This window comes from Diceros bicornis, chromosome 34 (genome assembly GCF_020826845.1).
Source record: "Diceros bicornis minor isolate mBicDic1 chromosome 34, mDicBic1.mat.cur, whole genome shotgun sequence".
NCBI classification, from domain to species: domain Eukaryota; kingdom Metazoa; phylum Chordata; class Mammalia; order Perissodactyla; family Rhinocerotidae; genus Diceros; species Diceros bicornis.
Genome location: NC_080773.1, coordinates 27,786,523 through 27,929,697, shown reverse-complemented (window position 1 = coordinate 27,929,697; position 143,175 = coordinate 27,786,523). Strand labels below are relative to the sequence as shown.

Below are 143,175 nucleotides of genomic sequence, written 5' to 3'. Positions count from 1 at the left end.
CATCACCTTGTGACAGAAGAAGAAACTCGGGCTTTGAGAGGGTAAGGGACTGGCCTAACATCCAAGGTTGCAATTCTTGAAGGAGCAGAGCTGAACCCTGCTGGTGGGTCTATGGAACATCCAGGACCAGTCTCTTCATGTGGAGATGTATCACTGCTCTGGAAATCTACTGTTTCCCTGTTACCTTTATCTTCCTGTGATCCATAATAATTATTTTGGCCTTTCTGCTTTCTCCTCAAAGCTCCAAACCTCCTCTCCCATCCCCACCCTGCCAATGCCGGTGCCTCATACTCCACCAAATCCACTCTCCTGTCTGCTCCTACACCGCTGCTCTCTGCCTCTGCCCCTGTGAGCAGAGAACAGGCAGCCCTGCCCAAGATCTGTCCTCCTCTTGTCCTGATTCCCACCCCCACGTGTTCTCAAGAACTTCCCTCCTTCACTTATCCCTTCTCTCTCCTGCAGCATCAATATTTTCCTTCCACTCCTTCATTCGCATCAGCAGCCCAATATGGTCTAGAACTTATTACTTTTTTAAAATCTATCCTTCAAGTCCACATCGTTCTTTAGTCCCCAACCAATTCCTTGGCTCTCCTTCACAGCACAACATCCTGACACAGTCGTGTATGTTCGCTGGACTCGTTTCATCCCCATCTATTTCTCTGCAACTCACTCCAGAGTCTTTTGTCCCCATCATCCTATGGCACATGCCCTTGTCTGCTCCCCAACCCCCAGGGATGCACCTGGACTTTCCAAAGACTCTGGGTTTGCTCTAGACAGTTCTAGGTTCTGGTCTCCTGAGGAGAGTGACTCTGGCTCTAATGGTCTTAGCAGAAGATACACCAAGGCATGGGAAAGGGATAAATGAGCTAAACCAATTGGGTAACAGGAAACAGCACTCCTTGTGCTTCTCAACGGCCCCAAGAAGACACCAATATGGCACTTGTTTTAACAGCATATGGGGAGTAAAGGATAGGAATCAACAGCCAGATGAAGAGATACACAGGGCGAGGTCCTAAACAAAGGAGCTTTTGTCCTCATGGAACTTGGGGCCCAGCACGGTGGCACGTGGAAGGGTTCTGGTTCACCAACCTGTAAGCTCTCCAAATCTTGTGCTTCTGGCTTTTTATGGAGGCTTCATTTACATTGGTGGGATTGATTAAGTCATTGGCCATTGGTGATTGAACTCAATCTCTAGCACCTCTCTCCTCTCCTGAGGTCCCACCCTCTAATCACATGGTTGGTTCCTCTGGTGACCAGCCTCCATCCTTAGGTCACTTCCAAAGTCACTTCATTAACATAAGAAAAGACACCTTTATGCTCTCATCACAGGAAGTTCCAAGGGTTTTAGGAGATCCCTGCCATGAAGGAGGATGAAGATGAAATGGATATTCCTCATAATAAATCACAGTATCGCAGAGGCTCTGACAATTGCTGACATGCAAGCCACCTACCAGGCAGATTACTTAGCTAAAGACAAGGGCCTTGCCCTCCAAGAGAAAACACTGGGCAAAAGATGTAGAGAGAAGACAGGCAGTCCAACAAAACCCTGCACACACGTGTTCACGGTAGTGCTCTCTACAACAGCCAGAAGGTGGAAACAACCAAAATGTCCATCAACAGGTGAATGGGAAACAAAATGTGGTCCATCCATACCATGGAATATTATTCAACTGTGAAAAGGACTGAAGTTCTGCCACCTGCTGTGACACGGATGAAGCTTGAAAAGTGAAAGAAGCCAGACACAAAAGGTCACATCTTGTATGATTCCATTTAGATGAAATATCCAGAACAGGCAGATTCACAGAGACAGAAAGCATATGAGTGGTTGCCAGGGACTGGGGAATGGGGAGTTATTGCTTGATGGGTACAGAGTTTCTGTTTGGGGTGATGAAAAATTTCTAGAACTAGACAGTGGTGATGGTTGCACAGCAATGTGAATGTATTTAAATCCACTGAATTATATACTTAAAATGGCAAATTTTATGTTATGTGTATTTTATCACAATTTTTATAAAGGAAAAAAAAAAGAAGAAGAAGGTGTGTGGACATCAGAAGATTGGTGAGAAACAGCTTCCGTGACTTTTTGTCAGGCAGTGGCGAGCTAAGACTTTCTTCCTCCTATGACTCTCTTCCTGAGGGCTACAAAGTATAGAACTTCTCCATCCCCGAGTCTGGCCCTCTGACTTGGGGGTCATGAAAGCCTCTTTTCCTCTGTCTTTGTGAGAGGTCAGGCATAATGTGTGGTTGGTTTTCAAAGAGAGGCAAAGTGACTCAGTGAGTTATAGCAGACAACATGTCATTAAGTATTACACAACACACATCGTGGATTCTGTGCTTGAGGATGTCAGAGCAGGAGACCCCATCTCCACTCTTGTCTCTGTGGTGATCTTGGCCAGATGGATGGGCTGCGCTTTTCCATCCATTGGGTGGGCTCAGTACTCTTGGGATGCAGAAGAGTATGACAGTATTCAGTCCAAATATGTGCTGGGTGTGAGATTTAACTTGATTCTGTATGCAAACCACATGCCAGGCTCTTGCCAAGAGCTTTCCTTCCCTTCTAACCCTTGCAGCATCCTTCTCAAATGGCTGTTGTGAGGAGGAAGTGGGTGATACCAGAAAGCATGGGCCGGTGAGTGACACACAGCATGTACCAAATAATGTTAGTTTTTTGTTATTATTATTATACCCACTTTATAGATGAGGAAACTGAGACTTAGAGCATTTGAGTTAATTGCTTAAAGTCACCCAACAGCTCCTGCTGTCAGATTCCAGCAAAGGTCTCTTTCTGCCCCTGCCCTGCCATCCTGCCTCCACAGCTGAGCTAATACAGTAGCCACTCACCATGTGTGGCTTTGGGGCACCTGAAATATGGCTGGGACTATTTGGGAAGGGACCTAAGAGGAAAATACCCATCAGATTTTGAAAAATTAAGGTGAAAAAACTAATGTGACATATCTCATTAATAATTTTTATATTGACTACGTGTTGAAATGATAATAATTTGGCAATATACGGTTAAGTAAAATATTTTAAAAAGATGAACTTCACTTGTTTCTTTTTACTTTTCCAGAGTGCTTAACAGACAACTCTAATTTCCATACATGGTTCCCATTTCTATTGAACTTCCATGCTCTACTGTCTTAGAAACAACTTGGAGGTTATTTCCTACCCCACTCACCGTCAAACCATGGAGACACCCTGAGAACTATTTGTCCTCAAGAATCTCTAAGGCACCCATTTGAAAAGACTGACGCAATGAATCAGGAAGATTCTGCAATGACAGGAGGGGACACACCAGAGAAGAAAAGCTGTGCAACTGTGACTCCACCAAGGTTTGCAGCTGGGGGAGAGAACCTGTGATCTGCCACCTGTGACCTACATAGCAATTACTGTACTGCATTCTTCCCTTTCTTGCCGGTGTTCTCAACAAGCTCCGAATTGGCTAAGCATCATCATCACCTTGTGACAGAAAAAGAAACTCGGGCTTTGAGAGCGTAAGTAACTGGTCTAACGTCTAAGGTTGCAATTCTTGAGGGAGCAGAGCTGAGCCCTGTGGATGGGTTCCATGGAATATCCAGGACCAGTCTCTTCATGTAGAGACGCATCACTGCTCTGGAAATCTACTGCTTCCCTGTTACCTTCATCTTCCCGTCATCCAGAATAATTATTTTGGCCCTTCTGCTTTCTCCTCAAAGCTTCAAATCTCCTCTCCCATCTCCACCCTGCTGATGCCTGTGCCTCATACTCCACCAAATCCACCCTCCTGTCTGCTCCTGCACCACTGCTCTCTGCCTCTGTCCCTATGAGCAGAGGACAAGCGCCCTGCCCAAGACATGTCCTCCACTGGTCCTCTGAATCCCACCCCCTCATTTTCTCAAGAACTCCCGTCCTTTACTTATCTCTTCTCTCTCCTGCAGCACCAATGTTCTCTCTCCACTCCATCATTCTCATCAGCAGCCCAATATGGTCTAGAACTTATTACTTTTTAAAAAATCTATCCTTCAAATCCACATCGTTCTTTAGTTCCCAATCAATTCCTTGGCTCTCTTTCACAGCACAACATCCTGACACAGTTGTGTATGTTTCTTCACCTTGTATTTCTCTGCAACTCACTCCAGAGTCTTTTGTCCCCACCATTCTATGGAGTGTGGCCTTGTCTAGCTCCACAGCCCTCAGGGATGCATTTCTCACCTGGACTTTGCACAGACTGTGGGCTTGCTCTGGACAGTTCTAAGTTCTGGTCTCCCGAGGAGAGTGACTCTGGCTCTAATACTCTTAGCAGAAGATACAGCAAGGGGATGGGAAAGGGATAAATGAGCTGAAACCAATTGGGTAACAGGAAATAGTGCTCCTTGTGCTTCTCAATGGCCCCAAGAAGATACCAATATGGCACTTGTTTTAACAGCATATGGGGAGTAGACTGGGTCATTTTGAAACTCAAGTATCTGATTATTTTCTTCAACCTCCACCCTCTGTGGGATGCCAAAGTTCAAGTCCCTCAACATCAGGGGTCAAGGCATCTGAGTAGTTCTTCAACAACTTCACCTTGACCCCTTGCAACATTCTCCACCTAAGATCTCTGCCTCCCATTGGGAGCATTCTCAAATCCATCCCTTTGCAGGACTCTAGGATCATTTTTTTTTTTCCTGAAGCAGACACATGACAAGTCTCTCTCTTGCTTTAAAGGCTTTTCATTTTCTGAAGGAGAAATTCCAAGTCCTTCTTGTAGGATTCAAGACCCACTAAGAGTTGACCCCTGCCACCCTCCAAAGAATCCTTGCTTATTGCTCTCTGCCTCACATCTGTGTTCCAATAACCTAAGGAAACCTATTTCTTGGCCCCTTTCCTGTGCATTTTCACTGCCCTCTGCCGGAAATGCAGTTTTCGTTCCCCTCTTTACCTAAGTCTCTAAGGCTCAGCCTAGATGTTACCTCCTCCAGGAAGTGACCCTAGACCCTGTTGTTCTGAGTCAGATGTTCCTTTTGGGGGATCACATAATGACCAAGGCATCTCTCTATCGCTACATATACCCCCACTCCTCTGTGACTAAGCACTGCACTCTCTATCTCTCCATTCAGTTGGTCAGCTTCTCCAGGGCAGAGCCCATGACTGATTAATCTCTGTGTCCCTAGGAGCCAGCAAGGGAACACTTCTTTGGAGGCTACACCTATATAATATCTACCACCCCTTATTCCTTGATAAGTGAACTGCATTTAATTCAGGTGGCAATGTACCTTCATCCCAAGCCAATCAAGACAACTTCATTAAAATTTTTTTTTTTTTTTGCCAAGGATTAGTTTAGAGATGGGTAAGTCATTCAGTTCTGCCAATGAAAGGTAAGAAGAGGTCCTGTAGAAACTCGAGAAAAGATTTCTTTCTCTTATGAAATGAGAGAGGCTTGTGAATGAGATCAATTTTTCTGCCCATCCTCATCCTTCTGGCTTGGGAGATTATGTGGATGTGCTGTCTGGAACAATGGCAGCCATCTTGTGGTCATGTTCAAGAAGCCCTTGGAAGAAAACCAATAAAATGGTGGAGTGGAAGGATTAAATTAAACTCAATTCTTGTTCAGACTCAGAACCTACTTCCTTTCAAATTTTTTTAAATAATAAATTTCCTCATAGTTTAAGTGATTCACAGGTTTGCTATAACATACACCTGCAAACATCATATTGGTACATTGATTTGGGATAAACAAAGAGAATAGTTGTGTTTATCTCTTTCTGTTGCATATTTGTTTTCTGGCTCTCCCCTTTTCTCCATGGTTATATCCACTGGGTTTGAGAATAACTCTATAGAACATTCTGATGGTTCTTAAAACCTCAGAAAGGGCCCATCTTCTCAGATCACTGGCCCAGAAATTATCTCCTTCAGGAGCAGAAGCTTAGCGAATTAATCTTGGTGACGATGTTAGGTGAAGGGTGGTCTCTGACACATCTCCCTTATCTCTCTCTGTCTTCCTAGTTACAGTTTCTTTTAGCACTACTGTAGTATAATAAGAAATATATTTGGTCTTTGTGCCTGGTTCCTGGCACAAGGCTCCTAAAACCCTTGAGATTTCCCCAGTGATAGAATTATCTTTTTTTATTGATAAGGAGCTCTTTTTGATCACACCAGAGTTTATGCTAATTAGGTGACTTAGGGTGGGGCCCCTAGAGAGCCTCAGAAAGACCAGGGGTTACAGCTTGGAATTTTCAGCCCCACATCCGGAACTTTGGGAAGGGGAGGTCATGGGGGCTGGAGATTAACCTCTATAAAATCTATAAAATTGAAAAATGAGACTTGGTAAGCTTCTGGGTTGGTGAAGACATCAAGGTGTTGGGAGGGTGGTGCAGCCAGGGAGGGCATGGAAGCTCTGTGCACACGCATTTCCCCACGTTGCCTTATGCCTTTCCTCCATTTGGCTGTTCTTGAGTTGTATCCTTCATACAGTAAGTGGTAAATGTAAGTAAATTGCCTTGCTTAGATCTGTGAGCCATTCTAGCAAATTATTGAACCTGAGGAGGGGGTCATGGGAACCCCTGATTTATAGCTGATCAGTCAGAAGTACAAGTGGCCACCTGGTACTGGCATGTGACATCTGAAGTGGGGGTAGTCTTGTGGGTGAGCCCTTTAACTTGTGGGATCTGATGCTTGCTCCAGATAGATAGTGTCAGAATTGAATTGAATTGAACAACCAGTTGGGGTCCACAAGGAATTGGAGAATTGCTTGGTGTAGAAAAAACCCACACATTTGGCGCCAGAATGTTGTGTGAGTAGAGAAGCAAGTTTTTGTTTAACCATCATCTCTGTTTTTCATTAAAACTGCCCCTCATTCTTCTCACCTCAGTAACTGTTTCTTTCATTTTCCTGAATCTCTAAAGTAGAAAGGGTGTGGACACCCAGATTCCTTGACCCTTGATATTCTAGGACTGAACTCCTGTCTCCCCCAGAAGGTTGGAGGTGAGGGGAATGTTCTGACGTTAAGTTTCTAAGGAGAGTATGCTGACAACATCTCCAGGGTGCTTTCTGGAAACTGCAAGAAGCTCTGAGTTTCTGTCACTTGATTGGTTCCAGCTCCATTGTCCCTCCCCCTTGTCCTTCAATAAAGCATTTGCAGAAGCCCTTCCAGCCTACATTCTCAACAAGAAGCCAGGAACCAGCCAGAGCAAAGGGATCTCAGCTGGTGGTAAGGTGGGGGCCTGACAATTTAAAAATTATTACTTGAACATCTCCTATGTGGCAGATGCCTCCTAAACTCTAGAGCTGGGCTATCCAACATAACATCCACTTGCCACATATGGTCATTGACCTGAGATGTGCTGCAAGCGTAAAATGCATTTAGTATGTTCAAAGACTTAGCAGGATAAAAGAACGTAAAATATCTCATTGATAATCTTATATTGGTTACATGTTCAAATAATATTCTTTTTGATATGTTAGGTTAAATAAAATATGTTATTAAAATTCATTAATATATTATTAAAATAATTTCTGTTACTTTGTAAAAGGAATTGTAAGTCACGTATGTGTAACTCACATATGCGGCTTGCACCGATGGCTCCCATTTATGTATTTATTGGACAGCATTACTCTAGGGATGTAGCACTGAAAGGACTTGGTAGTCTTGTGGAGCTTACATACTGGTGTGGAGGGTGTTAAGAATAGAAAATAAATGAGTGGATAAACAAACAAGAAAAGTATCTGGTGAGATCGGCTGTGCCTGGGGTAGCTGCTTTGCATTGTGGGTCAGGCAGGACCTCTCTGAGGATGAAATATCTAAGCTGAGATATGAATATTCAGAAAGAGCCAGATATGGGAAGCCTGAAAGGAAAGGCATTACAGGTAGAAGGAAAAGAGGATGCAAAGGCCCTGAGATGGCAGTGAGCTTGGCGTGTTCAAGGAATCGAAGGAATTCAGTGCGGATCGAGCACAGTGTGTGAGATGAGAGCGGATGTGTGAGGTGTGAGGGACAGGCTGGGCAGATCCAGGAGTGCTTGGTAAGCTTGAATTAGGAGTGTGGAAGCCACTGGAGGGTGGTGAGCAGAGTAATGTCATAATCTGATTTGTGTTTTTGAAACATCATTTGGTTTCTGTCCGAAAGGATTGGGAGGGGGGCAGCATCAGGAGCAGGAACAAGCTATTTGCAAGGTTATTGCAAATATGCAGGTCAGATGAGGCCATGGACAAGGGAGGTGGTGATGCACATGATAGATAGAATCAACAGACTTGGACTGGACTGGGTGGTGAGGGAAAGGGAAATCATGGGTGAGTTTTAGATTTGGAGATTTAACAACTGTGTATTTAAGCTCCAAATACATACAGACACAGGGAGAGAGGCAGACGTGGGAGGATGGAACAATTAAGAGTTTGGTTTGGGCAACGTTAGGTTTGGGGTGTCTCTGGGATTCCCATGGGGCGATGTCAAGAAGTCAGTTGGTTATACCAGGCTAGAGCTCTGGAGAGAAGCCTGGGCTGATGGTTTAGATCAGAAGTCATCAGTAAGATGTTACAAGCCATGAGACTGTATAGAGGATGGAGGGGGGCAGTGAAATTTGGAGGCAAAAATCTAGTAAACTGGACTGAAAAGAGGTGGCCAAGTGAGCTATAAAGGCAAGAAAAAGTGTGTTGTCCGTACATTTTATCATATCAAGGCATAAGAAAAATGTGTCTTAAGAAGAAGGAAGGGGTCAGATGGGTCCTATGTCACTGAGATATCAGGATAAGAACTGGAGTCAGCATAGAAGCCATGAGCATCCTTAAGGAGAGCACATTCCTGGAGTGCTGAGGATCAAAGTCAATTTGGAGTGTCTTTAGGAGAAAAATGTGAGGTGAGGAAGGGGAGACACTCCCTTGTAAAGTTTGGCAGAAAGAATTCTCTTGAAGAAATAGGGCTGAAGCTGGAACGGAATATGGGTCAAGGATGGTTTCTTTTTGAAAGTAGGGGATATGATCACGTTTATGTGACAGTAAGAATGATCTAGTGGAAAGAAAATCTTGGGAGGGTTTTGGCAGAAAAGAAAAGGGATGATGCAGGAGGAAAATTCCTGGGAAGGTGAGAGAGAGAGGGACCCAGAGCAAATATAGGGAGGAGGGTAGCCTTTGGAATGGACAAGAACTCTATTCCCTGCAACAGGTGCAGACAGATTGCAGGATTTGGGTGAGAGAAGGCTGAAAAGTGCACAACTAATTTTTACCGTTTTCTCATTAAAATATGAGGTAAAGGCATCAGCTGAGAGTCAGGTTGTGGGAAGGGGTGAGGAAGTCCGTGGAGAAAGCAGAACTGAAACCATTATTTCAAAGCATGGAAATGCTAATATGCTAGAGAAGAGGAGTCAGCTAACAAGTGCGGAGTTTCCATCTCAAATCTGTGGTCATAAATCCAGAACACCCCTTAATAATTGTGACATTGGGCCACCCACTTCCCCGGCCAGAGTTATGGTTTCCTCTTGTAATACACGATGATGATACTTATGCAAAAGCAAGGATGTTGTAATTAGAGATGATGAAATGTACAGTGACTAGTACATATTAGGGGCTCACCAAATAGCAGCCACCATAGTCCAGCCGAGTATTACCTGTGGTCATAGATTCTCTCCCACCCTGCAGTGAGGCTGGTCCCATAAATTTACAACTTTACCTCACTGGCCTTTCCCCAGCTGTCATTGCACAACCATCCTTCTTTGTTGTATTAACATTTTTAAAGGAACAATTTAGAGATTATTGAGAACATCGTATCTTCTGAGTGCTTTGTAGGGTGTTAATGGGTGGGTAGAGTGAACCAGACTCTCTTGAGGAAATATGCGGTGGGAGAGACTTAAAAGCACAATACTGGTGGAATCAGTCTGGTTGAACTCAAATTCTGGCTCTACCCCTTCCTCACCGGGGGCCTTAAACAATTAATGTAACCAGTTGAAGTCTTAATTTCCTCTTCTGTACAATGGTTATGCTAATTATATCTAATATTATTGTACATTTACAATGCCACAGAGTATGCTCGATGCTCTATAAATATTAACACATGCAATCCTCAGGAACCCTAGGAGATGAGTCATGATGAGGGTGGAAACAGAAGCTCTTGGCATATGGAAAAGATTCATGAGCAGTATCACTACTGTTATGAGCATTGTTCTTGACATGAACTTGAGCTTCCACAATGTCTGGCCCAGGGTTGAGCCCCAGGACATAGCATACAGTCAGGTGTGGATGCAGAGTTCTCATTTGTTAAAGACTCACTCAGTCCTGCCTAAAAGATTTCCATATCTGTTCTCACTAATCCTCACCTGAAAACCAGTCTTCATCACAAAATCACCCCCAGTCTGCAGTGGAAGAAACTGAAGTTTGCAGAGATGTTCACTGACAAAGAACTCATTGGGCAGGTGTCAGAGATGAGATGAGAATACAGACTGACCAAACTCCAGAGCTCAGCACTCCTTACACTGTAACAGGCACTCTCAACGGGGGGTGATTTTCCCCCAGGGGATGTTTGACAATGTCTGTAGACACTTTTGATTGTCACAACGGGCGGGAGGGGGTGCTACCGGCATCTGGTAGATAGAGACCAGGGATGTTGCTAAACATCCTACAATGTAAGGGGCAGTCCCCACAACAAAGAATGATGGAGCCCCAAATGTCAATGGTGCCGAGGTTGAGAAACCCTGCACTCCATCAAGCGACGTCCCATAGACGACTTGGGAGGAAGTGTCTGGTAAAGGCAAGAAGAAAAAAAGGAAGGGAGAAAGGTAAGGAGGGAGGGAGGAAAATCAACATCCTGGGAGATGTCATCTCCAGGTAATCTTGGGGGAACCCCTTGAAAATGCAGCACTTTAGAGAGGCAAAGACAGTGGCTCTGTAATTGGTGAAATCTGGTTTTCAAAGTTTGCTGCCTCCACTGACTGGCTGGGCATGATGTTGAACAAACTACTGAAACCCCGGGGCCATGGTTTCCCCTTGATGAAAGATGGATGATAATGGATATCCTGCAATATTATTACGAGCATTACATGTGAACAGTTGCTCAGTAACTTCTACTTCTCTTAAGGAGGCAGAATAGCCTAGTGTAAGATGATTCTCAAATTTTTGACTCCATAGAAAATCACCCTAGCTATTATGCAAAGAGATCCTAGGGTGGGGTTCATGAGTGTGCATTTTAACAGCCACCCTAGATGTTTTTGAGATAGCTACCACACCACAGCGTGAGGAAATTTGACCAGGTGGCATGGACATGGGGGTCACACAGACGTCTGGGTTGAATTTGGAGGCAATAGTTACAGATGTGACCTGGTCCAGAGGCAGACACTACAATCTTTTGGATTCTCATTCTTAAGAGCAAGGAAATCTATCACAGAGCTCCCAGGATATTTTCCCATGGTGTTATTGTCCAGGATTTAGTCATGTGCCCCCTGCTAAAACAAGCCCATGCAAAGCAAAGGGGATTCCAGTTACTAGTGAGACTAATGAGGATTTGCCTCCAAAGATGGAGCAAGGGACATCTTCCCTGAAGGGTGAGTAACTAAACCAAATTGTGGTTTGGTTAGCAGAGAAGAATGGGGGAATGGATATCGGGTGGGCAACCAGCAATGTTGTTCACAACCAGCAATGCACAGTTGTGTCATGGAGAAAAGACTTGGAAGTCAGATCAAACTGGATTGAAGTCCTTCCTCTGCCAGTTACTACTTAAGTGACCTCCGGCAGGTTTCATAACTGCTCTGAACAATATAACTAGAAATAAAAACTAGAAATAACAAACATTATAGACTTGTTATGTAGATCAAACTAGATCCCTATATACTGCAATTAACACAATGCATGGTCTCTAATAAGAACCCCACAAATATTATTAACAAAACTTATTACTCTCATACTCTTTATCCCACAGAATGCTAAAGATGTGCAATGGGTGAGAATTCTTTGCATCCCAAATATAGGAGAGGTCCATAAGAAGCAGAGACAATGAAAAACAGAGGGTTGAACACAGAGATAGGGCCCCTTTCACCGACTTCCTCCCTTCACAGAGTCCACAGGACATAACATATTACTACATATTACCAGTAACTGTTCAAGATCCTCTTCAACTTTAAACTCAAACCAAACTCTAAAACTTTAACTTAAAGACTAACCAAACAATAGGTCAAGGGTCCTCACAGAGGGGAGGGACAGGAGCTGGGAGTCTGGGAGAGCCTGGAGCCGAAGGAGGCTGCACGCTTGCCAGCATCTGTGCATTGAGTCATGGGTGGAAGAAGATGTGAACCTACTGACTCTGAGTCTAGTGCTTCCCTCACTCTGCTGAAGCTGCCTCTCATCAATTTCTGTTGTCTATACACCTTCAGTTCAGTATTCTGCTGGTGGACAGGATTTTTGTAATCCTCTTGGTTAAGTCATCAGCCTGATAGGCTGAATGCATATTAATAATTATGTGAAATGGAGAACTATCCTTTCCCTAAGGAACAGCCAAGGGAGTGCCAATTTTATAGTAGGACTGGCCACAGGTTCAGTAGAGTGGGCATTCTGGTTGGAGTGGGAGGTTGAATGGAAGCCAATGCTAGCCATGAATAGGGATGCTGTAAGAGGGTTCTACAGCTGAGAAATGGTCATTGTTGACATGTTTCAGGTGTGGGCAAGATGGAAACCAACTTCTCCTTCCCTCTGAATGGATCTGATGAGATGTTCTATGATCCTCCTGGCTACACCGTTGTGCTGATCATCTCGTTGGTGATACTTGGGATCACCTTTGTCCTCGGCATCCTGGGCAATGGGCTTGTGATCTGGGTGGCTGGATTCCGGATGGCACGCACAGTCACTACACTCTGTTACCTGAACCTGGCCATAGCCGACTTCTCTTTCACTGCTACTGTCCCGTTCCTCTTTGTCTCAATGGTCATGAGAGAGCAATGGCCTTTTGGCTGGTTCCTATGCAAGCTAGTTCACATCGTGGTGGACATCAACCTGTTTGGAAGTGTCTTCCTAATTGCTTTCATTGCCCTAGACCGCTGTATTTGTGTCCTGCATCCAATCTGGACCCAGAACCACCGCACTGTAGGTCTGGCTACAAAAGTGATCATTGCACCCTGGATTCTTGCTCTAGTCCTTACCTTGCAAGTTTTAATCTTTGTGACCACAATAAAGGATCCCACAGGGAATACATACTGTACTTTCAACTTTAGATCCTGGGGTAGCACCACTGATGAGAAGATCAAGGTGGCCATCACTGTGTTGACGGCCAGAGGGATCATCCGGTTTATCATTGGCTTCAGTATGCCAATGTCTATCGTTGCTATCTGCTATGGGCTCATTGCTGCCAGGATGCATAAAAAAAACATGATTAAATCCAGCCGTACCTTACGGGTCCTCACTGCTGTTGTGGCTTCCTTCTTTCTCTGTTGGTTCCCCTTTCAACTGATGGCCCTTCTGGACACAATCTGGATCAAGGAGATATATTTTGAAGGGAAGTACAAAATCGTTACTGTCCTGCTTATCCCAACAAGCTCCCTGGCCTTCTTCAACAGCTGCCTCAATCCAATACTCTATGTCTTCGTGGGTCAAGACTTCCGAAAGAGACTGATCCACTCCCTGCCTGCAAGTCTGGAGAGGGCCCTGAGCGAGGACTCAGCCCAGACTAGTGACACAACAACCAAATCTGCTTCACTTTCTGCAGAGGTCGAGTTAGAGGCAATGTGAGGAGGACTGGGGGACATTTTTGAGCTCTGCCTGCTCCTACTTTGCTCCCAGTTCCAGTTTCATCTTATCTTGGGTCGTCCTGAGCCACTCATCATGAAAAATACTTTGGTGCCCCCTTATTGGGGGCAGAAGGACATAAGGGTACCATTGGTGTCATTTTTGGTTTTTGGACCTCAGCTTAAACCCTGGGGTAAGTGGAGGTGGGAAAAGAGAACAAGAGAAAGAGTGATGGGGAATTTGTGAAGCTTAGATGGGAGAATCTATCAAGAGGAAAACTTTATTATTTCACCATTAAGTAAGATGTTTGCTGTAGGGTTTTTTTAAAGCTATTTTGCATCAGACTCCAGAAGTTTTCTATTCCTACTTTATTAAGAGTTTTCTTCTTTTTTAAATTATGAATGGCTATTGGACTGTATCTAATGCATTTTCTGCATATATTAAGATGATCATATTATCTTTATCCTTTACATCATCATAAGCTACTCTGATTAATTTTTTAATGTTAAACTATCCTGCATTCCTAGAATAAATCACACTTGGTCATGATGTAGTTTACATGTTTATAATTAATCTCACTAGATTGTTTAGAGTTTCCACATTTATTTTTATGTAAAGATGTGTCTGTTATTTTACTTTCCTCTAATGTCCTTGTCAGGTTTTACATCAAACTTATAATGGCCTCCTAAAAAGAGTTGGGAAGGGACTCCTCTGATTCTATTCTCTGGAGTTATATCTTTTATAAATGTTTAGAGAAATTGGCCACTGAAGCCAATGGAGTCTTAGGTTTTCTTTCTGGGAAGGCTTTTAATGACAGTTTCAATTTCTTTAATAGTTATTGGACTATTCGGATTTTCTATTTCCTCTTCTGTCTGTTTTGGTAAATGTGACTTTCAAGGAATTTAGCCATTTCACCCAAACTGTCACACTTACTGGCATAAAATACTATAGTAACTGTGGACAGCATGTGGTATGGTTTCCTTCACGTAATGACAATGTAAGCTGAGGGCAGGGATTTTGGTCTGCATTGTTCGCTGATGGACCTCCATAACTTATGTGTAAATAGTGCCTGATATGTGATAGAGTCTCAAGAAATAGTTATTGAATTAATGAATCAATAAACAATAGTATCACCCAGGTGTCACGTGAGAACCTTCAATGTCTGGTTAAAATTATCTCTGACCCTCGTATCATGCCTTGGGCCACGTCTGGTGAACTCTCACCCCTGTGCCCACAACTTTTACAAATTCCTATGTGGTTTACATTTTTATAAACACCTGTGGTTTTGAGTTTCTGCTGCAAGTAAAGTACTCTGGCTAACTGTTGCCTGATGACTTTGCTTTGAAATAAATCAGTCCTAAATAGCACTCAGCTTTTTTCCTTGTTTTCTGCAAATAATCACTCACAAATTGTCCTTCATTGTCTAACCATTTTCCTGATGCACTGGCAAAAGAAAGAACTCAAAATAAATATTCGTCTTGTTTTCAAAAGTCCTTAATCCACACCACTACTTTACTCAGTCATCCTTCTCCCTTTCCCTCGTGTTACTCTAAAGTTTTTGCAATTCCAGTGCAGTGCAGTTTACTCATTTCATTTACATTCTTGACTCTTAGAAATGCTTTTCAGTTCCCAAGAAATAATACTCTTTAATGCACAACTAAAGTGTGGCCATAGAAAATAAGGAACAAGTAAGAAATGCAGGAGGGCAAAGGCAGGTACCGTGAAGGATGGTGCACATTCTGTAGACAGAGAACCAGTGCTTCCAACTGGCTAATCAAGAAACTTCCTCCACTGCCAGGGCAGGCAATTCTTGTTATTCCTGCCCACTGGCCTTGGTTAACTGCAATAGAATATTGCTGGCTACATCCTTTTCTTTTCTTCAGTGAGAGTTTTCATTGTGGATGCCCAGTTCCCATTGCACCATTGTACATTGGGTCTCTGGGAGCTGAGGATTCTTTTAAGTTTATGGAATGCTTACCACAAAGAAACATTTCTAGACCTGAGTGAGTCAAAAACTCCAAAATAAAACTTTGGGGCTGTCAACATTGGGAAGGATGGGATGACTTCTCTTTGGGGAGAAGAGTATACAGGGATGCTGAGTAGAGAAAGGGGTAGGATGTGGGAGAGACTGTCAGCTTCCTATACAATGTTCATCCCCCGTCTTCATTAACAGAAGTGGGTGGAAACTCATCCACCTAAAACAATACTTTTCTCAGACATCCTTCCAGCTAGATGTGAGTAAATTCTGCGCAATAAGATGCGATGTTTGTATCACATCAGTACATGAAGAGCTTCCTCATTCTTTTTAATACTTGCATTATATTCCATTGGGTGGATATAAGCAAGTTTATTTAATGAGTCACATAATAATGAACATTTAAATTGTTTCTAATCTTGTGCTGTTACCAAGAATGCATAACTGTGCACACACATGTTCCTTTGTGTGTGTGTGGGTTTATCTGGAGGGTAAAGGAAAAGATGACATAATTTAGTTGACTTCCCTGCTCTTATCTATTGCTAGTGTTATAAGGCCCAGTGCTAATCTCTCTTAGGAAGACAACTTCTCTTGGTATATATATAGAAGGCTGATTAGGCTGAGGAAAGATCAATCCAATTAAGAAATTACTCTAAGTTTGTTTGGGTGTAATAGGTGCATTGGGGCTATTGTTTTTAAAATCCTTATCTGTTAGAGATGCAGACAGAAGCAATTTATGATAGAATGTTTGAAACTTGTCTAAAACATTCCAGAGCAGAAAAAAGAAAGGGGAAGAAAAATGCCAAATGATTGGAAAAAATATTTATAATTAGTGAAGCTGGTGATTCATTATACTATCTTCATTGCTTTCGTGTATATTTGAAATTCCTGTTAAGACTTTTTTTTAAGACTCTCTTATACCCAGCAACCCCACATACCCTCCATTATAAGTATTCATGTTAAACAGCATACGTGTTCACGAATGTTCATTGCAGAATTATTCATGGTAGGCCAAAACTGTAAAGAACCCCAAAATTCATCAATAATACAATGAACAAATGGTAGGGTATTCAGAGAGTAAATTATTATTCAGCAATAAACTTAAAAAAAAATGCATCTCCATAGATGAATCTCAGATACCATGTTGAGAAAATAAAAGAAGACATAGAGTATGTACAACATGATTCCATTTACATTAAAAATAATTTTGATTAACAAAATTAAACTACAGTTTAGGGATACATAACTATGTGGTAAAAGTATAAAGGAAAGTGATGAATTGATTACCATAAGAGTCAAGACAGTAGTTACAGTTAGAAGGAGGGAGAGAAGATGTTGAGGAAAGAGTATGCTGTGACTGGTGGTTTCTGGAATGCTGACAGTGATCTATGTCTTGACTTGCTGGGGGTACACGGGTGTTTCTTTAATAAAAATGTATTAATCTTCATGTTTATCTTTTATTCATTTTTTCCCCCTTAGGTCTGTTATAGTCCACATTTTAAAAGTTAAAACAAAATATCCATCAAATTCAGGTCCCTTTTCCTTTATACCAGGAAAGATTCATCACTTCTGTATTTAGGCTGCTTGAAGTAGGGTGACCCATTCATACAGGCACTGCAATTCTCTAAATCTGGACTTAATCTATTAGATTATAAATCTGCTTATGAAAACTAACTCACTGGAAATGGAGCTCCACCTTGTGGTTGCCACAGCACACAGCAGGGAAAGGGAAGTTGCTTCATCCTCAGCTCTAGGACCTCACTGGGAGAGAACCCCTAGGAGCTTGGTTATTTTCTGTGAGTGCCCCCAAAGTGAATGTCTAAGTGCATCTGAACAACAAACTTTGCTTTTTAAATCCAGGAAGTCCCCTTCATTCCAGAATGTACATTCAGAGCTGGGAGGGTCTATAGGTCTCTCCTATATCTATCCCCTCTGGCAGTTCCCCCTGCCACTAGATAAAAGAAAATCTGTGTAAATGTTTCAGAATCTTGGGACAGTGTGGATTGTTCAACTGGGTTTTTTTCCTTACATTCCCATCTCACTCCTCTCCCAGCTCCAAAGACCATCTAGGTAACTGTTTCCTAAATGGTGATCTACAACTGATATTTCATCAGAATCACCTGGGGAGTTTTTTAAATACAGGTTCAGTCACTGCAGCACCAAGACATCTGATTAATAAAGGCTGGTGCAGAATCAGGAATCTGTATTTATTAACAAAGCTCCCTGGTATTTGTGATGTGCAGATTCCTCTGATTATTAACAGTTGAATAAATGCTCTCTTTACAAGAGAACAGAATGAGAACTAACATTAGATCTTGGAAACACAGACATATCTTTATAGTCCCCACCCAAGAACAAATGCTCTTCTTCCTTATGGGGCTGGTGAGGCAGCCACTGGGAGGGCACTTCTGTGAACAGAAGTGCAGTTAGCAAAGTAAATCTTGACAGAAAGGGTGTTGTCCCCAACATCTTGTTGAAGGCCCTCTGGAGCTGCTCTGGTCTTGAAGTGGCAGATGTGGGCAAGGTAAGCTGTCAAGATTCTGTTCTTCTGAAAGGGGAGGTTCTCAGAACAGTTAACAGAATTACTGATTAATCAGAAAGATGTCTTCCCCACCCTTTCCACCTCCAAATTCTCTGCCTCCATAATCTTGTGAGCCAATACCTTATAATAAATCACACATACCTGCCCACCTCCATTGGTTCTGTTTCTCTGGAGAAACCTAATATATTAAAGAAGTACTGTTAATTTTGTTGGGTACAATGGTATCATGGCTACAGTCTTTTTAAATCCTTATCTGTTACAGATACATATTAAATATTTAAGAGGGAAATGATATGACACATGATATTTGATTAGAAATATTCCTGGGGAGAAAAGGAAAGAAAGGCAATCAATGAGAGATCAACAAAATGTTTTAAACTTTTGAAGCTTTCTACTCTTGCATACGTTTCTATTTTCTATTTTAAAGTCTTTTTAAAATCACTCTATGACCCAACAAATCCACTCCTAGATACACACCCTACCAAAAAATGTGTGCTTATGAACACTAAGATATATAACACGTGAGAAAAAGCCACAGTGGTACAGAGCATGCCCTAGATGATAAAATATTTATATATTTGACAATAGCCCCAAACTGGAAACAAACCAAATGTCCATCAAAAGTAGGATAAGCAACTGCAGTATATTTCTTTTTTTTTTAAAGATTTTATTTACTTATTTTTCCCCCAAAGCCCCAGTAGATAGTTGTCTGTCATAGCTGCACATCCTTCTAGTTGCTGTATGCGGGACGCGGCCTCAGCATGGCCGGAGAAGCGGTGCGTCAGTGCACGCCCAGGATCCGAACCCGGGCCGCCAGCAGCGGAGCGCTCGCACTTAACCGCTAAGCCACGGGGCCGGCCCTGCAGTACATTTCTAAAATAAATTATTATACAGCAATAAAAGTGATTGAACTAGCTACACAACATGGATGAATCCTAAGGTCATCAAATTAAATGAGAAAGTCATGTATATCAGAATACACATGTTATATTCCATTTACATGAAGTTTCCTAAAAGGGAAAATTAAACTATACTCCTTAGGTGTGCAGAATTAGGTATCAAAGATATTTTTAGAAAGCAAGGAATTCATCACATAAACGCCAAGAGAGTGATCACAGCTCAGGGAAGAGAGCAGATTTGATCTGTAAAGTATCTGAAAAGTATACCTGGTTGGCTGGCAGGCTTCTGAGGTTCTAGTAAGTGTCTATTTCTTGATTTGTGTGAGGGCACACAGGTATCTGTTTTACAAGAATGGGTTAAGCTGTACATTTAAGTTTTATGCAATTTTCTGTATATATGTTGTTTCACAATGAAAGGGTTATTATTATTTTTTTAAATCAACCTATCTTGTGTACCCTGCCCTTTATACTAAAGAAACCTCATGATTCCTTGAGCCCAGACTGCCTGAACTAGGGCAGCCCAGTCCTATTGGAGCTGTGGTTTCTCACACTGGGCTTCCTGGGGAGAAATCTGAGGGATCAAACAACAGCAGAATAAAACATCTATGGTTTGACCTGATGCTGATGCCACTCAGGTTTTCTTTACTTGTCCTGAGGATGAATGAAAACTCAAGTTAGAACACAATTTCCACCTCGTGATTGCTCAGAGTTGACCCACAATGAAGGAAGCTGAAGTTTTGCTAAATCTCACTTCTTCATCCTTACTAGGAGAGCCCATTAGGAGAACTTGCTTACTTCCCGATCAGCTTCTCTAGTGGGTTTTCTGGGGCCCCCTGAATGAAGAACCTTCCAAGAAATCCAGGATATCCTCATCCACCCAGAATGTAATTTCCAGAGACTGGCCCTCACCTCACCCCTCTGTTACAAGATAGAAGAAAATAGGTTATAAATGTTTGGCAATCTTGGGACACTCTTTTTGTTCAACTGTGTCCCCTCTCATTCCCACCTCCCTCTCCCACCTCCAAATACCATCTGTGGCAGTGTGTCCATAAACTTTACCTCTAGTGTGGCCACAACAGAATTACGTAGGGAGGGGTTTAAAAATACGGACTAAACTACATATTCTGAAAAAGCTCCCCAGCTTCTAAATATTTACCTGAGAGAAACAAAAATGTATTTCAAGAAAAAGATTTCCAGAAGGTTCATAGTAGCTTTATTCATAATGGCCCCAAACTGGAAAAAGTCTGGGAGTCCATCAAGCCGAGTGTAGGTAAACTATGATATGTTCGTTTATGTTTTCTGCAATTTTCTGTGTGTTATACCTCACAATAAAAATTGTTAAAGAGGAGGATATCAGCAACATGGCAGAGTGAGCTGTTCCCTCTGTCTCTCCCTCTTTGAACTATAACTGAATGGACATTCATTGATCAGTGGAGGACACTTACACAGCACATCAGGACACCTAAGAGACCCATACAGCTAAACATCTGAAGGTGGATGGACTACTCCTGGGGAGGTGGTGGAAATAGATGAGCACTCACCAGCCCCCTGGCAGGTCTGTACACACGTCTGACTGTTCTCCTGGCTGGAGTGCCCATAGTACAGCTGTGGCCCCGAGGGTGAGAGTGTGCCTCGACACAACTGGGGGAACAGGTGACAGCAGCCCTGAGCCCCTGCGTGATTGTTTTCCCATCTGGTGGGGGAGTCCCCAGTGCTGCTGCAGTCCCCAGGGAGCAGACCAGGCTCGGATCCAGTTGGGAGGCCCCACCCACCAAGCACAACAGCTGGGATGACCTAGGAGGGGATGGTGGTGGATCTGCGTGCCAAGATGAACAAGTTCCCAGCTGCCGCAAATGCCCATAGTATTGCTGCAGCCCCAAAGGGGAAAGCATGTCTCGGTGGGACTGTGGGAGTAGGTGGTGGCAGCCCTGAGCCCCCACATGATCACTTTCCCATTCCACCATTTGGTGGAAGAGCCCACAGGGCTGCTGCGGCCCTAAGGAGTGGCCCAAGCTCAGACAGGCACAGCTGACAGGGATCATGGTGGGCTCAGAATACACAGCTCCTGCCCTCCCTGCCCAGTGGTGGCAGGTGGAATCTGCAATGAGATATTATCACTATGTGAAGGCACAAATGCACTCCATCAAATAGCATGAAAAAATGTATTAATACTCCAGACTACAAGTAAAAAGACCAACATCTAGAAATCAATCCTGGAGGCACAGAAATCTATAATCTAAATGACAGAGAATTCAAAGTAGCTATCATAAAAAAACTCAATGAGTTACAAAAGAACTCAGATAGACAGTTCAAGGAAATCAGGAACAAAATTAATGAACAGAGGGAATTCTTCATGAAAGAGATTGAAACTATAAAGAAAAACAAATTAGAAATGTTGGAGATGAAAAACACAGTGAATGAGATGAAAAATCCGGAGTACTTAAATAACAGAGCTGATATTATGGAGGATAGAATTGGAAATTTAAAGGATAAGAATATAGAAATGCTTCAGATGGAGGAGGAGAGAGAACTAAGACTAAAAAGAAATGAAGAAATTCTCTGAAAAATATCCGACTCAATTAGAAAATGTAACATAAGGATTATAGGTATTCCAGAGGGAGAAGAGTGGGAGAAAGGATCAGAGAGCTTATCCAAAGAAATAATAGCTGAGAACTTCCCAATCCTAGGGAAGGAGGTGGAATTACAGTAAAAGAAGCTAATAGAACTCCTAATTACATCAATGTAAAAAGACTTTCTCCAAGCTATATATTAGAAAAACTGGCAAAAGTCAATGACAAAGAAAAAATATTAAAGGAAGCAAGGTGGAAGAAAATAACCTACAAAGGAACCCCTATCGGGCTTTCAGTGGATTTCTCAGCAGAAACCTTATAGGTTAGGAGAGAGTGGAACGATATAGTCAAAATTCTGAAAGACAAAAATTTTCAGCCAAGAATACTCTATCCAGTGAAAATATCTTTCAAATATGATGGAGAAATAAAAACTTTCTTAGATAAACAAAAGCTGATGGAGTTCATTCCCACAAGACCCCCTCCTACAAGATATGATCAAGAAGGCCCTCATACCTGAAAAAAAAGAAAGGGTTTATAAAGCCTTGAGCAAGGAGATAAACAGGTAGACAAAATCAGAAAATTGCAACTCTTTATCAGAACAGATTAGCAAACACTTAGTTATAACATTAAAGATAAAGGGAAGGAAAATGTCAAGAATAAATATAATCACTTCATTTTAACAACAAACTCACAACACAAAATGGAATAAGTTGTGACAACAATAACTTAGAAGGGGAAGAAGAAAGGGATGGAAACTACTAGACTAAGGGAAGAAGAGGCTATCAGAAAATGGACTATCTCATCTATGAGATTTTTTAAACAAATTTCATGGTAACCACTAAACAAATAATCAGAACAGAGACACAAATGATAAATAAAGAGAAAACTGAGAAAACCATCATAAAGAGCCACTAAACTGAACTGGCAGTCCGAAATACATGGGATGAGAAACAAGGGGAATACAGAACAACTGAAAAACAAGCAATAAAATAGCAGCATTAAGCCCTCATATATCAATAATCACTCTAAATGTAATTATCTAATCTAAATGGATTGAATTCTCCAATCAAAAGACACAGCATGGCAGAATGGATTAAAAATATGCTGCCTCCAGGAAATGCACCTCAGCTCTAAAGACAAACATAGGCTCAGAGTGAAAGGATGGAAGAAAATACTCCAAGCTAATGGCAAACAAAAGAAAGCAGGTGTTGCCATACTTATATCAGACAAAGTAGACTTCAAGATAAAACAAGCAATGAGAGACAAAGAGGGGCAATATATAATGATAAAAGGGACACTCCACCAAGAAGACATAACACATAAATACATATGCACCCAACACAGGAGCACCAAAATATATACAGCAACTATTAACAAACCTAAAAGGAGATATTGACAACAACACAATAATAGTAGGGGACCGTAAAACCTCACTTACTTCAATGGATAGATCATCCAGACAGAAAGTCAACAAGGAAATAGTGGAATTAAATGGAAAACTAGACTATATGGACTTAATAGACATATATAGAACACTCCATCCAAAACCAGCAGAATACACATTCTTCTGAAGTGCACATGGAACATTCTCAAGGATAGACCATATATTGGGAAATAATGCAAGCCTCAATAAATTTAGGAGGATTGAAATCATATCAAGCATCTTTTCAAAGCATAATGCTATGAAACTAGAAATCAACTGCAAGAAAAAATCTGTGAAAGTGACAAACATGTGGAGACTAAACAACATGCTACTGAACAACTAATGGATCATTGAAGAAATTAAAGGAGAAATCAAAGAATATCTGGTGACAAATGAAAATGAAAATACACCATACCAACTCATATGGGATGCAGCAAAAGCAGTCCTAAGAGGGAAATTCATAGCAATAAAGGCCCACCTTAACAAACAAGAAAAATCTCAAATAAGCAATCGTAAATGACACCTAGCAGAATTAGAAAAAGAAGAACAAACAAAGCCCAAAGTCAGCAGAAGGAGGGAAATTATAAAAATTAGAGCAGAAATAAATAAAATTGAAACCAAAAGAAAACATTAAAAAGGATCAATGAAACTAAGAGCTGGTTCTTTGAGAAGATAAACAAAAGTGACAAACCCTTAGCCAGAGTCACTAAGAAAAAAAGAGAGAAGGCTCAAATAAATAAAATTAGAAATGAAAGAGGAGGGGGTCCAGCCTGGTGGCATAGCGGTTAAGTGCACACACTCCGCTGCAGCGGCCCAGGGTTCGGACCCTGGGCATGCACCGACAGACCACTTGCCAGGCCATGCTGTGGTGGTGTCCCATATAAAGCGGAGGAAGATGGGTGTGGATGTTAGCCTGGGGCCAGTCATCCTCAGCAAAAAGAGGAGGATTGTCAACAGATGTTAGCTCAGAGCTAATCTTCTTCACCAAAAAGAAAAAGAAAAAGAAATGAAAGAGGAGAAATTACAACCTATACCACAGAAAGACAAAGGATTATAAGAGAATACTATGAAAAACTGTATGCCAACAAATTGGACAATCTAGAAAAAATGGATAAATTCTTAGACTCATACAACCACTCAAAACTGAACCAAGAAGAAATAGAGAATCTGAATAGACCAATCACAAGTAAAGAGATTGAGACAGTAATCAAAAACCTCCCCCCCACAAAAAAAATCCAAGACCTGATGGCTTCTCTGGAGAATTCTACCAAACATTCAAAGAAGATTTAAGACCTATCCTTCTCAAACTATTCCAAAAAATTGAAGAAGACAGAACACTTCCCAACACATTTTACAAGGAAACATCACCTTGATCCCAAAGCCAGATAAGGACAACACAAAGAAGGAAAACTACAGGCCAATATAGCTGATGAACACAGACACAAAAATCCTCAGCGAAATATTGGTAAACTGAATACAGCAATACATTAAAAGGATCATACACCATGATCAAGTGGTATTTATACCAGAGAGGCAGGGATGGTTTAACATCCACAAGTCAATCAATGTGATACATCATATTAACAAAATAAGGAATAAAACCCACATTATTGGGCTGGCCCCGTGGCTTAGCGGTTAAGTGTGCACGCTCCGCTACTGGCGGCCCGGGTTCGGATCCTGGGCGTGCACCGACGCACCGCTTCTCCGGCCATGCTGAGGCCAGGTCCCACATACAGCAACTAGAAGGATGTGCAACTATGACATACAACTATCTACTGGGGCTTTGGGGAGAAAAAAGGAGGGGGATTGGCAATAGATGTTAGCTCAGAGCCGGTCTTCCTCAGCAAAAAGAGGAGGATTAGCACGGATGTTAGCTCAGAGCTGATCTTCCTCACAGAAAAAAAAAAAAACACATTATCATCTCAATAGACCCTGAGAAAGCATTTGACAAGATTCAACATCCATTTGTGATAAAAATTCTCAAAAAAAAATGGGTATAGAAGGAAAGTACCTCAACATAATAAAGGCCACATATGACAAATCCACAGCCAACATCATTCTCAATGGGGAAAAACTGAAAGCCATCCCTCTGAGAACAGGAACAAGACAAGGGTGCCCACTCTCACCACTCTTATTCAACAAAGTATTGGAGATTTTGGTCAGAGCAATTAGGTAAGAAAAAGAAATAAAAGGAAGACAAATTGGCAAGGAAAAAGTGAAACTCTCACTGTTTGCAGATGACATGATTTTATATATAGAAAACCCTAAAGAATCCATTGGAAAACTATTAGAAATAATCAACAACTACAGTAAAGTTGCAGGGTACAAAATCAACTTACAAATATCAGTTGTATTTCTATACTCTAATAATGAACTAACATGAAGAGAACTCAAGAACACAATCCCATTTACAATCACAACAAAAAGAATAAAATATCTAGGAATAAGTTTAACCAAGGAGGTGAAAGACCTATATACTGAAAACTACAAGATATTATTGAAAGAAATCAATGATGACATAAAGAAACAGAAAGATATTCCACGCACATGGACTGGAAGAATAAACAAAGTTAAAATGTCCATACTGCCTAAAGCAATCTACAGATTCAATGCAATCCCAATCAGAATCCCAATGATATTCTTCAAGGAAATAGAACAAAGAAACTTAAAATTCATACACGGCAACAAAAGACCCCAAATAACTAAAGCAATCCTGAGAAAAAAGAACAAAGCTGGAGGCATCACAATCTCTGACTTCAAAATATGCCACAAAGCTATAGTAATCAAAACAGCAAGGTACTGGTTAAAAAAAAGACACACAGATCAATGGAACAGAATTGAAAGCACAGAACTAAAACCACACATCCACGGGCAGCTAACCTTTGACAAGGGAGCCAAGAACATACAATGGAGACAGGAAAGTCTCTTCAATAATTGGTGTTGGGAAAACTGGACAGCCACATGCAAAAGAATGAAAGTAGACCATTATCTTTGACTATACATAAAAATTAATTCAAAATCCATTAAAGACTTGACGGTAAGACGTGAAACCACAAAAATCCTAGAAGAAAATATGGGCAGTACACTCCTTGACATCGATCTTAGAAGGATTTTTTCGAATTCCATGTCTACTCCGGCAAGGGAAAAAAAGAAAAAATAAACGGAACTTTGCCAGACTACAGAGCTTCTGCAAAGCACAGGAAACCATCAACAAAATGAAAAGACAAACCAACTGGGAGAAAATATTTGCTATAAATTGGAAGTATCCAGGACCCCCCTCTTCAAGTTGGGTTAATTTGCTAGAGTGGCTCACAGAACTCAGGAAGACAGTTTACTTACTAGATTACTGGTTTATTGTAAAAGGATATAACTCAGACACAGCCAGATGGAAGACACGTATAGGGCATGGTATGTGAGAACGGGTGTAAGGCTTCCATGTCCTCTCCGGGAGCGCCATTCTCCTCAAATTTCCACATGTTCATCCACCTGGAAGCTCTCTGAACCCTGTCCTTTTGTATTTTTATGGGTTTTACTCAGGCATGATTGATGAAATCATGGCCATTGGTGATTGACTCAACCTCCAGCCCCTTTCTCCTCCCCAGAGGTAGAGGTGGGGCTGGGGTGGAGGGGCGGGACTGAAAGTTCCAACCCTCTCATCATGTGGTTGATTGCCCTGGCTTTCCAAAAGTCACCTTATTAACATAAATTCTGGTGTGGTTGAAAAGGGCTTGTTATAATTAAAAGGAACAACCACATCCCCGCCAAGATGGCACTGCTCGCTGTGAGGCGTCCCTAATTTGCGTATACAAATGTGTGTACAAAGCGGCACACCGACTAGGTAGGTATGGGCCGCGTCTCCTGAGCAAGCGTAAGGGCCTTTGCTGGCTGCGAGGCGTGGCCCTGGGGTGAGTTTTCAGGGAGAAGCGTGATAGAGGGCGGGGGACACAGAGTGCTTGTTGGTCTCTGTACGGCGCATGTTTCAAGATGGCCGCTCCCATTGTGACGCTGCTAGATGGGGGCGGCCATGTTACTCACCAAGCAGCAAGGGCTCAGAATCCGGGTCTTTGGAAGGATGCGGCCCTTCAAGTCACACTGCCCCAGAGAAAGCAAGAGGGGGGGGGGGTCCACAAAATGTGGGGACCAGAAGCGGAAGTGGGGTGTGCCATCCGTTTAAACCTCCCTTGGCGCGTTGAGGAGTCTGTAGTTGCTCGGGTACAGGTGAGGAGCTTAAGAAAGTGCTTGGGGAGCACGGTGGTGTCCGTAATCGATGAAGGCAGCCCGGGAAAGGGCGTAGGGCTTTTGGCGGTGGGCTGGGGATCTGATTGTGGTGAATTACGGGAGAGGAGGCTTGGGTGTGAGTGAGCGGAGGTGTCAACGGAGTGGGTCAGGTTTGGGGGTCCGTTTAGGGTATGGGCCAGGGGAGCTAGGGGTTACTCCTTGTCGACTTTTGTTAGTGTTTGGTGGCTGTGTGGGTCGGTGATAACTTGAGTGCGGTGGGTCCTTGAAGGGGGCGACTGGGTTCAGGATGAGATATCAGTGTGGGCGGGAGCGGTTGGACAGGCTCGTTGGTGTTTGTGATTGAGTAGCTTGTCGGGGTGGTGCAGAGGTCTGAGAAGTGAACTGGGGGAGGTCTGGATGGGCAGGGAGTTCAGTAATTTGAGTCTACTGCTTGGGATAATGGGAACACGCTTTCTGGAGGTATAATTCTCAGAGCTCACACACAGTTTGGTCCATCATTTCCAATCTCCTTCTCAAAGCGTGTTTTCAACTCTCCTTTGACTCCAAGGCATCCTCTCTTCTTACTCTTTCTATGAAAAATGAAAATACTTTGAAGTGATTAGATTAAATTGATCTACAATAATATATGTGTTATGAAAGGTGTGGCTTTTGCCTTTTTGTCCTTAAGGTTTTTGTATATTTCACTTGAGTATTTCCTTTCTCGTTGATTATGACACAGGTGGTGAGAAACAAGCCAGTTTCCCCAAAATATGCTACCTAGAGACAACAATTGTTAAAATTAGGCTATGTTTTTTATTTTAGGCTTTTTATGCTTTTTAAAAAGTCATTAATTGAATAATTTCTTATCACTTGAGTTTATCATATATACATCGTCTTATTATTAATTATTTTTAAAATACTTTTTTAAAAGTTAAAAAAAATTCCTTTAGTATTCCATCAAGTGAATGTACTATGGAATTTTTTGACTGGTGTCACATTAAAACCGTATATAAACTTGGGCAGAACAATCTATACTTTTATCTAAATATAAATTAATCCCTCTCTCCAGCTCATCAGAAAACTTTCTGGTTTTATTATGTAGGTTCTGGAAATTTTGTTATCTTTAATAATTGCATTTTTATTGCTATTGCAAATGTTTCCTTTTGCCATTTAAACTTGTAAATTTTGGTGTGAAGAAAAGTAAAATATCTATCTGGACCTATTACTGAATTTTCATTATTGTGAATAGTGTTCAATTTGTTTTTTTCAGATTTTTTAGGAAAGCAGTCACAAAATCTTCAAATGATTTTGGTGGAAAGAATATGGATTTTAGAGTGGGATCTTGGTTTTTATCTCAATTATACCACTAGCTGGGACATTGGGAAAATTACCTAAACACTCTGAGTGTCCAGTTTCTCATCTGTAGTAACTGAATCCACAGTGATGCTGAGGGTTGTGAACATTAAGTGAAATCTATCTAGTGCCTAGGACAGTGTGTGACATAGTAGTTATTTGATAAATGGTGGTATTGACACAAATAACCAATAACTATTCTATAGGTAGGAGAGAAAAGGTGATTTTTTCTTGAGCTGGGAAGATAATCTCCACAAAAGGAGAAAGCATTCCAGAGAAGCATGGTTTGCAGCATGATTATATACCATTTCAGAACAAAGAACGTACGTCAAGCATGATGGATACATTTTTTTTTTTCTTGACATCACCAGGAAATATTTTGCTGCAGTTCAGCACATACACAGCAGGTTAACTTGACCCTGGTTTCTGGGAAGAAAAGTTTATCTTTGAAAGAGTACCGCTATTGATGTCAAAGGAAGGGAGGCATTCATCCATATCTTCAAAGAGTGCGTCCTATGGGATAATATTTAATGTTTAAAGCAGATGTACAATGCATGTTTGACAGGCCAAGTCAGGCTGCTCTGGGAAAAACAAGTTTAGGCCAAATCAAGTTTAAATCAGAATGGCTTCCCCATATACCTCATTACATGAAATTTTCTTATTATTTGCATCAGTAGTTATTCCAATATTTATATTGCTGTAGGGCTTTCTGCACTTTTAAATGTTTCTATTTCTCATTTTTTTCTTTCTTTTTATGTATAAAAATAGTTACATACTATTTTTTGTGTGTCTTGCCTCTTCAGCATTGTGTTTATGAGCTTGATCTATGCTGTTACATATAGCCTGTGTCTTCATTATTATTTAGTTCGTTCATCATTATGAATATGGCACAGTTTATTTTTTCCATTTTACTGTGGAGGGACATTGGAATTTTCTCATGTTTGGCTATTATAAACTGTGCTGTTGTGAACATTCATGTCCTGGTTTCCAAGAGTCTATAAGTTTTTTAGGATATTCACTTGAGTGGTATTGCTAGGTCATAACAATCAACTGTACTAGCTAAAGCCATGTGTTTTCTAAAAGAACTCTACTAATTTGCACCCCATCAGCAGTATGTGGAGGCTCCCTTGGCTCTACATCCTTGCCAACCCTCGGTATTGTCGGATCTCTTGCTTTTGGACCATCTGATGGGCTTGTAGGTGGTATCTCACTGGCATTTTAATTTACGTTTCCCTGATTATCAAGAGGACTCGGCCTCTTTTATTATGTTTCTTGGACATTGAATTTCTTTTTTATGACGTGCCTTTTCAAATCTTTTGCCTAATTTTTCTTGGGCTGTCTGCCCATTTTTAAGAATTGATTTGTTAGTTCTTTATATTTTCTACATATGAGCCCTGCCTGGTCATACATGTTGTAAATATGTTCTCACATTTTGTGGCTATTTTTCACGCTTTAAAAAAGATGGTTAGGGGGCCGGCCCAGTGGTGCAGTGCTTAAGTTCGATGCATTCCACTTCGGCAGCCTAGGGTTCACGGATTTGGATACCTGGCGAAGACATACACTGCTCATCAATCCATGCTGTGGTGGCATCTCATACACAAAGTAGAGGAAGATGGGCACAAGACTTTGGCTCGGGGCCACTTTTCCTCGAGCAAAAAGAGGAAGATTGGCAATAGGTGTTAGCTCAGGGCCAATCTTCCTCACCAAAAAAAAAAAGGATGATTAATTTTTTTTTTTTACTAATATTATTTTTAATTGCTTGTTGTTACTATATAGAAATATGGTAATCTTTATATGTTGATTTTGTATCTAGCTATGTTGTAAAAATTTTTGTTAGTTTTATTAATATATCTGAAGAGGCTTTTCCTTTATAAACAATCATAACCAAAGCAAATTATGACATTTTCTATCCTTATACTTTTTGTTTCTTTTCCTTGTTTTTTCCTGACCAGGACAATCAATATAATGTAGAATGGAAATATTGATAGCATCCTTTTCTTCCCAATTTCAGTAGGGGAAAATTTTCACTATTTTACCCTGAAGTATGATGTTGGATGTAGGTTTTTTGTAGGTATGAGATTTGCCTGTAATTTTCTTTTCTTGCACTTTTCTCAAAATTCAGTTTCTTCCAGCTATGTGTTTCCCAATAGGTCACACTTTTTTAAAGTTGTGGATTTTAATATTTAGTCAAAGACGCAAATTTTAATTTAACTTCCTACTAGCTGGCAAAGTTATCACTATACAAGTGTCCTCAGGATATATTTGAGAGCATCTTAGCCTTGGACATTGTATTTCCAGAGCCTTTGGATTAAAGTAAATATTTTAGATATCAAACTCCATGTAATTTTTGTCCCCAGCTGCCTTGATCAGAGTCAGCGGAAAGCCCAACCTGGAATTTTATGTGAAGATAAGGTCTTTGCAATAAAAGCAGACATTCAGGGCCTGCAGTTAATTTGCCGTCTAAAGTGAATGTTCCCCTTAAATCCACAGATGCTGCCTTTCTGGGGAAAGACAGGTGCCATGATGTGAGGAGGTAGAGGCCCCAGAACAAGCAGTGTCTTGTTGCTGGGAGTTCTCTCTTTTTTTTTTTTGCTGAGGGAGATTAGCCTTGAGCTAACATCCGTTGCCAATCCTCCTCTTTTTGCTGAAGAAGATTGTCCCTGGGCTAATATCTGTGCCCATCTCCCTCCACTCTATATGTAGGACGCCTGCTACAGCATGGCCCGATAAGTGGTGCATAGGTCCATGCCCGGGATCTGAACCTGCGAACCCTGGGCCGCACACGAACCCAACCACTACGCCACCGGGCCGGCCCCTGAGGGGGTTCTCTTGATCAGGGAGCTCTTCCTAAGATTCAGAGCAGAGCTGGAAAAGTCATTTGAGCAGATGTTGGAGTCACTGGCCTTCCCCAAAGCGGCTGAAAATGACCAAGTCCCAGGTGAGCTGTTTTCCAAAGGGTTTGAGGCAATTACTAATAATGCACACCATTAAAAGTAACACTATACGCACAGATAAAAGTCAGATGGGAAAAAAGCATAGAAGACAAGATAGGAGATTAAGATGCAGCCCAGTTGGAGAATGGACATACGCATGGATCATGGGTCATTTAAAGAGCTTAATATTGAAACATTGCTGTATAAACCATAGGATCCAAAGCCGAGTTGCTGATTTTCCTCTGGTGCTGATGGCAGCCATAATCAAAAGAGAAACAGGCATGTTTATGAAGTACATTTTCCATTAAGAGGAAGCAGACAATTCCTCAGTCAATAAGTGTTTTCTGGCGTATAGGCATCGGAAGTATTTTCATAGTTCTTCATCAGAAATCAAACTCAGCATCACCAATTCCTCCACCCTTTTTTTCTTTTTTTTTGTGAGGCAGATTAGCCCTGAGCTAACGTCTGTTGCCAATCCTCCTCTTTTTGCTGAGGAAGATTGTCCCTGCACTAACATCTGTGCCCATCTTCCTCTACTTTATATATGGGATGCCTGCCACAGTGTGGCTTGATAAGTGGTGTGTAGGTCCGTGCCTGGGATCCAAACCCTGGGTAGCCGAAGTGAAGCATGTGAACTTAACCAGTACACCACTGGGCCGGCCCCCTCCCTTTCTTTCTTGAACCTACTCCAGTTGCCTTTACTCCCACCCGTCCCCCAAAAGTGGTTTTTATCGGGATCACCAGTGACTCCATGTTGACAGTTTTTACTTGCCCTTTCAGCAGCATCTAATATAGTTGATACTTCCTTCTTCCTTGAAATCTTTTGTCATTTGGTGTTCAGAAGGCCACAGTCTCTTGATTTCTTTTCTGCCTTGTTGGCCACTTCTTGTAGGGTTCAGTTTCTTTTTTTAAGTTTTGTCCTGTCTCTTGTCCTCTAATCTTAATTCTCACAGTGTCTCAGGTCTCAGTCCTTACATCTTTTTTGTCTGTACTCACTCCCTTAGAGCCAGTCCCAGTGGCCTAGTAGTTAAGTTTGGCATGCTCTGCTTCAGCAGCCCAGGTTTGGTTCCCAGGCACAGACCTACACCACTCATCCGTCAGTGGCCGTGTTGTGGCAGCAGCTCACATACAAAAAGAGGAAGATTGGCAGCACATGTTAACGCAGGGTGAATCTTCCTCAACAAAATAAACAAACAAAAAAAAGCACAACATCACTCCCTTAGTGCCCTCATCTAGTGTCACAGTTGTAGGCACCACTCATAGGCTGATGACTTCCTATTTATATCTCCAGCCCAGGCCTTTCCCCTGAGCATTACCTCCTGTGTCTCACTGCCTCCCTAACATCTGTAAGGTACATCTTGTCAACTGAAATAAAGAGTCTAGGTGATATTAATGAAGGAGTTTATTCAATAATCAACGTGAGGAGTTCGAACCCCAGGAAAACAGTTCAACAGAGCGCTCTGGTGGAACTACTCCAAGGTGTGTGGGTTTAAGTGCAGCTTATATCTCTTTCACAAACAGTGTATGTACAAGGAAGAGGAAAAAAAGGGATAGAGTGCATGTGGGCGTTTCCCTAGATTATACATTGAAGGTAACAAATAAGAATTCCTTCAAACAATTTCAGAGATGCTGATATTATCTCTGTGTGAAGGGAAGCAAGGACCAGGGTTGTTAGTTATTCCCTCAATCCCTGAGAAAGGCAGCTGGGAAATGTGAGAGCGAGGTTCCCTTTATCCTTTCCTGTTGTGGATCTGTCCAGCTGGCGTCTTCGGTCATGAGGTATGGGATTGCAAGGTCATTTGACGCAGGCTGAACACGGCCTGTGCGGCTGCTTCACAGGACAGCATGGATTTTATTGTACTGACTTAAAGCCTACGCAGTTTCCTTGCTAGATTTGCCTGTTAGAGCAGGGACAGGGTCCCCAAAACCTGTCCACAATGTCTACAGTTGTGTCAGACTTACAATTTACTGAACCAAGCTCCTGAGCTCACCCCAAGCCTGTTCCTTCCACAGTTTCCCTACTTCGGTAAATAGCTTCTCCTAGTTTCTCAGATGAGGGGTCAAACTTCCGTAAAGGGCAGGATAGTAAGTACGTTAGCCTTTGTGGGCCAGACCGTCTCTGTTGCAACTACTCAACTCTGCCACTATAGCACAAACGCAGCCACAGACAAGAAACTAGTGGGCATAGCCCCACTTCTCACTTTTCATCAGTCTCTGTGCTTCCCACCATCCCAGGGCAAATCCTGTTGGTTCTGCTTGCAAAGTAGACCTCACATTTGTCCCTCTTGTCCATTGCTGCAGCACCACTCCAGTCAAAGCCGCCATCATCTGTCACTTGGACCACCACAGCAGCCTCCTCATTGTTCTTCCTAACATCCTTGCTTGTCTCGCAGGCCCTGCTCCAGACTGCCATGTCGCTTTGGCTCTTTTTATTTTCCTGTAAATTTTAGAATCAGCTTGTCAGTTTCCACAAAACACCTGCTGGGATATTGGTTGTATTGCATGGGTTCTACAGATTAATTTAGAGGATAATCAACATTTTCATAAGATAGAATTTTCCACTCCAGAAACATGACATATCCTTGCATTTATTGAGTTTTCTTTCATTTCTTTCAGTTGAGTTTTGTAGTGTTCAGCGTTGAGGTCTTGCACATCTTTTCTAAGAATTATTTCTAAGTATTTGCTGTGTCTTGATGCTATTATGAATGGTATTATTATTGAATTTCATTTTCTAATAGTTGGTTAGTATATTGAAATACAATGATTTATGAATACTGACTTTATAGTCAGGGACTTTGAGAAACTTATGAATTCTAATAGTCTGTAATTCTTATGGATTTTTTTTTCTTATGGATTTTCTACCTTCAAAATCGTGTCCTCTGTGAATGATAAATTTCTTCCTTTCCACTTCTTTTGTCTTTTATTTCTCTTTCTTGCTCACTTGCATTGGTAGGATCTTCAGTACCATGTTGAATAGAAGTGGAATTAGCAGGCATCCTTGTCTCACTCTGATCTCAGTGCAAAAACTTTCAATAATTCACCATTAAGTGTAATGTCTGCTTTAGGTTTTATATGGATATTATTTTTCAGATTAAGGAAGGTTACTTATATTCCTAATTTGCTAAGAGTTTTCATCATTAAAGGGTGTTAAATTTTATGATGTGCTTCTTTTTAGTTTTTCCTAATGTTTTCTTAAAAAAAAATTTCAGATGTACAGAAAAGTTGAAAGAATTTTACAGTGAGCACCCGTATACCAACCAACTAGATTGTAGAATTAACATTTTACTGCACTAGCTTCATCACCTATTTCAAAGTAAGTTGCAAACATTGGTACACTTCCTCCTAAATACTCCAGCATGTGTATCATTAACTAGGGTGTAATATTTGTTTATAGTACTTTTATTTATTTTTATGTAAAATTCATATACAATGAAATGTACAAATCTTAATGTACCATTCAGTAATTGTGGCACATGCATATAAACTTGTGTTCGGTGCTTTTCATGCATTCATTGTCATGCTGATGTGATTTTTATCCTTTATTCTGTCAACGTGGTGAGTTTCATTGGTTGACTTTTGAATGGCAGGATATTTTTAATGAGCTTTAAGTTTCTTCCATAAAGTGTAAGACAAAACTAGATTCACCAGACCTTGGATTATAATGTATTATGAAAATGATCATAATAAATTCATTTTTTCCACATCATTGAATGAAAAATCACTTGAAACAAGAATATGCCGTTACAGGTAACATTGTCATATAAGGATGTGGTTGTGGACTTCACCTCGGAGGAGTGGCAGCTGCTGGATGCTGTTTCCAAGAACCTGTACTGGGATGTAATGTTGGAAAATTATGGCAACCTCGTGTCAATGGGTAAGGACACTTATATATCCCATATATCCCTTGATGAACCCCCAGTCTATTGCCTTCCTTTCTTGACTGCTAGAACTTATAGGTCCTTTGAAGTGTTTAATGTTTTTGAACTTAGGATTTATAGATGATAGAATCTTTGTGTCCATCTGAACCTGGAGAGAGGATTGTACTCTTACCTCCCAAATGAAAGTTTTTCACTTTGCTGAGGTGCTAACTCTGCAACAGGCCCCTCCTACTTCTTCAGAGGCTCTGAAGACCAAGCTCTTGGGCTCATGTTTATCAATATACAAATTATTGGGCTTCCAGACTAGAAGCAGTCTTCCAGATGGAGCAAGAACAGTCATGGGTTGTAGAGAGAGAAATCTGCAGTGAGGGCCATCTAGGTGAGTGACTAAAAGCTTGGTAGATGAGTGGAAGTGTAAGGAGTTAGAACCTTTGATATGTTATTTTGAGAACTCTACTTAAAAACCCTTGAACCCTTAAATATGACACAAAACTGTTGACACAAGCTTCCTACATGTCTTCTAGATGTCACCTTGCTCATTTGAGGACTCTCCTTTGCTTGACATTTAGAAGGAAGTAGGCCCCTTATGTCTACACTCTGTATCACATTTCTGGAATCTGAACTAGGAACTTGCTTTCTTGGTTATTCTTTCTTTCCAGCATCTTCACTCTTTCTCACCAACGCTGTTCATGTTGCCTTCCTTCTACTCAACATCTCACCTGTGGTCAGAAGTATGCTTCCAGATACACATGGAATTTTCCCCTTTCCTATGTTTTGTATGACTTTCATGTCCCTCTGCTTCTCTTCTATTTTCTCTTCTCCTTCTAAATACCTCTGACTTGTATCCTGTGTCCAGCATATCATTTCTTTCCTTGATCCTTGATCCTTGTTATGAGAGTTTACCCCTTCCAGTACCTACTCATATACAGATTCGTTGGTCTCCTTCCCTGAAGATGCCTGACAAAGTGATGATGATATAGACAGCCACCAGGAAGACCCTGACAAGCCTGATCCCATGGACAGGCACTGGGAATGGGATGCATTTGGAAAAATATCTCACCTGAGAAAAGACTTTGATCAATTTGATTCAAATGGAAAAACTTTGAAGTGTAATTTAGATTTACTTTTCCAGAACAGAAATTATGTAAGTAAGAAGGATAAAAAGTTAAATCTACCTGAGACATTATTTCTCCGTACTAGGCACAAAACACTCATTCTGGAATTAATTGCTGTGAATATGATGGTGGAGAAGCTGTTGGTAAGAAGTAATGCCTGAATACAAATCATATAGAAATGAGATTTTACAAATGTAGTGAATCTCAGAGATCTTTCAATCGTATGTCACAACTCCTTCTACACCAGGGAACTCACACAGGAGAGAAACCCTATGGATGCAGTGAATGTGGGAGAGCCTCCCCCACAGATCTAGTTTAATTTTACATAAGAGAATTCAGACAATAGAGAAACCTTATGAATGTGCTGAATGTCAAAATCTTTCATTCGTAAGCCACATCTCATTAAGCATGAGAGAAGTCGTACAGGTGAAAAACCCTATGGATGCAGGGAATGTGGAAAAACTTTCTCTCTTAAGTTTAGTCTCACTCTACATCACAAAACTCATATGGGAGAAAAGTCCAATGAATGCAGTCAGTGTCAGAAAGCTTTTTTCCACAGGTCACAGCTCATTCAACATCAAAGAACTCACACTGGAAAAAAACCCTTTTCAGGTAAAGAATGTCTAAAAGCTTTCATCCAAAAATCAGAGCTCATTTTATATCAGAGAATTCATACAGGAGAGAACCCTTATGAATGCAGTCAATGTCAGAAAGCTTTCATGCACCAGTCAGAACTCATCTTACATCAGAGGGTGCATACTGGGGAGAAGCCTCACCGACGTGGTGAATGTCAGGAAGCCTTCAGCACTAAAATCACCACTCATTATACACTTGGAGAACCACACGGGAGAGAAATTCTTCAGATGCAGTGATGTGGGAAAGTCTTCTCACAGAAGTCACAGCTCATTGTACATCAGAGGACTCACACAGGAGAGAAACCATATGAGTGTGGTGATTGTCAGAAAGCTTTCAGCTGTAAGTCACCATTCGTCATACATCAGAGAACACAGGCTGGAGAAAAGCTCTATGTGTGTAGAGAATGTGGGAAAGCTTTCACCTGGAAGCCTGGTCTAACTAGACATCACAGAAACACATACAAGAGAGAGGCTCCATGAATGCAGTGAGTGTGGGAAGTCCTTTCGTGTCAAGTCACACCTCAGTACACCAAAGATGTCATACAGGAGAGAAATCCTATGGATACAGAGAAAATGAGGAAGCATTTAAGAAGATCATTCCAACACAAGATTACAGGCATATAGGAGAGAATTCTTAGACAGACAGTGAATAAAGAAAAGTTTTCAGTCAGATGTTTACCTTCTTAGAGACTTAAAATGAGAGAGAAATCTGTAATGCAGTAAATAAATATGGCAAAATCTTCAGTAATAACTTGCAGCTCATTGTTCATCAGGAAAATGCATACATGAGAGAAACTATGAATTCAGCAAATGTGCGAAAGTTTTCACACAAAAGTCATAGAACATTCATTACACAACAGGAAGGACAACCACTCTGAATGTAGTAATTTTGTGAAAACTTTCTGCCAGAAATGTACATTGTTTTATATCAGAGAAACTCATATGGGAAAGAAACTATACACAAGAAGGGGATGTTGCAGTATTTTCATTGAGAAATCAAATTTCAGATGCATCAAAGAATTTACACCAGAGTGAATCATTATAAGAGTAATAAATGTGAGAAAAAATTTTTATTAAAAGTCAAGGGGCCAGCCTGGTGGCGTAGTAGTTAAGTTCACGCGTTCTGCTTCAGCTGCCTGGGGTTCGCCAGTTTGGATCCTGGGCACGGACCTACGCACTGCTCATCAAGCCATGCTGGGGCAGCGTCCCACATAGAGCAGCTAGAAGGATGTATAACTATAACATACAACTATCTACTGGGGCTTTGGAGAGAAAAAGGAAAAAAGGAGGAAGATTGGCAACAGATGTTAGCTCAGGGCCAATCTTCCTAAAAAAAAAAAAAAGCTTATCATATAAAAAAATACATTTAAAAAGTCAAAATCATGTGATATTAGAGACTTTAAAGAATAACTCTCTGATTGCGATAAAATGCTTGAAAGCCTTTTCTGATTATGGAAAAAAATGTCCACAGATAATATGTAAAAGAATGCAAACCTATCAATGTATTAGATGTGGAGATGACTACACCATGAAATGCAGCTTTCTTGTGTGGAAGACAATTAACATTTAGGAAAGGGCCGGCCCCGTGGCTTGGCGGTTAAGTGTGTGCGCTCTGATGCTGGCGGCCTGGGTTCGGATCCCGGGCGCGCACTGACGCACTGCTTCTCTGGCCACGCTGGGGCCATGTCCCACATACAGCAACTGGAAGAATGTGCAACTATGACATACAGCTATCTACTGGGGCTTTAGGGGAAAAATAAATAAATAAATAAAATTAAAAAAAAAAAAAAACATTTAGGAAAAATTAAGCCAGGTCAATGAATTGAGGAAATCATTTCCTCTAGAAATAATTTTATGAAATAAGCCATGTTCTTGCTGTGACTACCATGTTGGTAAAGAAAATATTTCAAAAGGCTTTCAGTATGAAGAAGAGATTTTCACTGTGAGACATTTTAAGTGTGTGAATGAATGGGATAATCCAAAGAAGAGATGAAGAGGTTACCAACAATTTCAGCTGTATCTAGATGTTTTCTCCCTGAGAATATCCTGGAACATAAATTTTGTGGCTTCTTGAGTTTTGTATGTAAGTAAAGTACTTATAGGCATGAAAGGAGTATATGTGTTGTTTTGTAACTTTATTTTGAAATGCTTTCAAAATTACAGACAAGTTGCAAGAATAGTACAAAGAACTCTTCATCCAGATTCCCTAAGTGTTAACATTTTACTGCATTGGCTTTATTATATTCTCTCTCTCCATACATACAAATTATTTTGTTTTTCTAAACCATTTAAGAGTACGTTTCAGACATGGTGCCTCTTCAGTATGTATTTATTAAGAACAAGGACATTCTCCAGCATAATCACAGTCTAACTATTAAAATCAGGAAAATTGATCCAATGCTACTATCTTGTTTTCAGATTTTATTTGAAGTTTGTCAGTTGTCTCTAATAATATCTTTTATAACAAAAAAAAAGATCTGGATTCAAAACCATACATTGTGTATAATTGTCATATTTCTTTAGTTTCCTTTAATGTGGAACAGTTCTGGTCTTTGTCCTTCATGACTTTACCATTTTGAAGAGTAAAGGCTACTTATTTTGTAGAATACAGTAGTCCCCCCTTATCTGTGGGGGATACATTCCAGGACCCCAAGTGGATGCCTGAAACCGTGGATGGTACCAAACCCTATATATACTATATTTTTTCCTGTATATGTGTATTTGAGGTGCAATGGCAAAACTAGCATGAATTTCTTTTTTCTTCTTCACAATTTCACGGATAGAAGATTCATTCTTACTGTAGATCTTAGCAACCTCAGCAAACAATTTTTTTTCTTTCCTTATTAAGTCAAGAACTTCCACCTTTTCATTTAAAGGAAGCACTTTATGGCTTCTCTTGGGCATATCTGTATTGCCAGCATCACTACTCTTGTGCTTTGGGGCTGTTGCTAAGTAAAGTAAGGGTCCCTTGAACACAAACACTGTGATACCTCCGCAGCCGATCTGATAACCTAGACATTATTAAGTGACTAACAGGTGGATAGCGTATACAGTGTGGATCCCCTGGACAAAGGGATGATTCACGTCCCGGGCGTGTGGAACGGGATGCCGTGAGATTTCATCACGCTACTCAGAATGGTGCACAATTTAAAACTTAGGAATTCTTTGTTTCTGGAATTTTCCATGTAATATTTTCAGACTGTGGTTGACTGCAGGTAACTGAAACCGCAGAAGGCGAACCTGCGGGTAAAAGGGACTACTGTATCATTCAATTTAAGTTTGTTTGATGTTTCCTAATGATTGGTTATGTTTTGGCGGGAATACTACATAAATGATACTCTGTCCTCAGTGCATTACATGAGGAGGTACATGATATCTATTTGTCTGATTACTGATGGTATGAACTCTGGCCAGTTGGTTGGGTGTTCCCTGCCTGGTTTCTCCACTCTAAAGTTATTGTTTTCCCCTTAGAAATTAATAAATTGCAGAGAGATAATTTGAGACTATGCAAATATTTGGTTCGTCATCAAACTTTTGTTAGTTTTAGCAACCATTGGTTATTCTTACCTGGTTCAATTATTACCATGATGGCTGCAAAATAGTGATCTTCTAACTCTGTTATTTCATACATATTCACTATTTGGTATTCTACTGCAAGAAAGGATTTTCCTTTCTCCTTCATTCATTTACTTATTTGTTTATTTTTTTTAATGTCACTATGGATTCAAGAATTATTATTATTATTTTTTTGTGTGTGTGAGGAAGATCAGCCCTGAGCTAACATCCATGACAATCCTCCTTTGTTTGCTGAGGAAGACCAGCCCTGAGCTAACATCTATTGCCAATCCTCCTCCTTTTTTTTTTTTCCCTTTTTCTCCCCAAAGACCCAGTAGATAGTTGTATGTCATAGTTGCACATCCTTCTAGTTGCTGTATGTGGGACGCCACCTCAGCATGGCCGGGCAAGTAGTGTGTTGGTGCGCGCCCGGGATCCAAACCCGGGCCGCCAGTAGCAGAGTGTGCGCACTCAACCGCTAAGCCAATTCTTGAGGGGCCGGGCCCCTCAAGAATTATTTTATTCACTAGTTTATCATTTCTTGCTGTCATTGCTTGTTTTGAGCTCATATTTCCTTAGATTTGGCCACTGCAAGAGGTATATTTAGAAACCAAGATCAGGGTGCTAGGTGTACCCATTATTACTGAGGTGTCATTGCTTTTGGGCTATCTCAGTAGAGGGAACTAGAAAACACATACATATGTATATATATCTGTGTATGCGTGTATTTACATATGTATATGTATGTATGTATATATGTGTATGTATATATAACCATGAATCACACTGAGACTTCTCATTTTAATCCAACACCTTGGATTCATTCTAGTCTTCTTCCTCTCCATATTTGTTACTCTCTTCTACAACAGTGAGATCTTTCTCCCATTATTCTAAAAATATTTACTTATTTTCTCACTTCCTAGAATATACAGAAAGGAATTTCAGAGTAGCTAACCCATACTGTTGTGGAAAATTTACTAACTCGAGTTAATATTCATTTACAGTTCTTTTAGTCTCAAATGTATAGTTAACATACTATGTTTAAAAGTTACTTGGGAGCCAGGCCTGATTGCCTAGTGGTTAAAGTTCGGCACTCACTGCTTCAGTGGCCCAGGTTCGTTTTCTGGTCGTGGAGCCACACCACCCATCTGTCAGTTGCCATGCTGTGGCGGCAGCTCACACAGAAGAACTAGGACTTACAACTAGGATATACAGCCATGCACTGGGGGCTTTGGGGAGGGAAAAAAAAAGAGGAAGATTGGCAACAGATGTTAGCTCGGGGCGAATCTTTCCCTGCAACAACGACGACAAAAAGTTACTTGGGATAGTTTTAAAAATCACTTAGATGTGATTACAAATAATATAAAGTTAGATTAATTATTTTCTGTTTATATTCTATTTTAGACTTTTTCTACCCATTCTTGTTGATGTTATTTGTTTTTGTGTGGAAAACATTAGCGTGGTTCCAGAAGTTACAACTATACCCAGAGGTGTATTCCGCAAAGTAATTCGTGTGGTTTTTAGTACAAAGACTTTCCCTAAAATTTCCATTTGTATTTTATATCATAACAATGCAGTATCATTATAACTGAAGTAGTATGAATTACTATACCATCTACCTACCTACTGTTTTGGATGGGGATGACTGAAGGTGTAGAGGGAAGTATGAGACCGTCTTTCCCAGTATTTCTGAAAGGGTCGAAATTCCTATGTACTGTGCTTATTCATGAACGTGGACTAAAAATAAGGATAGTTTCCTTTACAAAAAAGGATAGCTAATTATTTTATATATTTTATATGTACAAAGGCAAAAAACATGTGTGTTCATTAGTGGGACACTATCCCACTGTGCAAAGAAATGACTTAGAGCTGTATTTGTCAGTATGACTGAATCTACAAATAGAACGTTGAAAGAGAAATCTGTTCATAGAATAGAAATCTGTTCATAGAACGGTATACTAATATTTCACAAAATTAAATGGTATAAACAAGTTTCTGAGAGGTGCATATATAGCAAAACCATCAAGAAAAGTAGGGGAATGCTAAACACAAAATTTAGGATAATGGTTATTTCGTGGTGTAAAGGGGACTGTGGTCAGAGAAGCATAGAGAGGAGGCTTTCGGCAGTGTTGAGGGTGATCTCTCTCTTAAGCCTGGTGGTGGATATGAGTCTGCACTCATTTTTTCTCTGTCTTACATACACATGATAGGTGGTCATTTGTATGAAATATATCACAGTTTCAGGAAGTACTGATGTGGGTCTAAAACAGCAACGCATCGCTTCTGTTTGTTTTTGCTGTGATACCTGATTGACAACGAGTGTCTAACTCAAGCACTTTGTAATCGAGAACCAGTTGTATGTGAACAGTAAGATTTCATAGAGTCTTTCTGTTGTTTTTATCATCTTAGGGTTTTGTGAAGTGTCTGACAGTAAAGTCAGAACAGCCTTATTATAAAGTCGAATACTTCAGAAATCTACTGCATGCAGAGATTTTGGAACAGTAAGAATTAAATTGCTTGGCTTCATTTTTGCTTCACGCAAACTTCCACATGACAGTTCATTAGAAACTAAGGTTTTTATTATTGTTTCAAAGAAATAAATGTTTCGTCTTCCGGGTATTGCCATAACATCAATGTAAGAAAACCTACTTTGGGCTGGCCGCATGGCTTAGCGGTTAAGTGCACGCGCTCCGCTACTGGCGGCCTGGGTTCAGATCCTGGGTGTGCACCGACGCGCTTGCTTCTCCGGCCATGCTGAGGCCGCGTCCCACATACAGCCACTAGAAGGACGTGCAGCTATGACATACAACTATCTACTGGGGCTTTTGGGGGGGGAAAAAAAAGGAGGAGGATTGGCAATAGGTGTTAGCTCAGAGCCGGTCTTCCTCAGCAAAAAGAGGAGGATTAGCATGGGTGTTAGCTCAGGGCTGATCTTCCTCACAAAAAAAAAAAAAAAAGAAAACCTACCTTTGTAAAACCACTCGTGTGCAAAGTATGTCCCCCTTTAAAATTGGGTAATGCAAACAAGATACTGATCTCTCTGTTATGTCTGACCATGCCAAAAAAGAAAAAGAAAAAGAAAAAAAAACTTTTCTTGAACGTTGGTTACACTGAAAGACTATATTAATCGTGATTCTAGTTCCTAAAAATTACATTACTCTTTAAGCACAATTTTTATATTGAACTGGTGTATTTAAAAGTAAATGTGAAGTGTTACCTTCTCCTCTATCTTCTGGAAGAGTTTGTTGTAAGATTGATGTTATTTCTTCCTTAAGTGTTTGATAGAATTCATAGGCGGAGCTATGCAGGTCTGGAGTTTTCAATACAGGTTTTTGATTAGGAATTCAATGTCTTTACTTAGTATTGTACTATCGAGATTTTCTTTGTGTCAGTTTTGTATGTTGTACTTTTCAAGGAATTTGTCCATTTCATCTAAACTGTTAAATATAGTGACATAAAATTATTTATAATATCTTTTTAATGTGCTTAGGGCCTGTGAAGATGTCCCTTTTTTTATTCTGAAGGCTGGTAATTTATGTTTTCTCTCTTCTTTTTTGATTAATATTGCTAGAAGTTTATCAATTTTATTGATATCTTAAATAACCTACTTTTTCACTTTGTTGATTTTCTCTTATTGATTGTCGTCTGTTTCATTTATTTCTTGTTTTCTTTTTATTATTTTCTTATACTTCCTTTGGTTTTAATTTGATCTTTTTCTAGCTTCTTAAGGAAGTTTATTTCATTGAGTTCACACCTTTCTCCTCCAATATCGGCACTTAGAGGTAAAAATTTCCGTTTAAGCACTGCCTTTGGTTGTGAATCACAAAGTTTGATATGTTTTATTTTTATTATTATTCATTTAAAAATATTTTCTAATTTTCCTTGAGATTTCTTCTCTGACCCATGGGTTGTTTGCAAGTCTGTTTAATTTTCAAATATTTGGGCATTTTCTAGTTATATTTTTGTTGATGTATTGATTTCAAATATGATAAGTTGTTGTCATAGAATATTCTTTGTATCGTTTAAAGCCTTTGATTTTTATTGAGACATTTTATAACCCAGCACTTGAGAAGAATTATGTGTGTATTATGCTGTTGTTGGGTGTAGTATTTCATAAACGCCAGTTAGGTCATTTGAGTGATCATGTTGTTTAAATCTCCCTATGTTTTTACCGTTTTTAGTTGTTGTTCTTGGATTCTCTATTCTGGTTGTCTTCTCACTATTTTTTCCTTTTGTTTCGGTTTAGATTCTTTCTATTGGTGTGAATCCAAGCTCACTGATTCTTGATGTTGAGTTCAGTTTGTTAAACACATCTGGTATTGTATTTTTCATTTCTACCATTTCCTTTTGATCATTTTGTAATTTCTGTCTCTCTGCTGAAATTTCCCAGCTCTTCACACATGTTGTCCACCTTTCCCACTAAGTCCTTTAACATTTTTATAGTAAAGTCCCTGTCTGATCATTCCAAAATCTGGGCTATTCTCTGGGTCTACCTTTTATGTGTTTCTATTCTTGAATACGTATCAAATTTTGTTTCTTTGTGTGTGTCTTTTGACTTTTTATTTTATGTCAGACATTTTATATAAAAGAGCAGTGGAGACTAAAGTTAATATTTACCTTGTGCACACTGCTGTTACAGACCTCTAATACCCTACATTGCTTTTCTTGAACCTTTTTATTGTGAGGTATAACACCTACAGAAAATTGCAGAAAACATGAATGAGCAGACCACAGTTTATCCACACTCCTCTTGATGGACTCCTGGTGTTTTTCCAGTTTTGGGCTATTATGAATAAAGCTACTATGAACCTTCTTGAAGTCTTTTTGTTGAAATATGTTTTTGTTTCTCTTGGGTAAATGTTTAGAAGCTGGGGAGCTTTTTCAGAACATGCAGTTTAATCTGTAAAAATACAGATTAAACTAGGTGATTCTGTTGTGACCACACTAGAGATCAGGATTATGGACACGCTGCCACAGATGGTATTCGGAGGTAGGGGAGGCGAGTGGGAATGAGAGGTGACACAGTTGAACAAAGAGAGTGTCCCAAGATTGTAAAACATTTATAACCTGTTTTCTTCTGTCTTGTAGCAGAGGGGTGAGGTGAGGGCCAGTCTCTGGAAATGACATTCTGGAAGGATGAGGATATCCTGGATTTCCTGGAAGCTTCTTCATTCAGGGGGCCGCAGAAAACCCACTCTAGAGAAGCTGATGGGGAAGTAAGCAAGTTCTCCTAAGGGACTCTCCCAGTGAGGATGAAGAAGTGAGATTTAGCAAAACTTCAGCTTCCTTCATTGTGGGTCAGCTCTGAGCAATCACGAGGTGGAAATTGTGCTCTAACTTGAGTTTTCATTCATCCTCAGGACAAGTAAAGGAAACCTGAGTGGCATCAGCATCAGGTCAAACCAGAGATGTTTTATTCTGCTGTCCTTTGATCCCCAGATTTCTCCCCAGGAAGCCCAGTGTGAGAAACCACAGCTCCAGTAGGAATGGGCTGCCCTAGTTCAGGCAGCCTGGGCTCCAGGAGCCATGAGGTTTCCTTAGTATAAAGGGCAGGATACACGAGATAGGTCGATTTAAAAAAATAATAATAACCCTTTTATTGTGAAACAACAAATGTGCAGAGGAGTGCATAAAACATAAATGTACAGCTTTACTCATTCTTGTAAAACCGATACCTCTGTGCCCTCACACAGGTCAAGAAATAGGAACTTACCAGAACCCTGGAAGCCTGCCAGCCAACCAGGTATACTTTTCAGATACTTTACAGATCAAATCTCCTCTCCTCCTTGAGCTGTGATCACTCTCTTGGCGTTTATGTGATGAATTCCTTGCTTTCTAAAAATACCTTTGGTAGCTAATTTTGCACACCTAAGTAGTATAGTTTAATTTTCCCTTTTTGGGAAACTTCATGTAAATGGAATATAACGTGTATTCTGATACGTGACTTGCTCATTTAACATGATGACCTTAAGATTTTATCCATGTTGTGTAGCTAGTTCAATAATTTGTATGCTGTATAGTAATTTATTTTAGGAATGTACTACTATTGTTTATCCTACTTTTGATGGACATTTGGTTTGTTTCCAGTTTGGGGCTATTGTGAAATATATAAATATCTTATCATCTGGGGCACACTCTGTGCAACTGTGTTTTTTCCTCACATGTTGTGTATCCTAGTGTTCATAAGCACATATTTTTTGGTAGGGTGTGTATCTAGGAGTGGATTTGTTGGGTCATAAAGTGATTTTAAAAAGACTTTAAAATAGAAAATAGAAACATATGCAAGAGTAGAAAGTTTCAAAAATTTAAAACATTTTGTTGATCTCTCTTTGATTGCCTTTCCTTTTTTCCCCAGGAATATTTCTAATCAAATATCATGTGTCATATCATTTCCCCCTTAAATACTTTAATATGTATCCATAACAGATAAGGATTTAAAAAGACTATAGCCATGATACATTGTACCCAGCAAAATTAACAGTAATTCTTTAATATGTTAGGATTCTCCAGAGAAACAGAACCAATGGAGGTGGGCATGTATGTGTGATTTATTATAACGTATTGGTTCACATGATTATGGAGGCAGAGAATTGGGAGGTGGAAAGGGTGGGGAAGACATCTTTCTGATTAATCAGTAATTCTGTTAACTGTTCTGAGAACCTCCCCTTTCAGAAGAACAGAATCTTGACAGCTTACCTTGCCCACATCTGCCACTGCAAGACCAGAGCAGCTCCAGAGGGCCTTCAACAAGGTGTTGGGGACAACACCCTTTCTGTCAAGATTTACTTTGCTAACTGCACTTCTGTTCACAGAAGTGCCCTCCCAGTGGCTGCCTCACCAGCCCCATAGGAAGAAGACCATTTGTTTTTGGGTGGGGACTATAAAGATATGTCTGTGTTTCCAAGATCTAATGTTAGTTCTCATTCTGTTCTCTTGTAAAGACAGCATTTATTCAAGTGTTAATAATCGGAGGAATCTGCACATCACAAATACCAGGGAGCTTTGTGAATAAATACAGATTCCTGATTCTGCACCAGACTATTAATCAGATGTCTTGATGCTGCAGTGACCGAACCTGTATTTAAAAAAATAGCTCCCCAAGTGATTCTGATGAAACATCGGTTATGTAGATCACCATTTAGGAAACAGTTACCTAGATGATCTTTGGAGCTGGGAGAGTCATGAGATGGGAATGTGAGGAGAAAACCCGGTTGAACTATTCACAGTGTCCACATGAAATATTGACGCAGATTTTCTTCTATCTAGTAGCAGTGGGAACTCTTTGGGGTGGATAGATACAGGAGAGATCTCCAGACCCTCCCAACTGTGGTATGTACATTCTGGAATGAAGGGGACTTCCTGGATTTACAAAAAAAAAAAAAAATTTCCTTGTTCAGATGCACTTAGACATTCACTTTGGGGGCGCTCACGGAAAATAACCAAGCTCCTAGGGGTTCTCTCCCAGTGAGGTCCTAGAGCTGAGGATGAAGCAAGACTTCCATTGTCCTGCTGTGTGCTGTGGCAGCCACAAGGTGGAGCTCCATTTCCAGTGAGTTAGTTTTCATAAACAGATTTATAATCTAATAAATCCAGATTTAGAGAATTGCAGTGCCTGTATGAATGGGTCACCCTACTTCAAGCAGCCTAAATCCAGAAGCGATGAAGCTTTCCAGGTATAAATGAAAAGGGACCTGAATTTGATATTTTTTCTTAACTTTTAAAATGTGGAATATAACAGACCTAAAGGGAAAAAAATGAATAAAAGATGAAAATGAAGATTAATACATTTTTATTAAAGAAACATCTATGTACCCCTAGCAACTCAAGACATAGATCACTATCGGCATTCCAGAAGCCACCTGCCACACATACTTTTACTCATCCTCTTCTCTCCCTCCTTCTGACTGTAAACACTGTCTTGACTATTATGCTAATCAATTCATCACTTTCCTTTATACTTTTACCACATAGTTATGTATCCCTAAACTGTATAGTTTAATTTTGTTAATCAAAATTATCTTTAAAATAAATGGAATCATGCTGTACATGCTCTGTCTTTTATTTTCTCAACATGATATCTAAGATTCATCTATGTAGATGCATTTTTTTTTTTTTGAGGAAGATCGGCCCTGAGCTAACATCTGCCAATCCTCCTCTTTTTTTGCTGAGAAAGATTGGCCCTGAGCTAACATGCATGCCCATCTTCCTCCACTTTATATGGGATGCCGCCACAGCATGGGTTGACAAGCGGTGCATCGGTGAGCGCTCGGGGTCCAAACTGGCGCACCCGGGGCTGCCACAGCGGAGCACGCACACTTAACTGCTTGCGCCACCGGGCTGGCCCCGATGCATTTTTTTTAAAGTTTATTGCTGAATAATAATTTACTCTCTGAATACCCTACAATTTGTTCAGTGTATTGTTGATGAATTTTTGGGTTCTTTACAGTTTTGGCCTACCATGAATAATTCTGCAATGAACATTTGTGAACACGTATGTTGTTGAACATGAATACATATAATTGAGGGTATGTGGGATTGCTGGGTATAAGAGAGTCTTTATTAAAAAAATCTTAACAGGAATTTCAAGTATACACAAAAGTAAAGAAAATAGTATAATGAATCACCAGCTTCACTAATTGTAAATATTTTGCCAATCTTATCGCATTTTTCTTCCCCTTTCATTTTTCTACTCTGGAATGTTTGAAAGCAAGTTTCAAACATTCCGTGGTAAATTGCTTCCATCTCTATCTCTAACAGATAAGGATTTTAAAAACAATAGCCCAATACCCCTGTTACACCCAGAGAAATTTACAGTAATTTCTTGATTGGATTGATCTTTCCTGGCCAGCCTAATCAGCCTTCTATATATACACCAAGAAAAGTCGTCTTCCTAAGAAAGATTAGTAATGGGCCTTATAACCCTAGCAATAGATAAGAGCAGAGAAGGCAACTAAATTATGTCATCTTTTACCCTACAGATAAACCCACGCACACACAAAGGGACATGTGTGGGCACAGTTATGCATTGTTGGTAGCAGCACAAGATTAGAAACAATTTAAATGTTCATTAATATGTGACTGATTATTAAATTTGGTTATATCTACCCAATGGAATACAGTGCAAGTATTAAAAAGAATGAGGGTTGGGGCCGGACCCGTGGCGTAGCAGTTAAGTGCGTGCCCTCCGCTGCTGGCAGCCCAGGTTTCAGATCCCAAGGGCATCGATGCACTGCTTGTCAGGCCATGCTGTGGCAGCATCCCATATAAAGTGGAGGAAGATGGGCACAGATGTTAGCCTAGGGCCAGTCTTCCTCAGCAAAAAGAGGAGGATTGGTGTGGATGTTAGCTCAGGGCTGATATTCCTCACGAAAAAAAAAAGAATGAGGAAGCTCTTCATGTACTGATGTGATGCAACTGTTGCATCCTATTCCTCAGAATTTACTCAAATCTAGCTGGAAGGATGGCTGAGAAAAGTATTGTTTCAGGTGGATGAATTTCCACCGACTTCTGTTAATGAAGGAGGGGGATGAATACTGGGTAGGAAGCTGTCCATCTCTACCACATCCTACCCCTTTCTGTACTCAGCATCCCTGTATACTTCCCTCCCCAAAGAGAAGTCATCCCATCCTTCCCAAGGTTGAAGGCCCCAACGTTTTATTTTGGAGTTTTTGACTCAATCAGGTCTAGGTATGTTTCTTTGTGGTAAGTGTTCCATAAACTTAAACGTATCTTCAGCTTCTAGAGACCCAACATACAATGGTGCAATGGGAAGTAGGCGTCCACAGTGAAAACTCCCAATGAAGAAAAGAAAAATGGGGAGGATGTAGCCAGCACTATTCTGTTGCAATTAACCAAGGCTAGAGGGCAGGAATAGCAAGAATTGCCTGCCCTGGCAGTGGAGGAAGTTTCTTAATGAGCCAGTTGGAAGCACTGCTTCTCTGTCTACAGGATGTGCACCGTCCTTCATGGCTCCTGCTTTGTCCTCCTGCATTTCTTACTTGTTCCTTATTTTCTATGGCCACACCTTAGTTGTGCATTAAAGAGAATACATTTATTGGGAACTGAAAAACATTTCTAGGAGTCGAGAATGCAAATGAAATGGGTAAACTGCTCTGCACTGGAATTGCAAAAACTTTAGAGATAATACGAGGGAAAGGGAGAAGGATGACTGAGTAAAGCAGTGATGTGGGTGAAGGACTTTTGAAAACAACGAATATTTATTTTGAGTTCTTTCTTTTGCCACTGCATCAGGAAAGTGTGTTAGGCAATGAAGGACAGTTTCTGATTATTTGCAGAAAGCAAGGAAAAAGGCTGAGTACTATGGCGGATTGATTTATTTCAAAGCCAAGTCATCAAGCAACAGTTAACCAAATACTTTACTTGCAGCAGAAACTCAAAACTACAGGTGTTTATAAAAATGTAAACCACATGGGAATTTGTAAAAATTGTGGGCACAGGGGTGAGAGTTCACTGGATGTGGCCCAAGGCATGATAGGAGGGTCAGAGATAATTTTAACTAGACATTGAAGGTTCTCACTTGACACCTGGGTGATACTATTGTTTATTGATTCATTAATTCAATAACTATTTCTTGAGACTCTATCAATATCAGGCACTATTTTACACATAAGGTATGGCGATCCATCAGCACACAATACAGACCAAAATCCCTGCCCTCAGCTTACACTGTCATTACGTGAAGGAAACCATACCACACGCTGTCCACAGTTACTATACTGTTTCAGGCCAGTAAGTGTGACAGTTTGGGTGAAATGGCTAAATTCCTTGAAAGTCATGTTTCCCAAAACTGACAGAAGAGGAAATAGAAAATCTGAATAGTCCAATAACTATTAAAGAAATTGAACCTGTCGTTAAAAGCCTTCTCAGAAGGAAAACCTAAGACTCCATTGGCTTCAGTGGCCAATTTCTCTAAACATTTATAAAAGATATAACACCAGAGAATAAAGTCAGAAGAGTCCCTTCCCAACTCTTTTCAGGAGGCCATTATAAGTTTGATGTAAAACCTGACAAGGACATTAGAGGAAAGTAAAATAACAGACCCATCTTTACGTGAACGTAAATGCAGAAATTCTAAACAATCTAGTGAGATTAATTATAAATATAAAAAACACATCATGACCAAGTGTGATTTATTCTAGGAATGCACAATAGTTTAACATTAAAAAATTAATGTAGTTTGTGATGATGTAAATAAAAGGATAAAAATAATATGATCATCTTAATATATGCAGGAAATGCATTAGATACAGTCCAATAGCCATTCATGATTAAAAAAAGAACACTCTTAGTAAAGTAGGAATAGAAAACTTCTGGAGTCTGATGCAAAATAGCTTAAAAAAAAACCCTACAGCAAACATCTTACTTAATGGTGAAATAATAGTTTTCCTCTTGATAGACTCTCTCATCTAAGCTTCACAAATTCCCCATCACTCTTTCTCTTGTTCTCTTTTCCCACCTCCAGTTACCCCAGGGTATAGGCTGAGGTCCAAAAACCAAAAATGACACCAACGGTACCCTTATGTCCTTCTTCCCCCCAAATCATGGGGCACCAGAGTATTTTTCATGGTGAGTGGCTCAGGATGACCCAAGATAAGAAGCTGGAACTGGGAGCAAAGTAGGAGCAGGCAGAGCTCAAAAATGTCCCCGAACCCTCCTCACATTGCCTCTAACTCGACCTCTGCAGAAAGTGAAGCAGATTTGGTTGTTGTGTCACTAGTCTGGGCTGAGTCCTCGCTCAGGGCCCTCTCCAGACTTGCAGGCAGGGAGTGGATCAGTCTCTTTCGGAAGTCTTGACCCACGAAGACATAGAGTATTGGGTTGAGGCAGCTGTTGAAGAAGGCCAGTGAGCTTGTTGGGATAAGCAGGACAGTAACGATTTCGTACTTCCCTTCAAAATGTATCTCCTTGATCCAGATTGTGTCCAGAAGGGCCATCAGTTGAAAGGGGAACCAACAGAGAAAGAAGGAAGCCACAACAGCAGTGAGGACCCGTAAGGTACGACTGGATTTAATCATGTTTTTTTTGTGCATCCTGGCAGCAATGAGCCCATAGCAGATAGCAACGATAGACATTGGCATACTGAAGCCAATGATAAACCGGATGATCCCTCTGGCCGTCAACACAGTGATGGCCACCTTGATCTTCTCATCAGTGGTGCTACCCCAGGATCCAAAGTTGAAAGTACAGTATGTATTCCCTGTCGGATCCTTTTTTGTGGTCACAAAGATTAAAACTTGCAAAGTAAGGACTAGAGCAAGAATCCAGGGTGCAATGATCACTTTTGTAGCCAGACCTACAGTGCGGTGGTTCTGGGCCCAGATTGGATGCAGGACACAAATACAGCGGTCTAGGGCAATGAAAGCAATTAGGAAGACACTTCCAAACAGGTTGATGTCCGCCACGATGTTAACTAGCTTGCATAGGAACCAGCCAAAAGGCCATTGCTCTCTCATGACCATTGAGACAAAGAGGAACGGGACAGTAGCAGTGAAAGAGAAGTCGGCTATGGCCAGATTCAGGTAACAGAGTGTAGTGACTGTGCGTGCCATTCGGAATCCAGCCACCCAGATCACAAGCCCATTGCCCAGGATGCCGAGGACAAAGGTGATCCCGAGTATCACCAGTGAGATGATCAGCACAACGGTGTAGCCAGGAGGATCATAGAACATCTCATCAGATCCATTCAGAGGGAAGGAGAAGTTGGTTTCCATCTTGCCCACACCTGAAACATGTCAACAATGACCATTTCTCAGCTGTAGAACCCTCTTACAGCATCCCTATTCATGGCCAGCATTGGCTTCCATTCAACCTCCCACTCTAACCAGAATGCCCACTCTACTGACCCTGCAGCCAGTCCTGCTATAAAATTGGCACTCCCTTGGCTGTTCCTTAGGGAAAGGATAGTTCTCCATTTCACATAATTATTAATATGCCTTCAGCCTATCAGGCTGATTACTTAACCAAGAGGATTACAAAAATCCTGTCCACCAGCAGAATACTGAGCTGAAGGTGTATAGACAACAGAAATTGATGAGAGGCAGCTTCAGCAGAGTGAGGGAAGCACTAGACTCAGAGTCAGTAGGTTCACATCTTCTTCCACCCATGACTCAATGCACAGATGCTGGCAAGCGTGCAGCCTCCTTCAGCTCCAGGCTCTCCCAGACTCCCAGCTCCTGTCCCTCCCCTCTGTGAGGACCCTTGACCTATTGTTTGGTTAGTCTTTAAGTTAAAGTTTTAGAGTTTGGTTTGAGTTTAAAGTTGAAGAGGATCTTGAACAGTTACTGGTAATATGTAGTAATATGTTATGTCCTGTGGACTCTGTGAAGGGAGGAAGTCGGCGAAGGGGGCCCTATCTCTGTGTTCAACCCTCTGTTTTTCATTGTCTCTGCTTCTTATGGACCTCTTCTCTATTTGGGATGCAAAGAATTCTCACCCATTGCACATCTTTAGCATTCTGTGGGATAAAGAGTATGAGAGTAATAAGTTTTGTTAATAATATTTGTGGGGTTCTTATTAGAGACCATGCATTGTGTTAATTGCAGTATATAGGGATCTAGTTTGATCTACATAACAAGTCTATAATGTTTATTATTTCTAGTTTTTATTTCTAGTTATATTGTTCAGAGCAGTTATGAAACCTGCCGGAGGTCACTTAAGTAGTAACTGGCAGAGGAAGGACTTCAATCCAGCTTGATCTGACTTCCAAGTCTTTTCTTCATGACAACTGTGCATTGCTGGTTGTGAACAACATTGCTGGTTGCCCACCCAACATCCATTCCCCCATTCTTCTCTGCTAACCAAACCACAATTTGGTTTAGTTACTCACCCTTCAAGGAAGATGACTCATTCTCCATCCTTGGAGGGAAATCCTGATTAGTCTCACTAGTAGCTGGAATCCCCTTTGCTTTGCCAAGGATTGTTTTAGCAGGGGGCACATGACTAAATCCTGGACAATAACACCATGGGAAAATATCCTGGGAGCTTCTGGGATAGATTTCCTTGCTCTTAAGAATGAGGGTCCAAAAAATTGTAGTGTCTGCCTCTGGACCAGGTCACATCTGTAACTATTGCCTCCAAATTCAACCCAGACGTCTGTGTGACCCCCATGTCCATGCCACCTGGCCAGATTTCCTCACACTGTGGTGTGGTAGCTATCGCAGAAACATCCAGGGTGGCTGTTAAAATGCACACTCATGAGCCCCACCTTAGAATCTCTTTGCATAATAGCTAGGGTGATTTTCTATGGCCTCAAAAATTTGAGAATCATCTTACACTAGGCTATTCTGCCTCCTTAAGAGACATAGCAGTTACTGAGCACCTGTTCACGTTTAGTACTTGTAATAATATCGCAGGGTATCCATTATCGTCCATGTTTTATCAAGGGGAAACCATGGCCCCGGGGTTTCAGTAGTTTGTTCAACATCACGCCCAGCCAGTCAGTGGAGGCAGCAAACTTTGAAAACCAGATTTCACCAATTACAGAGCCACTGTCTTTGCCTCTCTAAAGTGCTGCCTTTTCAAGGGGTTCCCCCAAGATTACCTGGAGATGATCATCCCCCAGGATGTTGATTTTCCTCCCTCCCTCCTTACCTTTCTCCCTTCCTTTTTTTGCTTCCTGCCTTTACTAGACACTTCCTCCCAAGTCGTCTATGGGACTTTGCTTGATGGAGTGCGGGGTTTCTCAACCTCGGCACCATTGACATTTGGGGCTCCATCATTCTTTGTTGTCAGGACTGCCCCTACACTGTAGGATGTTTAGCAACATCCCTGGCTTCTATCTACCAGATGCCAGTAGCACTCCCTCCCTCCAGTTGTGACAATCAGACATGTCTACAGACATTGTCAAATGTTCCCTGGGGGGAAAATCACCCCCAGTTGAGAGTGACTGTCACAGTGTAAGGAGTGCTGGGCTCTAGAGTTTGGTCAGTCTTTATTCTCATCTTATCTCTGACACCTGCCAGTGGTCAGTGACATCTCTGCAGACTTCAGTTTCCCCCTCTGCAGAACGGGGGTGATTTTCTGGTGAAGACTGGTTTTCAGATGAGGATTAGTGAGAATAGATATGGAATCTTTTAGGCAGGACCGAGTGAGTCTTTAACAAATGTGACTCTCCATCCTCACCAGGCTCTATGCTGTGTCCTGGGGCTCAACCCTGGGCCACACATTTAGAAGCTCAAGTTCAGGTCAAGAACAATGCTCATAACAGTAGTGGTACTACACGTGAACCTTTTCCATATGCCAAGAGCTTCTCTTTCCACCCTTATCACGACTAATCTCATAAGGATCCTGAGGATTGCATTTGTTAATATGTATAAAACATCTAGCATACTCTGTGGCATTGTAAAAATAGAATAATATTAGTTATAATTAGTATAACCATTGTACAGAAGAGAAAGTTAAGACTTCAACTGGTTACATTAATTGTTTAATGCCCCCGGTGAGGAAGGGGTAGAGCCAGAATTTGAGCTCAGCCAGACAGATTCCACTGGAATTGTACTCTTAACTCTCTCGCACCCCATATTTCCTCAACATATTCTGGTTCTCTCTACCTGCTCATTAACACCCTACAAGGCACTCAGAAGATAGGATGTACTTAGTAATCCCTAAATCATTGCTTTAAAAATGTTGATACAACAAGGAAGTGTGGTTGCGCAATGACAACTGGGGAAAGGCCGGGGAGGCAAAGTTGTAAAGTTATGGGCCCAGCCTCATTGCAGAGTTGGGGAGAGAAGCTGTACCACAGGTGATACTCGCATGGACTATGGAGGCTGCTGTGTGGTGAGCCCCAAATATGTGCCAGTCACTGTACATTTTATCATCTCCTATTACAACATCCTTGCTTTTGCATAAGTATCATCATCGTGTATTACAAGAGGAAACCCTCACTCTGCTGGGGAGAGTGGGTTGCCCAATGTCACAATTATTAAGGGGCAGTCTGGATTTATGACCACAGATTTCAGATAGAAACACACTACTTGTTTGTTAGCTGACTTCTCTTCTCCAGCATGTTAGCGTTTCCATGCTTTAAAATAGTGGTTTCAGTTTTGCTTTCTCCACAGACTTCCTCACCCCTTCCCACAACCCGACTCTCAGCTGATGCCTTTACCTCATATTTTAATGAGAAAATGGTAGCAATTAGTTCTGAACTTTTTAGCCTTCTCTCACCCAAACCCTCCAATCTATCTGCACCTGTTGCAGGGAATAAAGATTGTCCATTCCAAAGGCTACCCCGGTCTCCGTGTTTGCTCTGGGTCCCTCTCTCTCTCACCTTCCCAGGAATTTTCCTCCTGCATCATCCCTTTTCTTTTCTGCCAAAACCCTCCCAAGATTTTCTTTCTACTAGATCGTTCTCACTGTAACCTAAATGTGATCATATCACCTCCCTTCAAAAAGAAACCATCCTTGGCCCACTTTCCTTTCCAGCTTCAGCACTGTTTCTCCAAGAGAATTCTTTCTGTGAAGAAGATTCACAGCCAAACTTAAGAAGGGAGTGTCTCCCCTTCCTTACCTCACATTTTTCTCCTAAAAACACTCCAAATTGACTTCGATCCTCAGCACTCCAAGGAATGTGCTCTCCTTAAGTGTGCTCATGGCCTCCATTTCTTATCTGTTATCTCAGTGACATAGGACCCATTTGACGCCTTCTTCCTTCTTAAAACACATTTGTCTTATGCCGTGAGATGATAAAATGTACACACAATGCACTTTTGGTTGTCTTTATAGCTCCCTTGACCACCTCTTTTCAGTCCAGTTTACTAGCTTTTTTGCCTCCCAATTTAACTCTGAATTTTGAGGTGTCCTAGGGCTTGTAACTGTCCCCCTCCTTCCTCTATACAGTCTCACAGCTTGTAACATCTTACTGATAACTCCTGATCTAAACCATCAGCCCTGGCTTCTCCCCAGAACTCTAGCCTGGTATAACTGACTTCTTGACATCGCCCCATGGGAATGCCAGAGTCACCCCAAACCTAACATTGCCCAAACCAAACTCTTAATTGTTCCATCCTCCCAAGTTTGCCTCTCTCCCCGTATCTGTATATATTTGGAGCTTAAACATTTGCTCGTTAATGCTTCAAATCTGAAACTCACCCTCGATTTCCCTTTCCCTCACCACCCAGTCCAGTCCAAGTCTGTTGATTCTATCTGTCATGTCTATCACCACCTCCCTTGTCTGTGGCCTCATCTGAGCTGCATCTTGGCACAGACCTTGCAAATAGCTTGTTCCTGCTCCTGATGCTGCCACACCCCCCGTTCTGAAGAAGCCAAATGATGTTTCAAAAACACAAATCAGATCATGACATTATTCTGCTCAGTACCCTCCAGTGGCTTCCACACTCCTAATTCAAGCTTACCAAGCACTCCTGGATCTGCCCAGTCTGTCCCTCACACCTCATGCATCCGCTCTTACCTCACACACTGTGCTCGATCCACACTGAATTCCTTCGATTCCTTGAACACGCCAAGCTCACTGCCATCTCAGGGCCTTTGCATCCTCTTTTCCTTCTACCTGTAATACTTTTCCTTTCAGGCTTCCCACATCTGGTTCTTCCTGAATATTCATATCTCAGCTTAGATATTTCATCCTCAGAGAGGTCCTGCCCGACCCACAATGCAAAGCAGCTACCCCAGGCACAGCCCATCTCACCAGATACTTTTCTTGTTTGTTTATCCACTCATTTATTTTCTATTCTTAACACCCTCCACACCAGTATGTAAGCTCCACAAGACTACCAAGTCCTTTCAGTGCTACATCCCTAGAGTAATGCTGTCCAATAAACACATAAATGGGAGCCATCAGTGCAAGCCGCATATGTGAGTTACACATACGTGACTTACAATTCCTTTACAAAGTAAAAGAAATTATTGTTAATAATATATTAATGAATTTTAATAACTTATTTAACCTAACATATCACAAAAAATATCATTTGAACGTGTAACCAATATAATAACTATCAATGAGATATTTTCCATTCTTTTATCACGCTAAGTTTTTGAATATACTGAATCTTACACTTACAGCACATCTCAGGTTACTGACCATATGTGGCAAGTGGACGTTATGTTAGTTAGCCCAGCTCTAGAGTTTAGGAGGCATCTGCCACATAGCAGACGTTCAAATAATTGTTTTTAAGTTGTCAGTCCCCCACCTTGCCACCAGCTGAGATCCCTTTCCTGTGGCTGGTTCCTGGCTTCTTGTTGAGAATGTAGGCTGGAAGGGCTTCTGCAAATGCTTTATTGAAGGACAAGGGGGAGGGACAATGGAGCTGGAACCAATCAAGTGACAGCAACTCAGAGCTTCTTGCAGTTTCCAGAAAGCACCCTGGAGATGTTGTCAGCATACTCTCCTTAGAAACTTAACGTCAGAACATTCCCCTCACCTCCAACCTTCTGGGGGAGACAGGAGTTCAGTCCTAGAATATCAAGGGTCAAGGAATCTGGGTGTCCACACCCTTTCTACTTTAGAGATTCAGGAAAATGAAAGAAACAGTTACTGAGGTGAGAAGAATGAGGGGCAGGTAATGAAAAACAGAGATGATGGTTAAACAAAAACTTGCTTCTCTACTCACACAACACTCTGATAGCAAATGTGTGGCTTTTTTCTACACCAGCAATTCTCCAATTCCCTGTGGACCCCAACTGGGTGTTCAATTCAATTCAATTCTGACACTATCTATCTGGAGCAAGCATCAGATCCCACAAGTTAAAGGGCTCATCTCACAAGACTACCCCCACTACAGAAGCCACTTGCAAGTCCCAGGTGGCCACCTGTACTTCCGTCTGACCAGCTATAAATCAGAGGTTCTCATGACCCCCTCCTCAAGTTCAATAATATGCTAGAATAGCTTGCAGAACTCAGAAAAGCAATTTACTTATGTTTACCACTTTATTACATAAAGGATATAACTCAAGAACAGCCAAATGGAAGAAAGGCATAGGGCAAGGTATGGGGGGATGTGTGTGCACAGAGCTTCTATGTCCTCCCTGGGTGCACCACCCTCCCGACACCTTGATGTCTTCACCAACCCAGAAGCTTATCAAATCTTATTGTTCAAGAGATTTTATAGAGCTTAATCTCTAACCTCCCTCTGACCTCCCTTTCCCAGAGATCAGGGTATGGGGCTGAATATTCCAAGCTGTAACCCCTGGTCTTTCTGAGGCTCTCTAAGGGCCCCACCCTAAGTCACCTAATTAGCATAAAATCTGGTGTGATCAAAAAGAACTCCTTACCAATAAAAAAAGATAATTCTATCACTCGGGAAATCGAAAGGCTTTTAGGAGCCTTATGCCAGGAACCAGGCACAAAGACCAAATATGTTTCTTATTATACCGCAGTACTGCTAACAGAAACTGTAACCAGGAACACAGAGAGATAAGGGAGATGTGTCAGAGACTACCCTTCGCCCAACACTGTCACCAAGATTAATCCCCTTACCTTCTGCTCCTGAAGGAGATAATTTCTGGGCCAGTGATCTGAGAAGATGGGCCCTTTCTGAGGTTTTAAGTACCATCAGAATGTTCTCTAGAGTTATTCTCAAAATCAGTGGATAGAACCATGGAGAAAATGGGACAGCCAGAAAACAAATGTGCAAGAGAAAGAGATAAAGACAACTATTTTCTTTGTTGTCCCCAAATCACTGTACCACTAGGATGTTTTCAGGTATAAGTTATAGAAAAGCTGTGAATTGCTGAAACCATGAAGAAATTTATTATTTTAAAACATTTGGAAGGAGGTAGGTTCTGAGTCTGAACAAGAATTGAGTTTAATTTAATCCTTCCACTCCACCATTTTATTGGTTTTCTCCCAAGGGCTTCTTGAACATGACCACAAGATGGCTGCCATTGTTCCAGACATCACATCCACATAATCTCCCAAGCCAGAAGGATGAGGATGGGCAGAAAAATTGATCTCATTCACAAGCCTCTCTCATTTCATAAGAGAAAGAAATCTTTTCTCGAGTTTCTACAGGACCTCTTCTTACCTTTCGTTGGCAGAACTGAATGACTTACCCATCTCAAGAGCAATCCTTGGCAAAAAAAAATTTTTTTTAATGAGGTTGTCTTGATTGGCTTGGGATGAAGGTACATTGCCACCTGAATTAAATGGAGTTCATTTATCAAGGAATAAGGGGTGGTAGGTATTATATAGGTATAGCCTCCAAAGAAGTGTTCCCTTGCTGTCTCCTAGGGACATAGAGATTAATCAGTCATGGGCTCTGCCCTGGAGAAGCTGACCAACTGGATGGAGAGATAGAGAGTGCAGTGCTTAGTCACAGTAGAGTGGGGGCATATGTAGTGATAGAGAGATGCCTTGGTCATTATGTGATCCCCCAAAAGGAACATCTGACTCAGAACAACAGGGTCTAGGGTCACTTCCTGGAGGAGGTAACATCTAGGCTGAGCCTTAGAGACTTAGGTAAAGAGGGGAACGAAAACTGCATTTCCGGCAGAGGGCAGTGAAAATGCACAGGAAAGGGGCCAAGAAATAGGTTTCCTTAGGTTACTAGAGCACAGGTGTGAGGCAGAGAGCAATAAGCAAGGAGTCTGTGGAAGGCAGCAAGGGGCCATCTTTTAGAGGGTCTTGGATGCTACAAGAAGGACTTTGAATTTCTCCTTCAGAAAATGAAAAGCCTTTTAATCAGGAGAGGGACTTGTCAGGTGTGTGCTTCAGGAAAAAAAATGGTCCTAGAGTCCTGCAAAGGGATGGATTTGAGAATGCTCCCAATGGGAGGCAGAGATCTTAGGTGAAGAATGTTGCAAGAGGTCAAGGTGAAGTTGTTGAAGAGCTACTCAGATGCCTTGACCCCTGATGTTGAGGGACTTGAACTTTGGCATCCCACGGAGGGTGGAGGTTGAAGAAAACAATCAGATAGTTGAGTTTCAAAAGAGCCCAGTCTACTCCCCATATGCTGTTAAAACAAGTGCCATATTGGTGTCTTCTTGGGGCCATTGAGAAGCACAAGGAGTGCTGTTTCCTGTTACCCAATTGGTTTAGCTCATTTATCCCTTTCCCATCACTTTGGTGTATCTTCTGCTAAGACCATTAGAGCCAGAGTCACTCTCCTCAGGAGACCAGAACCTAGAACTGTCTAGAGCAAACCCACAGTCTTTGGAAAGTCCAGGTGAGAAATGCATCCCTGGGGGTTGGGGAGCAGACAAGGGCATGTGCCATAGGATGATGGGGACAAAAGACTCTGGAGTGAGTTGCAGAGAAATAGATGAGGATGAAACGAGTCCAGCGAACACACACAACTGTGTCAGGATGTTGTGCTGTGAAGGAGAGCCAAGGAATTGGTTGAGGACTAAAGAACGATGTGGACTTGAAGGATAGATTTTAAAAAAAGTAATAAGTTCTAGACCATATTGGGCTGCTGATGCGAATGAAGGAGTGGAGGGAAAATATTGATGCTGCAGGAGAGAGAAGGGATAAGTGAAGGAGGGAAGTTCTTGAGAACACGTGGGGGTGGGAATCAGGACAAGAGGAGGACAGATCTTGGGCAGGGCTGCCTGTCCTCTGCTCACAGGGGCAGAGGCAGAGAGCAGCGGTGTAGGAGCAGACAGGAGAGTGGATTTGGTGGAGTAAGAGGCACCGGCATTGGCAGGGTGGGGATGGGAGAGGAGGGTTGGAGCTTTGAGGAGAAAGCAGAAAGGCCAAAATAATTATTATGGATCACAGGAAGATAAAAGTAACAGGGAAACAGTAGATTTCCAGAGCAGTGATACGTCTCCACATGAAGAGACTGGTCCTGGATGCTCCATAGACCCACCAGCAGGGTTCAGCTCTGCTCCTTCAAGAATTGCAACCTTGGATGTTAGGCCAGTCACTTACCCTCTCAAAGCCCGAGTTTCTTCTTCTGTCACAAGGTGATGATGATGCTTAGCCAATTTGGAGCTTGGTGAGATCCATGGCAAGAAAGGGAAGGATGGGGTACAGTGACTGCCACGTAGGTCACAGGTGTCAGATCACAGGTTCTCTCCCCCACTCTCAAACCTTGGTGGAGTCACAGTTGCACAGCTTTTTCTCTCTTGTGTGTCCCCTCCTGTCACTGCAGAATCTTCCTGATTCATTGCACCAGTCTTTTCAAATGGTTGCCTTAGAGATTCTTGAGGACAAATAGTTCTCAGAGTGTCTCTGTAGTTGGATGGCGGGTGGGGTGGGAAAACACCTCCAAGTTGTTTCTGAGACTGTACAGCATCGATGTTCAATGGAAATGGGAACCACATACAGAGCTTTGAATTATCTGGTAAGCACTGTGAAAAAGTAAGAAGAAACAAGTGCAGTTTATTTTTATAAAATATTTTACTTAACTATATATTGCCAAATTATTATTTCAACGTGTCGTCAATATAAAAATTATTAATGAGATATGTCAGATTAGTTTTTCCCTCCTAAGTCTTTGAAATCTGACAAGCATATTCCTCTTAGGTCCCTTCCCAAATAGTGCCCAGCCTCATTTCAAGTGCCCCAAAGCCACACGTGGTGAGTGGCTGCTGTATTAGACAGCTCAGCTGTGGAGGCAGGATGGCAGGGCAGGGGCAGAAAGAGACCTTTGCTGGAATCTGACAGCATGAGCTGTTGGGTGACTTTAAGCAATTAACTTAAATGCTCTAAGTCTCAGTTTCCTCATCTATAAAGTGGGTATAATAATAATAACAAAAACTAACATTATTTAGTACATGGTGTGTGTCACTCACTGGCCCATGCTTTCTGGTATCACCCACTTCCTCCTCACAACAGCCATTTGAGAAGGATGCTGCAAGGGTTAGAAGGGAAGGAAAGCTCTTGGCAAGAGCCTGGCATGTGGTTTGCATACAGAATCTAGTTAAATCTCACACCCAGCACATATTTGGACTGAATACTGTCATGCTTTTCTGCATCCCCAAGAGTACTGAGCCCACCCAATGGATGGAAAAGCACAGCCCATCCATCTGGCCAAGATCACCACAGAGACAAGAGTGGAGATGAGTTGTCCTGCTCTGACTTCCTCAAGCACAGAATCCATGATGTGTGTTGTGTAACACTTAATGACATGTTGTCTGCTATAACTCGCTGAGTCATTTTGCCTCTCTTTGAAAACCAACCACATATTATGCCTGACCTCTCACAAAGGCAGAGGAAAAGAGGCTTTCATGACCCCCAAGTCAGAGGGCCAGACTCGAGGATGGAGAAGTTCTATACCTTGTAGCCCTCAGGAAGAGAGTCATAGGAGGAAGTAAGTCTTAGCTCGCCACTGCCTTACAAAGTGTCACGGAAGGTGTTTCTCACCAATTTTCTGATGTCCACACACCGTCTTCCTCTTTTTTTTTTTCCTTTATAAAAATTGTGATAAAATACACATAACATAAAATTTGCCATTTTAAGTATATAATTCAGTGGATTTAAATACATTCACATTGCTGTGCAACCATCACCACTGTCTAGTTCTAGAACTTTTTCATCACCCCAAACAGAAACTCTGTACCCATCAAGCAATAACTCCCCATTCCCCAGTCCCTGGCAACCACTCATATGCTTTCTGTCTCTGTGAATCTGCCTGTTCTGGATATTTCGTCTAAATGGAATCATACAAGATGTGACCTTTTGTGTCTGGCTTCTTTCACTTTTCAAGCTTCATCCGTGTCACAGCAGGTGGCAGAACTTCAGTCCTTTTCACAGCTGAATAATATTCCATGGTATGGATGGACCACATTTTGTTTCCCATTCACCTGTTGATGGACATTTTGGTTGTTTCCAACTTCTGGCTGTTGTGGAGAGCACTGCTGTGAACACGTGTGTGCAGGGTTTTGTTGGACTGCCTGTCTTCTGTCTACATCTTTTGCCCAGTGTTTTCTCTTGGAGGGCAAGGCCCTTGTCTTTAGCTAAGTAATCTGCTTGGTAGGTGGCTTGCATGTCAGCAATTGTCAGAGCCTCTGCGATACTGTGATTTATTATGAGGAATATCCATTTCATCTTCATCCTCCTTCATGGCAGGGATCTCCTAAAACCCTTGGAATTTCCTGTGATGAGAGCATAAAGGTGTCTTTTCTTATGTTAATGAAGTGACTTTGGAAGTCACCTAAGGATGGAGGCTGGTCACCAGAGGAACCAACCATGTGATTGGGACCTCTGGGGAGTGCTAGGGGGAAGGAGATTGAGTTCAATCACCAATGACCAATGATTTAATCAATGCTGCCAATGTAACGAAGCCATAAAAACCCAAAAGGGCAGGGTTTGGAGAGCTCACAGGTTGGTGAACCAGAACGCTTCCACGTGACACCGTGCTGGGCCCCAAATTCCACGAGGACAGAAGCTCCTTTGTTCAGGACCTCGCCCTGTGTATCCCTTCATCTGGCTGTTGATTCCTATCCTTTAATATCCTTTGTAATAAACCAGTAATCTAGTGAGTAAACTGGTTTCCTGAGTTCTGTGAGCCTTTCTTAGCAAATTACTCAAACCCCAAGAGGGGGTCAGGGGTCATGGGGACCTCTGATTTATAGCCAGTCTGCCAGAAGCACAGGTAACAACCTGGACTTGCAATTGGTGGCTGAAGTGGGGAGCAGTCTTCTGGGACTGAGCCCTGAACCCGTGGAATCTGATGCTGTCTCCAGTTAATAATGTCAGAAGTGAGTTGAGTCGCAGGACACCCGCCTGGTGTCGGCGGCTTCCTTAGTGTGGGGGAAACCCACACATCAGAATTGGTGTCAGAATCCCACCATTGCACCCCCAATAGCCATTCCTCACTTTCTTCCTCACTGACTGCACCCTTTTTCATGGCAGCAGTGCATCCAGCTCAGAGTCTAAATCACCAGTGGAGGAGCTGGATTGTGAATTTAATTTTAATTCATTTAAATCTAAATAGCTGCACGTGGCTGGTGGCCAATGTCTTGGCCTGTGTGGCTCTAGTGTGACTGAGGGCCTCCCTCCCTCCTCTCCCACCACACTCTGAGCTTGTCAAGGCTGTTCTGGGTCTGATTTGCCTTCGTATTTGGTCACAGAGCCTGGACACAGGCCCCACGAAATAGGAAAGAATGAGTGTCCTCATGCTCTCCTGTTTCCCAGATTTCTTTCTGCTTTTGACAAATGTGTTTGGGAGACAGGCATTGGTGTTTGCTGATGACTTTAAAACCTCCCAGAGATCTGCATGTCCTAGGCAAGAAGGTCACAAATCACCTCCAATGTGCAGAGGGCCGCAGGACGGTGGGATCACGGAGGCGATGCAATGGAGGGAGGCCAGGGGGTTGGATATTTAGGATCCCAGGAGGCTCGGGCTTCCCCCAGTGGTGCTAACACAGGCATTGTGGCCTCATGTACTTGGCTGTTTGGAAATCAGGAGGGACCCAGGTTCCTGTTACTCAAGCTGCCCCAGGTCCACTTCCCCTTCTCTTCCCTCTGCTCTGCTCCTTTGGAAATCACCGAAGCTTGAGATGTTTTGGGCAGGTCAGAAAACAGATGCACGAGGTAGAGAACTGGGAACCTCAACTCTTGGGTGACTCAGAGGGAGTGTTGGGGGCCAGACTCCTGTATCTTTGAGCCTCTGTCTTCTCATTTGTGAAATGGGTCTATTAACAATCCCTCCTATACAGGCTTGTCTGCACAGTGAAAAGAGACAGAGTATATTCACACAATGAGGTGCTAACCCTACAGGAATGAAAATGAGCAAATCATAACCACATGCACAACTGTGGGTGAACCTCACAGACATAATGTTGAGCGAAAGAAGCCAGGCATAGAGGAGGATGCACCGTGTGATTCCATTGACATGAAGTTTTAAAACCGGGGAACCAACCGATGCTGATTGGAGTCAGGACAGTGTGTATCCTTGTGTGCATGTAGGGTGACTGGCACGGGGCCAGTGGGGATGATCTGCTTCCTGATCTGGGTGCTGGTTACATTGTGAACATTTATTGATGGGACATTTATGATGTGTGCAATGCTCTGTATGTCTATTATACTTCAGTAACATATTTACTGAGACAGAAAAAGGAGGGAGGAGGAGATGGAGAGAAGGGAAGGACAGGGAGAGAAAGAGATAGAGAGAGAGGTGAGAGATGGAGAGAGTAGGAAAGGAAGGAGGAAGAAAGGATGGAGGGAAGGAGAAAGGAAGAGAGGAAGGAGGGAGGGAGGGACTGAGGGAGAGAGAAGGGAGGCAGGGAGGGAGGGGGCACTTTCCTGGCACAGAAAGGCAAAGTGTGAGTTTCAATTTTCTGCAGCTGAACAGATGAAGTGGCGTAAGTTGACACAGGGCTCAGTAAAGACCGTTAACATCATTTCTTACCTTTCCCCACCCTCGCCCCCATCCACACATCTGGAGACAGGGAGGGGAGGCTGGGAGAAACACCCTTAGTGCAGACAGAAATAGTGGGTTCCAAGCACAATCATCAGTGACCTGAAATATCTGACAATGCCTGAGGCAGAGAGGACACCATTGACCAGTTCCCTCTGTCTTCAATAATATTTCCATGGGCTGGATGTGGCCTCGGTCTTCCATGTCTCAGAGTAACCAGGGACCATGATTTCTGCGACTCGGACATGGTGGAGGCCCCATCTCTGTCCCCCACACACATATCAGTGGGAGCAACACCAATGATGTGTTGAGATGGCTCATACGAGCTCACAAAGAGACAGTTGTTAAAATATCAGGACTATTATGAGCCAACACTGAAAATCAGTCATATGAAATTGCAATTAAATAAGTGATATTCAAAACCAAGGCAATACATTCTTAAAAGTCATCACTTCCTAATTACTTTGCTCCATTTTGATGAACAAATGGAGTTCCAAGATGCACATTCTTCATTTCACTTTTGTCTCTCTCATTAACATGAACAAAATTACCAAACAGTCTGATGTTGTGACAACTGTTGGTGGCAGAATTGTGAAAACTCATACTGGGTTTTGCAAGAAATAGCAAGTTACCCTGAAATTATAGTTGTATGGAATTTACAATAAAGAGTATCATGTATTGTATTATTATTTGTTAACTATGTGCTACATACCCCTCATAATCAGTAAAACTTATCATAAATATACGTATTTATATACAGACATAGCTTTTTTTTTCCTGGAGAGCCGTTTGTTAAAACATTTAGCAGCACACCACAGTGCAGAAAGCACATGTGCTTAGGATTCTGTAAGAGTTGTGTTCAAATCCCAGCTCTGTCACTATTTGTGTGACCTTAAAGGAGTCAATTCCCTTTTTCAACCTCAGTTTTCTCTTCTTTAACATGGGAGCTGTAATAACTATCTGAGGGAGAGCTTTTGTGTAGAGCTCATGAACATGGAGTGGGTAGCCCAAGGCTTGGTATATATCACGACCACCATCAACATGGCTATTTCCACCTGCTGGAGACAGGCCTGCTCTTCTCTGCTTTCTCTGTCCTCTGAGATCCAGAGCACAATTACATGGCTGGTCCCATCAGACCTGCCCTTTCCATTCCTCACAGTCTTCCTTCCTCATTGTACGTCCCTTTGGCAATCAACAGAATGGGGAATCATTAGGCAGACTTTACTCTGAAATCCTTGGACCTGGGAAGAGAGGAGAGGGAACAGCTTCCTTGTGTTGACTTGAAAATCCTCAACATGAGTTTATTCTGGAATACCCAAAAGAATTGCAATTCGCGACGAGCATGTTATGGCAAACCATTGGGCAAATCCAGCAAACAAGGAAAGGAAGCTCCCTTTACAGAGAAAAAGGAGGAGAAAGGGGTGCTGTTCTAAATGAAAGACCATTGGGGGAAAGGAACAACATTTCAGGGCAGCAACAGCTTCTCATTGGCTGAGATGCTGCGTTTCTCATTGGCTGAGCTGCTGCATTTCTCATTGGCTGAGCTGCTGCATTTCTCATTGGCTGGTCTGTTGCCAGGTGGGGAGAGAAATCTTCCTTCAGCAGTAGTTTTACTTCCTGTCCAAGATGCAAGCATCTGTCTCCTCCTGTTTGGTCTAATTGACAATGTGTGATAGGGCGTGACAGCTCACACTACAGGCCTTCCTGACTCCAATTTAGCTAAGGTTTCTTTTGTTAATCTCCACACTTGTGACTTGTTCTGGTCCCATGCACCTTAGAAGAGGAAGGTCCCCATGAACTTCTCCAGGGCAGAGATTAGCACCCAGTGTATTACATGCTTGCATGTATATGGCACTGGGCTGGTATATTAGATTCCTAGGGCTGCTATGACTCATTACCACTAACCGTGGGGCTGAAAACCACAGAAATATTTTTTCTCACAGTTTTAGAGGCTAGAAGTCTGAAGTCAAGGTTTCAGGAGAGTTCAGCCTTCCTTCTGGAGGCTCTGAGGGAGATCCGTTCTATGCCTCCTTTTAGCTTCTGGAGGTTGCCTGCAATCCGTGGTGTTATGGATTGAATTGTGTCCCCCCAAATTCCTAAGTTGGAGTCCTAACCCGCCAGTACTCAGAATTTGGTTAGTAGGTTTTGCTGCAGATGTAATTATTAAAGTTAAGATGAGATCATATGGAGTAAGATGGTCCCCAACCCAATATGACTGGGTGTCCTTATGAAGAGGGGAATGTCAGACACAGACACACACACAGGGAGAATGTCATGTGAAGATGAGATTGGGGTGATGCTTCTACAAGACAAAGTTTGCCAAATGTTATCAGTAAACCACCGGAAGCTAGAGAAAAGGGCTGGAACAGATTCACAGCCCTCAGATTCACAACCCTGCCAAAACCTTGACCTCAGACTTCTAGCCTCCAGATCTGTGAGACAATAAATTTCTGTTGTGAAGCCATCGAGTTTGTGGTACTTCCTACAGAAGCCCTAGAAAGCTACTGCACTTGGCCTGTAGATGCATCACTCCAGTTTCCGTCTCTGTCTTCACATCATGTTCTCCTCTGCATTGACTGTTCAGTCATCTCCCTCAGCCTCACTCTTATGAGGACACTTGTCATTGAATTTAGGTGGGGTGATCTCATCTCAAAATCTTTAACTTCATCACCTCTGCAAAGACCCTTTTTCCAAGTTAGGTCAGATTCACAGGTACCAGGACTTAGGACTTGAACATATCTTTCAGAGGCCACCAGTCAACCCAGTATAGCTGGGGACTCATATACATCCCCTCATGGAATCCTCAGGGAAACTGAGGCTATGAGAGACCAAGTCACTTTCCCAAATTCACGCTGCTAGATGTCAGAGATGGGATTAGAATACAGGTCCTTCCAACTTGCTGCTGTGTCATTCTCTGTCACAGAGGAGGCTTAGTAACGATTGATGAATGAATGAGTGAGTGAATGAGTGAGTGAGTGAGTGAATGAAGCAACTCAGCAACAGGCATAGAAAGCTATCTTGTGTCAATATTTCCTAGAAACAGCAAATGACCAATGACGGAGTTTGGGAGCTCATTTAAACCAGGGTTCCATTCCTGGTCCCTCCAGCTCTCTGCATGACATTGAATATATCAAGACCTTAGTTTCCTTACCTGTAAAATGGGGATTGTAATACTTTCCTCAGATGTTTTTCAAGGGTGTTAAGTGAGAGAAAGCACACAGATCAACACCAGGCAGAAAGTAGGAGCCTGGAAATATCATTTCACTTTGGGAGGCATTTGTTCCCAGTCAGATGGTTCTCAAACATTACAGTGCATGAGAACCATCTGGGACGTGTCTTCAGTCATTGTTGGGGCCTTGAGCTCACTCACTGGGAGTGGGGCCTGGTAATCTGTATTTTCAGCAAACGCACACAGACGACTTGGATGCTCTGGTGCCCGCACACCAGTGTGCAGAACATCTGGCTACGTGATAACAAGAGCAGATGGTGGAGCCAGGTTCCGGTTGCGTCCTCTTGGGCACCTTCCTTCATCTCTCTGAGCCCCAATTTTGGCATTTGGAACTCATCACAGGGATCAGAGGAGTGTCAGCCAGGATGAAAACCCATAGCCTGGGTGCTGGCGATAGATGGACAGGACACCATGGCAGCATGATTTCCTCTTCTCATCTGGCAGGTTTCATCAGAAGGATGAAGTGATTCGAGCCACTGGATGGCGGGTGCCTGCAGCACTGACCACGGAAGGGGCCTCCAGGCTTCTGCTCCTCTGACTTCCTCTATCTGGAGCCCACAGGGGCTATTCTGAGCTTGCTGCCATGCCAAGCTCCTTGAGTAGGATGGTCTTTTCACCCACCCTGGAGAGATGAAGAAGCGGGGCCCGGGGATTCAGTCAATGCCCAGCATAGTTCCGTCCACTCACGTCAATGTGGTGATGGGCCCTCCTTGTCTGCCACCAGCCTTGGAACTCAGGAGTGTCTGACACCAGACCACAGGCTCCTCCCAGCTTCCTCCCTAGACGAGAGCTGAGGCAGCAGTGAAGGGTCCCCTGGCGTCCCCTGAGTCAGTCATGGAGGCTCTCAGCGACTGCTGGTTCAGGAACAGCTAAAACTCACCACAAATTCCAGTGGCCAGGCAGGCACGCTCTCTTAATCTGAAGAGCTACCCTCTGAGGGACAACTTGAGATATCACCATTTTACAGATGAGGAAAGAGAGGCTCAGGGGAATGAGAGGCTCCTTGCCAAGAACACGCAAGTAACCGGCTCTGCCCTGGGGGCCCCAGCCTGTCCCTCCAGCTCTCCATCCTCGCAACTGTCTCTGACTCAGACTGTGGTGTTCCTCCCATGGAGACTCTTCAGGACCTGGTCTGTGGTGGGGCAAACCCTGAACTCAAAGTGGATGATGGGAACTTCAGGAAGGGAGGGGTGGAGGCTCAGAGCCAAAGTTATGTGCCAAGAGTAACCTGAGGCTCACAAAATTTTCTGTCAGAGCTCAGAGGGTGATGGACTCAAGAGTCCAGGGGCCAGGCCTCCTCTTCAGCACACAGGAGTGTAAATCCCAGATCTTCCTCCTCTTGGTCCAGGAGTCCAGGCCCCCAGCCCCTCCTCCCACAGTGACCTTCTTGCCTGGCTCTGCTGCCCCCTAGCTGCATCACTCTGGCCAGGCCTCCATCTCCCTCTCTGGAAAATGAGACCCCTCCTCTCTTGCTGCAGGGATAGAGCTGCTGCAAAAGGAAGGCTCCCTCTCTCTCTGACTCTTTCTGGCTCTGTTTCCCTCCAGGGAAAAGGGTAGGAGCAATGGTGGAAGCTGGAGTGGAGGCATCTTCAGCTGGAGGACAGGGTTATGGGCAGACAGGGCCCTCCCCTTCTCCTCCCCTCTCCAGAGGTCCCACAGCTCCTCCCAGAGGCAGAAGCTGGATGTAGAGTCATCAGCATCTCCCTCCCACCCTCGCTCCCTCCCTCCCAGCATTTCTGCAGAATCTTGGGGGCTGAGGTGTTTCCCACAACAAGGGTGTGTGGGAGGAAGGGCCCCGCGTAACTCCAGTGGGTCCAGGCTCCACTGAGAGCACGGGGACCACGCCCTCTGAGTTCCTGGAAGCCCGAGGTGCTTTGCTTCCAGATTTGGGAACTCTGCTGATGCAGGGAGGCCTCGCCCAGAGTCCCACCTCCCTGGGAGCTCTCATTCCATCCGTCTGAGAGGTGGCCACCCCGAGCTGCTGGGTCGGGTGGGGGTCCCAGCTGCCTCCCACTTCTCTGCCTTCTTCCCTGTCTCTCCCTCTCCGTCCCCTCCCTCTTTGTCCTCCTCTTCTTTCTCTTTCCCTCTCTGTCCACCACCCTGACTCTCCATCCCAACCTCACTCATTCATTCATATTTATTGAGCACCTACTATGTACCAGGCACCCCTCCAACCCTGAGGAAACAGAGTCGTGAACACAACAGGCCAAGACCGCTGCCTGTGTAGAGCCTGCATTCTGGCAAGGGAGACGCACATCGTACAGAAAAGATAATAACCAGGCCAGGTGTGCTTTATGTGGGAGGGGGATAGATGCTGTGGAGAACAGAGCAAGTAGAGGAGGGTACAGGGGATTAGGACTCCAGGGTGGGGCAGGTTTCCACACTAAACAGGGTGGTCAGGTGAGCCAGCCCCTCTCCCTCCTCCCACCCTCCTCCCTTCCTCTCTTGTCCCCTCCTCCTCCCTCCCATCCTCCCTCCCTCCTGTGTCCCCTGCCTCCAGCTTCATCCCGTCCCTCCTTAGCTCCTCCCTCCTATCCTCCTCACTCCCCTTCTCCCTCCTTCCTTTCCTCCCTCTTTTCCTCCCTCCTCCTCTCTCCCTCCCCTCCTCCTCACTCCCATTCTCCCTCCCTTCCTCCCTCCTTCTCCCTCCTCTCCTCCTTCCCACCCCTCCCTCCTCCACCCTTCCTCCCTCCTCCCTTCCTTCCTGTCTTCTCTGTCTCTCAGTATCTAGACTGTCCTGAAGCACTTCCTTCCCACCCAGGACACCTGGCAGAGAAATCATTTTCCAGGACTCAAGCATTTAAAAAACCCAGACTTCCTCAAGTTACTCCCAGGCCCTACCCTCCCTAGTTCCCCAGGAGGCCAGTGATCACTAAGCAGGTACCTGCCCAAAATGAGGCAAATGTGGTCAGAAGGAGCTCAGAGGAAAGGCTCAGTGAGCCCGCCCACCATGTCTGCTCTCCAATGTCCTTGCCCCTCAGGGTTTCCTCAGACACCTCTGCTCAACCTCGCTCTGCACGACCCCATTGCTCCTCCAGTCCTACAGCCTCTGCCTGCATCCAAGCTCAGACTCAGCTCTCTCTCGCCCAGAGAAGACCCTCCTATGACCCTGCCACCCAGACATCCTGGCTCAAAGTCCCCAGTCCCTCATCCAGTTTATCCCTCACAGGCGCCCAGAGCTGACCCTGCCACTCCCCTGCTCCAAGCCATCCCATGGCTCCCCAGCACCCAGGACAAAGTCCTACATTCAAAAGCCTGCATGGAGAGAACCTGGCTATGCACTCCACACCCACCCCTGTGCTTCACCCTTTATGCTTGACAACATCAACCTGCCTGTACTTTCCTGACTGGCCAGGACATTTCTTGCCTTGATGCCCTTCCCAGCCCGCCTTCCAACCCCCAGCCCCACCCCATCCCCCCTTGCTCTGGCTAACTCCTTATCAGTCAGGACTCAGCTCCTCCAGGACATTCCCTCCTTGAAGAAGCCCTCCCTGACTCCCCCACCCCCAGGTTGGTACATCCCGGTCTGTGGTTTTCTGTTTACACAGCTGTCTCCTCCACCAGATTGGCAACTCCTCAAGGGCAGGGCCCGGGTCTGAGTCATCTCTGTGTGCCTGGCATCGCCCAGCCGAGAGCCTGGCCCACCACTGGCACAAGAGATGTCTCTATGGTGAACAATGTTCCTTCCTCTGCTTTTTCTCCATTTCTGCCTTATTACCTCCCCACTCTTCCCTCCTTCTGCCCTGGTGTTCTGTAAACCACACCCCGAGGTTGTCTGATGATAACTGAAATCGTGGGAGGGCCACTGTGGACCCAGGGCAGGGACCAGAGATCAGCCCCCATTGCAGGGGAGGGTTCTGGGAGAGACGGCTGTTACAGAGGGGAGCAGGAGGTGGTCCCACCACTACCAGGCCCTGCCTCTTGTGGGAGGGCCCATTTTCATCTGTCCTGGTCTTTCACCTCTTGTCTTGGCTGCTTCTAGCCTTGGTCATCTCTCCCTGCAAGGAATTCTGGGAGACTGGACATTAGGGTCTGAGGGAGGAGGGGGCTGGGCCTGGACTCCTGGGTCTGAGGGAGGAGGGGCTGGGGGTCTAGACTCCTGGATCCTGCAGGAAGAAACACTGGAGTTTAAAGTCCTGGTCCCTCCTCCATCATCCACACTCTGGTTTTAGAAACATCTGGTTTTATACAGCTGCTCCACCCAGGCAGGGCAGGGTGGGGGCTGGGCAACCAAATGCCCAGCTTCTGAGTGGAGCCTGGGCTGTCCCCCACCCCCACGCCGGGGTAGTAGAATCACCCTCCCCTCCTGCTCTGGGCTTGGCTCCCACTGGAGGACCCATCATCCTGACATAGCCAGACACCAGGCAGAGGCCCAGGCTCCTAGCAACAGTGTCAGAAACTGTCGGCTGGCCCCGCCCTGCTGAGATGGGTGGGGTGCCCCTCACTTGGGTCCTGAACTGGCTTTCTTCTCCCTGACATCCAGGCTCAGGCAAAGGCCCAACTTGGCCATAGACCCCCACACCCTCCCCGGGGAAACCCAGGGAGCGAGCACTTGGCATCTTGCAGGGGAAAGCTCCGGGACAGTCTGGATGAGATGGAGCCGCAGGGAGAAGGGAGGACTTAGAGCCAGAAAAAGAGAGAGAAACAGTGAGAGACATAGAGAGACATAGAGCCTCAGAGATACACAGAGATGCAGAGAGACAGAGGGAGGATAGAGACCGAGAGATAGAGAGAGACAGACAGAGACAGAGAAAGGAGAAAACAGGCAGCCATTGAGAGGAAAAATAGAAACAGAAACAAAAACTGGGAGACAGAAAAAAAAGGGGATAAGGATACAGATATTCAGAGAGAAACAGAGAGATGGAGACAGACAAACGAAGAGAGAGAAAGGCAGAGAAACACAAGGAGAGAAAGAAGAGAGAAAGAGAGAGACAAAAGATGAGAAAGTCAGGGAGAGACACAGAGAAAGAAAGGGAGACAGAATCAGAAAGTCAGGGAGACTGACAGGCAGAAATTCAGAGACAGACAGACGCAGACCCAGAGGGAAGCAAGCAGAAATGGACAGGCAGAGAGGGAATGGAGAGAGAGAGAAAAATGACAGAGCTAGGGAGGCAGGGAGAGAACCAGACAGACAGATGGATGGAGAAACAGACCCAGGGAGACAGAGACAAAATGACAAAGAGAAAGAGAGAGAAGGAGATGAGGACGTACAGAGATAAATAATCAGAGGTGCAGACACAGGGAGAGAGACAGCTGTGGGGAGAGAGAGAGACATCAGTAAGAGGAGCGGAGGGAAAGAAGTAGGTGCAGAGATGTTTATAAAAACTCATGCAAAGAAGGGCACAGAAACAATGACATTTATCACTGAGTCTCTGGGTCCTGAGGGGCTGGGGGCTCAGACGCCCTGAGACCCCGTCTCTTTGGCCTCTGAGAGGCCACTCTCACCCATCCTCTGACTCAGTCTCCTGTGTGGCTCCTGGGGGCAGCTGACCAACAACTCTCTGAGTTCAGCCCCCAGCCCCTGGAGAGACAAATCCCAGTGCTCCACTCCCCTCCCCAGCCCCTGGTGCGTGCACACACACGTGCACACGAACAGGCACACGCAGACCCACATCAATTAGGCACTGATGGGACAGACATTCACTCACAGCTCCAATTCCAGACAGCTGTGCCTCACAAGCCAGCGCACACAGTCACACCCACAAACATGCACGTGTGTGCATTTTACTCCATCTGCCAGTTGCCCTGACAAGTCCCTGGGGGACAGGAGGCCAGCGGCTGTGGGGAGAGGCTGTATGTTGGGAGAGGGGCGACTAGGGTGGGTGAGAAACGGGGGGAGGAGAGAGAGATTGGGGAGAAAGAAAGACGGAGAGAAATACAGAAATAGGCGACAAGAGAGATGAACAAAATGGGAGAGAGGCATAGAGAAGAGAGAGCGGAAGAAATGGGGGAGAGAGACGGGGAAAGAGGTGCGTGTGCGTGATGGGGGGACCTAACAGGAGAGGGAAGGGCGGCGATGGGGGACTGGGAAGGGAGGCTGGCTGGGTGCGGGGGCTGGGGGTGATGGCGGGAAGCGGGTGGAGCTGCCCGGCTGGCCGTGACCTCACAGCCCCTGGCCCAGCTCAGCCCTGACGTCAGCCCCTCCTCCCACCCCCGCCCGCGCTGGTCTTCAAAGGACCCCCAGCTCTGTGGCCACAGAGAGACTCAGACAGCGAGCCAGAGGGAGAGAGCCGGCGGACCCACAGCCATGACACAGGTGTGTGAGCGTGTGACTGTGGCCCTGTGGGGGACCACCACGACATGTGTGACCCTGTGGAGGGGGAACCATGTGCGAGAGATTTCATGCGTGTGCTCATGTGGGTGACAACCACCTTCTGTGTGGGGCAGCAACCACGTGAGGCTGAGTGTGCGGACGGCCATCCCACCTATAGGGATGTGAGATGTGACATGTCCATCTTTATCTTGCTATAAATCCGTGTATGTCTGTGTGCCAGGGAGAGGGAGCAGGGAGAGAGCGGGAGAGCTGCTGTATTTGCCTGACACGTGGGTCTGGATTTCTACTTTTAGGTGTTCAGTAAATATTAACTTGAACAAATGAAATTGCCGACATCTGATTGCTTTTGACCTATAAAAATGGCAATTTCATACGGTTCAATTTCAACTGTTACTATTTCTTCTGAAACTCTGTCCCGTTGCTCCAGACCCACGGCTGGGTGTCTATGTGTTTGTTGCCGTGTGGGCATCTCATCCTGTTGTTGCTCCTTCCTGCTGAAAGGCATGTGTCCCCAAGTTCACCTGTGTGGCTGTCTGGGGGTCACAGGATCCCTAAGTTCTGCCTGAGAGCAGGTGTCTGGGGTCGTCTTCTAGAACATGAGTGTTTTCCTGTGTGGGCACATTCTGTGTGTTCCTTGTCATGTGTGAGTATACGTGTGTGGGGTGTTTCCACAGCCAATACACGTGTGTTTGTGCATGTGGCTGAGATTACAACCCTCTGGATGCCCACCTATCTCGGTTCTCCCAGCATGAATTGGGCCACCCCCAGAAACTCAGGCAGGGCCAGGTTTGGGGCAAAGGGACAGAGAAGGAAAATTCTAGAAGAAATAATAATAACTGTTAATATTGAGAGATTACCAGTGCCAGGTAAAGGCTCCATCTCAGCTCTGTCCTAGAGAAACATAACGTGAGCCACATACATCATTTAAAATTTTCCAGTAGCCACATTAAAAAAAGTAAAAAGAAATAGGTGAAATTAATTTTAATAATATGTTTTATTTAACCCAGTGTATCAGGGGTTGGCAAACTTTTTCTGTACAAGGCCAGATTGTCAACATTTGAGGTTTGCAGGCCATACGGTCTCTGTTGCAACACTCAACTGTGGCGTAGTGTGAAATCAGCCATAGACAATATGTAAACAGATGGGCATGGCGGTGTGCCAAAAAAACTTGATTTATGGACACTGAAATTTGAATTTCATATAATTTTCATGTGCCGCAAAATATTATTCTTCTTTTGACTTTTTTCAACTATTTAAAAACGTAAAAACTAATCTTAGCTTGATGGCCGTAGTAAAAAAGGTGGCAGGCACTGGGCCCTTGGGGCCAGAGTGTACCGACCCCTGCTCTATATCAAAAATATTGTCATTTCAGTCTGCAATCAATACAAAAATATTATGGAGATATTTTAATTTCTTTTTTCGTACTCAGGCTTCTAATTCCAGATGTGTAAGCACATCTCACGCAGACGCTACAGTGTCCTTGGAAATACTTAATCTGTATTTAGATCTCGTAAAATTTACAGTTGAAAAGAAGCTTCACATATTCCAAACATACTTAAAAGCTTTCCCATAACAGTAACAGTGTTTACATTTAAATTAAATTAAATTAAATTAAAAATTCAGCTCCTCGGTCATACTGACTGCATTTCAGGTGCTCAGTAGCCACCTGGGGTCGGTGACTCCTGTAGTGGACAACACAGATCTTTCTCTTAATGACTCACTTAACTCGTAACAAGCCCTTGAGGTGGGAACCCGTGACCTAGGAGGCAGCTTAGCAAAGAGAAGGATGATGGAGCCAGGCTGTCGGTTAGGGCAAAAGAATTCACTTCCCTGTGCCTCAGTTTCCTCATCTGTAACAGGAGAGGGTGTTCAGATCCCAGCTCCTCCACTTTCCAGGTGTGACCTTAGCCAGGTTGCTGCCTCTGTGTGACTCAGCTGCATCATCTGTAGAATGGGGATGATAACAGTACAGACCTGATAGGGCTGTTGTGAGGATTAAAATAAGTTAGTTCCTATAAAAGGCTTAGAGCAGCACCTGGTACATATCATACTGCATTATTCTTTTACAGGTATATTATTATTACTATCATCGTCTCAACACTAAGAAACTTTTGATTGTGAGATGAATCATTATTTTATGTGCCACTAGGAAAGGGAGGGACCCTGTTAAACCGTGACACTCCATTGAGTGTAATCTTCATAGATTTAAGAGCTGTTAAAAATGTGACAAAATGCATTAGAATCAATATAATCAGGCATTAAGCCCTGATAACTGTTTGCCACAATTTTTCATTGATGAAAATAACTTTGCAGTACCTAGGGAATTTTCTTTACAAAAAGGGGATGTTATCATCGCCTTGGGAAAAATACCCAGGAGGTCTTCTCTTCCCGGAGGAGGATTTCAGGACTCTTTTCCCTTACCCTCCCCTCTCTCCGCTCCCAGCAGGACGGCCCCAAGCCCACCCCCACAGCCCGCCACTGCTCCGGCCTGGCCCGGCGGGTACTGACCATCGCCTTCGCGCTGCTCATCCTGGGCCTCATGACCTGGGCCTACGCCGCGGGCGTGCCGCTAGCCTCCGATCGCTACGGCCTCCTGGCCTTCGGCCTCTACGGGGCCTTCCTGTCGGCGCACCTGGTGGCGCAGAGCCTCTTCGCGTACCTGGAGCACCGGCGGGTGGCGGCGGCGGCGCGGCGGGCGGCGGCGCGGGGGCCCCTGGACGCGGACACGGCGCGCAGCGTGGCGCTGACCATCTCGGCGTACCAGGAGGACCCGGCCTACCTGCGCCAGTGCTTGGTGTCCGCCCGCGCCCTGCTCTACCCGCGCGCGCGACTGCGCGTCCTCATGGTGGTGGACGGCAACCGCGCCGAGGACCTCTACATGGTCGACATGTTCCGCGAGGTCTTCGCCGACGAGGACCCTGCCACCTACGTGTGGGACGGCAACTACCACCAGCCCTGGGAACCCGCGGCGGCGGGTGCGGCGGGCGCCTACCGGGAGGTGGAGGCCGAGGACCCCGGGCGGCTGGCGGTGGAGGCGCTGGTGAGGACGCGCAGGTGCGTGTGCGTGGCGCAGCGCTGGGGCGGCAAGCGCGAGGTCATGTACACCGCCTTCAAGGCGCTCGGCGACTCGGTGGACTACGTGCAGGTGAGCGGAAGGCCTCCCCACGCCCCGTGACTCGACCCCCTCCCCCGACAATCCCACTTCCCTCGGGTCCTTGGTTGGATGTAGAGATTGGAACAAACCTCTTCCTTCCTCTTTTTATTCATTCATCCATTCAGTGTAGAGATTCTTTCCTTCATTCACTCATTCTTGCATCCATCTATCCATCCCTCCAATATGGACATCATTCATTTTATTCCTTCCTGTATCCATTCAATGTAGAGATTCGTCGTTCCTTCCTTTCTTCATGCGTTCATCCATTTGATGCAAACTTTCCTTCAGTCTTTCACTCATCCATCCATCCAATATAAAGGTCATTCATTCTTTCATTGATTGATTCATCCATTCAATCTAGAATTTCTCCTTCCCACCTTCCCTTTCTTCTTTCAGAGTAGTCTTTCCTTCACTCATTCAGTCATCTATCCATCTGATATAGAGATTATTCATTCCTTTATTCATCCATTCAATGTAGAGATTCATTCATTAATGCATTGCATTAGTTTTCTATTGCTGCATAACAAATTACCACAAATTTGGCAGCTTGAAACAAAACACGTTTATTATCTTATAGTTTCCATGAATCAGGAGTCTGGGCAAAGCTTAGCTGGATCCTCTGTTCAGGGTATCATCAGGCTGCAGTCATGGTGTCAGCTGGGGCTGGGTCTTATCTGAGGCTCAGGGGCCTCTTCCAAGCTCGTGAGTTTGTTGGCAAAATTCATTTTCTTGCAGTCGTAGAGCTCACAGTAGCTTGCCTCGTCCAGACTAGCAGGAGAAAGTCTCTGACTTCTAGACCTTCTTTTAAGGGTCTCACCTGATTAGTCCAGGCCCATCCACAATCATCTCCCTTTGATTAATTTAAAGCCAACAGATTAGTGAACTTAATTATATTGCAAAACCCCTTCACCATTTCCATTTAAAGGTAATATAATCATGGGAGTTATAGCCCATCATTTTGGTCATATTCTACTGGTTAGAACAAGTTACAGGTCTTGCCCACACACCAGATGAGGGTATTATACAAAAGCATGGGTCTTGGGGTGGGGGGGGAGGACAATCACCTTAAAATGTAATTAAACATTGAAAATAACTAAAAAATTTGAAGTTATGTTCAGATAGGCTGCAGAGCGCCCCAGCTGCTTGCCACCCCTTGATCCCTCCCTTCAAGCACCATTCCCATGCAGGAATCTGGCCTGATCCTGGCCCCTTTCACCCCACAGGTCTGTGACTCGGACACGAGGCTAGACCCCATGGCACTGCTGGAGCTGGTGCGGGTGCTGGATGAGGACCCCCGAGTGGGGGCTGTTGGGGGGGACGTGAGGATCCTTAACCCTCTGGACTCGTGGGTCAGCTTCCTAAGCAGCCTGCGGTACTGGGTGGCCTTCAATGTGGAGCGGGCTTGTCAGAGCTACTTCCACTGCGTGTCCTGCATCAGTGGTCCCCTAGGTGAGCAGGGGTGGGGCTTGGGAGGGCCATGGATGGGGTGGAGAGGGAGAAGGGGAGCTGCAATGGGTGGAGGATGTGATTGAGGTTGGGGACAAAGATGGGCCTGGGGCAGGAATTAGGGACAGGAATAAGATTGGAAGCTGGAGTTGGGGATGGTGTTTCGTGTTGGGAATGGGTTGGAGAAAGGGTGTGGATGGGGATTGGGGTTGGGGCTGGGGGAGGGTTGGGAGAGGGATAGGATGGGGTCAGAGTCAAGGACAGAGTTGGGGCCAGGTTCTGCATTAGAGATAGGTTTTCGGATGAGGAGGAATGGGGGATGGGGCTGAGAATGGATGTGGGATTGGGCATGTGGTTGGGGTGGGTTTGCTGTCAGAGTGATTGTGGGTCAGGGACAGGATTGGGGCAAGTTGGGATGGGTATGGGATTGAGGATGGTTTTGCGTTGAGAACAAGATTGGGGCTGCAGTTGCTGTTGGAGGTAGAGCTGAGGGTGGTATTGAGATGGTTAAGGATGAGGTTGGAGTTGGAGATGAACTGGGGTTGGAATCAGAGATAGGGGATGGTGTTGGCGACAGCACAGGCTGATGCTCCTGTACTCCCCACCCCCACCTAGGCCTATACAGGAACAACCTCCTGCAGCAGTTCCTGGAGGCCTGGTACAACCAGAAGTTCCTGGGCACCCACTGTACCTTCGGGGATGACCGGCATCTCACCAACCGCATGCTCAGCATGGGCTATGCCACCAAGTAAGCTGAGGGGCCGGGTGGTCGGGTGTGTGCTGGAGGTCAATGAGTATCCCGGAGAGCGTGTGTGTGTGTGTGTGTGTGTGTGTGTGTGTGTGTGTGTGTGTGTCTGTGTGTGTGTGTTGGGAATTCTCCAAACTCAAAGTAACTTGCAGGACAATGGGCCCTCCCAAGGGAGACATTAGGGGAGAGTGGAAGATACCATAGGGACAGAGGGGGCATTTGCATTGAACCATGTGACCCAGTGGACTTCACCAAGTGGGGCAAGGGGAGGGTGGGGAATTCCACCTGGAAGATAGAATGGAGATGGGCCAAGATGGCCCTACCATGGAGAGCAGCCATTACTCCAAGTGAGGTGGGAAGAGAAAGAGATAAATAGATAGAGTGGGACCTAACTAGTCAGAGAGTGAGGGAGACGAATCAAGTGGGAGAGGAGGGGAGCACCCAAACTCTAGTAGGTGTCTCGGGAAGAAGAGATGTAATTCAGTGAGACTTGAGGAGGATGGGCTAGACCAGGTGAAGTTCAGGGGAAAGTAGTTTGTACAAAGCTAGACCCAGTGAAAAGGCCAGAGAGAACGTGGGGTACGCCAGGGGACCCCAGGCATTCATTCACTCAACAAATATTCTTTAAGTGCCTCCAATGTGTTAAGCTCTGGGGATACAGCAGTGAACAAAAGAGACACAAATTCATGCTTACGTTGAGAGAGACAGACAATAAATGAGATAAATAAGTAGATGTATAGTATGTTACATAATGACGCCTGCTCTGGAGATAAATAGAGCCAGGAACAGGGGTAGGAAGTTTCGGGGTAGGGAATGAAATGTTAAATATGGTGCCCGAGGAAAGAGAGGTAGGGAGGCTGACATAGTGCATGTGGAGCAATAGCAAAGGAGAGTGTCAGGGGAGGAAGACAGAGAGTTACCAGGGGGCCACTCGTGAACGGCCTCTGGGCTACGGCAAGAACTTTCAACTAAGATGAGGGAGTCCTGGGAGGGTTCTGAGCAGAGGGCTGACATGTTGTAACAGGATCCCTCTGGCAGCTGTTTTGACTGCAGAGTGCAGGGGGATGGGGGTAAGCAGGGAGGCCATTGAGGATGCCAAGTGACACAGAGGAAGGAGACTAAGACACTGTCACGTACACTGCCTGTGGAGGTAGAATAGATGACCCCTCCTAACAAACTGACTGCTGTTGGCCACCTGATGACCTTCCATAAAAGAGATTCTAGGCTGGTATGGGCTTAGCTGGATGGGGTTGGGTTTGACTAGTGGTGTCGCCATGGCCACAGGAGGGGACTTGATGGTTCCCTTGAGAAGCTCTAACACATGGGCTACCCTAGGTAGGAACCACGCCTGGCTTGTTCCTTACCACGGGGCCAGCCAGTAATGGTGAGCACAATCGTATTCGTAATAGGTTAGTGATAGCATTAGTAACAGCATCCGTCATAACCGCAATGATATTAGTAATGCAATAGTGATATTAGTCATAGTAAAAACAGCAGTGGTAGCTAACGTTTATTGAGCAAGTACAATATGCTGGTCCTAAGTACTTGGCATTTAATCCTCATTCCGTCCGCACAATAGCCCTATTCGGTAGGAACCATTATGGACCGCATTTTACATACAAGAACACTGAGGCCCAGAGAGGTTGAGAAAACTGGCCTCAGTGGCCATCCGGCAGTGGCTCCCGACTCCTGTCCGACCAGCAGGGGGAGCCGTGCTGATCCCTCCTTCTCCCCGGGTCCAGGTACACCGCCCGCTCCCGCTGCTACTCGGAGACGCCCTCGTCCTTCCTGCGCTGGCTGAGCCAGCAGACGCGCTGGTCCAAGTCGTACTTCCGCGAGTGGCTATACAACGCGCTGTGGTGGCACCGGCACCACGCGTGGATGACCTACGAGGCGGTGGTCTCGGGCCTCTTCCCCTTCTTCGTGGCGGCCACCGTGCTGCGGCTCTTCTACGCCGGCCGCCCGTGGGCGCTGCTCTGGGTGCTGCTGTGCGTGCAGGGCGTGGCGCTGGCCAAGGCGGCCTTCGCGGCCTGGCTGCGCGGCTGCGCGCGCATGGTGCTGCTCTCGCTCTACGCGCCGCTCTACATGTGCGGCCTCCTGCCCGCCAAGTTCCTGGCGCTGGCCACCATGAACCAGAGCGGCTGGGGCACCTCGGGCCGGAGGAAGCTGGCCGCTAACTACGTCCCTCTGCTGCCCCTGGCGCTCTGGGCTCTGCTGCTGCTCGGCGGCTTGGTCCGCAGCGTGGCGCACGAGGCCACGGCCGACTGGAGCGGCCCTTCGCGGGCCGCCGAGGCCTTTCATCTGGCCGCCGGGGCGGGCGCCTATCTGGGGTACTGGGCGGTCATGCTCACGTTCTACTGGGTGGGCGTGCGGAGGCTCTGCCGGCGGCGGGCGGGGGGATACCGCGTCCAGGTATGAATCAGGTGCGCGGGGCGCAGCCCAAGGCTGTTCAGGGAAGGCACGAGGAGACCTGACGGGGCCCCAGGGCCGTGAACTTGCTGGGGGATTCTCCCTGTGGAAACAGGAGGGCCTGTTTCCCTCCTCTGTGAAGGGATGGGGTCGACCCAAGATTCTGCAGCCTGGACTCTTTTGGGGCAGGGACTTCTGGGTCTCTGGGGAGGGGTATTTATTGATCAGGGTGTAGATTTTTAGGGGAAGGGGGGAAAGGAGTCCCTACATGCTGTACTGGGGCCCCCTATTTCTCCCTGTTCTTATTTAATCTGTATTTGTACTGTGTGATTAGGATATAATAAAGAATTTTATTTATTTTCTTCTGAGCCTCCTCCGTTTTTTGAGAACCAAGGGGTCTGCGTGGTTGAGAATTGAGGCCTCATGGCTCAGTCTTGGTGCCAGCTGTTTGAATCTAGACAGGATACTCTCTTTCCTCAGAGCCCTCTCTGGGAAGACAGGGATATTAATCCCATTGGTCAAGGTTGTAAAGGTGAAATTTCTCAACGCCTCATTCACAGATTCTTATGGAGCATCGACTGTGTGCTAACACTGTTAGGCACTGTGGACAGAGTTTTCCCGGTCCATCCACTTTGCTCCTCTCTAAGAAAGGTAACTCAAACCTTCTCTCCTCAAACCCCCAGCATCTCAGTTTAGCTTGCTTTGTATCTCACTGAGAAAACAGAGGTGACAAGAAGAAAACTTTCAGAGTCCCCACCTCCACATCTTCCCACTCATCTGTGTCCAGCCTCACACAGGCCACCTTCCCCCGTTACTGAGAGTCAACAGTCTGTGCTCTGAGCTAATGCCAACCCCTTCCACTTGGGCACTAGACATCATGTACTCAAAGATCTCCCTCCCTCGGTTCTTCCCACCTGCTCCTCCATCATCAATTTTCCCTCCCTCCAGGGTCTCTCCCATCAGTACTCTAAGGTGCTGTTACTCTCTGATTTTTGTGTGTGTGTGTGTGTGTGTGTGTGTGTGTGTGAGGAAGATTGTCCCTGAGCTAACACTTGTCCCCATCTTCTTCTATTTTTGTATATAGGACGCCAAGACACATGGCTTGATGAGCGGTGTGTAGGTCCGCGCCTGCGAACCCCGGGCCACATAAGTGGAGCATGCCGACTTAACCACTACGCCCCTGGGCCAGCCCCATACTCTCTGATTTTTAAGACTCCCTGTCTTGACCTCCGTTTCCCCTCAAGCTACTGTCCCATTTCTCCAAGAGCAGAACTCGAGGGCTGTCTCTATTTGTCCCCAATGCTCTCCCACAAAGTTCACCTATTTAAAGTGTATAATTCATCGGTCTTTAGTAAGTTTAAACATTTGTTTAGCCATCATCATAATCTCCCCAAAGGAACCCCACAGCCATTGGCAGTCGCTCTCATTCCTCACACCTCCACCCCCCCCCCCAATCTCCCACACTAGGCAACCACGATCTACTTTCCATCTCTATGGATTTGCCTATTCTGGACATTTCATATAAATAGAATCATGCGATATGTGCTCTTTTGTGACTGACTTCTTTTGTCTAGCATGTTTTCAAGGTTCATCCATGTTGTTGTGTGTATCACTGATCTATTCCTTTTCTTGCCAAATGATATTCCATTGTAGGGATACAGCACATTTAGTTTATCCATTTATCAACAGATGGACATTTAGGATGTTTCCACTTTTTGACTATTGTGAATAATGCTATGAACATTCACATATAAGTTTTTGCGTAGATGTAGGTTTTTAATTCTCTTGGGTTGAATTCTCCGGTTGTGGAATTGCCGGGTCATACAGTAATTCTATGTTTAATTTGAGGAACTGCCAGGTGGTTTTCCACAGGGGCTGCACCATTTTACATTCCCACCAGCAAAGTATGAGGGTTTGAATTTCTCTACATCCTCACCAACATTTGTCATTACCTGACTTTTTGATTACAGCCATCCCAGTGCCTGTGAAGTGGTATCTCATTGTGGTTTGATTGCCATGTATCTCATTGCGGTTTGATTGGCATTTCCCTAATGACTAATGATGTTGACTTCCATTGACTCATAAACCCATGCCCATCAGGGGGTCACCATCACCGTTCCATGGAAATTGCTCTTGTCAAGTTCACCAATGATATCCATGTTGCTAAATCCAATGGCCAATTCTCAGGCCTCCTGTTTGACGATTTGGCAGCATCTGAACCAGTTGATCACTCTTTTCTCCTCGAAATGTTTCCTGCACTTGGCTTTCAGAATGCCACAGCTGCCTTCCTCTCCCCCTTGGTTTTCCTTCTCGGTCCCTCTTAATGTTGCTGATGCTTAACTTTGGAGGAACCTCTTCTTATCCACCTCTCTTATCCATCTACACTCATTTCCTCTGTGCATCCAGTGTTATGGCTCTGAGTGCCTCATTCATGCTCCATGCCTGAAGGTGGGACTCTGAAACTTATCTTCAGATCAGAGCTTGCCCCTAAACACCAGACTTGTACACCCAACTGCCTCCAAGACATTTCCACTTGGATACCTAATAACGAGACCCAACTCCTAATCTGTCCTCCCTTTCCTCCTCAACTCTCATGAAACCTGCTCCTCCAAAGTCTCCCTTAGCTCAGTACACAGAACTCCATCCTTCTAGCTGCTCAGGCCAAAAATGCTAGAGCTGCACTGTCCACAACAGGAGCCAGCACCACATGGGAATATTTAAAATGTTTTTTCATTCATTTATTCATTGATTCAATCAGTCAGTCATAAAAACGTTTACCAAGGACCTATTGAATTCCATGCGCTTGCCATGTTTGCAAACACAGAAATGATTAAGAGGCAGCGCCTGCCTTCCAGGAGCACCTAGTCAAGCAAACAGAGTGTGATCCACAGTTAAGAATCCACAGTTAAGGATACCCAGATTTCTGCTGTCATAGAGGAACAATTTAGATTTAAATGATTAAAGCTGTAACAGATTATAAATTCAGTTCCTCAGTTGCACTGGCCACATTTCACGTGCCTCATGGCCCCATATGGCTGGTGGCTGCCATTCTGGACAGTGCAGATCTAGAACATTTCCATCACAGCAGAGGGTTCTACGGGACATTGCTGCTGGCCTGACTTGATCCTTGACCCTTCTCTTTTTTCTCTCATCCCCAACATTCTGATCCATCAGCAAATCCCATTGGTTCTACCTTAAGGAGAGATCTAGAACCACTGCTCCTCATCTTGTCACCACTTTGTCCCCGAGCTGCGTCTCTCCTGGATTGAAGCTGCTATCTCATGCCTGGATTAATGCAGCACCTAACAGTGACCCCTGCTTCCAGCCTTGCCTCTTACAGCCTGTTAGCCATGCAGTAGCCACGTAAATAGAATCAAGTCATGACCTTCCTTGGCTCAGAACTGCCCATGACCTCATACAGAGGAGAATCCAGACCTGACAGTGGCCAAGATCCTATATGATCTGGTCTGCGTTCTCTCTGACCTCACTGCACACTCATTTCCTAACGCCAGACCCAGCGGCACTGGTCTCCTGGTTACTCCCCCGGCATCTAGCACACTCCTGCTATTTCTTCTGCCTGGAACACTCTTCACATAAATGTCCACATGGCTCATGCCCTCATCCTCTTCTTTTTTGTTTTTTATAAATTATTTTATTGAGGTCATATTGGTTTATAACATTGTGTAATTTGGGGTGTACCTTATTTCAGTTACCATATAGACTGCATCGTGCTCACCCCCAAGTCTAGTTTTTATCCGTCACCACATTTATGTGCCCCTGTACCCCTTTCGCCCTCCTCCCACTCCCTTCCCCCCTGGTAACCACTAATCTGTTCTCCTCATCCATGTGTTTGTTTATCTTCCACATTATGAATGAAATCATACAGTATTTCTTTCTCTGTCTGGCTTATTTCGCTTAACATAATACCCTCAAGGTCCATCCACGTTGTCACAAATGACACGATTTTGTGGGTTTTTATGGCTGAGTAGTATTCCATTGTGTATATATATACACCACATCTTCCTTACCCATTCACCTGTTGCCTCATCGCCTTCTTTATTCAAATGTGAGGCCTTCTTCAAAGATCCTTGCTATCTCTCTCCCCTCAGCATTCCCTATCTCTGTTTCCTGCTTTATTTTCCCCATTACACATATGACTTGATGCATATTTTATTTTCCTTAAATTTCTTGTTTATTGTCTGACCATCCACTAGAATCTAAACTCCATGTGGGTGCAGATTTTTGTCTGTTCTGACTTGTTCGTTGCTGTCTCTACAGTGCCTTGAAAATGTCTGAAACATAGTAAGCGCTCACTAAATCTCCGCTGAATGAATGAATCAGTGAGGGGAAGACATCAGTGAAGGAGAATGAGTACATGCCCAGAAGGAGCTTACCTTTTAGGTGGGGAAGAAACAAAACCAAATGGAAAAATAAGTTTACATTAGGTCTGGATGAGTGCTAGGCACAAACTAAAACAGGTTGTCGGTCATGGGGGGAAGGGAGCAGTCAAAGGTCACGTTTGAGCTGAGACCTGTGTGGTGAGAGGCAGGTGGCTTCGCGAGGTTCACAGTAGAGTCGTTTCAAGTACGAAGAACAGCACATGCAAAGGCCTGGAGATGGGACCAGCTTTGCATGTTCAAGGGACAAAAAAAAAGACTAGTGGGGCTAGAGAGTAAAGAGGGGGACAAGAGGGAGGTGGCATCAGTAAATAAATTCAGTGCCGACAGCACATAGTTGTTGGAGGGATTAAATGGGTTAATATATGTAAAGGCTCTTCAGGGGAAATCATCACTGAGCTCACTAGACAAAAAAAGAAGAAAACATTACTTTAGACAGGAAACAGCATGTAATAAGAAGGTGAGAAGAATCATGATGAATACAAGGAAGGAGCACAGGCCAGACAAACCGTGGGGTAGAAGAATCAAGGGAGAAGACTAGTGGCCAGAACCCGGGGTCCTCACAGGCCTTGACGAGGAACTGGATTTTGTTCCAATGGCGAGAGGGAGCCACTGAATGGTTTTGAGCAGAATGACCTGATCTGACGTAGTTTAAAATATGATGCTGGCTGCCACGTGGAGAATGACTGCAGCTGGGCAAGGCTGACCAGAGGCAGGGGGGCCAGGGGGTACGCTGCTGCAGTGATCCAGGCAAGAGATGGTGGGTGGCAGTGGGGACCACAGAGAGAGGGCAGCTTTGAGAGATGTTTGGGAATTAAAGGCTGAGACTTGGAAATAGAAGTGGAGAAGGAATTAAACATGACTCTTAGGTTTCTGGTTGAGCAGCTGGATGGATGGTGGTGCCCTATATGATAGCAGGAAAGCCCAGGGAGGAACAGACATTCAAGTCAACATCTAGGACTCTATCTGCGGGTGTCTTCTGCAAGTGGAAATGTCAAGGAGGTTGTCAGAAATATGGCGAGGGGTCCGAGCTTGTAACGAAAACTCTCAGCACAGGGCTTTGTACCCTGAAAGCTGTGCATATTACTATCATTGTGGTGGCCAATACACCTGGACATATTTGGGGTAGGCTGTCCCTCCCCCTCAGTTAGTAGAGGCCACTTTCAAAGATGAGAAAATCCATAGAGCTGAAATATATTCTTTATTTTATGGATGCAAATAAGCCAAGAAAGAAAAAGATACCTTTGTTAGTTGCCACTGAAGTACCATCGAAAGAACATCCTGGGGAGACAAGGAGACGTTTGTGTGTGTGGGGGAGAGACCGAGGACCAGAAATCTGGCTTCTGGAAGCCTGGATCCCAAAGGTGGACAGGGCTTAGACTCTTGGATCTGAGGGAGGAGGGGCTCGGGGCCTGGACTCCTGGGTCTGGGGAAGGAAGAGCCGGGGGCCTGGACTACGGGTCTAGAGGAGGAGGGGCTAAGGGCCTGGACTCCCGGGTCTGGGGAAGGAGGGGGCCGGGAGCCTGGACTCCCGGGTCTGAGGGAGGAGGGGCTCGGGGCCTGGACTCCTGGGTCTGGGGAAGGAAGAGCCGGGGGCCTGGACTCCGGGTCTGGAGGAGGAGGGGCTAAGGGCCTGGACTCCCGGGTCTGGGGAAGGAGGGGGCCGGGAGCCTGGACTCCCGGGTCTGAGGGAGGAGGGGCTAGGGGCCTGGACTCCTGGGTCTGAGAGGAGAGAGAGCCCGATGCTGGGACTTTGGAGTCCCGCTGACTCACCACGCCAACACAGTCACAGTCGCCGATGCTAAGGCCGCGACGGCCGCTAGCAGGCACTGGTTGCTCGGCGTTAGAGTCCCGGGCCTGGCCAGCAGCTCGCCCAGGCTCGGCGTCCAGGGTTCGATCATCTCTGCTTCCCGCGGAGCCCAGCGTAGAACCTCCCGAAAGTTGACCTGGAGCTCGGTCTCCCGGCGCGGGGGCGGGCCCGTCACTATAGGAGTGCGCACGTCAGCCGGCCGGGAGCCCCGCCCCTCGCGCAGCCCCCGCCCCTCGCGCAGCCCCGCCCCTCGCGCAGCCCCGCCCCTCGCGCAGCCCCGCCCCTCGCGCAGCCCCGCCCCTCGCGCAGCCCCGCCCCTCGCGCAGCCCCGCCCCTCGCGCAGCCCCGCCCGCACCATTGAGGAAGAAGTAGAGCCGCGCCAGGAGGCGCTGGTCGTGCGTGATCACGCAAGAGAAAGTCCCGCGGTGCGTGGGCTGCACCGGCCGGATCCGCGCCAGGTATCCTCGGGCCCGCGGTATGTCTCGGAAGTAGGTCAGGTCCTGAGTCCGGACCTGCCGGACGCTGGGGCTGAAGCAGCGAGAGGAGCGGCGCCCCTCCCCGGCTCGCCAAACCGCAACGTAAAGCCCCGCCTCCGCGATAGACCACGCCCTCTTGGACCCTGGCTCCACCCCTCAGTCCTTATTCGCCGACCCTTCTTGCATAGCCCGCCTCCTACGTCCTGACTCCGCCCCGTGGGCCTAGAACTTGCTCTCCCGCACTAAATCCTTACACACAGCCACCCCCTGAGCCCTTGCTTTTTGAGCCTTGACCCCTCCTCCGAATGGCTGGGCCCTCCCCTGGCACGAAGTCTGAATCTAGACCGAGCTCCCCCAAATCCCACCCCCTGGGTCCTCACTTCCCATCCTCTAGTGAAGCGTCACCCGCCTCCTAAACCCTCCGCGCTGGCCCCGCCCCGACTCACACCTCCTCCTGCGAACTTCCAGGAATAGGTGATCTCCTCCTTCGGCAGCTGGAAGTTCACGGTGCAAGAGAACATGGCCTGCTGACCCCGGGTCACCGTCACGTCCTGAACTGAAGACGGCCGCGTCACCACCCCGGCCGCGCCCCGGGCCACCCCCTTCCCCGCTCTGCTCTCGCTGCTCCGGTTCGTCGGGTTCCTGGCCCTTCCAGGCCCCGCCCCTCACCTGGGCAGTCCAGCGGGAGGTCGCAGACGGCGGAGTAGCACCCGCGGCAGCGGAAGCGCCGGGCGACCTCCTGGAGTCCTGTGGGGAGGGAACGGCGGGTCTGGCTCCCTCTGCCTTCCCCAGCCCGGGTCCCCTTGGCCAACTTAGCGTGTGTTAAGCCTCCCTGGGTTCCATCGGCTGGACAGACTCTGGACCCCGCCTTCCCTGCGCTCAGTGGCCGACTCTCACCACTAGGATTCCTAGTGGTTTGCTTTGGCTTTCGGACCCGCCTTTTATGAGGTTTGTGAACAAATACCTAGTGGACTGACTTTTCTCCAGAGCTCTTACTGGCCTCCTTCGGATCTGAGGCCCACCCGTGGTCTCCCACTCGAAGTCCTAGGTTTCAGCCCCGACAACCTCCCTTCCCCCGCAATTCTGAGCTTTCAATTAAGTGCTTACCGCAGGGAGGGATGCAGGCCTGGACTGCGGAGAGAGGAAGCGTTACTACCCTGGAAGTCGCAGGAGGTGCCCACCTGAAGCTCACCTAGAGAGTATGTTACTAGGCCGGATGCATTCCTCCGAGGGGCGGGGCCAGGGCTGCCACCTCCCCCAGGGGCGGGGCCAGGGCTGCTGTACACCACCTGAGGACCAGGCCAGGCCTGCAGCATTCCACTAAGGGGTCAGGCACAGGCCTGCTGCTAGCCATTTAAGGGTGGCAGGCCTGCTGCATGCGCTAAGGAGGCTGGGCCAGCCCTGGTGTATTCCACCGAGGGGGCGGGGCTAGATCCTGGGCGATGCTCGGAGAGGACAGGGTCGAATTAGGGGGTCCAGTTAGAAAAGAGGTGTGGCCAGGCTAGAAGTAGCCCACTAAAGAGGCCCAGTTGTATAGAAAATCCTTCAGGGTGTGCAGGGCCAGACCCAGGGATCCAGGAAGAGGCCGGGACTCATCTGGACAGGACCATCCCAGGAAGGGGTCCTAGCTGGAATGGACACCTTCGGGGGAGGGGGCGGGCCAGACCCAGAGTGGTCCCTGCTGAGGAACAGGCTGTGTCCAGAGTGGTCCACAAGGGCAGCGGCTCAGAGATCAGGCCAGGAGATTGGACTGGAGGGAGCAGATGGGGGTCTCTAATTGTGTGTGTGCCTGGGGGAAGTAAATGGAGTCTATTTTACCTTCTTTAAGCTGTAGAATGACCTTCTGTATTTTCTCCGCGGCATCAGGGAAGGCAACCTCAAAGGACCCTGGAAGGTGGAGGGGGCCTTTGTAGTAAAGGCCCTTCCCCTATGGCTGGCCAAGCTAGATAGGACTTGCTGTCACGGTGTCTGTGCCCCTTGCCCAGCCCTTCTCCACCCCTCTGACTCCGGTATACACCACCTCCTCCCACCTTGTCTACCCAGAAGGCTGACAAGTTCCCAGTCTCCTTCCTTCTGCCTCCCGACCATCTCTCTGATGGAACCCCTCCTCTGCACCATCTGTGTTTATCTTGTTGAGGGCAAAGCAGAGAATCAAGATCACATTTGTCACCAAGGCCTACTGGGCCCTTCATAGTCTGACCTACTTTCCTCTCCTTCTCTATTCCATCCCTATTGCTCACCTTTCATTTCCTCTAACAGCACCTCAGGACCTTTGCACATGCTGGCTTCTGTTTCTAGCACATCTTTCCCCCTACTCCTACTCATCCTTCATGTCAACCCTTGAGTCACCTCCTTAGAGGTTTTCCCTGACCACAATCTAACGGAATCCAGTTCTGTATTTATCTCTCATAGTTGAATATTCCATTCAGAGCTCTCACCAGTTTGCAATTATATATATTTATATAATGGTGATCATTTAAGTCTGTCTCTTAAGGAAGTGAACATATCCTTCTTTAGTGCTGTGTCCTCGGAACCCAGGAGAGGGCCGAGTCTTAGAAAGTGCTCAGTAAGTATGTATAGAATAAATTTCAGTGAGACCACGACTGGTGGCCTCTGGCCCCAGTCCATCTCTTGGAAGTGTTATATTTGGCCTGGAAATTATTTACAAAAAAAGGAACCAGTTGCCATCATATAAAATCTGGGAAAGTCACATACAATGTTTGGCATCTCTTTCAAAAGATTTGGAAGAACTGTGACACAGAGACTGTCTTTCCAGAGGCAGCAATTCACCGGAGCTCAGTGGCAGCCGTTCCTTCTCCATAGCCCCCAGACTCTGTTCATCTCTGCTCCTCTGAGTTTTGAGTTTGAGTTTTGACCATTGTCACGGCCTCCAAACTGTAAGGTTTTGTGGTTTTTTCCAAAGTAGATGACTGGACTGATGTAGTGGTGGTTTTGGAAACCAGAAATCAGAAATGTGGAAGGAACTGTCCCTCTCCCAAATTCGTATGTTGAAGTCCTAACCCCTACTTCCTCAGAATGTGACTGTACTGGAGACAGAGTCTTAAAGCGGTCATTAAGCTAAAATGAGGTCATTAGCATGGGCCCTAATCCAAGATGACTAATTTCCTGATAAGAGGAGGAGATCCGGACACAGGCACACACAGAGGGAAGACCATGTGAGGTCTCAGGGAGAGAGAAGATGGTCATCTACAAGCCAGAGAGAGAGGCCTCAGAAGAAACCACCCCTGCCAACACTGACACCTCCATCTTGAACTTATAGCCTCCTGAATTGTGAAAAGGTGTATTTCTGTTTAAGCCTCCCAGTCTGTCGTACTTTGTTACAGTGGCCCTAGCAAACTAATCCATGGGGATTGCCAGTGCCTCCAAATTTCTATTTTCTCTTTGGTAACGGAACACTCCGTTTCAGCCGGGAAAGTACCCCCCAATAAAAGACTACATTTCCCAGTCATCCTTGCAGTCAGTTGTGGTCATGTGACCACCTAGTGTGGTCATACGACCAGGTTCTGGCCATTGAGATGTAAGTGCAAGTGTCATGTGGAAATCACAGGAAGTAGCTTTATTTTTTATTTTTTGCTGAGGAAGACTAGCCCTGAGCTAACATCTTTTGCCAATCTTACTCTTTTTTGGCTTGAGGAAGATTAGCCCTGAGCTAACATCTGTGCTGATCTTCCTCTACTTTGTATGTGGGACACCACCACAGCATGGCTGACGAGTGGCGTAGGTCCACGCCTGGGATCTGAACCCGCAAGCCCAGGCCACCGAAGCAGAGTGTGCTGAACTTTAACCACTACGTCATGGGGCTGGCCCCAAGGAAGTAGCTTTAAGAGAAGTGGTACCATCTTATTGATCCCTTCCCCTTTTCCATCCTGTGGTCTGAAACTTGGATTTGATGGCTGGAGCTCTAGCAGTCATATAGGACCATGAGGACAAGGGCTATACCCTAGGGTCGTAGAGCCGAAAGCTGGAAGGAGCTTGGGTCTCCAAAAATATAAAGTTGCCACACTAGCCTTAAGTGCCTACCTCAAGACTTATTTTAGATGGGAGAAATCAACTTTTAGCTTGCTTATGCCATTGCAGGTTCCTCTGTGATTTAAAACCATACATAAAGGGAGAGAATTGAGGATACTGGCATAAGCATAGCTGAAGTGATGATCATTGGGTATAAGCTGGAGAGAGGGTCACTGAAGTCAGGAAGTGGGTTCAAAACGAGGGATCAAGGACTTAGAAGTCTTTCCTTGCCCACAGAGCAGGCGTGTAGTCTGGAGACGGCAGGATCGTCAGGAGGATGTGGTCAGACTGTTCAAATGAGAGGCCAGGATGTCGGAGTCATCATCCAAGGAATATCTATGGGCCAAACCCAGTACCTCTCGGGGAGGGTGAGTGTGGGATATACCAAGTGAGCCATGGGGCGGGGTGTGTTCTCTATCTAGTAAACCAGGCAAGGAGGGATGGAGTGAAATGTCTCAAGAGGCCAAGGGGAGGGGTTATATCAAGTGAACCAGAAGGCGGCACAGGGGGATGTTTTAAAGTCTCCCAAAAAGAGGTGCACATCTTTAGGAGCTTCAACTGTTTCGGATCATCTGAGTTTGAGACCTGGCTCCTCCATCTATGAGCACACCAGTCTCACATCTGAGCTATCCATTGCAAGTCCTCCTCCCTGTGTGACCTTGGTCAAGTGAATTAACCTTCCTGATCCTCAGTTTCCTCCTTCATAAAATGGGGATGATAGCAGTGTCTACCTCACAGGGTTGGGGGCAGGATTTAACGGCATTCAACGTAAAAGCATCCTCATCCCAAATTATGTGCCAGGCACCCTTTATGATTGCATGAGATAATGTCTGTAAGCGCTTGGAATGGTGCCTGGCACACAGTGAGTGTTATGGAAGGGTCAGCTACTCATACTACCTTCCCCAAGTTTGAGATGGGGAAACTGAGGCACAGAGAGGTTAGGAAGGTGGCCCAAGGTCATGTAGCTAGATTGGAAGCCAGGCGGTTGGGCTCCAGAGCCTCCACATGTAACCACTGCCTGTGGTATATCCCCTCCTCTCCACACCATACTTCCCACTGCGTGGTTTATATAGTCTCACCTGCCACCACCAAGAACCACTCTAAGTCAGCACATTCATCTCTCAGGTCCTCCATCTGGGAAAGACCCAGGGGTCATCCTGGCTTCTTCCCATCCCCCTCACCCTACTGACATCCGGTTCAGATCTCCTGGGTCCATCTTCCCTGTCCAGCTGAGCCCCAACTTTGCCATCTGGAAAATGGGGCCATAAAACCCCACCTCAAAGGCCTGGTACGAGGATATCTTCAGGAGGATAATTAACATAAAAACTGTCTGTCTGGCAGATACAGCCTCTCCCATATAAGGGAGGTTTGGCACATAGTCAAATCCTTGATCTTCCCTCTGCTCCAGCCTCATGCCCCATCCCCCTCAGCTCAGCCCTCATCTTGGCCCACCTGGATCACCGAGACTGGCCCAAGTACTACTGACCATCTCCTCACTGGTCTCCCTGCTTCTGCCCTCATCCCCCATGGACTTAGTGAGATCCTATCTCTCTCCTTCCCTCCTTAAAATCCTCCAATGGCTCCCCTACCTCAAAAGCAAAAGCCGAAATCAGTCCAAGGGCCTCCAAGAGTGGTTCTCCAAGTGTGTTCCTGGAGCAGCAGCAGCAGCACCTGGACACTTGCTAGAAATGTCCATTTCCGGGCCCCACCTCAGACATACTGTCAGAAACGGAGGGTGGGGCCCAGGGGTCTGCATCTTAAGCTCCCAGGGGATTCTGACGTACACTGGGCTTGAGAACACTGGCCGAGAGGGCCCTACAGGATGTGCCCCTTGCTGCCTCTGATTTCACCTCCTCTCGCTTTCTCCCTCAATGACTCCACTCCAGCCCCACTGGCCCCAGGGCCTTTGCACTGGCTCTTCCCTCTGCCTGGACCGCTCTTTCCTCAGGTTATCTGCATGGCTCTCAGTCACCTCCCTCAGGTCTTTGCTCAATTGGACCCTCTCCTTTGAGCCTCCCCTGACCCACCTATTTAAAATGATCAGCCCACTGGCCACCTCATCCTCTTCCCTTCTCTGTTTTCCTCTGTAGAACAGATCAACAACGGACATACTATAGTATTTCACCGACTGTGTTTATTATCTGTCCCCCCAGCCCCTCTGCAATATAAGCAACCCGAGAGCAGGTGGTGTGCAGTTTTGGTCACAGCTGTGTCCCCGGTGTTGTTCCTGGCACATTCAATAACTATCTGTGGAACATATTGCACCAGCTTCTCCCGGCCTCCAGTCCGTCCTCCACACGGCCCCAGAGGGTCTTTCTACACCCAGAGCTGAGCCTCCCTGCCCTTCACCTGCTCACAGCCCTGCTCCTCCAGGACAGAATCTCAAGTCTCCCTGACCGTTCAGCAGAACCCTGGGCCTGTGTATCTAGCTGCCTCGTGAATATCCCCTGGGCCCCTCATAGTCACCAAGTCCTAGTCCAGTTCACCATCTGCCCCCACTCCTGCTCTTTCTCCTGGGCCCCCTCCCACGGGGATGACCACTGCCCACCCAGGCATGGAGCCAGACCCTGACGCTGTCCTCCATCCCCTCCCCTGAACAGCCCATCAGACCCAAGCCCTGTCCCTCCTGCCCTCAACTTTCTCGGCCTGTCCCCTCTTCTCCACCTTCACAGCCCCCACCCCAGCTCTGGCCTCCTTCACCCCAGCCTCCACCCAGGCCTCCCAGCCTCTACCCAGGCCTCCCAGCCTCCACTCTCTCCTGGCTCCGAACCGTCCCACACACAGCTCTAGAGGGTCTTCTACACCCAGAGCTGGACTGATTCCTGCTCATTTCAAAACCTTCTGTGACAAGACGGCACGTGGGGAGAAAGGGCATCTCTCCTCGGGTCCCGAGCCCCCTGCCAGCTTTGCATTCCTCAGGTCCTGCTTTGGGGATGGGGGATCTATAGCTGAACTCTCCCATATGCTGGGCCCCCCAGACACCTCCTGGATGGACAGGAACCTCCACATCTTTGCCGGTTTTTGCCAAAAAGCTTGGTGGGCAAAAGCAGGAAGCAAAAGGACTAACTTTAACATAAAAATAAGCCCAGACCTCCGAGGCAGCCGCTTTATGCTGCACAAGAGCACTGGGGCCTCCCCCACACCCGCAACGTTCCAGTCTCCGGCACATTCAGGGGGATCACGTGTCCTGCGACCATGGTGACCTGGTGTGATTACTGCTAACTCTGCCCCTCAGCCACCAATGTGCCCTCAGCCCCGAGGTCCCTGTGCACAGCCACACGTGTCTCCCGAGCTGCTCTCATGTCTTGCCCACCCCAAGGCTGTCACGTGTGCGTGTCTCTCTTCACGGCCATCACATAACGATCCTCTCCCTGTTTCTACCTGTTTTCCTGCCCCCTAATAGCCTCACAGGTCAAAAATGTGGTATCCCTTTGTTAACTATGAGGAACAGATGTGTTACCTCCTGGAGGAAGAGCCCCTCCCTCAGGTCTGTCTCCTCAGGGGGCTCCTCCTCTCACTGAGCTCCTGGCCATCCTGGGAGCAAGGACAGCGTCCCACCTCACAGGCGGGTAAGTTGATGCCCAGAGGGAGGCAGTGATGCATCCAGAACTGCATAGCGAGGAAGAGGGCGAGCCACACAGCCAGGTCAGATCTCAAGACCATCTGGTCCCCACGGGCTTCAGACTCCGGGTCACTTCTGCCCTGTCCCTTCCCCTCCCGCCAGCATCGCCCATCCCTTCTCCCGGACAACTAACCAGGCTCACTCAGCTTCCCTGGCGCCACCTCCTCCCAGATCACTGCCGTGCTCTGGGGGCCCTCCCTGCACACACATCCCCCTCCTGGGGGCTCCAAGCCCATGTCTCCCACGGCCCCGTCCTTGCCCCACTCACCCTGCGCGGTGGCCGTCTCCTGGAGGGAGTGGGTCATCTGGGTGAAGGCGTCATGCAGGTGGTTTCTCTCATCGTAGTCTGGGGGTGGGGTGGGGGAGGGGCTGGGGGAAGCAGTTCCCCCACCACACTACAGCCCAGTGTGGACACGCTTGGTCTCTCTCTGAGTCTCTGTCTTGCCCCCCAAGTCTCTACCCTCCCCTCTCTGAGTCTCTGCCCTCCCATCCAGTCTCTACCGTCCTTTCTGAGTCTCTGTTCCCCCCAGTCTCTATCCTCCCCTCTGAGTCTGCCCCCCAGTCTCTATCCTCCCCTCTGAGTCTGCCCCCCCCAGTCTCTATCCTCCCCTCTGTGAGTCTCTGTCCCCCACAGTCGCTATCTTCCCCTCTCTGAGTCTCTGCCCTCCCATCCAGTCTCTACCTTCCTTTCTCCAAGTCTCTGTCTCTCGCTAGTCTCTATCCAATCTCTGGGTCTGTACCCCCCCAGTCTCTATCCTCCCCTCTGTGACTGTCCCCCCAGTCTCTAGCCTCCTCTGAGTCTGTCCCCCCAGTCTCTATCCTCCTCTGAGTCTGTCCCCCTAGTCTCTATCCTCCCCTGAGTCTGTCCCCCGAGTCTCTAGCCTCCTCTGTGACTGTCCCCCAGTCTCTAGCCTCCTCTCTGAGTCTGTCCCCCCAGTCTCTATCCTCCTCTGTGACTGTCCCCCAGTCTCTAGCCTCTTCTCTCTGAGTCTGTCCCCCCAGTCTCTAGCCTCCCCTGAGTCTGTCTCCCAAGTCTCTAGCCTCCTCTGTGACTGTCCCCCAGTCTCTAGCCTCCTCTCTCTGAGTCTGTCCCCCAGTCTCTATCCTCCTCTGAGTCTGTCCCCCCAAGTCTCTATCCTCCCCTGAGTCTCTGTCCCCCCATCTCTATCCTCCCCTCTCTGAGTCTCTGTCCCCCCTAGTCTCTATCCTCCCCACTCTGAGTCTCTGTGCCCCCATCTCTATCCGCCCCTCTCTGAGTCTCTGTCCCCCCTAGTCTCTATCCTCCCCACTCTGAGTCTCTGTGCCCCCATCTCTATCCTCCCCTCTCTGAGTCTGTCCCCCCTAGTCTCTATCCTCCCCGCTCCGAGTCCCTGTCTGTCCCCCCTAGTCCCTATCCTCCCCACTCCGAGTCTCTGTCCCCCCTAGTCTCTATCCTCCCCTCTCTGAGTCTCTATCCCCCCAGTCTCTATCCTCTTCTGAGTCTGTTCCCCCCGTTTCTATCCTCTCCTCTCTGAGTCTCTGTCCCCCTCATCTCTATCCTCCCCTGAGCCTCTGTCCCCCCCAGTCTCTATCCTCCCCTCTCTGAGTCTCTGTCCTCTCCAGTCTCTATCCTCCCCTGAGTCTCTGCGGCACCCCTCCCCCCAAGTCTCTATCCTCTCCTTGCTGGGTCTGCCCCCCGAATCCAGTCTCTCCTCCCCCTGCTCTGGGTCTATCCCCCGTCTCTGTCTACCTGTGTATGTGTGTCTCTCCAGCCTCTCTGGTCCCTCCCTCTGCATACCCCCCAGGGCCCCAGAGGACGGTGGGGGGTCTTCCTCACTGATTTCAGTGTCCAGGAGGCCCTTAAAGGCGGCCGTGAACGCCTCCTCGCACTTCTCAAGCTCCGGGCTCTCCACGCCTGCAAAGATCTGGCAGATGCGGAGCCGCTCATTGTAGGATGTGAAACAGAGGAGACAGGCCCAGGCAGGCGCCCTGAGGAACGCAAGGGCCACCACAGTGGAAGGGACAGCACTCGCTGGGGCCAGCAGGGCCATGGCGGAGTGTCTAGGTCCCGGCCCTGGGAGAAGCTGATGACCTTTGTGAGGTCACCATGGGGTGGGGGAGGGGCCCTGGTGTGGGGTCAGAGGTCGGGTTTCAGTTGCTGGTCAAATGTCAGGCTCCAGGATTTTTAGGGAGGAAGGGTGTGAGGGGTCAGGGGTCAGGGGTCAGACTGGCAGTCCCCAGGCTTGTGGTTGGGCCAGACGCCAGGCTCCCAAGAACCTCACCTGTGACCCTGGACGTCCTCACAGGTTAAAGGGTCTCAGGGACCCAGAGACCGGCAGTGTCGTGTGTGGTGGGGTGGGGCAGGGGGTGCGTCAGCGGTGGAGATGGCACAGAGACACCGTGAGGGCCTGAGAGACGGAGACTGAGATGCAGAGAGATATCAGGAGGGTCAGAGACCCAGAAAGCACAATCAAAGAGAGATGGAGAGAGCGTCCAAGAAGCCACCATGCAGGGGCACACAGAAGACTCCAGAGACACCGCGGAGATGGACACACAGAGAAAGCAAAACAGAGGCTTCTTGATGGGAGAGAAACTCTCTGTGGGAAGGGAGAGGAGGGAATGCAGGGACAGGAGAGACAGCCCAGCTCCTCCTCCCAGGGTCCCTGCAGCAGCCCCCTGAGCCCGGCGGGATGGGGCAGCAGTCAGGGCCCCAGGGGTCCCCGCCGGGCCGTCCCGTGCAGGGCGCAGCCTGGGGAAAGCTAGGAGGCCGTATAGTGATCTCCGTGGGTGTCCTCCTCAACTATACAACCTCCTACCTCAGCCCGGGGGGCGCGGCAGGTGGACAGACAGACGGATGGACGGACAGACGGGGGACCAGGAGGGCCGGGGAGGCCCCAGCCGCGATGGTGAGCCCCCGACACGGACCCACAGACACGAGCTTGTGTGCGGCGAAGGCCTCGCAAGGTCGGTTCTACGGGTGGGTGCCAGGACCCAGGGATCCGGGCCCCCGGCCCCCTCCTCCCCAAGGAACCCAGGAATCAATCCCTCGGCCTCTGCCTCACCAGGGACCCAGGAGTTCAGGCCCCCAGCCCCCTCCTTCCCAAAGGTCCCTGGAGTCCAGGCCCCAGCCCCCACCTCCCTCAGACCCGGGAGTCCAGCCAGGCCTGCCTCCCTGGAGAAGGCACAGCCTTGCTTCCCGGATGCCGGGTTAGTGGGAACCTCACCTGTTTTGGAGTTTGGCCCCTTGGGCAAGATGGCTCCCTACCTACCTGTCAGATTCGGGAATCCAGGATCATGGCAGAGGAGGACCAGGGGACATGAAACCTTCAAAGCATCTCTGGGTTATTTTTTTCCCCCTCTCTCGTCCCTTCTTTTGGCCTCTCATCATTTATAATGATGACAGCTATGATCCCTGAGCACTGACACCGCCCCAGGCCTCTGCCATCTCGCAGGCAGGAGTGCAAGGTGCTATCAGCACCCCCATTTTGCAGGTGAGAATGCTGAGCCCCAAGAAGGGAAGGGACTTGGCCAAAGCCAGCCTCCCACTTACTGTGGGAGGGGCTGGGCTTCCAAGGCCAGAGGGACCCGGCACCCACCCTCCCCATCCCTGGCTATGGGTCTGTACACCTGGGCATCTTGCCCACTGTGCATTCTCTGTCCCTCTGTCCATTCTCTGCCTGTGTTGCTCTCACTGTCTCACGCCGCATCTCCACCTTTCTGGTGCTCTCTCTCATGTCTGCTGCCGCTTGGTCTCTGTTTCAGCTTCGGTCTCACCTGGTTTCCTTCTCCTGCATCCCTCATTACCCCCTCTGCTCTGTCTGTCTTTCCCTTCTCTCTCACAGTGTCTTCCTCAGTCTATGTCTCTCCTCTCCTCTCCCCCCTCTTATTTTTCTCCCTCCCTCTCTTCCTCTCAGATGGTCTCTCCCTCGCTCTCTTTTCATTCTTTTTCTTTCCCTTCTGTCTTTCATCCTCCCCTTCTCCTCCTCCCTCCCTCCCTCCGTCTTTGTCCCTCTCATTCCCTCTCAGTCTCTCTCTCCCTCAATTTCTGTCCACTCTCTCCCTCCTCCCCTCCCCCTTCTCTCCATCTTTCATCTCTCTGTCTCCTTCTCTCCCTCTGTCTCTCTCTTTCTCCTTCCCTCCCTCCTGGGTCTCTCTTCTTTCCCTCCCCCTCCATCGCTTCTCTCTTTCTGTCTCCCTCTCTGCTCCTTCTCTCTCTCTCTCTCCCTTTCTGTCTTTCTCCTTCCTTCTCTCCCTCCCCCTCGCAGCTCAGAGCCAGGTCTGGAGCTGGGGGTGGGGTGGGGGTGGTTGGAGAAGGGGCCCAGGGCTGGGGTAGCGACCTGCTGAGGAGGGGGAGGAGAGGCGGGAAGGGGCGGAGGAGGAAAGGGGGAGGCGGGGGGCCAGAGACGGGTCTCGGGTCCCAGCTCTCATCCCCCTTCCCTCCTTCCCAACCTCCCAGACCCTCAGGCGGGGGCGAGAGTCAGGCCAAGGTGGGGAGGAAGGGGAAGGGAGGAGGCTGCCCCCGCCCCCCCCACAACAACCTGGCCCAGAGCCCAGGCCTGGGTTCCCAGCATGCCCCGGGGCTGCCTGGGGCCTGAGGAGGGGGTGAGAAGAGAGGGGAAACCGAGAATCTTCAAGATTTGCGGGACCTGAGCATCTCCTCACTCCCCCAAGAAATTTCTCCTTGGGGAAACTGAGGGCCAGCAAGAAGGGTCAGGACTTGTTCAAGGTCACTGGACAAGGCGTTGGTGGAAATGCGAACTCCTGGGCCCACAGGCCCGATTTGGGGAAGGGGTTGGCGCTGGACTTCCCCCAGGTCTGGGTCCCCCTCCCCCTCTCTGCAGACCCTGGGGAGCCCCCAAGGGTCAGAGAGCAGACCCAAACAGTCTGGCACCATGGCAACCAGCTGGTCCCGCCCCCTTAACCCCCGGAGGGCTGGACTCCAGCTGGGGCTAAGGAGGAGGTGGGGACTCCTGGGTTCGGGAGGCAAGGGCTGGGGGCCCGAACTCTGGGGTTTCGTGGAAGGTGGGGGCTGGAGTGTGGACTCCGAGGTCTGTGGGGAGAGGCTGGAGACCCAGACTCCCGGGTCCTGGGGTAAAGGGGGCTAGGGATTCGGATTCTGGAATTCTGAGGGAGGGGGCCGCGTTGCGGATTCCCAGGTCTAAGGGAGGAGGGGCCGGGGCCTGGAATCCCGGGTCCCCAAGGGAGCCTGGATGCTGGGCCTCTCCTCCGCCAGACATCCCCTGCCCCCGCCGCTGACCCTGGCCTGTCTGGCAGCCCAGACAACCTCGCCCCTCCTCCGCGGCCCCCTCCCACTTGCACGGCTCACCCTTGACCCCTCAAAGCCCCGCAGCCCCTTCCCTGCCCCTCCCCCTCCCCTCCAGCCAGACATTAACCCTTCCGCTGCCAGGGGCACCTCCAAGGCCAGACTCTCTCCCTCCACCTCCCCCGAGGGCTCGAGCGGGCATCTTGCCCCCAGGCTCCTCCAGCTCCGAACCCAGCTCTCGCAGCCCCATCTCTCTCCGCGCAATGGAATCCAAGAGGTGTTGCCTGCCCTCTCTTCCTTCTGGACCCCGGAATCCTGGCCCCCAGCCCCTTTTCCAAGGATTCAGGAGTCTGGGTTCCCAGCCCCCTCCTCCTCCTCCTCCCAGAACCCAGAAACCCAGGCCCCCGGCTGCCTCCTCGCTCAGGGTCCTCCCTCAGGGACCCTGGAGTCCCGGCCCCGGGCCCCATCCCCCGCCCTTCCCGCAGACTCACGGCTCCGCGGCTCCCGCGTCGGAGGGAAGGGTCCCCTCGGTCAGCCCCCAGGCCTGGCTGAGCCCGCCTCACCGCCGCCGGTTCCTCTCCATCCTCTCCCCGCCTCCGCCGCCCCACGGCCTCTCCCCTTCCTCCTCGAGTCCCCGCCATCCTCCTGCCCTCCGCCTCGGCTCCCTCCGGCCTGCGCCTCCTCCCCGGCTCCGCAGGCCGGCTCCCCCGCCCGGGACCCCGCCGGACCAGCCCCCTCCCCAGGGGGCCCCCGCCCCGGCCCCTCCCCACCGCCCGGCCCAGTCCGGCCTGGCTTCCCCCCTGCCCCGGAGCTGGCCCCGGTCCAGGGGAAAAAATTCCATCCAGCCCCGCGGAGGAGGAGCGGGGCGGGGGAGGGCGCGGGGAGGGGCGGCCGGGCCGGGGAGCGTGACGCAGGGAGGAGGGAAGGGACAAAAGGAGCCGGGAGGCGGCGGGGCCGGCGGCGCTCCCACTTCTCCCTCCCTCCTCCTCCCTCGGCCGGGGCCCGTTTCTCTCTCCTCGCTCCGCTTTCCCTCGTCCCTCCACCTCTCCTCCCGTCCTTCTCTCTGCCTGCCTCCTCCTTGCCCTGTGCATTCTCTCCTCTCTCCTTACACCCCCCCCCCACACACACCACCATCGGGGTCGGCTCTTCTCCTCTCTCTCTCCCAGCCTCCTTCCCCTCCCTCCGCTTGGGTCTCTCCACCCCCCCCCCCCGGGGGCTTCCGAGGTGAATCAGACCCATATCTGCCCTTGCAGATGGAGCTCACAGTCTGATGGAGGAGACAGACCCAGCGCAGACAGTTCCAATCCAGGGTGATCGGGGTACGACAGAGGGGAGACCAGCGGCTGTGCAAGCACAGGAGCAAAAGGAATCCTTTTAGCTGGAGACATCCGACAGGACCCCCAGAGAAGGCAGTGGTTGTGGCCTGACCTCCAAGAACCGGGAGAAGTTAGATCTGAATCCTTGAGGGAGGCGGGTGTTGGGGGGCGGGCAGGCAGCAGTAAGGGCGATCCAGGCGGAGAGCACAGCTTAAGCAGAGGCCCAAAGGCAGGAAACCAGGGGCGATTCCGGGAGAACAGCACAGCAGTCAAGTCTGACGGGAGCCTTAGAGGACAGGAGCCAAGGAGCATAGAAGATGAGGCTGAGGTGGTGGGCGGGGCCAAGTTCGCAAGCACTCTGAAGGCCAGGCTGGGGACTTTCTCCTGCGGGTGATGGGGAGCCATAGAGGGTTGTGAGCAAAGGGAGGGGCCGGGTCAGATGTGGGTGTCAGAAGGACCCCTCTGGGGTCCTGTGGGGGATGGATTGAGAGGGAGAGACTGGTGGAGGCTGGGAGGCTGGGGAGGAGGATGCCTGAGCTGAGGCTGGGACCCTGGGACTAGAGGAGGGGGGTGGGGCAGAGAATGTGAGGAGGCAGGAGGGACTGGGGACTGACAGGCTGTGGGGGGTGACAGGGAGGGAAGAGGTGAAGAAGATACAACAACCGGGAGTCTGTCTGGCCCACGAACTGAGGGGACAAGAGTTTTTCCCAGTGGGGAACCAGGAGGAAGAAGAGGGTACAGGAGAGGGAGGATGCTGTGTACAGCTTGGAATTTAGTGGACGTTAACGGCCTGGGGACATTTAGGGAAGCCATTCAGGCAGTGGTGGCTGTATGGTTCTTGGGTTCCAACAGTGAAAAATGCATTTCCCTCCTACCTTGTCCCCTGGCCACCCAGTTCTTTCTGGGGACAGCTTATGTTACCAATTTCTTGTGTCTTTCCAGAGGAATTCTGTACATCTGTGCACATATAGTAGACCATCCTCTTTCTATTTTTGTCCCCAGATGGGATCACCTATTCTACACTTTGCTTTTTTAACACTATATCCTGAAGATTCTCCTGTATCCATGCTTATAGAGCTACCTCGTTCATTTTAGTGGCTGCATAGTATTCCATTGTATACATTTATCCATACTTATTCAGTCAATTGGGAGGTTTTTTTTACATTAAGAAATTAATGCTTATGCATATGCAAATTACTGAGGTTTCTTGTTTTTAACTTATTTCTTCCAATGCTCTTAAGCCTCTGAACACAGATATTTGACAAATACTTACTTCTAGGTCTTTTAAAATTTGTTATTAATTACTAATGATAGGAATAATAATAATGACTACACATACCCCTTATTGAATGTCTATGTGGGGACAGGCGCTGGTCTGGGTATTTGTTATACATTATATCATTCAGTCATCACAGCAATCTTATTTTTAGGAACTGTTATTATCTCCATGCAAGGATGGGGGAACTGAGGTTCTTAATAGTGAGTTGCCCAAGCTCACAAACTGAGTGGCAGAGCCGGGATTCGAACCGAGGTCTCTCTGGCTCCAAGCTCCCTGCCTTTTCTTGGGAGGTGGGCTGCCTCTGTGAAAATGTAGAACTACTTGCGATTGATTTTGGGCACATGCGCACAAATTCACATATGATAAAATGGACTTTTTTTTCAGCCCCTGCATCTTGACTTGGTATCCAGAATCCACTCTGCATTCACCCTCAGATGCCCCATAGTGAAGTCAGAACAGTAACCACACCACCCTGCTGTCTCTGTCCTGGCCCTGATGCCTCTGTGTTGTGATTTTCGGTGTCTGGGTCTGTCTGGGAATTCTCTGAGGGCACACTCTCTGTCTGAGTCATCTCAGTGTCCTCAGTATTGCTCAGCTTAGGGTGTGGCTCAGAGCAGAGGCTCAGGAAAATGTTTGCTAAATGAATGAATGGAGGGATGGATGAATAACAAATGGCTTGTGGGTTAGGCTGGGACTTTCTTAAGCCTCTGGGATAAGAACATAATTCCTGTTAGTTCCTGAAATATAAGGGCTCCATTCTCATTGGTTAATGAGTCACCGGGACCACTGTTTCCATCATTCTCTGATATCCAGGGTTCTCAAATCCCACAGCACCTAAGACTCAGCTACGGCAGTTCCCACAAATCCCTGAGACTCAAGATTCATTGTTCCCGTCAGCCCCTGAGACTCAGGAACCGCCATTCCCATCAGCCCCTGAGACACAGGGGTGACCATTCCCATCAGCCCTTGAGACTCGGGGGCCGCCATTCCCGTTAGCCCCTGAGACTCAGGATCCAGCATTCCCGTCAGCCCCTGAGACTCAAGATCCGCCATTCCTATGAGCCCCTGAGACTCGGGATCCACCATTCCTGTCAGTCCTGGAGACACAGAGGCCATCATTCTTATCAGACGTTGGCACACAAGTACTACTGTTCTTGTTCGTCCCTAATATGCAGCATCCATAATTCCCATACCCCTAAGATACAGGGACCACCATTCCTATCCACTTCTGAGACACAAGTTCCACCATTCTTATTATCCCTCGGAACAGCATGCCAATCGAAAATGGAAACACCTCGCCCTTCACCAGGCCATCCACAAGTTCCTGGGATGGGAACTGTTAGCCAGGAAGACACTTCAACCCTTCAACCTGCCTTGAGGTAGGTCTGAGTCAAAGACTCACTTATTAATACTGTGGGAAAAAAGACACTAGATCAGGAAGAACGTCAAAGTAGTGGAGAATCCTTCTATGTGATCAACCTAACCTAAGATAATCCTACAGCACCACCAGAGAATCCTTCCAGGTGGGGGTTAAACCCCAAACTCAAGTTAATCCTACAGTGCCACTTAATCCCCACAGGTGCGATAATCCTCAGACTGGCAGAGCATCCAAAATACCAGATGATCCAAATGCAACAGATGCTCCTGTTGCACCATTGAATAATCCTAAATGGCATCTTGCCCCTGGTGGACTTGTAGGAATTGGGGATGGAGGCATCTTTTCTGTGTGTGTGTGTGTTGGGGGGAGAAGATGACAAATCTCATTCCCACTATTAACCCTTTCCTGGGCAAGGGGGATAGGAAAACTGGGTGTGATTTTTGGGGGAGAGTTTCTCCATAGCCTGTCTCTTCACTTTAGGTTCATCTGAATGGTGAAGGGCATTCAGCTTCTCTGCTCTTCACGTTCCAGCGAAAGGTAGGGAAGGTGAATCTGAGGTTCAAGGAGACTGGAGTGGGAGTGGCTATAGTTTTTGCAAGCCCATCAGCTGTCATCCACTTCCCCTTCCTCTGGTAATAGAGCCTCTCCTTCCTGTGAGAAGCCCATTCCACATGAATCTAACAAGAATGTTCTAACAAAACTCCTCTCCTCCCTCCCCCCAAACACGTGGTCTGGACATGTGACCCAATATGGGCCAATCAGAACATTCATTAATTTGTGACCCCGCATCAGAGCTGATTAGAATTCAAGATTTTTTTTATCTTGACACTTTACTTTATGTCTTCTAAAAGATACAAGCATTTGTATACACATATAGTGTTTGTGATTTTCAAGAACAGAATTATATTGTACATAGCAAGGTGATGAAGAGCACAGATCCTGAAGCCAAATTGCCCTGCTTTGAATCCTGGCTCAGCTATTTTACTAGCTATGTCTCTTTATGCCTCAGTTTTGTCATCAGTGAAATGGATATGATAATAATAGTACCTGCATCACAGGGTTGAGATAGGAGGATTAAAGGAGTTAATTCATGTAAAGTGCTTAAAACAGTGTCTGGCACATAGTAAGCCACAGACAAAGATTATCTGTTATTATTATTCCCACAGATAAATATAGAGCTAGCTCTTTTTTTTTTTTAATTTCATTTATTTATTTATTTATTTTTTCCCCCAAAGCCCCAGTAGATAGTTGTATGTCGTAGTTGCACAGCCTTCTAGTTGCTGTATGTGGGACGCAGCCTCAGCATGGCCGGAGAAGCGGCGCGTGGGTGCGCGCCCGGGATCCGAACCCAGGCCGCCGGCAGCGGAGCATGCGAACTTAACCGCCAAGCCACGGGGCCGGCCCTAGAGCTAGCTCTTGACTCCAATCTCTTCATGCATATGCACAGAATTTTACATAAATGGGACAATTTATGCTCATGGAGATATGACATTCATCCTCTCCCCTCCCTCCACCTTTCTTTTTTCTTTGCCTGCCTTTTCTTGACTTCTCCTTTTTTGTCCATTACCCAGGGGCCTCTCCCCGCTAAATCACATATCTGTTGTGGGTTTAATTGTGTCTCCCCAAAAAGATAGGTTGAAGTCCTAATCCTCAGTACCTGTGAATATGACCTTATTTGGGGGTCTTTACAGATATAATCAAGTTAAGATGAGGTCATTCTTGGTTAGGGTGGGCCTTAAGTCTGATGACTGGTGTCCTTATAAGAGAGAGAGAGATTTGAGGATACAGAGGAGACACACAGGGAGGAAGACCATGTGACAACGGAGGCAGAGACCAGAGTGATGCATCTGCAAGCCAAAGACTGTTGGCAACGACCAGAAGCTGGAAGAGGTGAGGAAGGAACCTTAAGAGGGAGCTGATACCTTGATTTCTGACTTCTGGCCTCCACAGCTGTAAGAGAATAAATTTCTATTGTTTTAAGCCACCCAGTTAGTGCTAATTTGTTATGGAAATCCTAGGCAAGCAATATAGTATCCATGTTAACCTGTGTGTCTTTCCATACTTTACTTCATGCTTAAGTAAAGACACACACACACACGAGTATACACATATTTAGTTTGCATTAAAATTCAGCCTCAGCCTCAAAATTTTCTTTTTGAGTTCAGTCTGACCTCGGTCTTTTGAAGGCTGAACCACTGAATGCCAACCTGAAGGCCATTTCTGGCAGCCCTGAACTTGTGTGGGCTCCATGAATATGTGATCAATTGGGTTGTCATTGCTTCCAACTGGTGTAATAACATTAGTAATGTCGAACAAGTCAGGTTGTTCCTATCTAATGTTGAGATCTTAATAATCACTTTCAAATTTAAGCGTCCCAGTGTAACTTGGAGTGAAAATCTTGTGTGTGCGTTCAAGGTTAAAATTTTATCAGTCAGTTGGAGTGTAAGCATGTGTGTGTGTGTGTGTGTGTGTGTGTATGTGTATAATTGTATAATTACAGGAGTAAGAGGCTGAAATAATTAAAGATGATTGTGAAAGCCTGTGGGCTGCAGGTGGGGTTTTTCAGGAAAATGATTGTGAAACAGAAATTAGAGTTCAGGAAATTAATAGGAGAGTGCCCTCAGGCTTAACACTTGGAAGGGAGTGAAGGAAGCAGGATTAGGCATTGGGAGACTTTGAACTGTTATGCAGTCATAACAAAGGGCTCAGCCAGTCCCACAGGGAGCTCTGGGGCTCGATGGCCCTGAAGACATGTCTGGAATTAGGGCCAGGGGACTGGGCCTTTATATTACACATTGACCACTCTTTGGATGTGGGCTGCCCCCAGGAAGGGGCCACCACCAACCATGGGTGAGGCGGTTCCCTTCCTCTGAGGGCAGTCTCTGGGAGGGGACACTCACCTTCAAGTCCTCAATGCTCCCAGCAGCTGAAGGAATGCGTGAGTACATCAGTCCTGAGAGGGTCTATCAACTACACCCTGCCTTTTATGCCCCAAAACAAATTTTGAGAACTTCCGTGTAATTATACAAATCAGGAAATAGAGTGAGTGTTGGTATGAATATCAAAGGAAAGCCATTTAGATACCATTAGGAAGAATATTTTCTCCTCTTGGAACTAACAAATGCCTGTAAAAATGTAAATAACATGAGGCAAAAAGCAAAGATTAGATTAGATGGAAATTCAAGGCAAAAAGCAAAGATTAGATTAGATGGAAATTCACAGATCATTTTTATGGCAGGTGGCCTTCTTTGTAGAATTATTGGGTATTCTATCACGCATATTGTTAAAGAAAATAATCTTTAATAAGTGTATTTGAGTTTTAGTTATTTAATTTCGTTTAGGCCAGGCATCTTTTAAGAAAAAATATTACTTGGACATTCTTCACATTTGTGAAGGTGAATTAAAAAAGACTGACAACTTTGCTGACTTAAATTCCTTGAAATGGAAATACAATTCTCTAAAATCATGTATAACAACTTCTGTGATAAATCACCTTTGATCCAGACATAATAATGAATGCAAAGAGCACACACACACACACAAAATAGGAAAGTGTTAGAAATGAGGTCCCCCAAACACATTTTGTTCTCACTAATTGAACTTCAAAACAACATAGTATTTTATAAGAATACTTTTAAAAAGATAAATTCTTTTTAGTTTTGAGTCTATTGAAGCCAAAGCCTTAAATCGAAGCTGCCAAATTGACTACAAAATACTGTCAACCATTTTCAGAAGTGGAAGACGAATGATTTTCAAAATTTGCCCAAGCTATTATTCCTAAAAGTTCTTTCTAGAAAACATGTTTTGAAAAATTATTCTGGGGCCAGCCTGGTGGCATAGCCGTTAAGTGTGCACGCTCCGCTTCGGCAGCCTGGGGTTCGCAGGTTGAGATCCCAGACACACACCAATGCACCGCTTGTCAAGCCATGCTGTGGCGGTGTCCCATATAAAGTAGAGGAAGATGGGCACAGGTGTTAGCTGAGGGCCAGTGTTCCTCGGCAAAAAAAAGAGAGGAGGATTGGCATCGGATGTTAGCTCAGGGCTAATCTTCCTCACAACAAGAAAAAAAAAAGAAAAATTATTCTGGATTATATTAAACTGTGCACAGAATTATTGTATATATGACTTCTGTATCTTGTATATGAAACATTTGGACATGAAGAAACAATCAGATGTCTTTTCCTCTGACTGGTAATGAATTTAACTATATTTCCATTCAGTTGCTGAGATATTTCTGGGCCTTACACATAGTTAACAACATAGTGAATATGATTTATGAAAAGTATGTAGAGTGGAAAATCAGCAGTTGTCATTGATAATGGAACAAAAATGCCAAAGACTATGAGTGAATCAGAAATTATAAGCATATTTTGATTTATTCACACTTTTTAGTGGTGTGTCCAAAAATAGAGCTCAGTATCAGGTGAAAGAATTCCTGGCCATAAGGAGAAAGATGGTGGGCTACACTTTCATCATTCCTCTTCCACCAAAATCAAACTCATGACGTAGGAAAGATTTTGGAATTGTATTCATCCGAGATAGTCAAACAAAATGGCAAAGAAGCTCTTCCATGTTGAAAGGGCTATTCGAACAAAAAGAGATTTCATAGTGTACTCTGCAGATGGCAGTACTAACAGATCAGGAATTACTGACAGCTGAGAGTTGCTTGCAGAGAAAGTGGTTTATGTGATGAAACTACTGAAGAAGCAGCCAAACCAATGTGCTCTGAAGGCAGCAGTATTTCATACACGATATATGTTAGAAAAGCTTTGCTATCGTTCTGCTCCACCAAGGTGCTGAAATTGGTGTGCAGCTTTTGAAAGATGAGCTAAATTTGGACATTCAGACCATTTTTGTGGTGTAGGCAGCCTTCTAAAATGGCTCCCAATGATCTCCACTTCCTGATATTCGCCCCCTTGTGTGTAATTCAACTCCCCTTGTGTGTGGGCTGGACCCTAGTGACTTGCTTATCACCAACAGAATATGGCAAAAGTGTTGGGATGTCATTTCATTTCCAAGATTAGGTTACAAAAGACTGTGACTTCTGTCTTGCCAGCAAACTCTCTCTCTTGCCTTCTTGGTTTTCAAGTATTAATGAAGTAAGTGGTTATATTGTGAGCCACCATTTTGGAAAGGCCCATGTGGCAAGAAACTGAGGGAATCCTCTGGCCAACAACTAGCAAGGAACTGAGGCCCTCATTCCAAACTCCTGTGAGGAACTGAATGTTGCACAAAACCAGTGAATGAGCTTGGAAGTGGATCATTCCCCATTGGAGCCTTCAGATGAGACTGCAGGCCTTGGACGAATACCTTAATTATAGCCTAGTGAGAAACTGTGCAACAGAAGACCAAGATAAGCTGTGCTCAAATTCCTGACCCACAGAAACTATGAGATAATAAAAGTGTGTTGTTTTAGACTGCTCAGTTTTGGGGGTAATTTGTTATGTACCAATAGATAACTAATACGATATTGATATCTTGAAAGTCAATGGCCTTGCTCCACTGTCATAGTTGTCATTTAAGATTTGTGGACAGATTCTTCCTAAGTGATTATGTAGAACAGCAAGTGCATGCAAAAATTGTAGGAAAAAAAAATACATAAGAGAGGGCAGGACTTTCTCTCTCTCTCTCTTTTTTTTTTGGTGAGGAAGATTGGCCCTGAGCTACTATCTGTTGCCAATCTTCCTGGCCCTGAGCTAACATCTGTGTCAGTCTTCCTCTATTTTGTATGTGGGTTGCTGCCACAACATGGCCACTGATGAGTGGTGTAGGTCCACCCCCGGGGATTGGAACCCACGAACCAGGGCCACTGAAGCAGAGCATGCTGAACTTAACCACTACACCACCGGGCCGGCCCCAGGACTTTCTCATTTTTGATAATGGCAGGCTATGTTATTTAGATCAACCCTTCTGTTGAAAACAACTCAAAGTGCTGGATAAAATACTAAAAACATTCTTTACAAAATCGTGAAAGATATGCCAGTCCAGTGAGGAATTTCCCAGCTGAAGTTTAGAACCCAGAGAAATAAGCAGAACATTCCAAGCTGCTCTTCTCCAATGAGCACTTGCTTGTTCTGATTATGGAAATGAGCTGTAGTTTTCAACAGTCTCCTGGAATGAGGAGAACTGAAATAAAACTGATACCAAACTGGTGCCATGGCAAATGGAATAGCAAACTTAGACCCTCTCTGGAGGAAGGTACTTCAGTTGCAGAAGGAAAATGATCCCGGGTGGAAAGACTGAGATACACAGAGCAAGAGGATGGAAATGTATAGATGTGTCAGTCAGGATCTCAACAGGAAACTGATGGCGGTGTCAGGGGCCTAATTAATCATAAATTAATGAAGGGACTCGTTACAGAGGTGTGGCATCATTAAGAGGTCCAATAAGGGATGGTCAAGGATCCAGGTACAAGCAGCAGTGGGAAGCCATTACTGACTCCAGATCTGATGGGGCAAAGGAGGGAAGGATGGTGCCTGAGGCAAGTGAGAGCTGTAGCCTTGGAGGATGGGTGTACTAGTCAGGGTTGTGTGGAGAAACAGAACCAATAGGATAGAGATACACTGTTTTTGTTAGTGCTGTCCAGGGAGTCCTAGGGACGCTGTGTCCAGCAGAGTGGAACCCCATCAGGTCTTATTGCACCATCCTCTCTCACCTTCCGGTGCGATATCAGACAATGCTCTGCTGCTGTTGACAGGGTTTTCATGGCCAACGTTTTCCAAAGCAGGTGGCCAGGTCCTTCTTCCTAGTCTGTCTGAGTCTGGAGGGTCCACTGAAACCTGTCCACCATGGGTCATCCTGCTGGTATTTGCAATACTGGTGGCATAGCTTTCAGCATCACAACAACATGCAGCTGCCACAGTGTGACAACTGACAGATACATATAGATACACAGGAAGAGACCTATCATAGGGAATTGGCTCATGCAATTATGGAGGCTGAGAAGTCCCAAGATCTGTTCCATTAAGCTAGACATTAAAAGTATTTGCAAAAATGTAGAACAATGCCACTCTTGTCATTGATTTTTGTTTTCAAAAATATAGGTATTTGTCGTTAAATATATTATTTGTGTTAACAGGTAATTTTAAATGTTATTTTAAATAAATTAATACAAAATATTTTGACATTTTCTCAGTTTTAATTTCTAATAAAGCAAATATCTATAGATATAGTCTGCACAAGTCAAAGCTCTTGAGGCACTCAGTAATTTTTTCAAATAGTGTAAAGGGGCCCTCAGACCCAAAAGTTTGAGAATCACTGCACTAGAGAGATACTTGTGCACAGTTACACTAGATGTGTGTGCAAGAAGGTTCACAGCAGCATCATTTGTCATGGCCCCAATCAAGAGGCAGTCCACTTAGAGTCAGATGGATAAAGTGTGGTATATCCACACAATGGAATACTATGCAGCAATGAAAAGAAATGAACTATCACTGTACAACAACACAGACAACTCTCACAAACACAATGTTGGAGAAAATAAGAAGATACAAAAGAATATGTAAAGTCTTGTTCCACATACATAAATATTTTAAAAACAGGCAAAAGAAAACTACATAAGTGATAGCACTAAAAAAAAAAGTGGGGACAAGGCTATCAAAGAGTTAGAATGTTGCTTACTTCTGCAGGGATAGGGGAATTATTATGGGGGAAGTCACATGGAGCAGATTCTGAAATATTGTATATATTTCATTTCTTGACCTGTATGACTCCAGGAGTGTTTACTTTAAAATTATTCATGTGTGTGAATACATTTGTTTTATGTGTCTTTCTCTATGTATGTTATACTTGACAAAAAACATAATTGAGGGCAACAATCTTAATTCTGCTTCTGAAACTATTGAGAAAGCAGCAAAGATTCAGTTTGTGGTAAAGCTTTAATGAAATTACATCATCGCTTTTGACCAAATCTTTTGACTAAATCCAAAGAGGAAGTAATCGTTACCTTTAGTTAGTTTCTATTAGTGAGGAAGGAAAGCTTAATAAGTTGGTGGTAACATCACTATCACTAGGATCCTTTACTGGCAAATTAAGCATCTATTTAGTATCAGAACTGTGCAGTATGGTGAACAGAGGAAAAATAAAAAACAGCTAAAAGTGCTGAGAAATCATTGTTCCCACACTCAAATGTTAAAATGTTAAAATTGGACTAGTATACAGTTTTAATTCTTTATGTTTAACTAATTTTAGTGTTTTGAAAAGTTGCAAACATGCTTCTGAGAATTCCTGTACACCCTTCTCCCAACTTCCCCAAGTGTTAACGTCTTATATAATTGATGCCAAGAATACACAACGGGAAAAGGACAGTCTCTTCAACAAATGGTGTTGGGAAAACTGGATGTCCACATGCACAAGAATGAAACTGGACCCTTATCTTACACCATTCACAAAAGTCAACTCAAAATGAATTAAAGACTTCAATGTAAGACCTGAAACTGTAAAACTTCTAGAAGAAAACATAGGGGAAAAGCTTCACGACATTGGTCTTGGCAATGTTTTCATGGATGTGAAACCAAAAGCACAGGCAACAAAAGCAAAAATAAACAAGCAGTAAACAAAATAAACATCAAACCAAAAAGCTTCTGCACAGCAAAGGAAACAAACAACAGAGTGAAAAGACAACCTACAGAATGGGAGAAAATATTTCCAAACCACATATCTGATAAGCAGTTGATCTCCAAAATATATAAAGAACTCTCATAATTCAAGAATAAAACAATCTAATAACTCGATTTAAAAATGGACTAAGGATTTCAATAGACACTTCTCCAAAGAAGACATAGAAATGGCCAAGAGGTATATGAAAAAACGCTCAACATTGCTCATCAGCAGGGAAATGCAAATAAAACCCACAATAAGGTATCACTTCACACCTGTCAGGATGGCTGTTACCAAAAAATCAAAAGATAAGTGTTGGCAAGGATGTGGAGAAATTAGAACTCTTGCACACTGTTGGTGGGAAAGCAAAATCATGCAGACACTATGGAAAACAGTATGAAAGTTCCTCAAAAAATATAGTAGAACTACCATATGATCCAGCAATCTCACCTCTGGATATTTATCTGAAAGAATTGAAATCAGGATCTCAAAGAGATGGTAGTATTCCCATGGTTACTGCAGCACTGTTAACTATAGCCAAGATGTGGAAACTACCTAAATGTCCATTGACAGGCGAATAGATAAATCAAATGTGGTATATACATACAATGGAATACCATTCATGAAGCCTTAAAAAAAGGGAAATTCTGCAATATGTGACAACATGGATGATCCTTGGGGACATCATGCTAACTCAAATCAGCCAGTCACAGAATGATTCCACTTATGGGAGGTATCTAAAATAGTCAAATTCATAGAATCAAAGAGTAGAAGGGCGGTTGCCAGGGGTCGAGGGGAGGCGGCAATGGAGAGTCACTAATCAATGACATAAAATTCAGTTATGGACGATGATTAAGTTCTAGAGATCTGCTGTACAGCACTGTACCTGTACTCAACAATACTGTATTGTGCACTTAAAAATTTGTTAAGAAGCTCAGTCACATGTTATCATAATCAAATAAAAAATTTGAGAACTCAGGAAATTAACATTGGTACAATACTACTACACATTACTATATTTTTTTACTATATAATATTACTATTTTTACTATATAATATTACTATTATTTTTAAATAATAAAGTTATTGAGAACCTTTTTACATAATTAGCGTCAATTTGGACTTTCTTTTTGTGAAATCTGCTTAGGTCATTAGCCAATTTTTCTATTGGATTGTCTGATTGTTTTTTCTAATTGAATTTGTAGTTTATAATCCTCATCCAATGAGGAATTGTTGTTGAAATATTTATTAATTCACTTAAAATAACAATGATAAGCCTATACATGTTAAAACAATGTATTTAATGAAAAATACCTCTCTTTTCAAAAAATCAGTGTAGACACGTTGTTTTACATTTTCGCAGGTCTCTTTAATGCCTGGCTGAATGGAAGGTAACTGAATTCGAACACCTGCTTTTTCATTCAATTTGTTGTGATATTTTTTTTTCTATTTGCCTTGTATTCAGTTGTGTCGCCATGCCAAAGATTATGCCACCATTTATTCAACTGATGGTCATTCACTATGTTTCCAGTTTTGTGGGTTTTGTTTTGTTTTGTTTTTGCCATCACAAATAATGCTGCAATAAACATCTGTGTACGTTTGTCCTTATGTCCTGTTGCTTTTATTTTAGTGGGATAGATTCCAAGGAGTAGGATTGTTGAGATTAAGTGGATGTGTAGATGTGATGCTAATGGATGGTGCCTGATTCCTTCCACACATAAGGGTACCTTTTCCCTCACATCTGCCAGCCACAGGTGTTCAAATTCCCTATATTTTGCCAGATTATAGGCATAAAGTGATGTCTTATTTTTACTCAGCTGTGCACTTTTCAAATGCCTGGTTAATTTAAGCATTTGTTTGATGTTTAGCTTTTTGAATTTGCTTTTCTCTGAATTCTCTATTCACACTCATTGCCCATTTTCTATGGGATTGTTTGCTCTTTTTTTGACTTCTTGTAAGAATATAGATCTTGATTTTTATCTGCCATCTGTATTTTTTTTTTTTTCAGCCAAAGGTGTTTTAATAAAGCTCAGGAACCTACTCAGGTCAGGCTCAGGGCAGAGTGATCTTCATTTTTGTGCCCTCAGGCTTCAAGTGCTAATTGACTTCCGTGACAAAACTGGCTGGAACTTGAGCTTCACGCAGCACAGTTTACCACTCGTGCAGAAAACATAGACCTTTTCGTTCTTGACACATTTGTCACGGCAGGAGCCATCAGATTCCAGCATTTTTCAGTGCTGCCTAATAGGCCCTGAGTGCATCTCGGTGAGAGGTGAGACCCCTCCAGGGACTGGGACATTGGTGGCGGCCATTGTTGTGGCCTGGTGTGGGCGTGCTGACACAGACGCCATTGGAGTTCTCCCTGAGGCCTGCTAGCCCAGGATCTCTGCCATCTGTATTGAAAAATTTACTATCCATGACCCTTAATACACTGACTATGGTTTTGGTACATTTTCCCATACAAAAGTTTTTATATCCCTAGAGCCACATGACTATTTTTTCCCCCAGAGCTTTTGGGTTTCTTGTTTAAGAAAGTTACCTCCACAGACACGTGGTTTCCCTGATTTTTTTATAATCGTTTCATCACTTTTTCTTTTTAACGTTTAAGCCTTGCGTGCATTTTTGTATATGGTGTGAGATGAGATGGAAGTCCAGCTTTATTACTTGTTTTCCAGATAGGTCTGTTTTGCCAAGGCCCATTTGTAAAATAAACTCTCCTTTCTCATTGAGTATGACTATCACGATTGTTATATTTAAAATTCTCATGCAGACTTGGCTCTATTCTAGATTCCTTATTGTGTATTTTGATCTATTTTTCTATTAATATTCCAATATTACACCAATTTGATAACACTGGATTTATAGTGTATTCTGACATCATGTTAAAAAACAGAAACACCCTTCTTTACTCCTCTGGAGGTTTAATAAATGAAAGACAGGAAAGAGAAAGACTCCTACTTGCTCTGTCATTGTAGATTGTAGGAACCATATAAGGAGCAGCCTGTAACCACCTTTCTGGGCTTCAGTGGAAGAAACTGTCTATGAAGAATGAGTTGAAGATCTTCTCAACAGATGTGGAGAACTAACTTCTTGCCATTTCAGTCTCTACAGGGGGAGGTGAGTACCAGTGAGGGGGGCAAAGAACCAACAATATCAGCCCCACCGTGAAATGATGAACTTCAACCCATTAATCACTGACTCTACTTACCTGTTGGGCTAAGAGTAAGACAACTATGGGAATTGTGGTCATAGAACAGAAGTATTATAAGTCATTCCCCTATAAAAATAATATACTGACAAAATGTGAGAAAAATGAAAGATGGAACATGATAGAAGAACATGCAATTCATAAGGTTTCATAGGTGGAGTAAAATAAAACTGTAGATCAAATGAAAGGAGAATGAGTATTTTAAGGTATAAAAGTAAAAACTAGAAGAACTAAGAGAAACAGCAAAATCAACTAAAATTGGGTGTGGAGGGGAAAGAGAGGAGAGGAAATGGAAATATTCTAATTTTGTCATCACTCAGAGTGAAGAATGATCACACACGCAAACACGCAATGATGCAAAGAAAACACAGAAATATAATTTCAAATACGCAATAAAAACAGAAAGTACAGCATTAAAATGCTGATAAGACTAAGGTCAAAAATATCTGTCCTGGGAATGAATTTAAGTGTGCTTATTCTACGTATTTTTTTAAAAAGCAATTATCACATCGGATCACACGATAAGACTTAACTATTTTCTGGGAATATGAGAGACATGCTAAAATAAATTGACTCAGAAAGTTTGAAAATGAAAAGATGGGCCCAGACACATCACACCAACAGAAAGAAGAAAATAGCAGGCTTCAATTTTAGTATGTGACAAAGTTGAATTTGGAACAAGAAGCCATAAACAGGATGAAGAAAGATATTTTAAAGATAAAAGATGTATTATGCAAGAATGATCTAACAGCCATGATTATCTACATGCCAAATAATATAGCATCAAAATTTAAACAGCAAAAGCCACAGAATATGAGGAGAAATACACAAATATTTATCTGTAGTAAGAGATTTTAATTAACCTCTCTCAGCCATGGTAGATTCAATTTGGATAAAAATAAGTAAAGTTTTAGAGCTGTGCTGCCTAATATGGTAGCCATTAGCCGCACATGGCTATTTAAATTTAAATTAATTAAAGAGAAATAAAATTGAAAATTCAGTTAGTCACAACTACCCATATTTCAAGTGCTCAATAGCCACATCTAGCTAGTGACTACTATACTGGACAGCACAGATAGAGAACATTTCCATCACTATGGAAAGTACTATTAGACACATTGTATAGGGGATCTATTTCATATATTTAATGAGTCATTATATATATAGCAAAATGGTAAAAAAATCGCACACATATGCAGCAAAAATGAGAGGAAAACATTTTCCGATAATAGGCCAAAAAGGGAAACCAAAATCACGATTTCAGAATATCTAGAAAATAATTATAACAAATCCAACAGAATACAGCCATCAACCGCTAAAGAAATTTAAAAGCCATTGGTGATAATGGTGAAATTCTAAAGTCTTCCCATTTATGCCAGGAACAAGGCAGAGTCCCACCATGAACACATTTATAATTATTCTTAAAGTGCTAGGAAAGGCAACTAGACAGGAAATTGAAATAAGCAGTGTAAACATGAGAAATGGAAAGACAAGGTTACCTTTTGCAAATGACAGAAAACCCAAGAGAATTTACGGAAAAACTTTAGAACTCATAATCAAGTTCTTCAACTTGGCAAGAGATAAGATAAATATACTAATTAAAATCACATGAAGAGGGGCCAGGCCGGTGGCGCAAGCAGCTAAGTGCGCTTGCTCTGCTGCGGCGGCCCGGGGTTCGCTGGTTCGGATCCCCCGGGGCACACCGCTTCTCAAGCCATGCTGTGGCAGCGTCTCATATAAAGTAGAGGAAGATGGGCATGGATGTTAGCCCAGGGCCAGTCTTCCTCAGCAAAAAAAGGAGGATTGGCAGATGTTAGCTCAGGGCCAATCTTCCTCACACACACAAAAAAACATCATATGAAGAATCAACAAGTAAAATTATGTCCCTATCTCCCACCATACACAATGTCATTCCAGATGGATTTAATATTTTAAGGCGACTTAAATATGAACAAAAATTATTTTTCCATTATAATATTCAGGTGGTCATTTTTTAATGTAAGAAAGTTATTGATTTTTATAAATTAATTATGCAACCCAATTCCAGTGGGGATGGTTTTGCCCTCCCTCCAGGGGACATTTGGCAAGGTCTGGAGACGTTTTTGTTTGTCCTGAGGGGGAAAGAAGGGCGCTGCTGGCATCTAGTGAGTAAAAGACAGAGATGCTGCTAAACATGACATCCCCCCCCCCCATCAAGGGATTATCTAGTTCCAAAAGTCAGTAATGCTGAAATTGAAAAACTGTGATGTAACTTGACACCTTATTGAGTTACTATATTGCTCCTAATAGTTTTTCCAGTTAATTTTGGATTTCCCAGTTAATTTTGGATTGCAAATAATAATGATACATCCTTTCCAGTATTTATACCTCTTATTTGATTCTGTTTTGTAATTGCAGTTAGCTAGCACTCTCAGAACAATATTTGCAGTGAGCAACTGAGATATATTTCTCTATTCGAGAATTCCATCATTGTGTGAGGTTTCACGTCCCATCACTAAGGACCTAAAGGCTAGATACTTGCTTTCCCTGAAAACTAGTGGCTGGCGTGCAGGTGTCTGACTGAACTCACACTGATTCTTTATTAAGACATCAAGAAGGGTCCGGTGCTCACTTTGATGGCCTTGGCATGGAACCAGGCTGTCCCTAGGCAAACTTGGCGATGATTCTCCTTTCATTGTTTCCTTGGATTCTGACCCATTTTCTAAACTTGGTCCTTTAGCTTTCTCATCCAATCTGTCAGCTGCCCGATGTCCTGTGAATGAATTCCTTTTTTGCTTAAGTTAACCCAAATTGGTTTCCTTTGCAACCGAGAACCCCACTGTTGGAATGTTAAATAATAATTGTGGTAGCGTGTGCCTTTATCTTGTTCCTGACTTTGTTGGAAAATAGTGTCTTGTCTGCACTCATTCATTAATGCATTCATAAAACAAATATTGAAATCCATGAGTTCACTCCTTTACCTCCAGTTCCAATCCAATACCACATGGGTCATTCTAGTTTTCTGCCTCCCCATATGTGTAAATCCCTTCTCTGAGAATGAGAAACCTGTTTTCCGTTATTCATAATATATTTACTTATTGCGTCAGTCCCCCTGAGTGTAACCAGTTCCCTGTCTATCCACTGTTCCTCCACACTGTGTTTGTCCTCCTCATCCTGCTTGGCTCTGCCTCCCCTGCTAAGATGTCCCTAACCCATCCCATCCCACCAAGGACTGCTTCATCACCCTGCCAGGTCATTCCCAAGTGCAAACACATGTAAATGCCCTCCTCCTGGCTCAGGTTCTGCCATTCCTCTTTGACATTCTTGGGTAGACATCCTTCTCACTCTCTTTAAGACAACCCAGGGACCAGCTCAGTAGCGTACTGGTTAAGTTCACGTGCTCTGCTTCAGTGGCCTGGGGTTCACAGGTTCGGATCCTGGGCTCAGACCTACACACTGCTCATCAAGCCATGCTGTGGAGGCGTCCCACATACAAAATAGAGGAAGAATAGCATATATGTTAGCTCAGCGACAATCTTCCTCAAGCAAACAGAGGAAGATTGTCAACAGATGTTAGCTCAGGGCCAATCTTCCTCACCAAAAAAAAAAAAAAAAGACAACCATTCCAGGCCACCTATCTGCACAGGTTTCCATCTTTCTCCGTCACACCTGAGCTCTATTGCTCAGAAGAGGAAGAGAAAGGAAGAAAGGGGAAGGGAAGGGAAGGAGAAGAGGATGAGTTCTGGATACATTTTGAATGTAGAGCTGAGAGGATTTCTGACTGGATGTAGGGCATAAGAGAGGAACAAGAGACAAGGGTAACTCTGAGATCTCTGGCCTGAGCAGCTGGAAAATGCAGTTAACATCTACTGAGATGGGGAAGACTGTGGGAAAAAGTTTGGAGCAGAAATCTCGAGTAAGGTTTGGACATGATGACTTTAAGATGCATATTGGATACCCAAGCAGGCAATGACATGTGTGAGTCTGGAGCTCTGGGGAGAGGACAGGAATGAAGGGAGTTATCAATATTTGATAGTATTTAAAGCCCTTGGACTGGATGAGATTGCTCTGGGAATGAGTAAAGATGGCAAAGATAAGTGGTCCAAAAACTGGGTCCTGGCGCAGGTCAATGTCGTGTTTTATACAGAAGCATTTAACTTGGCTTTGGTTTTATGTGGCCTATTGATGGGTAGGGAAATAGAATTCTAGATTAAGGAAATAATCTTACAGAAGGGGATTTTTGTTGGGAAAGATCCCTGAATTTTAAGAGTGCCCTTTCAGCATGTAACAAAGTGATATGCATAGTTTCCTTTGATCTATCCAAATGAAGATTTATTTTAATAGATATTCTAACATTCAATCATATCTGTATTCCTAGGTAATATCCATCTGGCCGTGGTATATATATATTTAATGTACTGGAGGCTTCTACTGCTAGTTGTCTGTTTGGAATTTTTCCATCAATATTCTTTGGGGAGATTCATCTGTAGTTTTCTCTGTTTGTGATACCATATTAGGTGTTTATATTATGTGACGTTGGCTCTATACCGATAATTGGGAAGCTTTAAATGTTTATCTTTAGTTTACATTGAGTCAGAAGTATCTGTTTGTTGATAGTCTGAAATAATTTAATATGATCCTGTCAGTTTATTTCATAGTCACCAATATATTTAACATGTTCATCTCTTCTTGAGAATATTTTTGTAATTTACATGTTCCTGAAAAATCATCCATCTATCCCAAGTTTTCTCATTATTAGAAAGGAATTGAACAAGGAAGTCTCTAAGTAATTTGGTTCCTCCAGAGCTATCCTCTTCCCTCTCAGCATTTTCACCACCGATTCTTTCCTTGACATTCTGTGCAATTTTCCCCCCTGGACTTGATGCTCCTGTTTTTTTTTTTTTTTTTTTTTTGTGAGGAAGATCAGCCCTGTGCTAACATCTACCAATCCTCCTCTTTTTTTTGCTGAGGAAGACTGGCCCTGAGCTAACATCCGTGCCCATCTTCCTCCACTTTATATGGGATGCCGCCACAGCATGGCTTGCCAAGCGGTGCGTTGGTGCGCCCCCCGGGATCTGAACCAGCGAACCCCAGGCCACCACAGCAGAGCACGCACACCTAACCGCTTGCACCACTGGGCCGGCCCCAATGCCCCTGGTTTTTATTTTCTGTGTGCCTAGCATTGTATTTTATGCTTCTAAGTCCATTTTAATTTTTCATTGTCATTGTTTGCTCCTTAATTATTCCATCTAGGTTTTCTAGTTTCATTTTTGTTCTGTCGTCTTATCATTGCTTATATCTAAAAAGAAAGTTTTCTTTAATTTCCTTAAAAATCGGAAGCTGCTACAGTCTACCATTTTTTGTTTCATACGTTAATCAATTAAAATACTGTTTATAATTTTTTTTCATGCTATATTCTGTTTCTACTTTATTATTTGTCAAAAGCGTGTTGGAAGAAATGGGGAATCTTGGTCTCGCCGTGCTTTACCAGTCAAGCGTGCTGAGTGCACCTTGTCCAGCAGGGGGCGCAGTTGGACTTCGATTGCCTTCCGGCCTCAGGTGAGCAAGATCCGCTGTGGAGAAATTCAGTTAGAGAGTAAACTTCTGGCGAGAGGAAGTTTTGTTTGATGGGTCAATGCGTCTGTTTTCCCAGGAGGTACAAATCAAGTCTCTACAATAGAAATGCAAGTATAGAAAATGAATGTAGCAGACCCGGGGTAAGAAAAACAATGGAGCAAATGTACTGACAAATGTCCCTGAGCTCCTGCCTCAGTTCGGGAGACCATAGCACTTGGCGGGAGAGTGCGGCAAGATAAAGCCGCTCCTGCTCATTTCTGTCATACGGGAATGCCAGATATTCAAATTTTTCAAGAGAAGTTAGGCACTCAGATTATTGTGAGATATCTCCAAACGTTAAACTGTGAATGAATGAATTAAAAACGTTTTAAAACGTTTTAAAAAACGGTATGTAAACTAAATACAAACCATGACTAGAATTTTTTTTGGTGAGTGGCACTGGATTCACTGTACTTACATAGCACGGCCTTCCAGTTATACTGAAGAGTGAAATGCTGAGCACTTTTCCCCTAAGGTCAAGGAAAAGACAAGGATGTCTATTCTGACCACTCTATTCAACATTGTGATGAAGTTACTAGAGGGTGCAATGCAGCAGGAAAAGAAATAAAAGGCACAGTGATTGGAAAGGGAGAGGTAAAACATTGCTGTTTTCAGTGACGAGATAGCGTACATAGAAAATCCAAAACATACAAGCAAATTATTGGAATTAATAAGTAATTTAGCAGAGTAGCTGTATCCAAAATCAACATCCAGAAATAATTTCTATATCTTTATTAGCAACATCAGAAAATTAAATTAAAAATACAATTTTTTTCAATTATTTTACTGAAGTCATAATGGTTTATAACATTGTGAAATGTCAGGTGTACACTATTATTTATCAGTTTCTGTATAGAATGCATCGTGCTCACCACCAATAGTCTAGTTTTTGTCCATTACCATACATATGTGCCCCTTTACCCCTTTTGCCCACGCTCCCACCCCCTTCCCTTCTGGTAACCACTGATCTGTTCTCTTTATCCATGTGTTTGTTTATCTTCCACATATGAGTGAAATTATGTCATATTTATCTTTTCCTGTCTGGCTTATTTCTCTTAACATCATACCCTCAAGGGCCATCCATATTGTTGCAAATGGGATACTTTTGTGTTTTTTTTTTTATGGCTAAGTAGTATTCCATTGTATATATATACCACATCTTCTTTATCTATTCCTCTGTAGCAGGGCACTTGGGTTGCTTCCACGTCTTTGCTATTGTGAATAATGCTGCAGTGAACATAGGGGTGCATAAATCTCTTTGAATTGTTGATTTCAAGTTCTTTGGATAAATACCCAGTAGTGGGATAGCTGGATCATATTGTATTTGTATTTTTAATTTTTTGAGACATATTTGTCTGTTTTCCATAGTGGCTGCACCAGTTTGCATTCCTACCAGCAGTGTATGAGTGTTCCCTTTCTTCCACGTGGTCTCCAGCATTTGTTATTTTTTGTCTTGTTAATTATAGCCATCTTTTTAAAACCACCAAAAATCACAATATTCCTAAAAGTAAGACCAACAAAATAGTTTCAAGACCTCTACATTGAAAACTGGAAAATGTTGCTGAAAGAAATTAAAGAAGCCCTGAATAAGAGATATATCATGTTCATGAATTAGAATGTTTGATATTTTAAAGATGTCAATACCTCCCTGAGCCAGGAGGTGCTGAGGGCTTTTTCCTCCTGGACCAATCTGTGTTGCGGGGGAGAGGGAAGGAGTTTGCTGTCAGCCAAACAGACCAGATGTTCTTCATTTCTGTTACAGTGTTTTTGATTTCTAGAATTTCCTTTTGATTCCATCTTAGAGCCTGCATCTCTCTGCTACATTACCATCTGTTCTTGCATGTTGTCTACTTTTTCCTTTAGAATTTTTGACATAGTCATCATGGCCATTTTATTTATTTATTTTTTATTTTATTTTTTTTATTGCAGTAACATTGGTTTATAACATTGTATAAATTTCAGGTGTATATCGTTATACTTCTATTTCTGCATAGATTACATCATGGCCATTTTAAATTTCCTGTGTGATCATTCCAACATCTGTGTCATGTCTGAGTCTGGCTCTGATACGTAGTTTCTCTCTTCAGACTGGAGTCTTGTTTTAATAGACAATTTTTAAAAGCAGTTTTAGATTCACAGCAAAATTGAGCAGAAAGTGTAGAAAGTTCCCATATCTCCTCCCTGTTGTTTGTTGTTTTGTCTAGTTTTGTTTTGCCATTTAGCATGCCTTGCAATTTTTTTTTATTGAAAGCCAGACGTGATGTATGGAGGAATAGGAACTGAGGTAAATAGACCTCTAGTGTAAGGTTTTATGTTAATGTGACTAGGAGTTGGGTTGTGTTTAAATGTTTTCTGTAGCTGTAGGTGCCATAGCTCAAATTGCTCCGGTGTCCTCTTCCAGCTGTAATCTGCTGTTCTTATACTAGAACTTTGCAGGTGTGGCTAAGGGAAGCATTGTATAGTCTTACGTGTTAGTTTTCTAGGGCTGCTGTAACAAATTGCTACAAACTCAATAGCTTAAAACTACACAAATGTATTCATTTCTGGAGGCCAGAAATCCAAAATCAGTTCCACTTGGTTAAAGCCAAGAAGATGTCCGCAGGGCTGTTTCCTTCTGGAGGTTCTGAGGGGAGAATCTGTTTCAGTGTCTTTTCCAGCTTCTAGTGGTCTCCTGTATTCCTTGGCTTGTGGCCCCTTCCTGCATCTTCAAGGGCATCACTCCAGTCTCTGCTTCCATTATCACATCACATTTTTCTCTTCTGCAGTCAAATCTCCCTCTGCCTCTGTCTTTTAAGGACCCCTGTGATGACATGTAGAGCCCACCCAGATAATTCAGGATCATCTCCCCAACTCAAGATCCTTGACTTAATCACATCTGCAAAATCTCTTTTGCCATATAAGGTGGTATTCATAGGTTTGGGGGATTAGGACTGTATATCTTTGGAGGTCATTATTCAGTCCACCACATCCTATGATTAAATCTGTCTTTTAGTGGGTGTAGTGTAAGTGCTCAACATTAAGCTTTTGATTGCTGAGACATCCATTTCAAAGACATCCATATTTGAATGTCTTTGCCAGCTATATGACATGGCTACTAGCAAAACAACCAGATAAAAAATTAAGCCAGCTCTACGCATGACGGTCACTCTCTCAGAAAGTCCTGGGTAACTTAGATAACTGACCATTTGAGTGACCCCACTTTTCCCTTCCCATGCCCTGATTCTCTCTCTTATGTTTTAAATTATCCAATAAAAAGTGAACCAGTGAAACCCTAGACATATCACTCTCGGACTCTAATAAAGGCAGAGCCCCAGGTCCATGCTCCCTCCTTGTCTCTCTATCTGATACCACTCTGTGTGGCCCTTGGGACGTGCAGGATACCCTCCAGGACCTATGACCAATAAATCTTGTTCCTCAGAGTTTCCTGATGGTTGCTGTTGAAGTGCATCCTACAGTTATAATAAGAACCACAAGGATCAGACCAGCCACAACATTGGCTCTGGCTGGGGAAATGTCCGTGGGGGCTGGCCACCAGTAATACGGGCTGGGTGGGTGGGTCAGGCATTTCTAGCTGATAGCATCACTATCAATAGGCTGGGCCCCACACAGTGGGCCTGTGTCCCTGAGCTGTGGCCTTCACAAGAGAATCTCAACTTCCCACCACCCTTGTAGCTGAGACAGGAAGGCTAGAGTGTGCTGGATTTAGAGAAATGGGAAAGTCTCTGGTAAAGTCTTTTCCCTGGAGAGCAGGCTTATGTTATGAGAATGTTCTGGGCATATTTAACAACCATTACTCTTTGCTCTCCCTGGCAGAGCCACGAGGGGCTCTTCACTGTGCACACCTGGTGGGGTTCCTGGAGGCAAAACCCACAAAAGTGTGGGGACCCCTAAGACCAAGACCTATAGGAGTTTCTCACTGTCATGGTAATCCACACTCAGCCTCCCTCAAATTGTGAAAACTACCACGTAAGTGTCCCTGTCGGTCTATGACTCCAGTAGCTTCTGCTCTAGGTAAACAGATCTCAGTTGAAACTTCCTGGATTTGCCAGTGTCTCTAGATTTTGAGGCGGTGGCTTGCTCTGTGATCTCAGTTCTCTGATGGGTCCAAAAAAAGTTACTGATTCCCAGTTTGTTCAGCCCCTTCTTGTTGTAAGCATGAGAGTGACAACTGCTAAGGAATTTGCAGGTCATAAGTCTCTTGCTATGTCATTTTTATTCTTTTTTCGTACATTTTTGTTGGAGGCTGAGCCTTGCACATCTGCACTTTGGGAACATGATCTCCTTAAGCTTAACGTCTAAAATATGTCAAAAATGCTATGTTCACCTGGTCCAGCAGGGGGAGCCCCTGAGCTCTGGTTTCTTCCCTTTCTCAAGGAGAGCTTGACCTCTGCCAAGTCCAGTTAGAGAGAGGCACACTATAGCTTGTGGGATTTTTGTTTGGTAGTTTCAGGGCTCCTCAAATCAAATCCCCACATGGACAAGGCAGTTATGGTGAATGAGTGAAGTAGACTAGTGTAAGGAAAACAGCTGGGCAAGTGTTCTGACAAATGGTACCTAGATTTGGCTTTAGTGGAGGGAGATGATAGAGCATGGTGGGGAGTGCAGAAAAGTAAAGGCAGTCAGTTCTAGTTCAGCCTCAGCTGATTGCAACCATGTGAAAATACCAGATCTCTCAATTTTTCAAGAAAATCTAGGCTTTCATGTTATTATGAGATATCTCCCAATATTTGAATGTCGTAAGTTTATTAGTTAAAATATTTCCAAACCATTCCAGTCAAACAAAATACAAATATGACCTATATCTAGCCTGCTAATTGGAAGCCAAATCAAGGGAGAGACAGTCTTCACAGGTGCCTGGTTTTTCCTTTCAGTTCTGGAGGAACTGCTGGTTGAGTGTAGACGCTGTCCTTCCTGTGGTTGACATCCATGCTAGATGGAGCCCTGCATAATTTCCTCCTCATGTTTCACCTTCACTATGTTGTAGCATGTTCTCAGACAGGGGTTATGCCTTGCTTCTCAGCTCCTTCCGTCCACCTTCAATTAAGTCCAAATTGTTTACACCAGATTAATATCCTCAGCGATTTTAGTATCATGTGTGGTACAAACTAGAGGTCCTCCAAATCCTGCAGCCCTCCAGAATTTTTAATATCTGGAGAAAAATAACTGGGACCCCCATGCCACTAAAGTACAGTAAATGCAAAACTGCCAATTCTGCATACTATTTGGGAGGATTGCTGTCGATGATGCAATTATCCTAAGTGTCATATGCACAGTGATGTCCCTTCTTCCAATATGGGAACAAAAACATCTTTCTTTGATTCCCCAGCATTATTAATCCAATGGTATTATGTGTAACATACTAAAAGTTTGGGAACAGCAGCGGGGAATGGCCCCACAAAAAGGGAGCAACCTAAATGAGATGTTAATCCGCACTGTCCATCTCCACGCCATGGCGCCTCATACCAGCTGTGTGTCTCCTGTTGCCATGCTGTTGGGGCCTCACCTCTCGTGGTGGAAGACCAGCTCCCATCCCCACCACCTCCATCACCACTGAGACCAATGCTGCCCACAGTCTTTTCTTTCTTAGCCACAATCTTAGGATTCACATGATTTTATTAGGCAGAGAAATTTTAGCCTACTTTTTAGCTCAACCTCTAGACTAGTCCCGGGCTTTCTGTTTAGATATTCAAAAAGGTGATTGATTTCTTTTGAAAAATAAGTGTATGAGTCCTCTCCCTGAGATGAATTTTGTAGCCCTTCTTGAAATGTGGAGATTATTCCACAACACTGTGAAAGACTGAATATACAAACAGATGGTCTCAGACCCTATGTAAAACTAGAACTCTGAGATGCGAGCCTGGTGGCATAGTGGTTAAGTATGCGCACTCTGCTTCAGCAGCCTAAGGTTCATGGGTTTGGATGCCGGGCATGGACCTACACACCGCTCATCAAGCCATGCTGTGGCCTTGTCCCCCATACAAAATAGAGGAAGATTGGCACAGATGTTAGCTCAGCGACGATCTTCCTCAAGCACAAAGAGGAAGATTGGCAACAGATATTAGCTCAGGACCAATCTTCCTCACCGAAAAAAAAAAAAATAGAACTCTGATCCACAGTCTGCAGCAACCAGCCCAGGAGGTTGACCCATCACCTACAGTAACTGGCCCTGGAAGCCAGCCTAATATTGACAAGTCAGACTAGTAGAAAGTCAGACCACATCTCTGGCAACCTGTTCAGGAAGTCAAATGATAACCCCTGTGTAATCAGCCCCAAACGGCCAGGACTTGGTGAATAACTCTCAGCTTCCCTAATTTTTGTTCCTCCCTTTACTACCAACCAGAAAAAGCCAAATATGTACCTTAATGAATTACATAGGATGCCCCACTTCTACTTAGCCCAACTCCAGCTTCCCCAGGCCAACAGCCTCCAATCAGAGCAGCCTGAAGCCTTTTCTTCTTTATGAAGCTCTTCCACTCCTCTGCCTGCCTTTGAGTCTCTGCCAAAACACAAGTGATGGTGGCTGACTCCCTTGTTATAGCGAACTCTGAAAAAGTAGCCTCTGCTTGTTCTCATTTGGTTGGTTGTTATGGACTGAATGTTTGTGTCCCCCCCAAATTCATATGTTGGAGCCCTAACCCCCAATGTGATGGTATTTGGGGGTGGGGCCCCTGGGAGGTAATTAGGTATAGATGAGGTCATGAGGGTAGAGCCACCATGATGAAATTAGTGCCCTTACAAGAAGGAGAGGGGAGACGAGTGTTCTTTCTCTCTCTTTCTCCCGTGTAGTGACACAGCAAGAAAGCAGCAGTCTGCAAGCCAGGGAAAGAGCCCTCCCGGGAACTGAATCAGCCAGCAGCTTGTTCTGGAACTTGCAGCCTCCAGAACTGTGAGAAATAAATTCCTTTTGTTTCAGCTTCCAGTCTGTAGTATTTTGTTATGGCAGCCCAAGCTAGGACATTGGTCTTTATTTCTGCAACCAGTTTTGGTCCTGTTCATTTTATATGGGTGGGCCTCAGAGAGGGACTTGTTAAAAAGCATGAACGTTATGTCACCATCCTTCCCAGAAATCCACGGATGGGTTGTGACAAGTGAAATTGAAGTCAGATGTAATGGGGAGGTTTTTACCACTTCAGGGGCTGAGCCAGAGTAGGTAAGGGTGCGTGGGCACTGCGGTTAGGGGAGAGGTTGTGTTAGACACACACAAGATCTTTCCAGCTCATATTGGCCCGATGGAGAAAACAAAACAAAACAAAAGCAGTGTTGACTCACTTAGCTTGAAAAGTTCTGGACACTGGCCTCAGGCACAGAGGGTTCCAGAGCTCGGTCAACATCACCAAAGCCCTTTTTAAAAAATTTGTTAGTGGGGCCGGCCTGGTGGCGCAAGCATTTAAGTGGCGCGCTCCGCTGCAGTGGCCCGGGATTCACCGGTTCTGATCCCGGGCGCGCACTGACGCACTGCTTGTCAAGCCATGCTGTGGCGGCGTCCCATATAAAGTAGAGGAAGATGGGCACAGATGTTAGCCCAGGGCCAGTCTTCCTCAGGAAAAAGAGGAGTATTGGCAGTTGTTAGCTCAGGGCTGATCTTCCTCACACACACAAAAAAAATTGTTAGCCCTGTAGGTCTGCTGTCTTCTGTTGGTTTTGCTCTCAGGCAAGCTCTCACCACGTATTGGGCTCTGAGGTTGTCCAGTCCAGCCTCCTCCCTGCCGTGGGTCCTTCCTGCCTCAGAGATGTAATGGGTAAACTTCCTTCTCTGTTGAATCAGGATCCTTGTGTCCACACTTTGTGGCTTCTAGATGCAACTTCCTTCCCGCTTACTGATCTCATCTGTGGTCACACTCCTACGAGATGAATCAGAGCTTGGGGTCAGAGACTGAAGTAATCCTGGCACAGACTCTGGACCCTGCAGCCTAGAGATGCTTCTGCCCTCTCTGCTACTGACCGGGAACCCCAGAGGGTGGGTGGAGACAGGCGGTGGGGCTGGCCCTGTTCCAGTCTCTGTCCCCCTGGATGGAGCCCGGGAGCATGCAGGAAGATACGCATGACCACTAACCCCCAGCCTTCCTCCACATCTAGTCAGACTTTGTTCTCAGGTCTGTGAAGCCCCAAATTCACGTCTGCCACATTCAAAATTCCCCCAGGGCACGTGTGACTTTGGTGCTCCACTTCCCTCTCTGGATTTCCACTCTGTCTTAGATTTTGCACTGAAAATTCTTTTCTCTTGTCAGCCCTTCAATGATTTTAAGAAGATTTACAATGACATGTTTCCCCCTTGTGTTTGTAGATATTTTCGGCAGGAAGGTAGATCTGATACTCAGGTCATAGAACCCCCAGGGATGGTCCTCATCTCTTTTCCATTTAAACTCCTGCCCTTTGTGACCTCACTCAGGCTCATGACTTGAAATACTATCTGTATGGTGATGACTCCAAGTTCATGCATCCAATTAGAACTTTTTGCTAAACCCCAGACTTGCACAGATCAAACACCCTCTGCTGATTCTCCACTTGTGTGTCTTATATGCATCTCTAACCCACCATGTCCCAAATTGACCTCCCGAATCTTTTCTTCAAAAATCTCTGAGTCTTTCCCTTTTCCAACAATGACAGCTTTGTTACCGCACAAAATTGGAGTTCTCTGCCCGATGTGCATAAACAAGCCAATTAATTATGGCACCAGCCTTTGAGGGGAGAAATCAGCTTTGTATTCTGCAAGATCGATCTCCAGGGAGACAGGGGGCATGCGCCCTCAGGTCTGTCTCCCCAGTTCAGGATTTGGGGAAAAATTTAAGAGGTTAGGGAGAACAGGTTGGCACACGGAAACACTGGTGGGACAGGTTTCGATTGGTGGGCTTCAGGTATTTATGGTAAGGATTTAAACATTTATGATGACGTTCTAAATATCTATGATGAAATTGGGAAGGAATTTTAACACTGGATTTTCCTGAATGAGGGACCCTTCGCTTCTGCTACTAGTCCGGCTTTCAAGTTCCGGTCACGTCACGGTCCTTGGGTTCCGTAGAAGGAGGCTCTTTGGTTCCGAGGTCGTTTCAGGTTATGATTTCTTCTTTTGCTCATGCCCTGTCTGCGTGACTTCGCAGTTTTTCTGAAAGACAATCCTTAATCACTTTGTTGATAAGAGATGAGGTATGTTCAAACTGGCTCTAAATGGGTCTGTGGTTATAGCTTCACACCTGCAACTGTTCTCCACTTTTCTCTTTCTCTCCCAATGTGGGTCTGATCTGCCAACAAATACTGCTAGCCCATCAGCCTCTCACCAATTCCACCACGTCCACCCAGACCCAGGCACCCCCGTCTCACTCCCCAGGTGTTGCAATAGCGTGGGAGGAGTCTAGGCTTAGTATAGCAAGCAGAGTGACCAGGTGAAAGCAAATTGGATCCTGTCCCTTCTCTGCTCGAGCTCTGAACTGCCTTCACTCCTGTGACACTGTGATTTATAATAAGAAATATATGTGTTTGGTCTTTGTCCCTGTTTCTGGCACAGAGCTCCTAAAAACCTTGGAATTTTCTAACAGAAGAGAGCGAGAAAGTTGTCTTTTGTTATGTTAATGAGGTGACTTTTGGAAAGACCCTAAGGATGGAGGCTAGTTGCCAGAGGAGCCAACTGTGTGATTGGAAGGTTAGAACTTTCAGTCCCACCCCCATGACCTCTGGAAAGGGGAGAGGGGCTGGAAGTTGAATCAGTCACCAATGGTCAATGATTTAATCAATCATGATTATGTATTGAAGCCTCCATAAAAACCCCAAAGGGATGGGGTTCAGAGAGCTTCTGAGTTGGTGAACATGTGGAGATGTGGGGAGAGTTGGGGGCTCAGAGAGGGCGGGAAGGTGCATGCCCTTCCCCGCTCCTTGCATCTTGTTAACCTAAAAATAAAGAGCCAAAATGAGAGGCTGAGAGGCATTTATTTGTGATTGAAGAATTGCAATTTGGGATACGCAGATTCGGATAGCAACTCAAATAGTGTCCCACTAGGGAGTAAGAGGCAAGGACTTTTAAAGGCAAAAGAGGAGGGCTTGCATTACAAAGAATATTAATTGGGGTTGGCAGCAGAAAGCTAATCTTGGCTAAACATAATCGATTGCTAAGACCATGGCTAAAGGGAGGTAAAAGTTGGTCACGGTGACAAGCTGCAGGTTTCTCACAGTGTTCAGGGAACATTTGTGTCTCGACTCAGTTCAAAAGTTTATGTTCTGGCAGCCAACCCGGTGGTGTAGTGGTTTAGCTCAGTGTGCTCCACTTCGGCGGCCCAGATTCACGGGTTCAGTTCCTGGGCAGGGATCTACACCACTCATCAGCCATGCTGACACAAAATAGAGGCATATTGGCATGGATGTTAGCTCAGGGCTAATCTTCCTCAAGAAAAGTTAGCTCAGGGCAAATCTTCCTCACCAAAAAAAAAAAAGTTCACCTTCTGCCAGATGAGAACATGAACAAGACCCATTTCCTTAATGGCTTCCCAGCTCCATTTTAAAGCCCTTAGACATAAGTGACCCCATTCTGTTTCACATTTCACAATCTCTTCATCTGGCTGTTGATTCGTATCTTTTAATATCCTTTATAATAATCTAGTAATCTAGTTTACCAGTAATCTAGTAAGTAAACTGGTTTCCTGAGTTCTGTGAGCCACTCTAGCAAATTAATCAAACCCGAGGAGGGGGTCGTGGGAACCTCCGATCTAGTCAGAAGCACAGGTGACAACCTGGACTTGCAATTGGCGTCTGAAGTGGAGGGTGGTCTTGTGGGACTGAGCCCTTAACCTGTGGCATCTGATGCTGTCTCTAGGTAAATAGTGTCAGATTGGAGTTAACTTCTCGTGATGTGGAAAAAAACACACATCAGAATTGATCTCGGAATCATAATGACTTACTCAGTGTAATGGTTCATTTTATCTGTAAACTTGACTGGACCATGGAGTACTCAGACATTTGGCCAAACATTATTCTGGGTGTTTCTGTGAGGATGTTTTTGGATGAGACTGATGGTTAAATCAGTAGATTGAATAAAGCAGATTGCCCTCCCCCATGTGGGTGGGCCTCGTCCAATCAGTTGAAGGCCTGAACAGAACAAGAAGACTGACCCTCCCACGAGTAAGGGGAATTCCTCCTGCCTGACTGCCTTCCAGCTGGGACATTGTTTTTTCCTGCCTTCAGACTTGAACTGCACCTTGGGAATTTTGAATGTGCTGTTCCTTCTGAATGGACCACTTTTGCCTGGATGCCTGCACAGCTCACTCTCTCACTTCCTTTATGTCTCTACTCGAATGTCACTTTCTCCATGAGGGCTGCCCCAGCCACATTTTTAGAGATTTCAGCAGCCCTCAAAGATTTCTCTTCTTGTTTTCGTTTTCTTTTTCTTAAAATATATCATTCTCTAAGAGACAGTGTATTTTAATTTTCTCATTAAAGGTTTGTCCTCTGACTAGTTTTTGACTCACCTTTTCGATCCTAAGGGCTTTTCCTTTGCTGTATCTCCAGCCCCTGAAACAGCGCCTGGCACACAGTAGGTGTCCACGGAACAATAGTTGGGTGACGGATACTCATATGAACTCGTTTGATCCCCTTACAGCATTTCTAACAGTGTCCCTATTTTTTAGATGATCCAACTGAGGCACAGAGAGGTTAAGTAACTTTGGTAAAGTTGAACAGGTGGTGTGTGAGGGGTCTGGGTTCCAACCTGGGTACTCCACGCCCTCAACTTCTACGTTCCAAACGCCCTGCTCTCAGGCTTGCTCTGGGCGTCAACTCTAGGGCAAGAATGTGAGGCTACCTGGGACGAGGACAGGGATGGGAATGGGGACCCAACTCCAAGGGGTCAGGAGGCCCCAGGGTCACTGGTGGGGACTGCATCTCTCGAGAATCCTGTGGACCAAGTCATGTCCATCTGATGTTTTTGTCACTGAGAACTCACCTTCTCTCCTGACACCACCTCCTGGACCCTCAGCCTGTGCTCCCCTCCTCACGGCTCCCATCATATGATAATGAATTTGCTCTTTGAGCTCCCTGAAGGCCCACAGGCTCTGATCCCCAGGGAGCTGGTAGGTGCTGTTCTTTTCCCTGTGTAGACAATGGTGCATGAAGAAAGGACCAAGTTATGGGATCTTGTGAGGCTAGAGAAGCCTCTCACCATCTCAATAGCTCACAGTCTCCACCTGCAGATAGGAGAGAGGGTGAGACAGGACGGTTTCTTCGCCCCCACCTCCCCCTACGGCCTGTGGTGTCCAAGTTCCCCTTCCGTGGAGGCTGCAACTCTCCCTTACCCACTGGCTTCCTGTTGGGGCTTCCTCGGCCCCACCTCACATTTGGGGCATTTCCTTGCCTGACAGAGGGAGCTGGACCTGGGCTGTGCCCTGGCCGAGGCAGACATGGTGCCCCTGCTGCTGCTGCCCCTGCTGTGGGGGGGTGAGTGGCCGAGGGGGGAGGGACGGGACTGGTGGGGGAGGGGCTGGAGCTGCAGCTGAGCCTCTGTGTCTCCCCAGGGTCCCTGCAGGAGTATCCAGGGTACCAGCTCCGAGTGCAGGAATTGGTGACAGCGCAGGAGGGTCTGTGCGTCCTCATACCCTGCTCCTTCTCCTACCCCTGGGATTCGAGGTATCGCCGTGGTGAACTCTACATCTACTGGTTCTGTGATGGGGACTACACGCGCTACCGTATTCTTGTGGCCACAAACAACCCAGAGCAACAAGCAGATATAGAGGCTCAGGGCCGGTTCCGCGTCCTCAAGGACCCCAGGACCAACAACTGCTCCCTGAGCATCAGAGACGCCAGGAGAAGTGACACAGGCGTCTACTCCTTCCCAGTGGAGAGAGGAAATTATGTGAACTATAGTTATAGAGATAAGAAGCTGAATTTGCAGGTGGCAGGTACGGCAGGGGCCCCAGGAGAGGACCCTGGGATGTGTCGAACCCTGTCTTAGAACAGGAGCAGGACACTGGAACATTATCTGCTCCAGACCTTGGTGCTGGGATGGTCAGAGGGATACAGGACCCAGGTCAGCTCCAGCCCTGAGGCTCTGGTCCCTTTCAGGGGTACACCTGGGTACCCACCTCCCTGGGGCCCAGGCATCTCCCTCTCCTCCTCAGACCTGACAGAGAAACCTGACATCCACTTTCCGGAGCCTCTGGAGTCCGGCCGCCCCACAAAGATGACCTGCAGCCTGCCAGGGTCCTGTGAGGGGGGAAGACCTCTCACCTTCTCCTGGGTGGGGGATGCTCTTGACTCGCTGGACCCCAAGGCCCTCCAGTCGTCGGTGCTCACCCTCACCTTGAGGCCCCAGGACCATGGCACCAACCTCACCTGTCAGGTGAAACTCCAAGGATCTCAGGTGACCACGGAGAGAACCATCCAGCTCCATGTCTTTTGTGAGTGTTGGAGGGATGGCTCATCCCTGAGGGCAGTGTGGGCAAGATTGGGGTCCAGTCCTGGGATCCTTCTCCCAGAGGAGATTGGGGGAAGTAAAACCCCAGCCCTTCCACTTAGGGGGCTCCCGGGACGAAGGGCAAAATCCCACCCTGCCCCTCGCCACCTCTTCCCTTCCCAGATGCTCCAAGGTTGATGACCACCAGCCTTTTCCAGGGAAACTGTACAGGTAGGTAACATCCTCTTTTCTGAGGCTGTGATGGGAGTGGGGCCTCTGCCAGCTCAGGGCTTGGAGATGAGACCCTCGACCCTCACTCCTCAGCCTCCTGGGTCTGGTTCTGTCCCCCACCCACCCTCACCACTGTCTCACATCGGTGGGCCCAGTATCACTGTTGGCTCCTCCCTGTTCTTTTCTCTAGCTTTTATTTATTTATTATTATTTTAATTGAGATGTAATTGACATATAACATTATATTACTTTGAGGTGTACCATATAATGATTCAATATTTGTATATATTGTGAAATGATCACCACAATATATCTAGTTAACATCCATCACCACACATAGTTACAGAATTTTCTTTACTTGTGATGAGAACTTCCAAGATTTACTCTCTTAGCTACTTTCAAATATGCAACACAGTATTGTTAACTATAGTCGCCATGCTGTAGTTACCTCCCTAGGACTTATTTATTTTGTAACTGGAAGTTTGTTCCTTTTGATCCCCTTCATCTTTTCATTAGTTTTTAAGTTTATTTTTAATTGTAGTAAAAAACACATAGCATAAATTTTACCACCTTCACCATTTTTAAGGTTACAACTCAGCAATGTTAAGTACATTCACAGTGTTGGGCAACCAGTCTTTTCTTGCAGAACTGAAACTCCATACCCATCAGACACTAACTCTCCATTCCCTGCTCTTCCTCCCAGCCCCTGGCGACCGCCATTCCTCTTTCTGTCTCTGTGATTTGGACAACTCTGGGTTCTGCTCCCTTTTCTTGAGTTTCTGTCTGCCCTCACCTCCTATGATATGCACCCTCTTTCATCTCTGATGTGATCATCTTTTCCAGGATCCTTCAATGTTCCCGTTCCCCATGGCTCCACCCTGGACCCTCATTTCAATCTCTCTCCCCTTTCCTGGGCATATTCATTCCCTTCCATGTCTCCACCTCAGATCCCATCGCTATCATGATGTCTCTGCAACTTTATATCCAACCACGGATCTGCACATTGAGCCACCTCTTGCTGATGCCTCTCAACTGCCCCCAACTGAGCCCCGCTTAACCCAGAGGTGGTCTGGACATAACTCTAGACCCTCCCTTTCTCGCTACCGCACCTCATGAGTCAGCGAGGCTCCGGAACTTCACTTCTCAAATTAATTCCCTCTTCTCCTTGCCCTTGGCCCCAGACCCAGGTCTCAGCTCCCCCCACTTTGCTGTGTGTCTCTCACCCAGCCCTGAAGACCCTGAGCAATGGCACATTGCTGCCAGTCCTGGAGGGCCAGTTCCTGCGCCTGGTCTGCGTGGCTGACAGCACCCCCCCTGCCAGGATGAGCTTGTCCCATCAGGGGAAAGCCTTGAGCTCCTCCAAGCCCTCAGCACCTGGGGTCCTGGAGCTGCCCCAGGTTGGGGCTGGAGATGGAGGGAAATTCACCAACCGAGCTCAGAACCTGCTGGGCTCCCCGCATGTTTCCTTCAGCCTCTCTGTGCAGAGTGAGTTGCAGGACAGGTGCAACAGCCTGGTCAACTGTTTGGCTGTGGCAGGGGCTAGGGTCTGGAGACAGAACGTCACCCCTTCTCTGCTTCCCCCAGGAAGCCCCTCTTCCTGCAGCTGTGTGACTGGTGAACAGCAGGGCTCCTGGCCCCTGGTCGTCACCCTGATCAGAGGGACCCTCATGGGGGCTGGCTTCCTCCTCACCTATGGCCTCACCTGGATCTACTACACCAGGTGAGCAGGCCTGTCCCTCTCCAGGGAAGTCCAGTGATTGGCCCCTGACTTCCAGGGGCACTGAGTTGTCCCACCGCCTGGAGTCGCAGTTAGAGCGACCGACGCTGATCTGAGACCTGTGTTGGCTCTGCAGGTGTGGAGGCCCCCAGGGTGCAGGGCTGAGAGGCCTGACTGAGCCTCCCTCCATCTCAAGATGGGACTGAGGTGTAGACTCGGAGCCCAGAGGGACAGACGTGCAGACATCACTGTCAGCTCCACCCTGGAAACTCTGGACTCAAACTCTGTCTCATTTGTACCGATGGATTTCAATATGTGGAGGTGAAGTGAGTGATGACATGGAGAGGTCAATGCCATTGAAAGATTTTTATTACTTACATTTCCAGAGAGGAGGTGGCACATCACCCCCTGCAGGGCCACAGGGGAAGCACCAGGTTTGATCAGGAGACAGAAGCAGGCATGGGGGAAGCCTAGGCCAGGGCCTTTATTGGGGTTTCCATGGGAAAGGAAGTTAGGGCAGGCACATGGTTTAGGATTAGCTAGTTTGAACAATTCTGTGGTGCTTTGCCAACAGGGGTGGTCTCTAGTTGTCTGGTACCTTGTCCTGGGTGATTAGGGCAGGGGAAATAGTGGCTTGGTGTGTGGGAGTTAGATAAAGGGGTGTCTGGGGGACTTGGGCTCAGGATTGGTTGGTTTGCATTGAATGATGTCTCCTGGCAGAGCCCTTTGCTGTCACCAAGATTTGGCTACTCCTTGGAGTGGGGGCAGACTCTCCCAGGGCCAGCAAGCTTTATAAGGTGTCAAATCATCATAAGATAAACAAAATAAAAACATGATCATTTCATACACACCCCACTGACTGCCCCCTTGTTTCTGCCTGCTCCCCTCCCTATCTGTTACCAACCCCTCCTTGTTGGTCCTGCCCACCTCTCCTCCTACCCTCCTCTCTCTCCCTCCCCAGCCCTATGAAGGGAACGAACTTGGGGCCTTACCCTCCTGTTACCCAGAAGTTACCTGGTTAACACCTGAGTTTCTGGTCTCCCAAACTTCTCCATCAACGGAGACATCCATACAGAGTAGAGTCAGGAGCACAGCTTTTCTTTCCCGGTTTAAAGACGCCCATCTCGTAATTATTATTATAAAAGATGACAACATTTATTTTATAAATAAAAGTTTTAGTAAGCAATACAACTTAAGAAGCAATATTACCATTGAGTGTCTCCGTGGGAGTTTCTAGAGCAAAATTGTGTGTGAATCTTCTGTTCTTTTTTTGTTGAACTTGTTTCCACTACAGCTATTTGTCTATTCATTGTTTTCTTGATGCCTAACTTACACTGAGTAAAACATGCAAATCTAAAGAGTACAACTAGAGGAATGTTTATGTATGTGCACACCCACACTTCCACCACCAAGCTCCACATACACATTCTTTCCACCCACCCCTGTGGTCAGGTCAGGCTACCAGAGAGAAAGGGGCTGAGCTGAGGTTGGAAGGATGAGAAGTGGGCGGGAAGCTTGGGTGGGGACGTGCCAAGAGCTGAGCCAGGCTGGCAGATGTGGGGGTGCACCTGTGTCTGCTGCTTGTGGGGAGGACCAGGAGAACCCAACACACACGATGGTGGGAAAGAAGGCAGCTCAGATACTCAGATACAGCCTTGAGTGCAGGCTGAAGACACTGGGCTTCATCTTGTGACCCTTCAAGTCAGCACAGTCCCGAATGTACCACCTCCCTCTTTCCTGTCCCTAGTGTTTGTGCTTCCTAGAAGTGGAGTCAAACTTTATATACACTCTAGTGTCTGGCTGCTTTCTCCCAGTATTATGTCTTTCAGATTTATCCATGTTGTTCCATTTATCAATCACTCATTTTTGCTTTTGGTATCATTTTTCCTTTTAATATCGTATTTTATGTGTGTATATACTTCCAGTTATTTATCTATTCTACAGATAAATAAATTCAATGGCATTGAATTTGTTTCCAGTTTATGGCTTTTCAAAAATAATTTTGATATGAATTTTGGGATGAAGAGGGGAGCACTAGCACTTTGTTCCTGGTGGTTATGTGGTTGCTCTGTCGTAAGGTAGGCATATATTTAGCTGTAGAAGATACTATCAAATGGTTCTCCTAAGTGGTCAAGTGAATTTACATCCCCACCATCACGTATGAGAGTCCTCATCTCTCTACATCCTTAGCTGCACTTTTATTGTCTGCACATTCAGTTTTAATCATTGCAATCCCTTTGTGGCGCTATCTGACTGTCATTTTAATTTGCATTTCCCTAATGAGTCATGATGTTGAGACTTTTTCATATATTTATTAGCCATTTGAATATCTCCCTTTGTAAAATGCCTGTTCTGGTCTCTTGCCCATTTAAAAATAAAAGTTGGGCTATCTGTTTTATATTGATTTTTTTCAAGTTCTTTATTCTGGATGTGAGTCCTTTAAATTGTGACTCTCTTTTCCTACTTGTCACTCTCTTTAGTGATGAGCAAGAGTTTTAAAATTTTTAATGAAATCTCTTTTGTCAGTCTTTTCACTTATGTGTAGTGCTCTTGCTGTCCTAGTTATGAAATCTTTGCATATCCCAGTATCTTAATGATCTTATCAAATATT

At 45.3% G+C, this 143,175-nt stretch overlaps 5 protein-coding genes across 11 annotated transcripts; 3 read left to right on the top strand and 2 right to left on the bottom strand.

Moving 5' to 3' along the window:
* The first annotated feature begins 3,359 nt into the window (after positions 1-3,359).
* On the top strand, positions 3,360-14,797 carry FPR2 (formyl peptide receptor 2). Of its 3 annotated transcripts, none has more exons than XM_058530067.1 (2): positions 3,360-3,494; positions 12,590-14,797. In XM_058530067.1, the coding sequence occupies exon 2, from the start codon at positions 12,601-12,603 to the stop codon at positions 13,654-13,656; it is 1,056 nt and encodes a 351-aa protein (XP_058386050.1). In that variant the 5' UTR covers positions 3,360-3,494; positions 12,590-12,600; the 3' UTR covers positions 13,657-14,797. The 3 variants fall into 3 exon arrangements, with proteins under 3 accessions (XP_058386050.1, XP_058386048.1, XP_058386049.1); XM_058530065.1 differs by lacking the exon at positions 3,360-3,494 and adding an exon at positions 7,122-7,173; XM_058530066.1 differs by lacking the exon at positions 3,360-3,494 and adding an exon at positions 7,128-7,168.
* Positions 14,798-27,132: 12,335 nt separating this feature from the next.
* HAS1 (hyaluronan synthase 1) lies at positions 27,133-84,634 on the top strand. 5 transcript variants are annotated; one of them, XM_058530061.1, is made up of 7 exons: positions 27,133-27,280; positions 35,314-35,440; positions 76,439-76,519; positions 78,984-79,682; positions 80,915-81,140; positions 81,753-81,885; positions 83,628-84,634. In XM_058530061.1, exons 2-7 carry the CDS (start codon positions 35,420-35,422, stop codon positions 84,301-84,303), a joined length of 1,836 nt encoding a protein of 611 aa, XP_058386044.1. In that variant the 5' UTR covers positions 27,133-27,280; positions 35,314-35,419; the 3' UTR covers positions 84,304-84,634. The 5 variants fall into 5 exon arrangements, 3 of the variants coding, with proteins under 3 accessions (XP_058386044.1, XP_058386045.1, XP_058386047.1); XM_058530062.1 differs by lacking the exon at positions 27,133-27,280 and adding an exon at positions 31,427-31,571; XM_058530064.1 differs by lacking the exon at positions 27,133-27,280 and adding an exon at positions 34,732-34,879.
* LOC131397284 (N-formyl peptide receptor 2-like) lies at positions 52,425-53,480 on the bottom strand. The gene has a single exon (XM_058530068.1). The coding sequence runs from the start codon at positions 53,478-53,480 to the stop codon at positions 52,425-52,427; it is 1,056 nt and encodes a 351-aa protein (XP_058386051.1).
* A 5,239-nt stretch (positions 84,635-89,873) lies between the features above and the next one.
* SPACA6 (sperm acrosome associated 6) lies at positions 89,874-102,191 on the bottom strand. Its single transcript, XM_058530053.1, has 9 exons — positions 100,445-102,191; positions 98,897-98,974; positions 92,796-92,864; positions 92,085-92,108; positions 91,647-91,724; positions 91,424-91,533; positions 90,857-91,013; positions 90,465-90,675; positions 89,874-89,972 (listed from the first exon to the last, which is right to left on the bottom strand). Exons 1-9 carry the CDS (start codon positions 100,656-100,658, stop codon positions 89,939-89,941), a joined length of 975 nt encoding a protein of 324 aa, XP_058386036.1. The 5' UTR covers positions 100,659-102,191; the 3' UTR covers positions 89,874-89,938.
* Positions 102,192-137,467: 35,276 nt separating this feature from the next.
* On the top strand, positions 137,468-142,673 carry LOC131397278 (sialic acid-binding Ig-like lectin 14). The gene is made up of 6 exons (XM_058530050.1): positions 137,468-137,661; positions 137,739-138,122; positions 138,342-138,620; positions 138,800-138,847; positions 140,075-140,332; positions 140,432-142,673. The coding sequence occupies exons 1-6, from the start codon at positions 137,625-137,627 to the stop codon at positions 140,569-140,571; spliced, it is 1,146 nt and encodes a 381-aa protein (XP_058386033.1). The 5' UTR covers positions 137,468-137,624; the 3' UTR covers positions 140,572-142,673.
* The last annotated feature ends 502 nt before the right edge of the window (positions 142,674-143,175 follow it).

What these genes read in the sequence shown, in the direction of transcription:
- LOC131397284 (XM_058530068.1), bottom strand. Translation starts at nt 53,480, where the DNA reads ATGGAAACCAACTTCTCCTTCCCTCTGAATGGATCTGATGAGATGTTC.
- FPR2 (XM_058530067.1), top strand. Translation starts at nt 12,601, where the DNA reads ATGGAAACCAACTTCTCCTTCCCTCTGAATGGATCTGATGAGATGTTC.
- LOC131397278 (XM_058530050.1), top strand. Translation starts at nt 137,625, where the DNA reads ATGGTGCCCCTGCTGCTGCTGCCCCTGCTGTGGGGGG. An exon ending in GCTGAATTTGCAGGTGGCAG is followed by an intron (nt 138,123 to 138,341) that starts GTACGGCAGGGG and finishes TCTCCTCCTCAG; the next exon opens with ACCTGACAGAGAAACCTGAC. An exon ending in TTTCCAGGGAAACTGTACAG is followed by an intron (nt 138,848 to 140,074) that starts GTAGGTAACATC and finishes TCTCTCACCCAG; the next exon opens with CCCTGAAGACCCTGAGCAAT.
- HAS1 (XM_058530061.1), top strand. Translation starts at nt 35,420, where the DNA reads ATGGCAACCTCGTGTCAATGG. An exon ending in TGGCAACCTCGTGTCAATGG is followed by an intron (nt 35,441 to 76,438) that starts GTAAGGACACTT and finishes TGGTCTTCAAAG; the next exon opens with GACCCCCAGCTCTGTGGCCA. An exon ending in AGCATGGGCTATGCCACCAA is followed by an intron (nt 81,886 to 83,627) that starts GTAAGCTGAGGG and finishes CCCCGGGTCCAG; the next exon opens with GTACACCGCCCGCTCCCGCT.
- SPACA6 (XM_058530053.1), bottom strand. Translation starts at nt 100,658, where the DNA reads ATGGCCCTGCTGGCCCCAGCGAGTGCTGTCCCTTCCACTGTGGTGGCC. An exon ending in GGCCTGCATCCCTCCCTGCG is followed by an intron (nt 91,725 to 92,084) that starts GTAAGCACTTAA and finishes CCCTCCCCACAG; the next exon opens with GACTCCAGGAGGTCGCCCGG. An exon ending in ACTGTGACTGTGTTGGCGTG is followed by an intron (nt 89,973 to 90,464) that starts GTGAGTCAGCGG and finishes TTGTCTCCCCAG; the next exon opens with GATGTTCTTTCGATGGTACT.